The sequence below is a fragment of the Pleurodeles waltl genome, chromosome 4_1 (genome assembly GCF_031143425.1).
Source record: "Pleurodeles waltl isolate 20211129_DDA chromosome 4_1, aPleWal1.hap1.20221129, whole genome shotgun sequence".
In the NCBI taxonomy this organism is placed as follows: domain Eukaryota; kingdom Metazoa; phylum Chordata; class Amphibia; order Caudata; family Salamandridae; genus Pleurodeles; species Pleurodeles waltl.
Window position 1 is genome coordinate 113,198,567 of NC_090442.1, and position 144,179 is coordinate 113,342,745.

Sequence of the window (144,179 nt, forward strand, 5' to 3'; positions counted from 1 at the left end):
GCGCTGTTTGAATGTTATTCTGGCATGTGTGCGGCAGTTGGCTCCCTTTGCCCGTATTGATGAGAAAAAGGTTTTTTTGTCAGGCTTCCGTTTCTTATGTTTTTCAACGAACCGGCAGCAAATAGGCATGCACGACTACCCGTCTAACTGTACAGTGGATCTACTATTTGTCTGTTCCACGATTAGGTAGGAACACCACTTATGGACATTTAGTAACTGTTTCAACTTCACTGAAAACCCATGCACTTGAAGTATAACCACCATTAATAAGTGTTCCTTTCATTACCACCAAATTAATAAGATGTCTTTCTACAGGGGGAACTCTCTTCTGATTTGACTTGTGATACTCATAAATATCTATTGTTTTTTCGTGTTTTTTCGTTTTTTCTTTTCTCCATTGGGTGAAGGGCATGACATACCTTACAATGTTTATAACTGTTCCCTCATTTTCTATTTCTGACATGACAAAGAGTATGTTGTGCTGACCTGGCTTTTGGCCCGCGTGATCCCATGAAGCCCCTACTCAATCTGGGAGGGTAAGCATAATTTTTGTATACTTAAGCATGGCTGTGCGATCACATACACTACCACCGTGTGCCACACAGTTTGTTGTTCATTCTGCTTCATTTGCCTCGAGAAAATTTCTTGGGATATAACTTATGTTTGATATTTGATATTTTTTCAGGGTGACGATTAGGAACTATACACTTGGTCACAATAGACTTGTGTAAGTGACTGACGATTACTTTTTTTGACTATTAGCAACACTATATAACAGCTAAATTTAGCTTTAAAATTGGAGAAGTTCTTTTACACTAGGTCCTGAAGAAGCGTTACTGGATCCATCCTGGACCACCGGGACGCGAAACATGTCGACCCCATTTTGAGGTAGGGTCTCACAGTGTCCTCACCCTACCATTAGACACGTAGTTTGAAAGTGGTTGAGCATTACCTCTACCTCACTTTCTCTGTTATTTTAACCTTGGCCTTTACCCTACACAAATAGAATAAAATCAGCATTTATCAAGGGTCCTGAGCCAATTTTATTTCTATTTTTCCATCTTTTTTTGAACTCTCCCCTCCTCTTCCTCCCTACTCATTTGCGGGACAGTGAGGCATCATCGAAAAAGATCTCCGGCAAAGAGCCCCCCCTATGGGTGGTGCCCGTCAGACATTGCAGCGCCGGTCTGACGAGGAGCTTGTCCGATGATGAAGCATGACACCCATTTGGGTGTGTGAGGACTCTTGCTCCTATTAATTAGGATCCTAGAGTACTTTCCTTAGTTCACTCTGATCTCTTAGGAACAGTGTATCACTTTATAAGTCACATGTATTGGAGGGTATACACTGGACCTTTAATCCTCCTCATCCCCATTATTTTTGTTGCATACTTCTCAGACAGCCTGGACACAGGGAGGGTGGAGCTGTCACAGAGGTGCATCTACATTTTGAATGGTCTCTCTGGGCTGAGAGAAGGGGGATGCGGGGCACACGCGTCTGTAAAGGCTGTGCCCTGGCCTCACACAAAAGGGTTGTTTACCCCCAACTGATGTTTGGAGCTGTGCTCAAGGAGAGAGGGGACACCCCTAGAACCAGTTGTAGCTGGTTGAAACCCTCCTCTCCTCTTCATTGGAAATGCTTTGCAAAACTGAGTATAAGTACAGGTGATCTTTCCTCACATTTTTAGACAAGAAACCTACTTGGAACTGGACACAGGACGCTGCTGGAAGGACCCTCCCAGGCACCGCCTTGGACTGCTGCTGTTGTGCTTACCTGTGACCTGCTGGGTCACCAGGAGGACTTGCTAATGACTTCCTCTTACTTGTGCTGGCCTGTTGCTGGGCCCTGCCGCCTGTACCTCCATTTACTCCAGGGGCTGGGTGCTGTGACCCCTGTTTCTCCTTCATCCCTGTTTCCCTGCACTGGAATAGTGCAGGAGGAGGGCTTCATTTGCATTACAGCTAGCGCATGGAGAGTGCTCGACACAGTGAGCTTCCAAGTGCTATGAAAGTGCCTTACTCATTTTTATAGCCCCTGGGGATCGCTTTATCGCGTGGTTCAGAGGGACCTGAGGGAGGACTCACTGCTGCAACCCAGGAATTTGTTAAACCTGAGTGTGGTGAAATTGCACCATGTCCTGTGCCCCCAGGGCACCATCGAGTGAAGTTTGGTTTGGAACGAGCGAGCTCCTAACATGCCCCCGGGGTGAAGCACGCTCCGAGGAGCACCCCCCTGGCACCAACAAGAGCCAACCTCTGCCCGCTTCACCGCTGCAGCCCGAACACGCTTCTTACTGAGGGGGATGATGGGGGAGGGGTCCCATTTCAAAGTAGAGATCGAGTGGAGAAGGAAGCCTTATCGGAGGCACCCTGCCCTACCGGAGCCGTTATTACTCAGTGGGGATCACAGGTGGGCGGAAGCGCCTCCAGATCTCTCTTTTTCCCTCTTGGCTGTGTTTTTTTTCTGCCCCCCCTCCCCTATTTGGAGGGCCTGTAGTGGCCCAAGGGGGACCCAAGAGATCTCTGGTCCCAGGAGGGGCCCCGATATAGGAAATGTCCCCCCGTTGGAGCACAACGGAGCGCAAGGGGGCCCCCAGTTGCTCTGTGGCACTGGAGGTGCCTTTCAAATCCAAAACAGGTACTCTTGCAGAAATACCCTTTCTGGATGTTCCCTTTATGGGCTTGAGGGGACTGTTAGGCTAACCTGCTCTTGGTGTTGATGTTCCTTTTATGGGCATGACATGCTGATATGTTTTAGGTGACTTGCCATATGTTTTCTAATGTTCCTGGAATGGGAATTTCTGATAGTGCATTTCTTTAGTAATGTGATTCCAGACTACTGCTTATGTTGCAGAACAATAAGTAACCTATGTGTTTTGTATGACTACTGCTGGTTTCGGCAGAATAACTATTGTTTAATATTCTGACAACTGCTTGGGTAGTAGGGTATTAATGACATGTTATGTTTGGTCTAATAAAATTTTTTGCAATACAGTTTATTTTTACATAACTTGGTGTTGTGTTTCCTTGTGGTGGATTTATTGCATCACGTGTGTTGTGTGTGCTGTGCAAGCGCTTTACATTGCCTCTGGCATAGGCCTGACTGCTCGTGCCAAGCTACCAAGGGGGTAAGCAGGGGTTATCTTGGACGTGTAACTCCCTTTCCCAGACTAGATTGAATGGGTTCTGCCTGGCTTAGGTGCATGCCCTAGCCAACTAGAAATCCCATTTCTAACAAACAGGCATGCCAAGCCATCCATATTCGATTGCTGTTTTCCAGTAGGAACATGTTGGTAAGTAAAACATTTGGGCAACTGCTGCTGTTTTGATAAATCCCATCATGCATGCAGCACACATAGAAGGAGGAAAACACCTCCATTGATTGTTTTTGTGCAATAAGGTGTCCTTACCTGCACAAAAACAATCACCCCTACAACACAGACACCCTCGCAACATGGTGCAAGGGGGAAGCACCACTAATAACGCGGTCAATGGAATGATATGCATTGACCACGCTGCCGTTACCACGCATATGCATTTACTATGCATGTGTTTGAGCAGTCGGGTGGCAGGAAGGAGCAACGACCAGAGGAGAGAGGTAAGTGGGGCCTGGGTTGGAGAGGGAGGGTTGTGGTAGTTTTTAGGACAGGGTGGGGGTTCGGGGTAGTTTTTAGGACAGGGCAGGGTAGATTTTAGGTTTAAGGGTGGGGTGGTGGGATGTGGTAGTTTTTAGGACAGGGCAGGGTAGGTTTTAGGACCGGGTAGGTTTTAGGATTTAGGGTGAAGGCGGGGGTCAGGTATTTTTAGGACAGGGTGGGGTAGGTTTTAGGGTTTAGAACAGGGATTGGATAGTTTTTTAGGACAGAAAGGAGTAGGTTTTAGGACAGGGTGGGGTAGGTTTTAGGACAGGGTAGGTTTTAGGGTTTAGAGTGGGTGTCAGGTAGTTTTTAGGACAGAGCTGGGTAGGTTTTAGGACGGGGGAAAGGTAGTTTTTGGGGTTTAGGGCGGGCTGTAGGATGGGGTAGTTTTTAGGACAGGGTGGGGTAGGTTTTAGGACAAGGGAGGTTGTAGGGTTTAAAGAAGGGGTCGGGTAGTTTTTAGGACAGAACTGGGTATGTTTTAGGACAGGGCAGGGTACGTTTTAGGGTTTAGGGTGAAGGCGGAGTCAGGGTAGTTTTTAGGACAGGGTGGGGTAGGTTTTAGGACAGGAGTAGGGTAGGTTTTAGGGTGAAGGAGGGGGTCGAGTAGTTTTTAGGACAGGATGGGGTAGGTTTTAGGATTCAGGACGGGGTCGTTTTTAGGACAGGGAGGGGTAGGTTTTAGGACAAGGTGGGGTAGGTTTTAGGATTCAGGGTGGGGTGGGGATGGGGTACTTTTTAAGACAGGAAGGGGTAGGTTTTAGGACAGTTCAGGTTTTAGGGTTTAGAGCGGGGTCAGGTAGTTTTTAGGACAGTGCAGCTAAGTTTTAGGACAGGGCAGGGTAGGTTTTAGGGTGGGGTGGGGGTAGTTTTTAGGTCAGGACAGTATAGGTTTTAGGGTTTAGGGCTGGGGGTCGAGTAGTTTTTAGGACAGGGCGGGGTAGGTTTTAGGACCGGGTAGCTTTTAGGGTTTCGGGCAGGGGAGGTGTAGTTTTTAGGACAGGGCAGGTTATCTTTTAGGGTTTAGGGCAGGGGGTCGGTAGTTTTTAGGACAGGGCAGGGTAGGTTTTAAGACAGGGAAGATTTTAGGGTTTAGGGCAGGGGGTCGGGGTACTTTTTAGAACAGGGCAGGGTAGGTTGTAGGTTTCGGGGCGAAGGTGGGAGTCGTTTTTAGAGCAGGGAAGGGTAGTTTTTAGGCCAGGGTAGGTTTTACGGTTTAGGGTGGGGGTCAGTAGTTTTTAGGACAGGTGTGGTAGTTTTTAGGCCAGGGTAGGTTTTAGAGTTTAGGTCAGGGTGGGGGGGGGGGGTCGGGGTCGTTTTTATGAAAGGTTGGGACAAGTTTTAGGGCAGGGTAGGCTGGAGGGTTGGGGCTCTGGGCAGGGGTTGGAAGGGACAGTTTTAAGGGATTGGGCAGGTAGAGTATGATGTCAGGTTTAGTGGGAAGGGCAAGGGAGACTTTACCATGCATGTTACTTTACCAAACATGCTTTTACAACTAAATTCGTTGTAAAGGCATGCGTGGTAAAGGCATGCATGGTAAACATGCAGTCGTTGTAAAGACCGCGTTGTAAAGGCATGCGTTGTAAACGCATTCGTTGTTCCGTTATACATCCTTGTTCCTCCTGATGTCAGAGGGAGCCCAAAGTTGTTAAACAGATATCTCAGTCCCGAGGTAACAAGGAAGAAAATGATGATGTTCCATATCTATTTCATTCAAATTGCCCACAAGATATATGTATAAATACACGAAGTATTTAAAGATCGTCTTTTCGCAGCTATGTTTGTGGAATAGTTTTTTGTTCTGGTTGATGTTGTGTTCTGTTTTCCGAGGCAGATTTGCTTTAGGGCCATCTAGGAAATATTCTAGGGGATTCTCTTGAATTTGTTTGCACATGGTTCGTAAATATTTAGGTTCAAGTGCTTTCCTTAAATAGGTAGATAATTATTTAATGCAGGTATTAGGCTTATTTTGATATTTAGCATCTGCTGTTTTACAATGAAGTAAAAAGTAGTTATTTCTCTACTCTGTAATACCCATTTAACTTGTAAGAATGTAATGATTGTAGTAACTTGCTGCGATTTAAACTCGTGATCCTCTGATAATGTACACAACTAGATCCTTGTTAGTGCCTCCTGGTATGTCTTCTTAGTCCCTTGGGTGAAAGCCTAAATTGCAATTCTCTTGTGTTGCTGCTTCAAGCAATTTTTCGTTGACCCCATGCATGTCCAATACTTAGCTTTGAGGTTAAGTACTGGGGGTCATCAGTAGTCAAGACAATCCTTTATCACTCGGTTAGGCTGGTCACAGCTCTACTAAATTCCAGTAACGTTTCTGTGGCATCCTTGTGACACCAGACTGAAATGCTGAGAGTTAGGAGTGATGGATGGGAACATCTTTACAAGGGGAATAAGAGAGGTGGTAGGCCCCAAAATAGTGGTTAGTATGAACGCTAAATCTCTTTGTGACTGTATGAATGCAATGACCCCGATTCAGCAGTATGGCTATTAATGCTATGATCCATATACTATAATCCATATCCGAATATAGCTATCATGGTTTAAAAGGGCAATAGGTTGCAATCATGAATTTTGGTATTTACTGGGTTACCCACTATAGGAAAAAACATGTGCTTGGATAAAACATAAACACGTTTGAATCATTCATTTTGTAGTCAAGTATTAATTTGATGTTACAAATGCTTTTTTGCTCATCTTTGTGTTCTTATCTTGAACTGTGTGACCTCACTGGACCAGATTTCAGTTGCCTGCTGCGTCCTGAATTGGCTGGTGTTAGTGTGGTCGTGGGTCCTCTTCCATCAGTAAATCTACTCCACCTCACAGTGATATATGGCTTCCTGGAACTTATTTGATCTTATCGAGGAGTTCTATTTTTCTGACTTGTAAAGGCTCCGTGCTACACTGCAGCAGGGCAAGTGTTTTGAGTGAAATAAGGAAATTAAAACAGTGATCCGGAGGGATCTTAGTTGAAGCATATGCCAGGGGTTGGGCAAGAGGGTGACCTGTTTAAGCTGTTGGTAGTGGTGCTGAGCACAAGTAGTCAAATGCCAGGAAATTTCACATCCAATCGCACATCAAAAAGACATGATTGTCTGGGAAATCCCTTCTCTGCCTTTGTTTGGCTCTCACGTCCAATCTCACACTGCATGGCAAGGCTTCTTTTTGTACATACGCCAGTGCCTGTGTATCAGTTTTATTGTGAGACACATCAAGGAAATGTTAGTTTGGGATTAAGGGCAATCTTAATTGAAAATTATTTCTGCATGGAAAAAGGTTACAGTCTTCAGAAGAGGAAGTCAGGAGGAGAAGGGGTCATAATGCGGTCATAGCTTAAGTACTGAAGAATAGAAGGTATTTTGTATTTCAGGAAGGGCCAAACAGCAGTCGCTTAAACCTCCATTCCCAAGTCATGAGCTCTGAACATCACCTGGCTGTCATTGTTTATACAAAACTAACAATGATTTCCTTTATGTTTTGGCGAAGGAGCAGTTAATTGAGCAATTCATGAAGAAGGAAGTAGTTTCAGGTCTTAAGGGTTGTAAATATAAGAGGGCAGTGAGAGTTGCAGATCAAACAAGCTCTGCGACCAAGGACTGCTGAGCTCTTCTGAGTTCCTCAGTAAGCTCTGCACAGCCAAGTGTGTAAGGTAAGTATGTTGTGTTCTTGGGAGTGTGGCTGTGTGCCTGCATTGCAGGAGTGTGGCCGTGTGTCTGCATGTGAGTCTTTGAACAGACTCAGTGCTAACAGCCCTTTCACAAAACCCATTCGTTTTTTACTCAGAGTGCTGCAAAACAGCATGTAAGTCTTGTTGAGCCGCATATTGGGGTGAGTTTTTGTCCAGGTCTTGCTAATCTGCTCCAGTACGAAAGCTGCATCAGTGAAAACAACTTGACTCTGAAATGTTCATGTATTTACTCAAACTTTACCAAATGTTCTTTAGTGTTTCGGGAATGGCCTCCGTTTGTAACAAAAAAAGACTTTAAAGTTTTATTTCAAAAAGTTTTGTTTGGTAAAGGAACAGATGTGAACTAAAGGGAAGAAGAGTGATGGGTGAGGAGTGATGACTGAGGAATCAGTTTTGAAGGATGAGGGGTGAGGGATGAGGCACAAGACTCAGGGATGATGTTAGACCTGACATGCCTTAGGGTGGTCACCCCTAACTTTTTGCCTGCCTCCCTCCACTTTTTGGACCCTGTTTTGCTGGCTTTTAGACTGCGCACTTTACCACTGCTAACCAGTGCTAAAGTGCATATGCTCTCTTCCTTTTTAAACATGGTAACTCTGGATCGTACCTGATTGGACTATTTAATCTACTTATAAGTCCCTAGTAATGTGCACTACATGTGCCTAGGGCCTGTAGATTAAATGCTACTAGTGGACCTGCAGCACTGGTTGTGCCACCCACTTAAGTAGCCCCCTTAACCTTGTCTCAGGCTTGCCATTGCAAGGCCTGTGTGTGCAGTTTCACTGCCACCTCGACTTGGCATTTAAAAGTACTTGCCAAGCCTAGAACTCCCCTTTTTCTACATATAAGTCACCCTTAATGTGTGCCCTGGGTAACCCCTAGAGCAGGGTGCTGTGTAGGTAAAAGGCAGGACATGTACCTGTGTAGTTATATGTCCTGGTAGTGTAAAACTCCTAAATTCGTTTTTACACTACTGTGAGGCCTGCTCCCTTCATAGGCTAACATTGGGGCTGCCCTCATACACTGTTGAAGTGGCAGCTGCTGATCTGAAAGGAGCAGGAAGGTCATATTTAGTATGGCCAGAATGGTAATACAAAATCCTGCTGACTGGTGAAGTCGGATTTAATATTACTATTCTAGAAATGCCACTTTTAGAAAGTGAGCATTTCTTTGCACTTAAATCTTTCTGTGCCTTACAATCCACGTCTGGCTGGGCTTGGTTGACAGCTCCTTGTGCATTCACTCAGACACACCCCAAACACAGGGTACTCAGCCTCACTTGCATACATCTGCATTTTGAATGGGTCTTCCTGGGCTGGGAGGGTGGAGGGCCTGCTCTCACACAAAGGACTGCCACACCCCCTACTGGGACCCTGACAGACAGGATTGAACTGAAAGGGGACCTGGTGCACTTCTTAGCCACTCTTTGAAGTCTCCCCCACTTCAAAGGCACATTTGGGTATAAAACAGGGCCTCTGCCCTACCTCATCAGACACTTGCTGGAGAAGAAACCTGAACCAGAAACTACATCCTGCCAAGAAGAACTGCCTGGCTGCTCAAAGGACTCATCTGTCTGCTTTCTACAAAGGACTGCTGCCTTGCTGTTGCCCTGCTGCCTTGCTGAACTCTTGTCTGGCTGTGAAAGTGCTCTCCAAGGGCTTGGATAGAGCTTGCCTCCTGTTCCCTGAAGTCTCAGGACCAAAAAGACTTCTCTTTTTCACTTGGACGCTCCGTGCGCCGAAAATTTCGACGCACAGCTTGTTCCGCGGCGTGAAAAACGCCGCACACCGACGCTGATCGACGCGACGCTCTTGGGACGACCGAAAATCCGACGCACGGCTTCGCGAGGACAACGCCGCCCGACCTCTAGAGGAGAAATCAACGCGACGCCTGCTGTGAGATCGTAATTTCGACGCGCAGCCCCGCAGACCGACACGCAGCCGGAGAACAAGCAGGAAAATCCACGCACAGACCCGGGACATCTGGTAATCCCCGCGATCCACAGAAAGAGACTGTCCGCGCGCCGGAAAACGACGCACGACTCCCCCGCGTGGAAAATAACAACGCGAGTCCGTGTGTGCTGGGGAGAAATCGACGCACACACCCTTTTTCCACGCACCTCTTCCTTTGTGGCCCTCTGAGGAGATTCTTCCACTCTAAACCAGGTACTTGTGCTTGAAAGAGACTTTGGGGGTCATTCTGACCCTGGCGGTCGGTGACCGCCAGGGTCACCGACCACGGGAGCACCGCCAACAGGCTGGCGGTGCTCCTAAGGGCATTCTGACCGCGGCGGTTCAGCCGCGGTCAGAAAGGGTAAACCGGCGGTCTACCGCCGGTTTACCACTGCCCTGTTGAATCCTCCATGGCTGCGGAGCGCTCTCCGCCGCCGTGGGGATTCAGACACCCCCTACCGCCATCCTGTTCATGGCGGGAAACCCGCCATGAACAGGATGGCGGTAGGGGGTGCCGCGGAGCCCCTGGGGGCCCCTGCAGTGCCCATGCCAATGGCATGGGCACTGCAGGCCCACAAAGTATTTCAGTGTCTGCAAAGCAGACACTGAAATACGCGACGGGTGCAACTGCACCCGTCGCACCTTCCCACTCCGCCGGCTCAATTCTGAGCCGGCGTCCTAGTGGGAAGGTTGATTTGCCCTGGGCTGGCGGGCGGCCTTTTGGCGGTCGCCCGCCAGCCCAGGGCAAATCCCAAAATACCGTCAGCGGTCTTTCGATATTTTGGTGGGGAGGCCACCCGCCGAAGTTAGAATCAACCCCTTTGTTTATATTCTAAAGACTTAAGACACTTTATATCACATTTCAGTGATATCTCTACAATTTCCCATTGCAACTTTATTCTTTTTGACCTACAATTATCCTGATAAATATTATATATTTTTCTAAACACTGTGTGGTGTATTTTTGTGGTGTTATATGGTGGTATTGTATGATTTATTGCACAAATACTTTACACATTGCCTTCTAAGTTAAGCCTGACTGCTCGTGCCAAGCTACCAGAGGGTGGGCACAGGATAATCTTGGATTGTGTGTGACTTACCCTGACTAGAGTGAGGGCTTTTGCTTGGACAGAGGGTAACCTCACTGCCAACCAAAAACCCCATTTCTAACAGATGAGAAATGAGGGATAAGCAGTAAGGAATGAGGGGTGAAGAGTGACAACTGAGAAATGATGGAGAAGGAATGAGGGTTAAGAAAAGAGAAGTGAATGATGATGGATGAGGATGACTTAAATAAGTGCCGTACCAGGCTCTCCTGCAGCGTATTGTGCTTTAGTGTCCCCAAGCTTATCACTATTGAATCAACTCACCATTGGTTTTACACACATCATTACCATACACTTCCACCCGGAATAGCTATCATAAGGAAAAACAGCTATAATAAGGAAAAACAGTATTTATAAAAACACTTTGTTGCAAATGTGACAAAGAACCCTGCTCGTCAACCCCTAAGTCTATGCACCTCATTTAGAGATAGGCAGAACTCTTGTATTTCATCAAAGAATCCTCTTCTGGCTCTGTCGATGGGATACTTTTTCCAACAGCCCAACGTAGTAGGGGCTGATATGACTGGGGTGACATGGCATCACCAACCAGCCACTCTGGCCAGACAGCCACCAGCACTCAATGAGGCTTCAATGGGGACTGGGTGAGTATTGTGTATGCTGGATAGAGTAGTACTCCCACAATCAAATCTACAGAGGGTCAACACTTAAATGACATCATGTGATGCCTTGCAAAGGAAGGAAGGGTTAGATCCTGAAAGGTTAGATCTCATGGATAAAATTAGGGTGGTTGTTTGGATTTTCATAGCAAGGTTAATGTGGTCAGTAACGTTCAGCCTCCTACCCAGAGTGAAACCAAAGGATTTGACATTCAGAGCAACTGAAGAAGAGCAGTCAAGGATATCAGTGAACCTCTACTCACTCTTGAGTAGGCATGATATGTAAAAGAGAGATGAAACTTATAGAAAAACGTAGTGTCCAGAGTATTGTTTGTATGAGTTTTGTATGAGAGCACACAAATGTCCAAGTTAGGGGCTTGCATAGAGTTGTGGGGGCCTCCTGGGGACAGCCACAGGATTTGATTGGGCATGGTCCACCTTCACTATTGGTTATCAGTTGTCATGGTAGTATACAAACTAGTTAAGTACAGTTGTTCTGCATCCCAGGCGATCTCTCAGGATAAGGATGAGTATGTTATAGTTGATGGTATCAAAAGCCGATGAGAAATTAAGAAGAATAAAAAGGCAAGGGTTACCATAATCCATTATTTGAAGAGCATCATCACTTATTCGCAGAATGGTAAAGAATACCACCAAATCAGAAAGATTAAGGTTTTAAAGTTCAAATATACTGTTGTAAAGTGGTTAAGCGCGTTGCACACTTGTAACATATATAAAGTTGACCATTCTTTTCCAAGGTAGTAAATTGGAATTTAGAAAGATTTCCAGAAATGCTCATGGAAAGTCGCACAGCTTTATAGAAGTATTCTTGGAATCTTCTTTGAATTCTAAAAATCAAATAATTCTCAAGCACAAGTGATGACGCAGAAATGAAGGTTTTACATTTATTAGCGCATAAACGTAGTGCTACAATAATCAACTGTGACTTTAACCAAACTAATGAAGATTGTACGGGGACAAATGTGCCCTCAGAGTAGTTTGCCAACATTTATAAGCGTGCTTTATATAACGTGATGTATTAGAATTGTACTAATCTGACATAACCGTAAACGTGTGCTATGATTTGCTTGTTTGAAATGCTTTAGCTTAGCATAACTTTAGTGGAGGCTTTGGCCTAGTTGCCTTGTCTCACGGTTTAGATGCTCGTGTTTTTCCAATGTGCTAATAAAACGTGTATTCTTGCTTGAAGCTGTACTTTTCCAGTGAGATCGGTTCACATGCTTATCTTTAAGGTTTCGTGCCAGCCTGGCATCTTCTTCTTTGCTCCAAGGTCAATCTGCAGGTGCCGACAATGGAAGCTCTGAAAGTGAGTTAATTGGTAAAATATGTTGCAACTTACGTTCCCGACTCCAAGGATAATGTATGCCTAGGTAGAAGCTTGTGAACTGTTGTTTTTGATTGGACAATTTGAAGCCAACCTATGAACCCTCCAATGGAAGACCCTACTGGATTTGAACTGTTGTTTATTTAAACCCGGTGCACGAGAAGAAAGCGGACATTACCCATCGGACATTGCCATTATTGCCTATTGCAGACATTAGTCATTAGACATTGGACATTTGCCATTTGCAGGACATTGCAGCCATTATGGCCCATCTTGCAGACTTCGTCATTTTGCCATCTTCTACGATGCCAATTGATGTTTGATGAGACTTTGATGCTTTCTCTAATCGAGAGAAAGAGACTTTAAGTAATTCTCGCCCTAGAGACTTTAACTTTAATTTGCCCCTTTGCATGAATTAGTAGTTTGTCCTTTTATCTTGCCGCTGTGAGGCAATTGCCCCGTCCACCTTGCCCCTTTGCCCCGTCCATGCTGATCGGAAACCGGTACCTGTGAGACGAAGACTTCCTTGAATGCTGATTGAATTTGGTAACTATGAAAGGAAAATGTACAATTGCATTGTGTTTCTTTTAGGTAACCAACTGCTGATTTTTGATAAGAGCCCTAGTTAGGAGTTTTCCAAATTAATGTTGCTAAATTGTTTTTGCATGAAGTCCCACGTGCAGATGCTAATTTGAGGTTAGGTGAGGATTCATTTGTTGCACGATGCAATTTGAGACCTTGTTATGCTGACTAATGTATGCAATTAGCCCATTACAGATTATAGTTTTAGTGGTTTGCGTTGCTATTATCGAATGCATTGTTATTCAAATGCTGCATAGATTGCATCTTTTTCGCCGTTATGGACAGCTATTAATGTTCATTTACATATATCATTTGGTGTTGAGACACATTTATATCGTGCTAGCTTTGTTAATATAGGGAAATAAATGCATTAACTTTGAATAAACTGGTGTGGTTATTCATGGCCGAAAGGTCATGGTTCGCCGAAATGTTTTCTGGATTAATTGTGAAGTGTTATGTTGATCAGGGCATTGCTTATGTTCGTTATTGATTATTGATTAGACTAAATTGATTTCTCTCGGGTGAAGAGAGCCCCACTTGGTCAAAAGATTCATCGACCTAAGAGCGTCCAAATACAGGTAATTTATTAGGTCGGAACGCTCTATCAGTAGATGGTAGCAGAGGATGGTTTCGCCCTTTGGGACCCCGCTCGAGAGGTAACGGTTTCACCCTTTGGGACCCCGCTCGAGAGGTAACGGTTACGCCCTTTGGGACCTCCCTCGAGAGGTATATGGTGTTGAATTAACGGTTTCGCCCTTTGGGACCCCACTCGAGAGGTATATGGTGTTGAATTAACGGTTACGCTCTTTGAGACCCCACTCGAGAAGTTGAATTAGATTTTTCTTGGGTAAAACAGATTGAGAGAATGATGATGGGCTAAGTCCCCCGCGACTTTCCCGGGATCTCGGAGCTTGCGAATGGAGGGAATGGAGGTGTGGAATCAGCGTTGGCGGTACTAGTGATGGTATGAGTGAAGTTAGGATTTTGCGCTTGCACAGCTTATTGCCGCAGATTGTTTGAAAAGGTTGCGAGGATTTTAGAGAATAGCGGAGGTGCGACTCCGAGTGTGAGAGTAGGGAAGTCGTCGAACTTCATGTGTATGTGGCGCTTTGTGCAGAAAAAGGTCCACGTGGTTGTTGTTGTTGAGACGGGCCCTGCGAGGTCAAGAGACTCCGGAGTATGTTGAAAAGTGTATGAGACACTTGTTTTATGTTGTGGTCTGGGCGGTTTAATAGGTTGACCGGGCGTGGTCAACGAGTCGGTACGTGTGTTAAGGGAGTGAAAGAAAACTTCGACTTCGGGCTTTGACAAATTCTAAGTGCACTAGAATAGATCATTGACAAGTTGAGAGCAGAGTCTGCGGGTCAGATTTGCTTGCGAAAGTGGGGACCGAGAAAGATGGAATAACTGCCGAGGCTAGTGAAAAATCCCTAAGGTCCTGAAGCGATTGTGTTACCCTTCCTGTAGTAAACCGACAGATCTGTTTTATTATTATTTGGTTGCTCGCGATACATGCTAGAAGTTGTTACGAGAGGAGCTGAGTGAAGGAGGACAAGCCGCGAGGCTTTGTCAGCCGCAGTGTGTGTGAGTGTGACGTCACTAGGAGCCGCGCTGGGATAGGTTGGTTGCAGAGAAGGGTCGCGCACGGATTGGACGCAGTCCGTGGAGCTCGATTGGAAGGGGAAAGGCAAGCGAAGAGTATTCCGGGAATTAAAGTCACCTATTGATTACAAATTTTGTGAAATAAAAGACGAGAAAATGAAATTTTTTAAAGCATTAAAGAGTGCGATGAAGGGGGAGTCTTACATTAAAGCGAGCGTAGGAGAGGAGACGCCACCCGAAGGTACACCAGCTTACATTGTAATGGAGGAAAGGGGGGTAGCTCCGTGCCTTTGGCTAAAGCAATGGCACAAGCTGACAGAGAAACATGGGAGTGTAGCGTTCCCGATCCATGGGACATTCAATATAAGGATCCTAGAGAATTTGAGATTTGCGATGTACGACATGAAGGTACCTCCAAGGCCAGCACAGTTTGAGGCTCTAGCGATTTGGGAACTAATGGCTAGACAGCAACAGCAAAAGAAGTTCGAGAACAGGATAAGAAAGGTAGAAAAGACACTAGCGGACGCTAGGTGGGACAATGCACAGAAGGTGTGGAGGGCAGATATATTGCAGGGGATAAAATTGTTTCCCGCAATTGCTAAGGAAGAGGAGGCGACAGGCAAGAAAGCTACCTGTAAGACAAACAGGAGGTGTTCCAAAGATAGAGAAGACGAGTCAGATGATGAGGAGTTCATCATGCAATTGCTGAACGACCGTCCACCACCTTATGTAGAGAGTGAACAAGGTCCAAGTACCAGTTCTGCCCCTCCGGCACCGGTACAGAATAATGAAATTCCGAATTCAGAAACGCTATCGGGATCTAAGGACCCGAGTTTACTGTTCACCCCGCAGATACCGCAGGTTAGGAGGATATATCCAGATGTGCCTATATTGAAAACAGCAGAAAATTATCAGCCGCAGGTCCCAAGGTACTACAGCAGTGACAACAGTACGGGAATGATTCTAGATCCAACCGTAATGGGAGTACAGAATGGTCGCAACCCAACATTGGCACAAGCTGAGTCAACCCAGCTTTTGATGCCTCAAAAGCAGATGCAGGGGGGAACCGCACATGCTCAGATGACAGGGAGTCAGACGAGCATGCCGGCAGTGATGACCCATAGTGTGGGAATGAACATGCCTCAGAACATGGGGAATGGACAGAACCCAGATGCGATATCCCTACCCATTACTGTAGGTCCACCGGTACCTTTGTACATTCAGCCTAACTCAGGTATGAGCGGTCAAGGATCAGTAGTGCAGAATGGGACGGAAAGGAGGTGCATAGAAAACACTCCAGAGACAACTCTGATAGCGGCTCTGCCAACTGGATCTGGGTCCTTGATGGAGTTTAGTCCCATATGTGCTCAGTCAACAGTGGTGAGGTCGAGTCCCCCACTGATGATACCGCTATCATCAAACACTGAAAAGTTGCCGCAACCATCAATGGCAGTCGATGTGAATGCTACACTGATGGGGTTGAATGCGCAACAGCTGACACAGTGGTTCAACAGTCTGAATTCCACACAAAGCTCAGCCAGTGGGAAGGGAGAAGACTATCTGAATAGGGTAAGGTTGAACATGGAAGCAGAAGAATTGGTGGAAGGGACTATGGGTTTGAATAGGTTAGAGTCCTACTCGGAAGAAGAGCTGAGGTGTCTATGTCCTAGGATCACGAGAGAAGTGAACAAGGTACATAGAAGGTTGCAAGAAATAGCTGACAAACACGGGGTTGAGATAGACAAGACAAAACACTTGAGCAGGAGCTATAGATTGGATTTCGGGACCACAGACTTTGAACACATGAGGTCAGCAGGCATGAACACGCACCTTAGAGAATTGCTGCAGAGTGCACAAGTGTGGAGGTGCTTAGACAAATGGGAAAGCAGATGGGCAAAGAAAAAGGAAAAGAGGAAAGACAGCGTCCGAGAGCACAACGAGAAAAGGCCACAGAGTAGTGATGCAATAACCATGTTACCGATGAGGGAGACAGCAGGGGGAAAATTAATACATGTACCATGGCACAGAAGCGACATTCAGTCTTTTACGGATGATTTTCCCAAACTGAGAGAGAAACCGATTGAATGGTATCAACAGACTGATAGGTTTGTGAAGCTTGCAAAATGTCTTTGGGAAGACCTGAACACCCTCTTTGAGATTGTGGTTCCGGCAGATTTGTGGGAAGACTGCAAAAGGGCTGTAGGTTGGCCGACAAGTGAACCAGAGAGAGACAGGGATACGGGTGCACCATCACCTATGGTAATGAGCTTGTACTATAAGGTGATTGAGCATTTGAAGACGAAGGTTGCCGCGAAAAATGTGGATTGGCAGAAGATTGATCGAACTGCCCAAGAGGCTAAAGAGTCGATTCATAGTTACTATGAGAGGTTGTTGAAGGCGTTCAAGAACTACAGTGGCACGGAAACAATAGAGGCGAAGGACATGCTTCATTTTGTGTTTAGGTTTGTGGAAGGGCTGAGACCAGAGATAAGTCAGATGATAAAGACGCATTTGATTTGTTGGCAGTCGAAACCGATTGATGAGGTGTTGAATTATGCAAAATACTGTAGCGACGAAATTGAAGTGAAACAGAAAAGGTTGAAAGAGAAAGTGATGATGATGCAACTTAAAGCAGCTCAGACAGGTTTGCAAGGGTTGCAAGGGTTCCAACAGCAGGTACCGCAGCCGCAGGGAAATATGGTGTTTCAGCCACAGGCGAGAGGCAGAGGAGGCTTTGGAAGTAATGGTCCGGATTTGAACACTGTTGCGATTCCGAATGGTGTGCAGGCAATGAAAAGGGTGATGCCGTGTCACGTGTGCGGAATCGTCGGACATTGGAAACGCGAGTGCCCGATGGTGGTGCAGGAAGGTGCAGGTGTTGGTCAGCAAAACAATGATGTCAATGCATTCCAGACAATGAGGGGACCGAAAATGAGAGGTCCAAACCCAAATTTTCAGACCATAAATCAGCTGCAGGGATTACAGCCTATGCAGCCGCAGCAGATGCCGATGCCCCGTATGCAGATGACGCAAATGCAGCCAATGCAACAGCAGTTTCCCATGGTACCTAATCAGCAAATGCAAATACCTTTGGCACCAATGAGTCAGCAGCAAGTGTTGGTTCCTCCACAGGTCTCGAGTCAGGTGATGAATACAAACGGCACAGTACAACAGTTCCCATTACACAGTGAGAATGGAATAAACAATGTATGGGAGAGTGAAAGTTCAGATAAGGAGGGAAATTGTGTGCTTGCAGCATCCTTGGAAGTTGACCAAAAGGGTCCATATGTGAAGGGAAGAGTTATGGATCATCCTGTTTCATTCTTGGTTGACACAGGAGCCACACGTTCAACTGTTAGGAGCATTGAAGTACCAAATTTGCCACTCTCAGGGAGAACAGTTCAAGTAGTGGGAGTAGCAAACAGGCACCTGACGAACCCAATCACAGATCCAGTACCAGTCAGAATTGGTAACTATCAAGGGTTACATATATTTGTGGTATGTGACTCAAGCCCGATAGCACTGTTAGGGAGAGACCTATTGTGCAAATTGGGATGTTCGATTATGTGTTCGGACGATGGAATTAGAATTCAGACGAGCAGTGATGGGGAGAAGAGGAAAGTGTAGAAGGGGATGAGATGGAAACTGTCGATGAAGAATATCCTCTGATTAACCTTTTTCCGATGATAACTGAAGAAGATATTCCAGCTGAATTACGGGAAACAGTCGGAAAGGAAGTGTGGGATATGACAGGAAAAGAGGTGGGATTGGTGAAAGGAGTGGAACCAGTGAAAGTGACCGTAAAACCCAATGTAATATTTCCCCAGACCCCACAATACCACATGGCACAAGACACCCTCATGAAAGTCACCCAACTCATTGACGAGTTTGTAAAACAGGGAGTACTGAAAGAAGTGTTAAGCAGTCCATGTAATTCACCAATCATGGGACTAATAAAACCGAGTGGAAAGGTCCGAATAGTGCAGGACTTGAGGAAAATAAATGACATCATAGTTAAATGTTGCCCTGTAGTACCGAATCCAGCTGTGATAATGTTTCAAATCCCTTGCGATGCCGAGTGGTTCTCAGTCATCGACTTGTCACAGGCATTCTTTTCGGTGCCTCTTCATGAGGACAGCCAATTTCTCTTTTGTTTCAAATTCTTAGACAGAGTTTACAGTTGGTGTCGAATTCCTCAAGGGTTTTCTGAGTCACCGTCAATTTTCAATCAGATTCTAAAGAAAGACTTGGAAGCGTTAGAATTGCCATTCGAGTCAACCCTAGTACAGTACATTGATGACTTACTGGTTGCATCTAAGACAGAAAGTGGCTGCACAGCCGACACCATTGCTTTACTGAACCACTTGGGAAGGAATGGACACAAGGTGTCTCCTTCAAAGTTGCAGTTCTGTCAGAAGAAAGTGAAATACTTGGGTCATCAAATAGAGAAAGGGTCACGGAGAATAATGAAGGAAAGAATAACAAGTGTACTTCAAATGAGTCCACCAAAGACAAGGAGGGAGGTGAAGAAGTTTTTGGGAATGGTGAGCTACTGTCGCCAATGGATTCCCAACTTCTCAACTCCAGCAAAGCCTTTACTGAAACTGACCCAGAAGGATGCCTTGGATGAAATTGAGCTGAAAGGAGATGAGATGGATGCTTTTATTGAATTGAAAGAATGCATGTGCAGGGCTCCAGCTTTAGGTATGCCTGATTACACAAAGCCTTTCACATTGTTTTGTCATGAACGTGATGCATGTTCTTTGTCTGTCTTGACCCAAGCCCATGGTGGCATAAACAGACCAGTAGCGTATTTTTCAGCTACTTTGGATCCGGTCGCAGCAGCACTGCCAGGGTGCTTGCGCGCCGTAGCAGCAGTTGGTATCAGCCTCACTCAGAGTGAAGGAATAGTGATGGGACATCCATTAACAGTCATGGTCCCTCACTCGGTTGAGATACTTTTGACCCGCTCCCGAACGCAACACATGACTGGAGCAAGACTCACAAGGTATGAGACAATAATTCTGGGCTCACCGAATGTGCAGCTGAAAAGGTGCACTACGTTGAATCCAGCAACCTTGCTTCCCGGTGAAAATGCTGAAATTGAGAACGCTGAAGACGTCGAGCATGACTGCCTTCAGGTGACTGAATTTTGCACAAAACCCCAACCTGACATTAAGGATACTAAGCTCGATGAAAATGACCAAATTGTTTTTGTTGATGGGTCATGTTTAAGAGATGCATTGGGAATATTGAAAGCAGGATATGCTGTATGTACTGTAACAGGTGTCTTGGAAGCGTCCTGGCTTCAAGGAGTCTATTCCGCACAAGTAGCAGAGCTTGTAGCCCTTACAAGAGCATGCCAACTGTCTACATTGATGAAGGTTACCATTTACACTGATAGTCAGTACGGGTTTGGAATTGTGCACGACTTTGGGCAACTATGGTCACAGAGAGGTTTCCTGACTTCTTCAGGGTCCCCAGTGAAAAACGGGGAGAGAATAACGGAATTGTTACACGCCATTCAAATGCCAGCCGAAATTGCAGTGGTAAAGTGTAGTGCTCATACAAAAGGACAGGACTATGGCCCTCATTCTGACCTTGGCGGGCGGCGGAGGCCGCCCGCCAAAGTCCCGCCGTCAGGTTACCGTTCCGCGGTCGAAAGACCGCGGCGGTAATTCTGACTTTCCCGCTGGGCTGGCGGGCGGTCGCCTTCAGACCGCCAGCCAGCCCAGCGGGAAAGAGGCTTCCACGATGAAGCCGGCTCGGAATCGAGCCGGCGGAGTGGAAGCTGTGCGACGGGTGCAGTTGCACCCGTCGCGTATTTCACTGTCTGCGCAGCAGACAGTGAAATACATGTAGGGGCCCTCTTACGGGGGCACTTGCAATGCCCATGCCAGTGGCATGGGCACTGCAGGGGCCCCCAGGGGCCCCACGACCCCCCCTACCGCCATCCGGATCTCGGCGGTCCGACCGCCGGGATCTGGATGGCGGTAGGGGGGGTCGGAATCCCCGCGGCGGTGCAGCAAGCTGCGCCGCCGCGGAGGATTCAATGGGGCCGCGGTACACTGGCGGGACCCCGCCAGTGGTGCCGGTCCGACCGCGGCTTTACCGCCGCGGTCGGAATCCCCATTGGAGCACCGCCGGCCTGTCGGCGGTGCTCCCGCGGTCCTCCGCCCTGGCGGTCAAAGACCGCCAGGGTCAGAATGACCACCTATGTTTCCCTGGGAAATGCATATGCGGATCAGGTCGCAAGATTTTGTGCCTTGAACTGTATATTGCTCAGGGATGAATGGAATTTGATAAGTTAGCCAGAGCTCGAACCAGCTGAAGCATTTGCCTTGAAGGTCGTGGATACAATGGATGAACTAAAAGCATTACAGAATAGCGTCAGGGAGGATGAAAGAGCTTCCTGGATTAAGTCACAATGTACAAAGAGAGAAGATGAGTTATGGGTTTCAAATGAGGGAAAATTTGTTTTACCAAATTGTCTCTTATCGCAGCTTGCGCGGTTCTATCATGGGCAGGCTCACCTAGGGAGAGATGCCATGATAAGATTGTTCAAAACTGATTGGTTTAACCCCAGATTCCGTCAAGTTGCAGAAGCAGTTTGCCATCGATGTGTCATTTGTCAGCAGATGAACCCAGGAAAGGGAACGGTTCTGAACGTGAGCCACATTGGTAGGGCGGGTGGCCCGTTCAGCAGAATGCAGATGGACTTTATTGAGATGCCTGTGCATGGAGGTCTGAAGTATGTGTTGGTGATTGTGTGCATTTTTAGTCACTGGATTGAAGCATACCCCACACGTAGAAATGACAGCCTTACAGTTGCAAAACTATTGTTGAGGGAGTTGATACCACGTTTCGGATTCCCGATCTCTTTAGAATCAGATAGAGGAAGTCACTTCAATAACGAGGTGATAAAGTTACTTTGCGCAGCGCTGAACATTGAGCAAAAACTGCATTGTAGCTATCACCCTGAAGCCTCAGGACTGGTGGAGCAAATGAATGGTACACTGAAATCAAGAATGGCGAAAATATGTGCATCGACAAATTTGAAATGGCCTGACGCATTGCCTTTGGTGTTAATGTCAATGAGAAACACCCCTGACAGAAAGACTGGATTGTCCCCGCACGAAATTCTCATGGGCAGGGCCATGAGACTTCCTGCAGTTCCCGCAAACGCGCTTTTGAATATTACAGATGATATGGTGTTAGACTACTGCAAAGGTCTGGCTGACGTGGTTCGCTCTTTCTCTCACCAGGTGGAAGCAACCACCTTGCCACCGATCCAAGGTCCAGGACACACACTGAAAGCAGGTGACTGGGTCGTGATAAAGAAGCACGTGAGGAAGTCGTGTCTGGAACCCCGTTGGAAAGGCCCTTTCCAAGTGATCCTGACGACCACTACCGCTGTGAAGTGTGCGGGAGTTCCCAACTGGATTCACGCCAGTCATACAAAGAAAGTGTTGTGTCCCACAGATGAGGAAGTTGAAGCGCTGAAACTGCCAGTTCCTGATAACAAAGTGCCGAGCGCTGAGACAGAGCAAAACAGAACTAGAAGCGAACAGGCAGAAATAGAGGAGAGAGAAATATTCTCTGAGGACGAAACAACCGATTCACTTGGGGAAGACCAAGGAGAAACCTCAGACAGCGACGAAGCAGCTGAAGGCAACAAAGAGCCTGAAGCAGCTGAAGGTAACAAACAGCCTGAAGCAGCTGAAGGTAACAAAGAGCCTGAAGCAGCTGAAGGTAACAAAGAGCCTGAAGCAGCTGAAGGTGACAAAGAGCCTGAAGCAGCTGAAAGTGACAAAGAGCCTGACGAAAGTAACGGTGACAAAGGGCTCGAAAGAGGTGAAGAAGCAGGAGAGTCTGATCAGAGGAGGGCTTTCCCAGAAGCAGACGGTACAGAAAGAGAAAAGGAAAACAAGGCAGAACAGAACGAAACTGTTCAAACTTCTTCAGAAGAGATCGCAGGTCCATCAAGTGGACACAGTGCAAAGAGAAGGCCAAGTATATCACCAGTAAAACTAAGAACTAGAGAAAAGTTGAACGACAGTGAAGGGCCAAGAGTGAAAGAGAAAAGAAAGGTAGTGTCTGTCGTGGTACCAACATCAAGTGAAGGAAAAGACTTGGCCAAAGAGGAAAGTACCAGTGAGGCAGAATCAAAGAGAGATGCAAAATTGAAAAGGAAAAGAATACCAAACAGGAGATATTCCGGTCCAGAATGGGCATATGTAGTCAATGACGATTGGACTGACGAATTTGTATCTCTTAGTCTCGAGAACGAAGAAGAAGAGATACGAATAGAAAAGAAAGGTTTTATGGACACTATTGACTGAAAAAAAAAAAAAAAAAAAAATTGATAAATGACATTGCTTGCTATAATCTAACGTGATACAACCAGCTGAGATATTGCTAAACCGGATGAGACATTTGCTAACTTGATAAGACTTTGATAACCTGATTGACTCTTAAACCCGATTTGAGACAACGTTGAACTGATAAAAGACTAAGTTATTGATTGAATTGAAAAAAAAAAAAAAAAAAAAGACTGAGTTATTGCCGAATTGAGACAAGTGCTGCTAACCGATAAGTGACTGAGCTCCTGAAGAAGAACTGTGTGAACATTGCGCTCGTACAGCTTTGTAACTAATTGCTAAATCGTTTCTTTATAAGTGCTTCTAGCTCTCTGATTCTATACAGATCATGACACAAAACAGTAGAGTGAAATATTGTAAATATGCGTGTATAGGCTTGATAATTGCATGTGTACTAATAATCATGGCAATAGTGCTTGCAACTCGTGGTAAGGGTGAGAATGAGAAAATTGATGCTTCTACTTCTGCTCCTGTTACTGTCACTGAACTAACCGCATTGAAAAGACTAGAATTAGATGAGAGACACTTGCATGATAAGAAGGAGCTTTCGTATAATGTTTTCTATCGCCTACTAACAGAATATGTTGAGACTATGGATGCGAAAGATTGTTATGTGTGTACACAGATACCGACATCGGTAACGGAAGGGGTGACTTATCACCACATGCCTCTTACATATGGGATTACATGTAGTATAGTAATTTCTAGATTTTATGGTCAAACTAACATACAGTATTTTTATTCAAATTATGATGTTACCTTTGCATATGTTCCTATAATAACGCAACTAAGCCAGATTGCTAAAGATTGGGATGCTAAAATAATGAGGGAATTTTTCGAGCCAATGCAACCTTTTGAAACAGCTCACGCTCATAGGGAAAATCTTACCTGCTCGCTCACTGCAGTAGAAATAAGCTTTTTAGATTGTACAGATGATAGAAGGGCACAAATGAATGCGAAATTAGAAAAAGAGCTAAGTAAGAGGACTTCAGTAGATAATTATGCTTTTGCCGCAATAAAAACACAAGGAAGAATAGCTTTAGACGCTTGGCATGTAGGGAAATTTTGCATATATCGTGGTGAATCTTATTATGATAACATTTTCGTGGGAGCGAGTGAATGTAAACATACGTTTATCTTTAAGGCCAAATGGACATTCATGCTGAACGGACTTGACCCTGTCATACCGGGTGTATATTACATTTGTGGGCATAATGCCTATTATCGTCTTCCAAAAGGATGGTGGGGGAGATGTTATTTGGGTATAGTGTTCCCAAAGGTTTATCAACTGGATGACCTATCAGTGATTCCAAAGACGCCTGGATCTCATCGTATCCAGAAAAGAGAGACCACAGCTGCTGTGGTAGGAGATATATTTGCAGCCATGATTCCTTCATTGGGAGTTGTGTTGAATTCCATCAAAATAAGAAAGTTGTCTACTATAGTGGATAACATGTTGACAAAGTTTTCAGGTGCTATAATCCTGATGGATGCTGAACTTGCAGCAGAAAGAGCTATGACTCTTCAAAACAGGCTTGCCCTAGACATTCTTTTAGCAAAGGATGGCGGCGTTTGCAAAATGCTTGGTGCGCGTCACTGTTGCACGTATATACCAGACAACAGTGTGAAGATTAAAACAATGCTTGCAAATCTAACAAAAGAGAGTGCAGACTTGAAGGAATTGAAAGAACCAGGAGTTTGGGAGAAGGTTGGAAAGGGAATTGCTTCAGTGGGAAATTGGCTTGGTAGCATTTGGAATGAAATATTACTAAAAATAATACAGGGAATACTAATAGTACTAATTTGCATCTTTGGGATTTGGGGAATAAAAAGGGGAATACTAATGATCATGGCAAGAATTAAAAGAAGGAAGGAAGAGAAAATAATTAAAAGAATGGCAGAAGAATACAAGGCAAGAACAAGGGGAACTAAAAGGCAAAGAGAACTGACAGAATTTTAATGGAATAAAATTTGTGGGAATGGTTTTGTGTGATGACAAGTAGTCATCAGAGGAGGGATTGATGACGCAGAAATGAAGGTTTTACATTTATTAGCGCATAAACGTAGTGCTGCAATAATCAAGTGTGACTTTAACCAAACTAATGAAGATTGTACGGGGACAAATGTGCCCTCAGAGTAGTTTGCCAACATTTATAAGCGTGCTTTATATAACGTGATGTATTAGAATTGTACTAATCTGACATAACCGTAAACGTGTGCTATGATTTGCTTGTTTGAAATGCTTTAGCTTAGCATAACTTTAGTGGAGGCTTTGGCCTAGTTGCCTTGTCTCACGGTTTAGATGCTCGTGTTTTTCCAATGTGCTAATAAAACGTGTATTCTTGCTTGAAGCTGTACTTTTCCAGTGAGATCGGTTCACATGCTTATCTTTAAGGTTTCGTGCCAGCCTGGCATCTTCTTCTTTGCTCCAAGGTCAATCTGCAGGTGCGGACAATGGAAGCTCTGAAAGTGAGTTAATTGGTAAAATATGTTGCAACTTACGTTCCCGACTCCAAGGATAATGTATGCCTAGGTAGAAGCTTGTGAACTGTTGTTTTTGATTGGACAATTTGAAGCCAACCTATGAACCCTCCAATGGAAGACCCTACTGGATTTGAACTGTTGTTTATTTAAACCCGGTGCACGAGAAGAAAGCGGACATTACCCATCGGACATTGCCATTATTGCCCATTGCAAACATTAGTCATTAGACATTGGACATTTGCCATTTGCAGGACATTGCAGCCATTATGGCCCATCTTGCAGACTTCGTCATTTTGCCATCTTCTACGATGCCAATTGATGTTTGATGAGACTTTGATGCTTTCTCTAATCGAGAGAAAGAGACTTTAAGTAATTCTCGCCCTAGAGACTTTAACTTTAATTTGCCCCTTTGCATGAATTAGTAGTTTGTCCTTTTATCTTGCCGCTGTGAGGCAATTGCCCCGTCCACCTTGCCCCTTTGCCCCGTCCATGCTGATCGGAAACCGGTACCTGTGAGACGAAGACTTCCTTGAATGCTGATTGAATTTGTTAAATATGAAAGGAAAATGTACAATTGCATTGTGTTTCTTTTAGGTAACCAACTGCTGATTTTTGATAAGAGCCCTAGTTAGGAGTTTTCCAAATTAATGTTGCTAAATTGTTTTTGCATGAAGTCCCACGTGCAGATGCTAATTTGAGGTTAGATGAGGATTCATTTGTTGCACGATGCAATTTGAGACCTTGTTATGCTGACTAATGTATGCAATTAGCCCATTACAGATTATAGTTTTAGTGGTTTGCGTTGCTATTATCGAATGCATTGTTATTCAAATGCTGCATAGATTGCATCTTTTTCGCCGTTATGGACAGCTATTAATGTTCATTTACATATATCATTTGGTGTTGAGACACATTTATATCGTGCTAGCTTTGTTAATATAGGGAAATAAATGCATTAACTTTGAATAAACTGGTGTGGTTATTCATGGCCGAAAGGTCATGGTTCGCCAAAATGTTTTCTGGATTAATTGTGAAGTGTTATGTTGATCAGGGCATTGCTTATGTTCGTTATTGATTATTGATTAGACTAAATTGATTTCTCTCGGGTGAAGAGAGCCCCACTTGGTCAAAAGATTCATCGACCTAAGAGCGTCCAAATACAGGTAATTTATTAGGTCGGAACGCTCTATCACAAGTTTTAGATTAAAGAAGTACATTTCCGTTTTTTGTAAAAGAATCAAGCAGAGTCATGATTTCTAAACTGAAGTCCTGTTTCCTAGATGTGAGCACTACTTTCACTCAGAGCATCAAATATGTGTTGCGTCAAAAGCATATTTCTGAGTATGGTCTCTGCCTTCCGGGACCAGTTTTTTTATTCCTAACATTAACATTCCCCCCTCTACCAAGCATTCTATATAGGCCCAGTCAGCTAAACCCTAACCGACACATAGGCCCTCATTCCGACCCTGGCGGTCCAAGACCGCCAGGGCCGCGGGGAACGGAAGCACCGCCAACAGGCTGGCGGTACTTCATTGCCCATTCTGACCGCGGCGGTAAAGCCGCGGTCAGAAAAGGGGATCCAGCGGTTTCCCGCCGGATTTCCCCTGGCTGTGCTGAACCTCCATGGCGGCGCTGCAAGCAGCGCCACCATGGGGATTCCGACCCCCTTCCTGCCAGCCTGTTTCTGGCGTTTTTTACCGCCAGGAACAGGATGGCGGGAACGGGTGTCGTGGGGCCCCCTAACAGGGCCCCTGCACTGCTCATGCCACTGGCATGGGCAGTGCAGGGGCCCCCTAACAGGGCCCCAGCATGATTTTCACTGTCTGCATAGCAGACAGTGAAAATCGCGACGGGTGCAACTGCACCCGTCGCACACCTGCAACACCGCCGGCTCCATTCGGAGCCGGCTTCAGTGTTGCAGGCCCTTTCCCGCTGGGCCAGCGGGCGCTCCCTTCGCGGGCGCCCGCCGGCCCAGCAGGAAAGTCTGAATGGCCCCCGCAGTCTTTTGACCGCGGAGCGGCCAATTGGCGGCGTAAGTTTGGCGGGCGGCGACCGCCGCCCGCCAAACTTGGAATGACCCCCATAGTATTATAATTTAGTGTAGGACAGTACCAAAGTTGGGGCCAGATCTATCGAAGTGTTGCATTGCCCTTGCGTCACGCAATTTAACACAAGAGTTAGTCAATACTAATTCAGATTTACCTGGCCATGCAAGGCCACCTTGCGTTTCCCTGTTGTGCTTGCTAAATTTGGGCTAACAAGTTGGTGCCTTGCATTCCTCTGCCCCAGGGTGGCGTCCCATGGGTGGAGGGTGGGTTTTCCAATGCATCTACCCATGGATTTTGGCACATTCATAGATTTACCATGGGTGGTAGGATGACTTAAAATAAGTGCTGCACCAGACTCTACTACAGCGTATTGTGCATCACTATCCCCAAGCGTATTACTATTGAACAAACTCAGCATTGGTTTTACATGCATCATTACCTACACTTCCAACCAGAACAGCCGGGAATGTGTCAAAATGCTACCCCTTCCCATGGAGAGGAGTAACAAGGGAAAATACCTTTATTTCTCGTTGTTTTTATCTCTTTCTATATGTGCTGCAATTTCAGTATTTATAGAAAGAGGAAGAAGCCTCTCAGGATTATTCTTCTGCACCATGGTGCCCCTTCCTGAGCAAAAACATTGCCACCACCCTAGCACCCTGACGAAAGAGTGCCTGCATTAGCACTAGGCATCCAAAGTGTGGGGAAGCGCAGGAAAAGGGCAGCAATGTGCCCTATAATGTTAAACATGGCACATTCCTGCCCTCTCACGCCGTGCAGCACATCTAGGTGTCTTGCTGCGTTGCACTATGCAAAATATTGATACATCTTGGTGTGCTGCATGATGCAAGTGGCTGGAAGCAATGGTGAGTCATATTTATTTAAAAATGGCCGGCTGCTGTGATAACTTGCGGTGGTGCACTGTAAAGGTTGCCTTGTGCCACACACACTCTTTGCATCACAGGACAGATAAGAGTGAGTGCTGTATAGCACAGGACATGTATTTGAAGTTTATCCTTCCAGTACAAAATCCTATGCATAGATAATTCTGAAGCATTCTATCTCATGCAATGTTTCACAAAATATTAGCATTTCTTCTTGTCAGCTTCTGCTTCAAGGAGGTATTATTTTGCTACGCAAACACCTGGTACAGTGTTGTACTGGAAAGTAAATTACTTTGCAAGACTGTGTGTCCAGTGCTTAGCATGTAAATGAATGAATGGTGCAGTTAGATGTCAGCGCGTTGAAAACCAAATCTGCATAGTAAGTGCCGGTCACCAAAAGTAGGTGCCTGTGGCTCCCACGGGCAACCACCTGCTAAAATTAAGCTCTGTTTGTGTCACTTTGCAAGACTTTGCACCAGTGCAAATCTGTATAAATCTCGTATCCATAGTTCTAGGATTTAAAATTTCCCTCTGAAGCATTCCCCTTGCTGCCCAGATCCAGAATTAGCGATCTTCATCCCTCATGCACATCACTTGGGAAAACGGTAAAGTTCAACAGAAGGCAAAATGCTAAATCTGGCACCCGAGCTTCCAGAGCCTGTGTGATGCATTCAGCCAGTGCAAGTGCCTTTTGATAACGTCTGAAACCAGCCTCCACCTGCAGACAATGCAGAGCTTCACTCAGTCGTATACATGTGTCTTTGTAAGAGGATATGCATAGCTGTAAAGCAAAGAAGAGCTGCACAGGGAAGGGACAGGGTACACTGGAGAGTAGACTGAGCAGGAGAGTGTAGTGAGGAAGACTGTGCAGAAAAGGGCAGAGAAAGGAAAGCGGAATGGGGAGGAAGGGCACTGGATGACGTAACAAAGCATACGGGTACAAATTAAAGCAGCGGACAAAATGACTGCAACTCTAGTGCATGGTTTCCCTGTGTAGAGTCTGGGTCAGACTAAAATATTAGTTAAACTCTTATTATGGGCACATTAAAGAGACAAGGGCTGCCTATTTGATATTCAGTCTGAATCCAAGCAATTAAAAACTCTTCTGCCTCCTATCGTAGGGCACAATAACTGCGTGAATGCCTTGGATGCCTGGAAAGCAGTGAACATGCAGCATCATACAATTTCAAATAGAAAACCTGTTTCTAATGAAAAAGTGGAATTTATTTCACCTGTTATAGTCACTATCATTAAACTGTAAAACTATACAATGATATCAAAATATACTAAAGCAGCGTACTATAGAAACTATTTACTAGGAATTGACATAGGGCAGCGCCACAAGCCTTACTGCTGCGCTGCCCCACGCCAATTCGTAAGGGCAGAAATGCACCATATTTACAAGGCGCAGTGCATTTATGTCCCTTCGAGCTGCGCTGGCACACAAACTGCTGCCAAGTGCCAATGCAGGCACCCTTGGAACATGGTGCAAGGCTGTCGGCGCTGCATGCAGGATTGTATTTGTGCAGAAAGGGACATCTTCCTGCCCAAAACCAATCCAGGGAAGCATTTACCTCTTTTCATCGGCCACCTGTCCGGAAGTTTTCAGCAGTTGCAAACGGCGAATTGGGTTTGTTTAGGACTGCTAAGTAGCCTTTTGACATGAACTAACCCTATTTTTGGCAATTCAGTAACAAATTACTGAATCGCAAAATAGGGTTTGCAAGTCGGTATTAGGGACAGGCATATTGAGGGCATCCCTTCCTAATAACGAGTTACAGGGGCATGCATAAAGATTTTGGGACCAGAATGCGGGCGCAAACATTAATCTTTTACCGACTCTGTGAAGGAGGTGGTAACCCATTCACAAACGAGAAGGGGTTCATAGGGGACCTCTTCCCCTTTTTTAAAATGGGTAGCAATATTTTTTAAGAGCAGGCAGTGGTCCCATGCACTCTTTTAATTTTTATTTTTGAAATACATACTGTTTTCCTTTAAGGAAAACAGGCTGAATTAAAAATTAATTAAAAAAAAAATTGTTTTATTTAAAAAGCTATCCCAGACATGGTGGTCTGCTGACCCCAGCAGGCCATCATCCCTGTGAGTGCATGCCATTTACAATATGTTGCAAATTGCGACCTGCCTCATGAATATTGATGAGGCAGGTCCCTTGCACCCAGTTGAGAATCGCAACAGTGTCTGAGACACTGTTGTGCATGGAGCCCACATAGAAAGCGGAAAAAATTCGGAGAAATTAAGATATTTCTTCTCATTGCGTCTGCTGTAGGGAGGCATGCAGTTTTGAAGCATTCCTAGATTTATGGATTCTTGTAAATCTAAGAATGTGTCAAAACTCTTGACGCTACTTGGGAACACCCACCACAACGCCCATGGTACGCCTCACTGATGCGGTGTAAGGCAACGCAGTGATGTGCACTGCACTGCCTTACACAATATTTATGAGTCTATGAAAAGCCACACAAAGCGGCATTACATGGCCTTTTAGATATGGGTCTGCACTACGCGCCGCTGGGGCATCACAAAAAGTAAATCTCCGGCAGTTCAAGGGGTTTGTAAATAAGCCCCACCATTACGTCCAGTTCACAATTCTTTGCATAGCACTCTGAGCGATAATTGACTTGCCTTTCAGTCTTACAAACCTTCTCATCTCCTGCAGACTGTTGCATTCTGAATCTTTTTCTTTTGCTGTAAACACTCTGGATGAAAGTCAATCCATTCCAAGTGTTTGGAACCTTCTCCTAACAAACCCAGGATCGGAAAACATGAAGCACATTTCTTTACTTCAACCGCTCCAGGGTGGTCCAACAAGTAGGACTAGCCCTTGGTGCTTGCTCACTAGACAGACACATCTGCACACAGGAGCTTGATTTATCAATGTTTCTTGCAATGCATCAGAGTAAGACACCTTGTTGCGCTGCGATGGATGAAAGGGAAAGCTCAAGAATGTGCCATGTCTATCATTATATGGCACATTACTGTCCTCTCCTGGTGCTGGCACACAGTGTGCTGCCTTGCACCAATGCAGGCACTCTTGCGCCGTGGTGCAAGGGTAACTGTGATGTAAGCATGGCAAAAACAGTAATCAGAGGCATTTTTCTCTTTCTAATTGTTCTTCAAAATGCAGTACACTTATTAAGAGGAAACAACAAGGAAAAATTAATATATTTCTACTTGTGCCTCTGGTGAGACGGTGAACAAGTCGGAAGAATTAGCCCTATGTCCCCTTGTCCTCATCCCCTTCATCACTAGTGAGAATACCAAAGCAAACTCTCTGGCCTTCATATGAAACCAAAGAAGAAGCAGAAAAACATAAAAAAGCAGATTCCTTTCGAACATGCAGTACCATAAGTGATTTATACAAAAGAGAAATTAAGAGAACTCAACAACGGAATGCAACATCCCCAACCCAAAGTTGGTTTCATCACATAACACATTCTGTAACCTGTAATGTTTCACAAAAGTATTAGGAGACGCCCAGGTAGCAGCCCCATAGATCTCAGAAATGGACACCACCTTCAACTCCCGCGAGGAATCAGCAACCCCCCTGGAAGACCGGCCCTGAACTCCAGCCGGAGAGGTGCTCCCGACAGAGTAAGCCAGAAAACTCATCTGCTTGGTCCAGTGACTGATAAAGTGGTAAAGTCCTATTACTTGCCGGCAGTCTTTATTACTCCTGGTCCTGATGTCCTTTTCCCATTCCTTACGCCCGTCCCTCCCCTCCTGGGCTGCCAGCCTTCATATGTATCGGAGCTTGGTAGTTCAGGGGGAATGCTGAGTAATTGCTGCTTATGAAGCCTCCAGCAGGAGGGGGACGGGCACAAGCATTCCTCTGTTCTTTTTTGTTCTGTGCATGAGATAGAATATCTCACCAGTGATAAATGTGACAAGGTCATCAGGACCGGGAGTAATGAAGATTCCAGTAAGTGACATTGCCAGGTCTACCAGTGCTGATAAATCTGAAAATGCATCTGAAGACGAGTTGATTCCAGCCACACTCCAGCCATGCAAGGCCACCATCATAGAGTGTAGCCCAAGGCAGCAACTGGCACTGCCTTTCGTTACACCAGATTTACCAAGCCACGCACGGCCATGCAAGGTGGCCTTGACTGGTTTGGTAAATCTGAATATTGGCATTGTGTGACCATGTGTTACCTTGTATTATGCAAGGGTGACGTAAAACATTGATACATTTGGTGCTAGGTGTCTTAATATTTCCGAATAGCCAACTTAAACCCTAATACACAAGCAATAATTTTGGATGTCTGGGCAGTGAAACCTCCAAGATGCCACAATGAATACCTGGCTATGGTTGTATCATGGCTGCCTGCTAGTCATCAACCTAAACCCTTCTGAACTACACAGAATGCTTTCATGCGTGAAAGATGCGTGAAGCAAAAAAAAGACTAGGCACATTAAGATAGTAGTAGGGGATATGTGTGCGGTACTGCAGTCCAGCAACATGTCCAATCCCCAACCTATGTTTATGAAAAATGGCATTTCAGTCAGATATGAATGATGCAATTAGATCTCTATATTTTTAAGCATTAGTGCCTTTAGTCAAAGTATTATGAACAAGGTCCTTTTAAGAATGATTTTGGTGGATGATATAAAGGATCCAAAAAGTTACAACAGATTTTGTTTCCTCAGTTTTACTGACTGCTTTTGTATTGTTTTATCTGCAGCGAAAACAAAACAAAAAATTCCCTTCACTCTGGACTGGAGCCAAACTCAACAGCTTACCACCCAAATTAAGTAGTGGAAACATAACTTCCTGAAAGCTGCCCTTTCTTCTGAAGCTCAAAGTGTGTTGAAATATTGTACTGCTCTGATGGTGTGAATGGGAAATCTTGCATGTTTATTCTGGTGACTCAAGCAAGGCATGCATGTGCCTTAAAAAGTTTGGTAGCTGAAAGTATACTTTTAAAATAGGATCATAAAGTGCATATTATGAGAAATACTAGCCGCCCAAGAGGTGGTGGAGACTGAGAGAGCCTCATAGCTGGAGTGGAGTCCATGTGGAGGGGTCGCAGGGATTCTCCTGGGGAGACCTATTGGGTGTGCTGTCATGGTTGGTGGATTTGCAGCCTTTTGAAGGGCTGTCTAGGTTGCACATGTGCACAAAATATGAATGCTTCTTGAACTCTTTTTAGAGAATGAAGCCTTGTTTCATTTATGGGTCTTACATTTGACCAGATGATTCATCTGCTCAATTATCGTTGACTTTTAGCTTCCAGCTGTCACGGCACACATTGAGCATGAGAGAGATGCTTAGCATGCTCCCTGAACGGTGGCATTTTCCTGTGTACATTACTCACTCACCTGAAAAGAAGTGTATTACAGTGGCATGGCTACTGGGACCAGGGCCGGCTTTAGCCCTGGTGGCACCCAGGGTAAGAATATTTGTTGGCGCCCCCCACCATGGATTCCTTCACTACCACCCTTTAACAGTGCCCCTCAAGTCTCCCTAATCTCTCTCTCAGATGCATTTAATTCATTTTATAGCACCTGTCATAACAGTGCAGGATGTCAGAGCACTTTACATTCCATATACATTACACAGAGACGATCCATTGTGTTTGCCAGTCAGTGTATAGGAAATGTTACAAGGGAAAGAGGACTACAAGTTGTAGGGGGCACTTGTCATCAACACTGGTAGGCAGTATGGTTTAAAAGTGCTTGGTCTGGAAAGGTACAAACTCAGATTTTAAAGGTAACACCAGGGTTGGGGGTTCTCCTTAATAATAATAATTGATTTCTACCCAAATTATACCTTTTTGCAACATTAGAAGAATGAAAGAGTGGGGGAAATGATAATGCTCTAATCTATACAGTTTGCATGCAGCTCTTGATGATAATTAATAGCTCACTGTTCAATATTAGTATTTTAACATATTAACTGCAAGTACAAAAGAATATCGCTGGCAAAAGCAGTAACCAGTAAAAATAATAAGTAAAAACGTTCTACATGAAATGTGCTATTGTGATCTGTGTGGTACACGCTGTTTGCAACAGGCATATTAACCCTCTCCCCTACTTTATGATGAGTAAAAAGTTCCACTAGACAAAACTCCGATCTGTCTCCAGGAAGAACATTAATCAACAGCGTTATCTTGACTTTTTTAATGTTGCCTGAAAACTGCTGTAGGAAAGTGATGTGGCAGCAGGTACTTTTAAAACCATAATATACTTGCAAACAAGAGCCCCCACCCAAAGTCAGTCGGGTGCGATGGCACAGCCACACTGCACTAGAGCCGGCCCTGACTGGAACAATATCTTATTTATATATTTTTTCTATGGCCATTCCAGTGGCTAATTTGATGCAGCTTCAAGCTGTTCACCTCTGTCTGTTCCTCTGACTTCGTTGTTCATTAGGAATGCAAATGCACCAGAGCTGGTTAGTGCTGTTCTGCGTAGCGAGCTCTTACCTCCAGGAAAACAGACCGGACTAATTACACACTTTTGTAGGATTGGGGCGATTGGGTGATTGAGTGATTCGCTACAAACCACAGGATGTTGTTCTGCGGCCAGGTGTCAAGCCTGGGTCTCCAGGTCCAAAGTCAGCTGCTCTAGATGGCACACCCTATCTCCACCCGAGAGTCTCTATAATCTTACCCTGTTGTGTTAACGGTGTCCGTCCATGTACAAGATGCCAAAGATGTTTATCATTATTTCAGTCTGGTACATGTTCAATATAGATTAGTGATTAACTTGCTTTTTTCTTATCTTGAAGACTCAGACACTTATTCACAGACAGCCTGAGTCTGAAGGTCTGGGTCTGGGTCTTCATGATAAGAAGACAGCGTCCTAATTATTGCTAATCTGTGTTGAGCACGTACCATGTTCGTAAAGTATCACTACAAAATGCCACTGTCACAACCTGCCATATAATGTCTTTGTAATTGGTTAGCCTTCTTCAATCCATTGTCTCCCCTCACTGTGAATGATGACAGTTTGCTAATGCACTTCAATCAGTCAATCAAATCTTATAAAGTGCACCTACTCACTCGTAAAGATCTCAAGGCGCTATGGGAGGGGTTGGATCCTCTGTGATTCAGGCAAAGAGCCAGGTCTTAAGGTCCTTCCTGAAATGAGGTAACAATGGTGACTGCCTCAGATGAAGAGACAAGGTGATCCAGCTCTTCGCCCTCAAGGTAGGCAAAGTATTCTCCTCCAGCTGAGGTCTTCTGTATGCGGGGTACAGTGGCCAGTGCCTATTGAGCAGAGCGGTGGAGTTCCATCCTGTCTGCCAGGGTCCCAGTAGGGGTTGTGGCAGATCATTGTGTGAGGGCAGGCTACTGTCCTTTGACATGTAAGGGTCAGGCCCTCCACCCTCCCAGCCCAGGAAGACCCATTCAATATGCAGGTGTATGCGAGTGTGACTGAGCATCCTGTGTTTGGGGTTTGTCTGAGTGAATGCACAAGGGAGCTGTCACTAAACCTAGCCAGACGTGGATTGTAAGGCACAGAAGGATTTAAGTGTAGAGAAATGCTCGCTTTCTAAAAGTGGCATTTCTAAAATAGTAATATTAGGTCCTACCTCACCAGTCAGCAGGACTTTCTATTACCATTCTGGCCATACTAAATATGACCTGGCTACTCCTTTCAGATCAGGATCTACCACTCAAAGAGTATATGAAGGTAGCCTTAATGCTATGTTAACAAAGGAGCAGGCCTCACAGCAGTGTAAAACAAATTTAGGAGTTTTACACTACCAGGACATGTAGAACACACATGTTCATGTCTTGCCTTTTACCTATATAGCACCCTGCCCTATGGGCTTCCTAGGGCTTACCTTCAGGGTGACTTATATGCAGAAATAGGGGACATTAAGGCTAGGCAATTACTTTTAAATGCCAAGTCAAAGTGTCAGTGAATCTGCAACAGGCCCTGCAATGGCAGGCCTGAGGCATGTGTAGGGGGCTACATATGTGGGTGGTACAACCAGTGCTGCAGCCCACTAGTAGCATTTAATTTACAGGCCCTGGGCACATGTAGTGCACTTGACTAGGGACTTACAAGTAAATTAAATAAACCAATTGGGTATGAGCCAATGTCACCATGTTTTACGGAGAGAGCATATGCACTTTAGCACTGATTAGCAATGGTAAAGTGTGCAGAGTCCTAAAGCCAGCAAAAATGAGGTCAGAAAAAGAGGAGGAGGAAGGCATAATGTTTGGGGGTGACCGTACAGAAAGGCCATTTCCAACAGTAAGCCTAATGTTATCTATTGGGAAAGAGACAGGCCTTGCAGTAGTGAAAAACAAATGTAAGAGTTTTGTCACTACCAGGACATTTAAAACTTAAAAGTACATGTTATACTTCTTAATTTCATATGACCTGCCCTCTGTGCTGTCCAGGGCCTACTTTAAGGGTGGCTTATATGCATTAGAAAGGAAGGTTTGGGCCTGGCAAAAGGTTTTTTTGCCAAGTTGAAATGGCCATTTAAAACTGCACACACTGGCTGCAATAGCAGACCTAAACATGTTTAAAGTGCTTCTTAAACGGATGGTACAACCAGTGCTGCAGGCCCACTAGTAGCATTCAGTTTATAGGCACTGGGCACAGGTAGTGCCACTTAATTAGGCAATTACAAGTACATTACATATGCTAATTGGGCATACACCAATTCTACCATGTTTTTGGGAGAGAGCACAAGCACTTTAACACGGGTTACCAGTCCTAAAGCCAACAAAAATTGAAGTCAGCAAAACAGGAGGATGGAAGACAAGTTAGGGGAGAACCAGGGCAAGGATGTCAGGTCTAATATTTATGCTGTATGATGTGGTGGGTCAAACAAAATGCAAAGGACAGCTGAACATATCAGTGAAAGAAAAGGTCCAACCAAAATTTCCTCCGAGTATATTTATTTAGGTATAGTTAGGCCAGAATTTCAATTGAAAAGTTGTTTTTTTGGTTTCTTAATAACTTTGGCATTTTTAAACACATCTTCACAAAATATAACTGTAACTCATGTATGCTGTGGCAGGCAGAAGCAAAATGCATATGACAGTTGCACATACCAATGTATAAATATATGTGTACTTTTGGTTAGTCAGAGTTTCCATTTTCTAAATGGGACAGGAGATGTTTCTCCTGCCATCCATTGTGGATTCACAAATCTGCTGTGCTGTGACTGGCTGACTGCCACACGCACCTTCCTGCACAAAAACAGTAATCAGAGGCATTTTTCTCTTTCTAATTGTTCTTCAAAATGCAGTACACTTAGTAAGAGGAAACAAAAAGGAAAAATGAATATATTTCTGCTTGTGCCTCTGGTGAGACGGTGAACAATTTGGAAGAATTAGCTCTAGGTCCCCTTGTCCTCTTCCCCTTCATCACTAGTGAGAATACCAAAGCAAACTCTCTGGCCTTCATATGAAACCAAAGAAGAAGCAGAAAAACATAAAAAAGCAGATTCCTTACGAACATGCAGTACCATAAGTGATTAATCCAAAACAGAAATCAAGAGAAATCAACAACGGAATGCAACATCCCCATCCCAAAGTTGGCATCATCACATAACACATTCTGTAACCTATAATGTTTCACAAAAGTATTAGGAGAAGCCCAGGTGGCAGCCCCATAGACCTCAGAAATGGACACCACCTTCAACTCCTGCGAGGAATCTGCAACCCCCCTGGAAGACCAGCCCTGAACTCCAGCTTTGGTAAGCTAAAAAAATCAACTGCTTGGTCAAGTGACTGATAAAGTGGGAAAGTCCTATTACTTGCTGTCAGTCTTCATTACTCCTGGTCCTGATGTCCTTTTCCCATTCCTTACGCCTGTCCTTCTCCCTCCTCGGCTGCCAGCCTTCATATGTATGGGAGCTTGGTAGTTCAGGTGGAATGCTGAGTAATTGCTGCCTATGTAGCCTCCAGCAAGAGGGGAGGGCACTAGCATTCATCTGTTCATTTTTGTTCTGTGCATAAGATAGAATATCTCACCAGTGATAAATGTGACGAGGACATCAGGACCAGGAGTAATGAAGATTACCAGTAAGTGACATTGCCAGGTCTACCAGTGCTGATAAATCTGAAAATGCATATGAAGACGAGTTGATTCCAGCCACACTCCAGCCATGTAAGGCCGCCACCATAGAGTGTAGCCCAAGGCAGCAACTGGCACTGCCTTTCGTTACACCAGATTCGCCGAGCCACGCACGGCCATGCAAGGTGGCCTTGACTGGTTTGGTAGATCTGAATAATGGCATTGCGTGGCCATGTCTCACCTTGTATTGTGCAAGGGTGACGTAAAACTTTTATACATTTGGTGCTAGGTGTCTTAATATTTCCGAATAGCCAACTTAAACCCTAATACACAAGCAATCATTTTGGATGTCTGGGCAGTGAAACCTCCAAGATGCCACAATGAATCCCTGGCTATGGTTGTATCATGGATGCCGGCTAGTCATCAACCTAAACCTTTCTGAACTACACAGAATGCTTTCATGCGTGAAAGAGGCATAAAGCAAAACAAAGACTAGGCACATTAAGACAGTAGTAGAGGATATGTGTGCGTTACTGCACTCCAGCAACATGTCCAAACCCCAACCTATGTTTATGAAAACTGACATTTCAGTCAGATATGAATGATGCAAATAGATCTCTATATTTTTAAGCAATAGTGCCTTTAGTCAAAGTAGTTCGAATAAGATCTTTTTAAGAATGATTTTGGTGGATAATATAAAAGAACCAAAAAGTTACAACAGATTTTGTTTGCTCAGTTCTACTGACTGCTTTTGTATTGTTTTATCAGCAGCGAAAACAAAACAAAAAATTCCCTTCACTCTGGACTGGAGCCAAACCCAACAGCTTACCACCCAAATTAAGTAGTGGAAGCATAACTTTCGGAAAGCTGACCTTTGAAGGGCTGTCTAGGTTGCAGATGTGCACAAAATATGAATGCTTCAAGAACTCTTTTTAGAGGATGAAGCCTTGTTTCATTTTTCGGCTCTTGCATTTGACCAGACGATTAATCTGCTCAATTATCATTCACTTTTAGCAGTGGTAAAGTGTGCAGAGTCCTAAAGCCAGCAAAAATGAGGTCAGAAAAACAGGAGGAGGAAGGCAAAATGTTTGGGGGTGACGCTGCAGAAAGGCCATTTCCAACAGTAAGCCTAATGTTATCTAATGGGAGAGATAGGCCTTGCAGTAGTGAAAAACAAATTTAAGAGTTTTGTCACTACCAGGACATTTAAAACTTAAAAGTATGTGTTATACTTTTTAATTTCATATGACCTGCTCTCTGTGCTGTCCAGGGCCTACTTTAAGGCTGGCTTATTTGCGTTAAAAATTACGGTTTGGGCCTGGCAAAAGGTTATTTTGCCAAGTTGAAATTGCCATTTAAAACTGCACACACTGGCTGCAAAGGGCTTCTTCAGCGGATGGTACAACCAGTGCTTCAGGCCCACAAGTAGCATTCAGTTTATAGGCCCTGGGCACAGATGGTGACACTTCATTAGGCAGTTACAAGTAAATTAGATTAGCTAATTGGGCATACACCAATTCTACCATGTTTTTGGGAGACAGCACAAGCACTTTAGCATGGGTCAGCAGTCCTAAAGCCAAAGAAAATTGAAATCAGCAAAACAGGAGGCTTGGAGGTAAGTTAGGGGAGAGCCATGGCAAGGATGTCAGGTCTAATATCTATGCTGTATGCTGTGGTGGGTCAAAACAAAATGCAAAGGACAGCTGAACATATCAGTGAAAGAAAAGGCCCAACCAAACTTTCCTCCAAATTATATTTAGGTATAGTTGTGCCAGAATTTCAATTGAAAAGTTGTTTTTTTTGTTTCTTAATAACTTTGGCATTTTTAAACACATCTTCACAAAATATAACTGTAACTCATATTTTCTGTGGCAGGCAGAAGCAAAATGCATATGACAGTTGCACATACCAATGTATAGATCTATGTGTAGTTTTGGTTAGTCAGAGTTTCCGTTTTCTAAATGGGACTAGAGAGCTTTCTCCTGCTATCCATTGTGGATTCACAAATCTGCTGTGCTGCGACTGGCTGACCATCACACAAACATTTTTGTTTAAGTCACAATTACACGCATTTGAAGTGAGCACCCTGTTAAGAAAAAATAATATGAAACACCCAGAATTTAAATGAATATGAGAATGATTTTTAGTACACAGTTCTGAAATGCTGTGCAGGATTTATGAACTCCAATCTCTCCCTGAGTCCTGTCAATCTTATGGGGGTCCTGATTTTATTTTCTTCCTTAGTGAGAGCTAGCATCAAGCCATCTTGGTTTTCTCAGTGATGTGCTCTTTTAGGTTGAGGTCGACATCCAATGTGAATTCTAGTGACCTTGGATTGGGTGACATGCTGGATGTAGATTTTTATGTTAACAATATGAAAACAATTTCTGAAAAAATGAATCCTTCATATGAAATATACTAACCAAAACAGTGACTGTACAATCTTGTCATGTATGTGGCTCTCTAAGCACCTCCTCGAAATGTATCCTAAAATCAATTGAAAAACACCCAGGTTATGTTCTGTAGTGCACTGTATTGCACTGTAGACAAGTAAATGGGACTCTGTGGAGACTTTGCGAGGCTGTCATCAAATTACACAGAATTGCATTATATTTGTGTTATGTTATAAAACCAATTACAGCACCAAGATAGCTAGTGTTATGTTGGAGGAGGAAGATTAAAGGGGCTGCACTGTTCCTAATCCCCGAACTGACAGACACCACACAAGAACCAATAACCCAGATGCCCGTGGTCAGCCACAATCTCATCAGACACGAAATCACTTTTTCAGATACGGCTGGCCAGAGCAGCACCTAAGATACCACACCCATCTTCTCCAGCCATGGCTGCCACATGCAATAATCACTGTCTTGTAAGGTTTCTCTCCCCAAAAATCCAGCACTTCAAGCTGCAGTAACACCTCTCCTACCACTACTTCAAGCTACCCTATCTCCTCTTCTACCACCACTTAAAGCTACCACACTATCTGTTCTACCAGCACTTCAAGCTACTGCACCTCCTCTCATACCACCACTTCAAGCTGCAATACCTCCTCTCCTACCACCACTTCAATCTACCTTACCTCCTTTTCGACCACCATTTCAAGTTACCACACCTACTCTGGTACCACCGCTACAAGCTACCACACCTCCTCTCCTACCACCACTTCAGGCTACCATACCTTCTGTTCTACCAGTACTTCAAGTTACTGCACCTCCTCTCATTCCGCCACTTCAATCTACCTTACCTCCTCTTCGACCACCATTTCAAGTTACCACACCTATTCATGTACCACCACTACAAGCTACCACACCTCCTATCCTACCACCACTTGAGGGGACCTTGCCTCCTTTTCTACAACTTCTGGCAATTGATCTTTCGATCCATATCTTCAATCAGCAACTAGCGGCAGTCGCTCTCCTCACCTCTCACGTCTTGAATTTTTCTGTTTATCATTTTCCTTATAGTTTTCTTCAGACTAATTCCAGCATATAAGGGGATGTTTCTTTTATGAACCTTTTGCTGGTAGATGGTTAGAATTAGCTTTCCATACTAAAATCACAGAATTACCTGCAATCCAAAAAATGCCAAATGTCCTTTTCCTGCTTCAAGTATCCCAGGTCAGACATATAAGCCTTTTACTCCATAAAGAATGATTCTTCTGACCAGGAAACAAATGACCTCAGGCCAGTATTGAGGCAGTGCAGATATTTAAAAGGTGTTTTCTGTTTTCTAAATGTCCAGGTTTACACCAGATAAATACAGTTGTCATTTAGAGCCCAGGGCAGCTGATACTACCCCTGTCTTGTCCTTTGCTTTCCCTGAAACTGCATTAGCTATCCCTGTTCTTAAGGTCATGAAAGCAGAGGCAAAAAGAAAAAGTGAACAAGACTCTAAAATGCCTCAGTCTAGTTTCCTGCCCTTGTTCTTCCCCAAACTATGCTATCATGTAAAAGAGTTTGTGAACTAGGCTCATTTCTTCATAGCTGAGGATATATTGCCTTTTTAAGTCCTACGTTTTTGTTGTACTGCACAGCAAAACCATAAACAATTACAAATCTCTTTCCTTTATTTTCCCTTTTCAGAAACAATGATGACATTTCTCCTGCTACTTGTGTTTTTGGCTGTGGGAGGTTTGTTGCACATTTCAAAATGTTGTTTATTTTCTATCAAATGATTTGCTAAATTAAACATTGCATCGTTCAGATACAACTGTAATTATGCAGATACTATCTGTAATATGGGTGTCAGCCTGTGAACTATGGGAACATGTCCCATCTCGTCACCATTGAGTTGACTGTCTCTTCTATTACTCCATGAAGACTAACGCAGCTATTGCCCTGGAAGGACTGTCTCCACTGTGTCATTAGGGGTGGGATCCATGATGCCATTCAGAGGGACCCCATTCAGTCTTAAACCTATGTATATCTGTGAGGTATGATGTCTGGTGCTACACATCAATTCTGGACGGGGCCCAATCATTTTGCGTTATACAACTAATCAGTGGGACCTGAGTGTAAAACGGTGACACGTAAGCACATTTCGGGCATGTGTAGACCAAAGCTTGTATTATCCCTAACAGCCGTATACTGTGCTTGGAGCTGAAGCATTCAATGGTACAGAATTACAATTCTGTAATCTCTCTTTTTACAGGTCCCTGAATTTAACTGCCCATAACCCTGCTTATTTCTGTCCATGGCACTTACCTAAAAAGTGCCTGAGGCATTATGGGTAATTTACCCCAACCCTCTACAACCCTCTTACAAGAAGCTTGCACCACCATTGCACTATTATTTTTTATGCTCTGGCAGGGAATTCCGTACTCCATATTTACAAGGCAACGCATTTGGCCATTACTTTTTGTAGGTCTGTGTCAGAAAATACCTGCGCTTGAACCGGCTTTGCAACGCAGTTTTTAATTGATGCAGGGTAGACATTCCTTTGTAAAATCTTACTTACAACTGACACAGTGATGGCAATGTGTGAAGCATCTTTTAGATGCATCAGGGTAAGTCTGTAATGCATCAAATGCCTGGGCCTCTGCAACCCAGGCATAGAAAGTGACACAGTGGCTGTGGAATAGGAATCTTGCCAGCTGGAGTCACTTAACACTCTGTAATACTCTGTAATAAGTAAGCAATTCCCATTCACTCAACTAGTAGTAGGTCCACACATTTAACAATCATGTAGTATGACCCCTTGACCAACCTGGGACCATGGCACCTCTGATATTATCATCCATTGCAGCAATTCAGTGTGACACTGTGTTCTCAATGTAAGGGACAGGGCAGGATTACCACATATCCATATGAGAATGGGTCCCTAAGTCCAGCCAAGAGTAGGTACATACAAAGGGTAGGTAACATATTAATTGCCACTTTACATTACATCATTTACTTGTATCTACTCACAAGGTGAGTTTTCCACAATTTCACACTCTATTACATCAGTCCCCAAACATTAGGCCAGCTGCGTCATTCAGAACCAACACCTTACCTCTGTTTTTTGATGCATTGTTAAAGTTGCATTTATAGTAAGCCCAACTTCCGCAATGTGTTGCGGTATCCTTCCCACAGATTTTCTGTGCACCTTGGTAGCTTGCGAGATGATGTGCCATACCATAAATATGGGTCATTCATCTCACTGGATTCTGTCGTAGTGCAGTGCAAGTTTCTTTGACGCATCCCACCCGCAAGGCAGCAATGAGTTACGTATTCAAAATATGCCCCTGAATTTTTCTGGGAACTGATGCATTCCTATAACTTCATCTCCTCCTCCCTTCTAAATTTTGATTGGTTGGGGGAGCTACTGGTGTGACCAAGTCCTGCAAGCCCTGCCTCCGAGAAGACTGTCAGTCATGCAAATGTTTGCTCAATGCAGTCATTAGCTGCAACGAGGGCCTCAATTCAGGCTCTCACCTTAGCTAATGGTAGACTTGGCATATATGCATGTCATGTTGTTGGAGGGAGGCTGAGCAATCACTGTCCTTTCACATGCATTGTGAATGTAATGAGAAAATGCAGCATTATTCATGAAAAGTGAAGAGGTTTGCTCTCACACTTGCACATTCAAGTATTCTCCACAGCAGTCCTTCAAATGCTTAATGCCTGAGACGACCCCCCCCCCGTCCCACACAGGAAACAGATGTGGCAGGCATCAAGGTCAGATAATCATAATCTGTCAATCGTGACAAATTGTGATAGTCCCTACTGCTGCCTTGTTCCTTCCCCAATGTTTAAGGTGGAAGTGAAGCCGTAAAAGAAAGTATTTTGAGATTTGAGAGCCCCTCTAAACACTAGGAACAGTTTCCTGTAGAAGCAGCGTGGGTTTGAAGCTGGTACTCACTTTTTAAAACTACAAATATGTTGTTACCCTCCAAAGCTCCAATAGTTAAAATAAAATTGCAAAACATTTGCAACTTCGCCTACCAAACTTGCTAACTTACAAGGGGCCACATGTGTCACCTGGTTTTATCTCCCTTCACACGTTCACCAGGTGTGGAGTGTGATGGGTTCATTTTAGTTAGTTGCTTGGGAACACTGATAGCTTAGCTTAGGCTTGCTGTCTGTGCCCATTTACCCAGTTATCAGGCTATGTTGTTTTTATTCATTTTGTTTTCTAATACCTTTAGTGGTATTGTTTTAATTTCATTATCAGCCACTATTCTGCAAAAGCGTCATTATCAGTGCTATGGATGACATACTTTGCATCATGTTCTTTTCTTCGGAATCAGAAGAGCGGAATGCGAGGCACACAGTATATCGCCGGCCCTAAGACTGCTTTAACAGTCCAGTGCTTAGGTGCATACCTGCGCCAGGCTTCTGTAAATGAACATAAACATGTCCCCTATAAAAATATCTTGTAGGAGAAAGGGCATTAGAGGGGGTTCCTGCTAAAATCTCCATCTTGTGCCTGGATACCCTCCAGGGTGATAGGCAGCTCTTTAAAAAGTCCATGATTGATTGATCTCTGCTGCATGTCGAGCTTTGGCAACCTCAGCCTTTGTACCAAGGTAATGGGGGTGGGGTGTGCTTCTCAGGGCATTGTATGGACAGAGTTGGCTTTCATCGCCATGCCCTCGCTTAGGGAAAAGAGATTAGGCTTTTAGGTCGGAACTGTATACTCAAGTTATTTCAATATATTTGGGTTGTTTATATTTACATCTCTAACTTTCACAGCCCTGAATTTGTTATTCCTCAGTATCCTAAGTATTGCAGTTTATGCATTTTATCATAGATTGCAATCTTTTTAATAAATGCATTGAAAACTGCCCTGCATCCCTTTACTTGCCTATATGTGTGTAAGAGACTTGTGTGTGGAAAGAAAAGGAAAAGGATTGTTTCCTGAGGGGTCCAGAGTTCCATGCAAGGCTGCCACAAATCACCTTTACCAGTTGGGTTTTGGTAAGGTGCTGCTAGTGAGCCAGGATGGTTCGGCTGACAGCTGCCAACTGGTGTGGGAGTGACTCGGTCATCTACAATGCAGAGGTGCTGCCGCCCCATATCCAGCTGTCTCACTGTTATGCAACAGGAGCTGAAATCACATGGTGGCAGGAAAGACAGATGGAAAGCACTGCTCACAGTGGCGTTCCAACTCTATTTTGGTGGCTGTAAGCATCCGGTGCCAAAAAAGGGGCGTCAAAACACCTCAGGGCGTCTGTGACAGACTCAGCGCCCCTTTTTGTTTTGGAGTGGGGAGGGGTCATGAGAGGATTTGTGGATAGTCCTCAAGTACTGTACCAGGCCAGCCAGCTATTATCCTGTCCTTAACACCGTGCTTCCCCCTTGTGATCCTGCAGAGTCACATGCCCTGTAGAAATATTTTGTCCACACTATAAATCAGCTGCTCCATGACAATCATTCTGAAAGGAATCACTAGAAAATGAAAACCCCTTGCTCAGACTTTGAATCATATGTCCAATTACTTCATGTTTGCGTAGTTTGATTCAACCTAGTGGAGTTCCTTTCACCCTTTAATCCTCTATTTAGTAAGTCATTTACCCATTCATCTCTTTACCTATCCATAGATCCTTTACACTTTCCATTCCATCAATGTATCATGTGCCTGTCTGTTAGAAAGAGGATTATTAGTTTGGTTGGATAGTGTCCACAACATGACATAATGAAACAAATCTTGCTACTAACATAACCTAACACACTGCAATACAACACACGCTTCAAAGCACAAAAAGCTCATATTCCATCTTGTTGTCTGTGCATTGTGCCAATAATAACCTCCTTTTTTAACAATATGTAGGGCTCACTTCAAAGTTTGCTATTTGAGGAGAGATAAGTAGTTTTTTAAAATAATAAAAAAAATGCTTGTTGACCAAATGGGCCATTTTTTAATGCTATGAGGAAGAGTTGGGAGATAGCAAAACGGATAACGGATTTAATTAAATGTGAATTGTTTATATTATGAAGTGTGGATGGGGGCTGAATATGTGTTTTTATGTGGATATGGTGCAACCAAATTTGGATGTAATTAAGAGACCTGGATGGGTATTTTATATTTTCCTATTATTGGTTGAATCCCTTCAATGAACAATGTTGTTCTATAAGGTAAGACCCCCCCTCTCTGCTTTGTATTATGAAATTTACTAGGTAACTGTCAGAACACGACTCAGTCAACATCAATTTCAGAAATAAATAAAAAAGAAACCTGTCTCTGTGCTCGAGGCGCGTGTGATCATGGATGGGTGCAGTATAAGAATGCTTGTTACAAGCGATTCTACAATATAGTGTCTTGGCCAGAAGCAGATGTAAGAGTGCCTTGCATGCTCTAATAAATGCAAACCTTCTTTGCCAAGGTTTTACATGGGTTCTTGCATGACACAAAACACACCATGAATGTATTAACCGTTTTAAAGGCTTGCAGATGCAGTGCTAAATTACGTTTACTAAAGGTGCACACTTTACTAAAAAAGGGCTATTATAATCTATTGAAGATGATATGCTGATCACATCTCCATGTCCTTTACATTATGCCATGTAAGTTATTACATTTCTAAGCTTATGTTTAATAATTATGGCTTCTTATCAATGTTCCATCTGTATTCCACGTATGCATATTAGTGATGCTCACCATTGCCATTATGATAAGATTTAGGTGAACAAATCATTATGTCCTGTATATAGGCGTAAGGATGTACAAAACATTCCGTTCAGCTGGTGGAAATGGTTGAATTTTGGCGACTCGTTGTTTCTTTTGTATAACAAAGTTACAGCTGAATTCCACCAATTGGTGAGTGGCAGAATTTTTCCTCATGTGCGGGTCCAGGATGGGAAGCTGGTGAGCACGAGTGAGATATTCTGTCCCCTTAGCGTGATTTCTGCTCGCTAGGAGGAAATATAACAATAATTTTTTAACTTTGAAAACTCTACTTGAGCAGCAGCAAAATGAACTCAAGTAGTTGGACTCTCTGGCTCACTTTGTGGTGACGTTCACATACAGATTCTTTAGTGCAGAACCCGCTTTCAGCACAAAATCACAGCATGAGCAGCGCAGCGCGCCAATTTCTACCTGTTGGCAGAACTGAAGAATTTCACAGAGTTGAATTCTATGAGTTACGCCCACTCCTAATTTGTATACATGTTTTCAAGCTACTCTTCATACACTTGTCACTATGGCAATAGCATCTTCAGTAAACAAGCATTGGCAATGACAAGAGCCAACATTAAGATCAAGAGCAGCCCATCATTAAGGGCTGCGGGCCACACACCCCACCTTTTTGGCAGACATGAAGAGCTTCTGTGTGGCTGAGCAAAGGTCAGTCTGACAGATACTCTTCATGTTCAGATCAGGCAGCCAGGTGTTTGACATGCCCTAAATATGCAGGCACCTGGTTTCCTGAGGTGAATTTTTCATGGTTGAAGATCTCACAACTCTGTGGGTGTGACCTTTTCAGCCTCGCAAAGTCCTGGGAGTATCTTACCTCATGACAAGGGAGAGTGTTACTGTTAGCCTTGCACCTGGGCATTTTAGTATTGAGACCTGGAGTTCCCAGAGCTGAGCATCTATCAATAACACCCTGTCACAAAGTGAGATGGGGTCTACAAGTCTCACTGATCGGGCCTGGGTGCTTTAGTTTTAAGCCCTGAAGTGCCTACGGCCGTGTATCTATCATTAACACCTTATCACAAAGTGAGGTGGGGTCAACAAGTCTCACTATCCATATCTCACTCTTTGACAAAGTAGGGACTGCTGACTCCTCTCATTGGTGACAAAAGTACAAATCCTGCACCAACATCAAGGCCAAAATCTCTGCTGCATTCGGTAAGCTATTTTTATTTTAATGTTTAATGTTTAATGTGTGCATGCATGTGTGTACGTATGGATGTATGTGCATATGTGAGTGTGTGCTGTGAATTGGTGCGTGTTTGTGTGTGTGTGAGTATGTGTGCTTGTGAATGGAGGGTGTATGTTTGCATGCCTGTGAAAGCTTGTGGGTGTGAGTCAGTGTGCATGTAGATGGTTGCATGTATGCCCCCCAGCTTGAATTAGCGGCCACCACTTTATAAGAATACATGCAACCTATCACTCATCCATGCACACATACCTTCATTCATTTTCTCACGGACTCATCCTTGAATTTGCTAATTTACTCATGTGCAATAAAACATTCATGAAACTCCCTAAAGCACATGGATGACAAATAAAAAAATTATTAACGTAGAAAAAAGAAAACGAAGAGGTTGGTGGCCATCTTTCAGTGACCAAGAACTTAGAGAAAATCATCACTAGATGCTTTGCTTGATACTTCAACAACCAACAACATCTCAGCAGCACTCAGTCTGGTTTCAGATCCACCACAATACAGACACTACCCTCATTGCCACCATGGATGACATTTACATAACTCTAGATGTAGGTGAAAGAGCGGCACTAATTCTCTCTGGACCTCGCCACAACATTTGACACAGACTTCTACTCCATCCTTACCCAGTACATGCATGGCATCTGCATCCAAGGACATGTACTCTGAAATATCTGCTTCTTTCTGACTGATAGTCAGCCTGGCACGGTAAACCTTGGATGCCTGTGACCGCATCTGCAGAGTTCAGAAAAGATTCTCAATGAGCCTCTTCAACACACACTATCCGACATCATCTTTTCTAACAACGTCAATGTCCTCTCCTATGCTAATGACACTCAGCTCATTATGTCCCTCATGGACAAAATACAGAGTACCTGGACTGAAATCGTCTACTGGATAAAGGTCAACTGGCTGTCTGAAGCTGAAAAATGACAAGTCCGAAATCATCATCTTTGGGAAGAACACTCTGCTGTCGGATTCCGCCTGCTGGTCAAACCCCCACGATTTGAGCGAAAAGCCTTAAGATTATCATTGACAGCAACCTAGATATTACCGCCTAAGTCCATTTGGTCACAACTTCATGGGTTTACGCCCTAAAGATGCTAAAGATTATTTTTAAATTGCTTCCAATCAGCACATGGAAAACATTTACACACACCCTCATCACAAGCAAGCTGGTCTGCAGGAGCACTTTCTATGTGGGGATCAACAAAAAACTCCCTTGAAGGGTGCAGACTATTCAGAACTCAGAGGCCATATTCACTCTCATCCTCCCATGCCCCAATCACATTACACCACACCTGAATCAGCCCAATAGTCATTTGAGCACAATTCAAACTCCTCACCCTCTCTTTCAAGGCACTACATACCTCAGCAATCGCTTCCGCTTTGACAAACCTTCCTGACACCTCCACTCAACCAGATTCTTACTTGCACACACTTCACACATACTGAAAACCAGATTCCAAGGTTGAGCTTTCTCCTACATTATTTTCAAAGAAAGGAACAACCTGCTGCTACACATAAGAGGCTCCTCCTCACGTCTTGAATTCTGCAAGAATCTGAAGGCTTGGGTTTTCAAGTAGCCCCACTAGGCTTTAGACTGGGCTACATTCACATCTGCTCAATGTCAGAATATCCTCCCAGGTGATAGTGTATTCCACAAATCTGTATAACATACCATTGTAAATAATACATCAGTGTTTCAAAGTTCCAACAGAGCTACCACATTTAGAAGTGTTTGCTGGTCCTCTTTAAGCATTAGAAAAATATACACTATCCAAAATACAATTCTAATCTAGTCGCTGTAAGTAATTGGGTTACTGTTTCAAGGGGGTGAAACCCTACTCATGCAGCAACAAGCCACAAGCAAACAGCAGTTTTGGTCCTCCTGGTAGATTTGCACAAAAGCAGCCAGGATTAACTTAGAGGCAATGTGTAAAGTATTTATGCAGCACTTCAAACAGTAATAAAGTGAAACACAACACAAGACATGTGCCACACCAACTTAGAAAAATGTAATAAATAATTTAAGATCAAAACAACAACAATCAAATCAGTAGAACCAGAGATATGCAATTTGAAGGATTTACGTGAACATAGCACCAAAAAGTATAAAGTGCCAACTGTGGTCATCTGGTCACACTGGACCGGAACAAAGTCACAAGTTCAGGTCGACTGTGATGAGTGTGGGCCGGATACTTGAACAAATTAGACCTGCTTACAAAGTATGTTAAATCCTGATTGTGGACCGTTGAGCAGCAGCGGTTCTGAGAAGCTGCAGGTTCAATGAAGAGTCCTGTGTCGAGGAGGCACCATGCAGCAACAGGTCTGGGAAGCTCCAGGACTCCAATTAAAAGTCCTACGTCAAGGATGCGTCATGTTGCGGTGGTTTCAAAGAACTCCAGAGGTCCTGTGTCAGGAATGTGGGTCTAGTCAATGCATCATGCTGCATCAGTTCTGCTGGGACCAGATTTGGGCTGGCCAATCTCCAAGGGTCCAGGACTGGGGTGGCACAATTTGGGCGAAAAGACTCACTGCAGGCAAACTACAGGTGCAGGTTTCAGGGTGGTTGAAGCCCTTTCTGTCCCTGGGGCTCTTCTGCAGAGGCCAGCCAACTAACCCTTGGAGTCACTCTGGTGTTCCTGGTGGTCAAGATGCTGGTCCAGACTTTTTTACTCAGACAGGAGGGCAGCTCAGCAGCAGAATAATAGAGCACCAGAATAGCAGTCCTTCTTGCAGCACAGCAGTCCTTCTGGACATACTACAGGTCCAGATGTGTACTGAAGAGTTAGGTCTGAGGGTTGAACATTTATACTTGGTGTCAAATTTGAAGTACGAGACGTTTCTAAAGATTTTCAACCCCAGAAATGTTTAAAGTTTCCTTCCTCCTTGCCCTGGCCCGGTTTGTTTGTTGACACAAAATATAAGTGCCAAACTCTTTGTAAGTGGGCTGGGCAGAGCTTTTGTGATGTGTAAGTGTGGTACGCAAATGCTCCTCTCCCACATCCTGACAGAGATGGCCCATCCTGCCAACACCTATTACTCCTTGTCTCACTCTCTGGGAGCAATACACCAGGACAAGCTGCCAGCTACACCAAGTCATGCGGCTACAGGTTGTAGACACTAAGGGCCTCATTATGACCCTAGCGGTCACCAGACCGCCAGTGTCGCGTTTGCGGTCAGACTGCCACTAAAGTGGTGGTCCGATCGCGCCATTAGGTCACCTCCAGCCGCAAGCCTGGTAGTCTCGGCAGATGTAATCCTGCAGCGCACCCATGGGGATTACAAGACCCCTTTCCGCGAGCCTTTGCATGGTGGTAGCCCTGCCATGAAAAGGCTGGTGGAAAGGGGGTGCTTTGCCTGGGCAGTGCAGGGGCCCCCATGGACAGCCCCCTTGCGCTTTCCACTGCCCAAATTATGGGCAGTGGAAAGCGCGACGGGTGCTGTTGCACCCGCTGCACCACCACATTGGTGCCTTCTCAATTACGAGCCAGCGTCAGTGTTAAGACGCTGTTCACCGCAGAGCCAACAGGAGGAAACACCCACTGTGTTTGCATGTTTCCATCCTCTGGCCCTGCAGTGAACACCTAATGGGGCCAGCCGTGTTCAGGCCGCACAGATGGCCTAATGGCGGCACAAGTTTGGCAGGCGACCTCTGCCACCTGCCAAACTACTAATGAGGGCCCAGATGTTCAGGACAAGAAAGCACCAACTTTCTATCAGTGGCATTTGCTGAATTGTGACTTAAAATACAACTTTACCTTTATAGAGCATTTTAAATTAAAAAAATGTAGTACCCATCTTGGCCCTTTATACTGATCCTAATTGAAAGTTATCACTTAATAAATGTAATACGGTAACCCAAAGTTATCCTATGGGGGAGGCAGGCCTCCCAGTAGTTAAAAACAAATAGGCCCTCATTATGACATTGGTGGTAAAACCCACTTACCGCCATGCTGACTGCGCCAACTTACCACGACGGCGGCGGATATCCGTTCACCGTATTGTGACACATACACACCAATCTGGCACTATTCAGCCACACACACAAATCCGCCACACCAAAGGTCAGTGATAAAGTGGCGGCATCAAAACCCACACCGTTACGCCAACAGAACAGCGCCCACTGCATTATGACCCACGAATCACCATGCCGGATATTCAATGGCGGCAAACCATTGTCAGTACATACCGCTGACCTCAAAATACGGTCACTCAAACAAAACAACGCCACATTGGTCTATTTAAATAACACACACCTGACACCCATACATACACCACACCCACACACCACTATAAAAAACACACCTACATTACCCATGACCCTTTACCATTTCAAACAATTGGCACGAGACAGACACCACAACTACATACAAAACCAGAGCCACACACCACCTACACCTATACACCTCCCATAACACACCCCAACACATCACCCTACACACCTTCACCTACAAAATGCACACAACACCCATGGCACCACAAAGACACCCAAGATTCTCAGAGGAGGAGCTAAGGGTCATGGTGGATGGAAATCATCTGGGTAGAGCCTTAGCTATTTGGAGCACAGATGCAGCAGATATCCATTGCTAGGAAGATGGAGCTATGGCGGAGGATCGTGGACAGCACTCAGAAAAAGGGAAGACATCAGGAAGAGGTGGAAAGACCTACGGGGGACGGTAAGTTCCATTGCAGCACAGCACCAACTCGCTCTACAGAGGACTGGCGGTACGCCCCCACCTCCTCCCCCACAGCTAATAACATGGGAGGAGAAAGTCTTGGCAATCATGCATCCTGAGGGCCTGGCCAGAGTAGCAGGAGGACTGGACTCTGGTAAGTCAACTCTATAACACTATCACCCCATACCTGCATGCCATCACATACCCCCACCCTCACTCACATCACTCCACTACCTCACACACACCCCACCATCACATCTTACTCATCCCAATGCCAAGCCCTGCAAGCCATACCAATGCATGGACACCACTCATGGACCTGCATGGACACCCGTCACTAAAGCATGCACACTAGAGAGAACTAATCATCCCACCATACACCAGTGTACACAAGTGAAAGATGCCAGGGCAAATACAAACAAATAGGGCAACCCATTGATGCACAATATGTCACACACAGAAACAATAACACTGCATTTACATCCCCACAGGTACCCCAGCCAATGTCAGCAGCGAAGACGTGCCAGCACTATCTAGTCCCCCCACAGAAAAGGCCCACAGTGATGACAGCAACTCTGGTCGCCTGGATCTGGATGACCAACCTGGCCCATCAGGGACCTCTGGAGAGCCAGTTACCCAGGCCCAGTCACACACCACCACAGAGCATCCCCCATCTGGAAACACCACCACAGTACCCAGACCTCTGACCCCAGGACACATCAATCAGCAGTGTGTCTACCACTACAGGGACCCCAGGGCACACCTCATATCCAAGACAATCAGGGACCTGGGGTCAGTGGCGGTGGGCACATGGTTCAGGGGACAGAGGCACAGGACAGCAGGGAAACTGGGAGGAGTGCTGTGAGCCGGGGAGGACAGGCCCAGGGAACCGACTTTCCAGGAGGGACTTGCAGAGATCCTCAGAGCATACCAACATTCCCAGGATACGCTGGGCCAGATCCTGGACAACATGCAGGAGAACAGGCAGCTGCAGGAGGGACAGTACCAGGAGATCTGGGAGGACTTGCAGGCCATCAACACCACCCTGGTCTCCATAGCAGGGGTGCTGGCAGACATGGCCAACATTATGAGGGGGGCAGTCTCACAACAGCAGTCCCCTGCCACTAGCCAGACATCTGAACTGCCTACCACCTCCGTGGCTGCTAGTGGACAGGAGGCCCCCCCACAGGACCAAAAGGCCACCAGCACCCCTCCCCCTGCAGAAGGTGAACCACCCAGCAAACGTTCCCTGCCATCCAGGCAGAAGCCAAAGACTATTGCCAAGACCCCATGCAGGAAATTAGACTCTCCTGATTGTCACCCTTGTGTCCCACTCTGCCACCCTGTCCACCTTGAACTGCAATTGCTCCCCTCCCTATATCCCCTTGGACAATGCACCTGTGCTACAAACAGACTGGAACAATACCCTGGACTTTCCTCCATCATCACCACATCCCATTGCACTTGCCCCTCTTCTTATTCGCATTTAAATAAATACACTTTGAAATAATACAAGTATGGAGTATGTCACATGTTTTAAGTATGTATTCATTTAACGTGGTACAAACATTGCAATTCAACTGTACGGTAAAGTTGACATAGTAAAGACCTGAATTTGGCTGCAGTGATCACACCAGGAGTGATAGTCGGGCACCAACATCTGCAAAATAAGTTGCCAAAGGGTACAGTGAGTCGGCTAAAAGTGGCAATTAACAGCATGCCAGTGCCACAGATAATTAAAAAAATGACAATGAAATGTGAAGTACCACTGTCTTACCTGTGTGTCATTGGAAATATTGTTGAATCACTGCAGTTCTATTGTCCTCATCCTCATCCTCTGCCGCCTCATCCTCGATGTCCACAGGGTCCACTGCTGCCACACGGCCATCTCCAGCCTCCTCCTTCTGCAGAAAAGGCACATGGTGTCTCAATGCAAGGTTGTGCAGCATGCAGTATGCCACGATTATCTGGCAGACCTTCTTGGGTGAGAAGCACAGGGATCCACCTGTTAGATGGAGGCACTGGAACCTGGCCTTCAGGAGGCCAAAGGTATGTTCGATAACCCTTCTTGTTTTCCCATATGTCTTATTGTAACGCTCTTTTGCCCTTGTCCTGGCATTCCTCACAGGAGTCAGGGGCCATGATAGGATGGGGTAACCTGAGTCACCTACAAATATTGAGGGACAACATTTAGACACACACTATCCAACATGGCCCACACCATACCCATATGATGGGATGGGATGCTGCTATTCCTCAGGATAAAGTTGTCATGCACAGACCCTGGATACTTACCATTGACATGGGAGATATACTGGTCTGCCAAGCACACCATCTGCACATTCATGGAGTGAAAACTCTTTCGATTTGTGTACACCTGTTCATTTTGACGGTGGGGGGGCAAATGCAAAATGTGTTCCATCAATTGCCCCAATTATGGTGAGGATATGTCCCATTGCATAGAAGTCAGCCTTCACTTTGGCCAAATCTTAAACCTGGGGGAAAACAATGTAGCTGCACATGTGTTTCATCAGGGCAGACAACACTCTTGTCAGCTCTATTGAGAACATTGGCTGTGACATTCCTGCTGCCAAGCCCACTGTCACTTGGAGAGAACCAGTTGCCAAGAAATGGAACACAGATAGGACTTGCACAAGAGGGGGGATTCCAGTGGGGTGACGGATAGCAGATATCAGGTCAGGCTCCAGTTGGGCACACAGCTTTGTGAGTGTGGCCCTGTCAAGTCTATAGGTGAGGATAATGTGCCTGTCCTCCATTGTTGCCAAGTCCACCAGGGGTCTGTACACGGGGGTATGTCTCCATCTCCTATTCATCAGCAGCGGTTGCAGTCTAAGGGACAAAAGAGTGAGGAGCCGGTCACAAACTGTACATTGAAAACACAACAGTCCATTGCATGATGTTTACAAGCAATGGGTGAGTGGGATTTGTCCTGTATGTCCTATTTTTTTACTGTGATGCAGTTATTACCAAGGCCTGCCCCCGGCCCCCTGAAATGGCATTCGTCTGACCTGTGTGGAGGGACAGGTGGAACTGAGGTGATTACGTTTACGTTCTGCACCGTTGCAGGAGGTGGTTGTGAACTGCCGTGCAACTCCTCATTGGATAACATTGGGCCTTATGGGGTACAGAAGCCAATGGTGATGTACGCTGGCGGTGAAGGGATGCACTGCCGCGGACGTCACCGCCATTTTCTAACTAATCACTCACTTGCTTCCTGACCTTCAACAGGAGAGGAGCTACACTGCATGTGCTGCTGTGACCTGTGTCTGGAACCTACCATGGCTCATGTGACTGGGGAAATGGCCCCTGCCTTCACCTCCGCAGAGTTGGAGCGACTGGTGAATGGGGTCCTACCCAGTACAGACTGCTGTATGGGCCTCCAGACCAACAGGTGAGTACACTGTGAGCACAATGCATGTAGCATGAATGCATGGAGTGGTGTGTGTGAAGGCCTCGTGTAGGGGGTAGGGGAATGTCCCCTGGGCGGCGTGCAGCTTGTGTGCTGGGCCCTGTGTGTGCAAATGGCGATATGAATGTGTATTGTGGGCATAAATATAACAGGCAGGACAGTCTGACTAATACCATTTTCTGTGTGCATTTCTCTGCAGATCAGCACCCATCAAAAGAATGGTATATGGTGTGCCACTGCCAAGGAGGTGTGGACCCTAGGGGTCCACGGCAGGTGGAGCACCCACTGTGGAAAACAGTGGGAGGATCTGAAATGCTGGGCACGGAAGATGGCGGAGGCCCAGCTTTGGATGGCCTCCCAACGAGGAAGGGGTGCCCGTCAAACCCTGGCCACCCTGATGGCAGCATACTGGCGGTGGCACATCCGGAGCTGGATGGGTGCTTGAGGGCATCACAGCAGCCAGAAGGGGGTGAGTACAGTGCTCATCATCACTACTTATGCATCGTAGGGGGGTACCCGGGTGGGGGATGTGTGTCAGTGGGTGCCCCTAGGCCAGGCCTGACATTGCAGAGTAGGTTCCATGGTGTGCAGGGTTCTGAAGTGACAATCCTGCTACCCAGCTTGTAGGCATCCACAACTGGTCATGGCTGTGTGGGTCCAAGGTGTGCTGATTTTGGCGGTATGTGCACCTCCCCATACCTTGGTGGCTAGCATTTTCACAGGTAGTGCATTGCATAGTGCGTAGGGCTGCTCCCTGTGCGTGAGGGTGGTGTGTACGCCAACGGTGGTGTTGGTGCAGCCATTGACCAAGTGTATCCTTTGTCTCTTCCTCCCCCCTTTTTGTTTTGTCATCCTGTCCTTATGAGCATTAGCATCATCTGGCAGAGGAGCAGAGGCACCAGCGACGGAGGGAGCTGCATCCCACAGGACCCAGGAGGCAGAGTCCTCCGACGCTGAGGGCACCAGTGGGACGGAGGGCGAGGGGAGCACCACGGCGGAGACTGGAAGGGACACTTCGGACACAGATACCTCCTCCGATGGAAGCTCCCTGGTGGTGGCGGACATTTCTGTGACCACCCCAGCCACAGGTACAGCTGCCACCCAATACCAGCACCACCCTCCCAGCAAACCCCTCATCGAGTTTCCCGTGCCCGCTCACCCAGGAGGGAGGGCATCTCTGATTTAAGAAAGAAAATGCCTACTTTCTAAAAGTATCATTTTCAAACTAACAATCTAAAAAGTGGCTTCACTAAAAGATGTATTTTTAGATTATGAGTTCAGAGACCCCAAACTCCATATGTCTATCTGCTCTCAAAGGGAATCTACACTTTATTAATATTTAGAGGCAGACCCCATGTTAACCTCTGAAAGAGATAAGCCTTGCACCATGAAAACCAAATTTGGCAGTATTTTACTGTTAGGACATGTACAACACATCACTACGTGTCCCACCTTTAACATACACTGCACCCTGCCCATGGGGCTACCCAGGGCCTTAGTGGTGCCTTACATGTATGACAAAAGGGAAGGTTTTTTGCCAAGTCAAAGTGGCAGTTTAAAACTGTCCCCAAAGACACTGCAGTGGCAGGTCTGAGCCATGTTTACAGGGCTGCTCGTGTGGGTGGCACAACAAGTGCTGCAGTCCCTCTGGTAGCATTTGATTTACAGGCCTTGGGCACCTCTAGTGCACTTTACTAGGAACTTATTATAAATCAACTATGCCAGTCATGGAAAAGCCAATACATACAATTTCACATAGTGAGCACTTGCACTTTAGCGGTGGTAAAGTGCCCAAACTTACAAAAACAGCAAAAACAGAGTTCAGCACACCGAAAACAACCTGGTAAGTAGAGGCAAAAAGTGAGGGGAGACCACACCAAGGATGACAGGTCTAACATCCCTGTTAATATGTTAGTTGATCGACAAGGAGAAATTTACTCAGTACATATCAAAGAGGTCTTAGTGACAACATGGACTAATTCATCCACTCCAGACACCTGTGTTTGACACCATTGTTATAGGTTCAGATCTTGTAGGGTCAACCTAACCTTTTTGCTAGTACACCTGAGCTGGGTAACAATAAGTATCTCATTTTCAGCACCAAGATACCTGTCTGGGTGAATGTTCATAGTATAAAAACATATGGGATATTCTGCTATGAATCCATGTAGGACATACGCATTTCTGGGTGGTGACCCCCAAATATTTTACCTTTTGCTGGACCCTATATTTTTGCTTGCCTTAGAACTCAGTGCTCTTCATCCCTTCTAAGCTCTAGCAAAGTGCCTATTCTCCTCATTTAAACAAGTCTATCTGGTAAACTTGACTATAAGTCCATAACATATAGTATGAATTGTACCCATGGTCTGGAAGTTAAACACACATATTGTGTCGTCCTCTGCAGTGGCATTGCAAACATGGCTTCAGGGCTACCACTATAACCAGCTGTCAAACTGACAGGTAAAAAAACTAAAACAACCCTGTTTTATATAACAATAGATCACCCCAATGTAGGCTGTCATGGCCACAAGGTAGGTTTCAAGGTATTTGAAAGTGGACCTGTACAAATTTAAGGTTAACATATTCTTGCAGTGACTAACACCCAAAATCTATTTTTCACTTTTTTCGCAATGGCACTAATAGCTGTCCTATGTAGAAAACCTAAGTTCAGAAAAAATCTTAATACTGTTTTGCAAGGATGGGACCAGCCACAAAAATAATTATACAACTATAGTGATAGTTATTAAAACCCCAATTCAATAGTGAAGTCAAATTTCTAATAAATGCAAGGAAAAACAATTTTTTGAAAATTACCTTTGCCTTGCACATTTGTGACCAGTAAGCCCACTAAATAAGTTACCATATCAGAAAAACATGGCGAATACTAGTAACATCACTGCCTGACCCTGTTCTTCTTGAATGGTGGTTCCCAGTTAGTGAACAAATAAAACTTGAGTCTCTACAAAACGAAAGGGTCTTCTTCCACAAAAGCAAATTATCGTTTTGCAACACACATTTCTATGTAACAGAACCCAAAAAAATAAAGCTGTAAAAGAAACATTTACAGCCCCCTCCATGGACAAAATAAAGTATTGAGCTTTGAACTTCATCCACACAGACTATGCAGCACTTTCGTGTTGTGGCAGCCCAGTAGATACCAATCATAGTCCCAATATCTTCAAATGAGCCTCTCACTCCCAGACTATACTACCTAGGGCAGATTTGCACTTTGGGTTGACTGCTACCAGCTACCTTCAGGGACCCATCCAGCTCCCATCTTTATATGAAAATATCTACAATTTACAAAGTCCACAACAGATTCATAATTGATTTCCAACGATATGAGGAGGGATCCTTTTCCATGGCAATGAAAAGCGTGCCTGTGTACTCTGTCATGTCACATCCTAATGCCAGCTCTCCAGGGAGTACTTGTACCTCAATAGCCTCACTGAACAGGCCTGTCATCTGACCATCTGGCACTGTTACTGAAGGCATGTGGAAGTACAAGGCTTGTCCAGTCACCTATCTCATGACACTCATATCACATTGATTGTGCTGGGTGGGGATGTCACTGTACACCTTAGAGCACTCGCTGTTCACAAAGGTACTCCTGCCCAACCTATAATTACTCATAGAATGTTGCTACATAAGTACAATACATATGGGTATTCATAGTATTTATCTTGCAGGGGTATTATAAGCTGTAAGCACCCACACATACTGCATATAGTGGCTACCAATGCTCCTGGTACTCTGACCAGTTTGTTCAGGTATAATTCCACGTCCTAGTGCGCAGTTACCTCATCTGCTTGGATTTTCCTTCATGCATGCAAGAGTCACACACCCAGGCAATTCCAGGGGTTTCCTGCCACAAACACTCACATTCCTCATGACTATGAGTGCCCTGCAATGGGAATCTTTTTTCATAGTTTAGCAACTACAGACAAACCTCGGTGTGCACAAGAGTTCAACAATCAATGGGCCCAGCACTTATCTGGGCCTGCCTAAAATATCTATGAATACCCAGTATACCACTGAAGGGTCATGTTTCCCATTACTCATCTGTCTATTACAGCAATTGAGGACTGTTTTATGAATTAAAACATGCATTTCTCAAAAAGAAATCTAAATCCTGGTTAACATCTGATTTCAATGTTCCATAAGGAGGGCTAAAACTAGGATTCAGCCCTAACCCCCTCCTATACCTCTTTAAGGGGGGAAGTAGAGAAGTCTAATTTACTACAGTACAGCAAACTACTACACTTTGGACCTGCATCATTGCTATACAAAACTGTTGAAACAAACTTAATATTGACATATTCTTAACCTCATAGGGTGATGGGAGCTTGGGACATATCTCACTTTTGGAGATTCTATCATAAAAATGTCTTCATAGAAAATCATTTTTTGCAACAACCTACAGAAAAAGGTTTGTGAAGTTTGCAAAACTTTGCAACCTTCCCAAACAGCAAAGTTTTTAAAGATTGTGGTCACAATTTAAATGTGTTCCATTTTTGACCCACATTTGTTTAATTGCACAGGTGAATGCTCTTATTCAAGACAAAAGGATGCACTACAGTAGCATACCAACATCATGTTTAGTCAGTATTTTGTGCTATTTATTTTACATTTTGCTGAACTTTTATTAACTTATTGTTTTTTGTGTAGAAGTGTGATATTGTGATATATCCACACATTGTTTTTATTTTGTTTTCTACTTGTGATGAATGAACAACCAATTGCCTATGGCTTTGTTTTACATTTTCAGTTGAGTTAGTTATTTTCTGGAGAGCAGGTTTGGTTTTCATAGAAGGGAGGAGAGAGTATCTTTCCACAATCTAGGAAATCTAACAGATGTCCACTACTGCCTCTCATAAAGGTAATGAGCAAAAGTTAGAGTCTTATAGCCAGATCATGTGGCTTATTTGCCCAAGCAATGCAATATCAGAATATCAGGCTGGTGAGTCAAGGTTGGTGACCCACATTTAGATCCCTAAAGCTCATTCTATTGGTGGATGTGACCCAAGACCAATCTTAAAATGGCTGTTATGCTAAATGATTTTCCCCAGTGTCAGTGTTAGTAACCCAAGATTAGTGACTCTCCACTGGTGGCTTAAGGACAAATAAGGACAATTACTTGAGATTGGAGACTGATTACCACTGCCCAAGTTCAGTCCTCACAAGGGACTCATGGCCACGGGCATCCAACAAAGACAACTAGTCTTAAGCTCATTGTCCAGGGATGTCAGCAAGTATGAAAATCCATTTTTCAATGCCAATGATCCAACAGACAGTCATCAGTATACCAGGATGGAAAAAACAGGTGAGTTCAATTTTATTATTTTTCCTTTCACAAAACTCTTAAAACAAAAATGCAATGTCAACTTAAAATATGTAGAGCTAAAAATTACAGTATACACAGGTTCTCTGATAGCGTTAATATTTGTAAAAAAAAATCTGTTTCTGTGCTTTAAGACTATCTGTAATGTAGTGTCAAAAGAACAATATATCAAAGGCAAACCCCCTGAGCAATTACCCAGCTATGGTACTCATGGGGGAAAGACCATCCCTCCAAAAACAATTCAGCCAATACAGCAACCATTTCAAAAGTCCATGATACTGAGGCCTGGCCATCAATCCTAGGTCATTCAATAAAGAAACTCCAATCTCATCAGTTTAAAAATATGTAGTTCAGTCTTCATTCTTCATTTCTTCTCCTTTAAAAACAAACAATAACAGCACCGGCAACTCATTTCATCCCAGTAAGGGACTTCATCAGTGCTGTAAAATAATTTTACAATCAACAACTGGTTTCCATTTTTACCCACAGCCACTCAGCAACATCAAAAGAGTAATTTCATTATATCAGTCCATATCACATCTATTACTTGCTATAAAAATATCAATCTTCCATATACATCCGTAGAGGAACCCTTTCAACACAATTATTCTTAGCATGAATTCATTACATAATCTTCAATACTTCATGAAAGTCAATGTGCATTATTATAAAAGATAAATAATATAATATCCTTATATCCCATAAAAATGATGTCATCCTATTAAGAAAAACAATGATTCATATTACCATACAGAATCGATTGCTCAATATTATAATCAACTTCATCATAATCCATAATCTCCATCGATACATCAATAACTTTTCAGAGGTTGGAAAATCTCATCACCTTTTTAATGAATCTCTGTGTATATTAATCACTTCACCACCTTACTCTACACTCAACGTACTATACGATAGGGACGGTACTCACATAATTCCAAAAGTGTTCCCTTGTGTATAGCACCCTGGACCAATTTTCTGCCACTTTTAGAGTTCATTAAACAGGATTTCCTGAAACATGTGTGATAAATATCAAGTACAAACTTTAGTAACCCCAGATTAATACGGACAATCTTCAAATCCTATACAAATATAATGTGATCTATATCCCCCAAACATTGTCCCATTCCTTCCATTGCATGTTCATAGGTGAGGCACTATTACTTTAAATTGCATCATACCAAATTAATCATTACGGAGGATAGAGCAGCCAATACACAATCACCTATCAAACCCAAGACACTATAATAACTGTAATCACAAAGGGAAACTGAGCGGCCAGTATAAAACGCCTATCGGTTACCAACCACCATAATAGTCATTGGTAACACATACCCAGCTTTGCCCTATTGATGAATATACAGAAAATAAATATGCTCTTCAAGCATCTAGTCCTAAGGGTGGCAACTGAATTTATCAGCTATATTCACTTCAATTATTTGCCTGGGAAAAGTGTGTGTTGTCTTTCATCCTGTCATACTCTCCGATAGTCTCAGTGTCCATTTTGCATTCCACACGTTTATATAGCCACATAGCCCCCTAACTATGACATAAACACTTGAATGGTACTTTAAATCCTATGTCCACATTTCCCACCATCTTGGAATTTTAAAAAATAACCTTGCATGTATTATAAACTCATATATCCTGGATGTTACAATACTGTTCAATTAGAGAAATATATATCAGCCGCAATTTGATTATTACATTCGACTCTCAATAATTTAAGGGAAGTATTAGTTACATTATGATTCATAGACTTTGGTAATATGGGAGACCATTTTGTCCTCCATGGACTTGTTCTACCCATTAGTAATGAGACACCTAACCCATATTCTGTGTGTCAGGACATTACCATTTTGTAAGTATACAAGTAGCATTGAAAATATAATCACATTTAACTCAATATTTCAAACCCAAAAATCAAATGAAAGGATCACATCTGTCCTCTTAACTTTTGTTACTAATTTATACCGCAGAAATATCCCTTAATTATTATAAAACACTACAAGGCAAACTTATGATTAATAATAGCATTCTGACTGACATCATCTGTGACTATTACAAACCATCTCTATTTCAGATGTATGCTTACTTCTGACAGCGAAGTTATCAATCCTTTGCATCCATTCATATTCACCAATAGCATATTCCACAGTACTTTAACCCATAACAGATTTTCACCTCCTTTTCCCATTTCATAAGCTCCAGGGCATATTTAACTTACAATGGATACCTCCATATATATTGGAACAATGACTTCATAGTGAAATATCCTGCTTCTCAACTTACACTGGGCTATGTGTTATGTCTCTACACCTCATAGGCAATGTAATTCACTTTCAGTATTAAAACCATGATCCAAGGCTCATAGCCTGCTAATCCTTCTAGCCTCCGTTTGACATAGGTAGTCCCCTTGGTTCCCCACCCACTGGTCCCATTATTAATCTTTGCAGTCCATGAAATAGAATCTCTCTATTTTCCAGATGCCACCCCAATAATAGGTTGCACTATTGGATATCATATATCACTATTCCTTATTGTCCTGTTGTGTTCCTGTATACTGGTCTTAAGAGTCCTTACAATACCCCCAGCATAGATTTATTGACAGTTACATATAACAAAATAAACAACAAATGTACTGTTACAGTTGCGGAATGCATCAATATAGTACTGTTTAACAGAATTGTAACTAAACTGTTTCAAACAATGTTTCCCACATTTACATGTTACAATTCCAGCATACATAAAGGCCCTCGTTACAACCCTGGCAGTAAATCCTGCTTACCGCCGGGCAGACGGCCACCAAGATACCGTGCCCACAGCGGTAATACGCTACGGATATTATGACCCACACAGAGAATACCACCACAATACAGACACCCACACAAGTCCACCACACCAAAGGCCAGTGATAAGTTGGCGATAGCAAAACCCACACCGTTACACCAACATGAATACGCCCACAGTATCATGACCCACGAATCAAAGCAGCGGTCTTTCAACTGTGGTAAACCATTGGCAGTACACACTACTGCGCTCAAAATACACACACATTTACAAAACCACACCACATTGGACAATTCAAAATACACACACCTGACACACATACACACACCACACCCACACACTCACAACACTATAAAACACCCACCCACATTACCCACAACCCTTTCAACGAAGAAAAAGAGATCAAGCACAGAGAGCAAACAGCACACACCCAACAGAGGCACAGAACACCATCACTCATACACCATCCACGCACATTACAGTATACATTCCAACACATCACCACACACATCACCTCACACATATCACTCACAGCACATCCATGGCACGTCAAAGACACCCCAGGTTTTCTGAGGAGGAGCTAAGGGTAATGGTGGAAGAAATCATCCGGGTAGAGCCACAATTATTTGGATCACAGGTGCAGCAGACGTCCATTGCAAGGAAGATGGAGCTATGGCGGAGAAACGTGGACAGGGTTAACGCCGTGGGACAGCATCCAAGAATCAGGGATGACATCAGGAAGAGGTGGAACGACCTACGGGGGAAGGTGCGTTCCATGGTTTCAAGACACCAGATTGCTGTACAGAGGACTGGCAGTGGACCCCACCTCCTCCCCCACAACTAACAACATGGGACGAACAAGTCTTGGTGATCATGCATCCTGAGGGCCTCTCAGGAGTAGCAGGAGGACTGGACTCTGGTAAGGTAAATCTTTACTACTTTCACCCACCCCACCTGCATGCCATCACATATCCCCACCCATACCCACACTCCAATCAACCCATAACCGCACATCTACCCCACCATCACAACCCACACATCCCAATACCAAGCCCTGCATGCAACACCAATGCATGGACACCCATCACCACAGCATGCCCAGTAGAGAGACTCACCCAGCCCACACAATCAGCAATCACACAAGGCCAGTGCGACAGGGAACCCACTATTATATAAGGGAAACACACCCATTGCACAAGATGGCACACACAGATACAATAACAATTCATTTGCATCCCAACAGGACCCCTACCCAACGTCACCAGAGAGGAGGTGCCAGCTACATCCAGTCCCCCCCACAGAAGAGGCCCATAGTGATGACAGCAGCTCTGCACACCTGGATCACGATGATCAACCTGGCCCATCAGGGACCTCTGGACAGTCGGTTACCCTGCCACAGTCCCAACCCAGCACAGAGGCTCCCCCTTCAGGAAAAACCACCACAGCACCCACCCACCGGGCCCATGCCACTGTCCCCAGGACACGTCAATCAGCAGTGTGTCCACCACTACAGGGACCCCAGGCAACCCCACAAACCCAGGACAATCAGGGACCTGGGGTCAGTGGCAGTGGGCACACGGTTCAGGGGACAGAGGCACAGGACAGCAGGGAAGCCAATGGAACCGACCCTCCACGAGGTACTCTCAAACATCATATGGGAGCATACCACCATTCCCAGGAGACCATGGGCACGGTACTGGCCAAGTTGCAGGAGACCTAGCGGCTGCAGGAGAGACAGTACCTGGGGATCAGGGAGGACCTCACAAAAATCTACACCATCCTGATCACCATAGCTGGGGTGCTGGCTGATATGGGCAAGACCCTGAGGTAGGCAGTGGCACAACAAGGGCCCCTGATACTAGCCAAACAGATGAACAGCCTTCAGCCGGCGCTAGTGGACAGGAGGCCCCGCCACAGGACCAACAGGCCACCAGCACCCCACCCCCTGCAGAAGGAGAACCACCCCGCAAACGGTCCCTGCGATCCAGGCAGAAGACAGAGAACATTGCCAAGACCCCCACCAGGAAGTAGGACTCTCCTGATTGTCACCCTTCTGTCCACTCTGTCACCTCGTCCACCTTGAACTGCCATTACTCCCCTTCCTATGCCCCATTGGCCAATGCACCTGTTATACCAAGAGACTGGACTTTACCATGGACCTTACTCCACCATCACCACAGCCCCTTGCACGTACTCCCATACTATTTAGCACAAAAAATAGACACCATTGAAGTATAAACCATACTGGAGTCAGTGTAATGATTCGAAAGATGTATTCTTACAATATTCTCAAAGCATTGCAACGTCTATGTTCATTGAGTTATACTAATGTATGACAGTTGGTGGACAGCAGTACAGTGTACAGCCAGAATGGGGTACACAGATCTGAAAAAAGGAAACCCAAAGGGAACAGTTAGTGATCATACACAGAGGGTAAAAGGCTGCCATGTACAATGTCCTAAAGTATAATGAAATGTGAAGAGGAGTTACAGTCTCTTACCTGTGTGTCACTGGAAGTACTGCTGGAAAATGCTTTTTCTGTTGTCCACATTTTTTTCATCTGCCTCCTCTTCCTCACTGTCCACAAGCTCCACCAAAAGACCAGCTCATCCTCCAGCAGGAAAGGCACCTGGCGTCTCAATGCCAGCTTGTGCAAAATACAGCATGCAATGATGATCTGGCACGCCTTCTTGGGTGAGTAGTACAGGGATCCACCTGTCAGATGGAGGCACCGGAACCTGGCCTTCAGGAGGCCGAAGGTCCTTTCAATAATCCTCCTTGTTCGCCCATGTGCCTCATTGTAATGTTCCTCTGCCCTTGTTCTGGGATTCATCACTGGGGTCAGTAGCCATGACAGGTTGGGATAACCAGAGTCACCTGTAAATATTGAGGGACAAGACACCTACATATACTGTGTGAGGACCTTGGGCTCACCTAGTAGGCACACCCAGTACGTCTGGAGTTGGCCCGTCACATAAGGGATGCTGATATTTCTAAAGATATAGGTGTCATGCACACAGCCAGGATATTTGGCATTCACATGGGAGATATACTGGTCCGCCAAACACACCATTTTCACATTCGTTGAATGATAGCTTTTTCTATTCTTGTAGCCCTGTTCGTTTCTGCGGGGGGACAAATGCCACATGTGTACCATCAATGGCACCAATGATGTTGGGGATATGTCCCAGGGCATAGAAATCAGCTTTCACTGTGGCCAAATCCTCCACCTGGTGGAACACGAAGTAGCTGCGCATGTGTTTCAGCAGGGCAGACAACACTCTGGTCAACACGTTGGAGAACATTTGCTGAGACATCCCTGATGCCATGGCCACTGTAGTTTGAAAGGAGCCACTTGCCAGGAAATGGAGCACTGACAGGACCTGCACTAGAGGGGGGATTCCTGTGGGCTGGCGGATAGCTGACATCAGGTCTGCCTCCAATTGGGCACACAGTTCTTGGATTGTGACACTATCAAGTCTGTATGTGATTATGATGTGTCTGCGCTCCATTGTCGACAGGTCCACCAGGGGTCTGTACAACGAGTCAGGATGCCGCCATCTCATATGCTGCCTCAGTGGTTGTAGCCTATGGAGGAGAACGGTGAGCAGAAGGTCATTTACCACAAAGATAGCACAACTGTGTTTGCATTAATGTCACAGAAGCAGTGTGTGTAATCTAGAGTCAGTATATGTGCCAATATGTACTGTGATGCAGTTAGGTGCCATTCCATGTGCCCCCCTGAAATGGCGTCTGCCTGACCTGTGAGGAGGGACAAGGGGAAATGAGGTAACTGCGCTGGCGTTGTGCAGCGTCGCGGTAGGCAGTCAAAGACCGCTGCGCAAGTCCGCATTGGTTATTATTGGGCCCTATGGGTTCCAGGAGCCAATGGCGATGTACGCCAGCTATGACGGTACGCACCGCCGCGGACATTACCACCATTTTCTACCTATTCACTCACTTGCTACCTGAACATCAACAGGAGAGGACCTGCACTGCAAGTGCTGCTGTGACCTGAGTCTGGAAGCGACAATGGCTAGAGTATCTAGAAAAAAGGCCCCTGCCTTCACTGCGAAGGAGTTGGAGAAACTGGTGGGTGGGGTCCTCCCCAGTACACGTTACTCTACGGTCCTCCAGACAAACAGGTGAGTACACTGTGAGCATGATGCGTGGGCAATGCCTGTTTGGAGTGGTGTGAATGTAAGCCACATGTTGGGGGGTTCTAATGCGTCCTGGCCTGAATGCTGCATGAGAGGTGGTCAGTATATGTGCATCAGGGCATGGGAGGGAACTGATGGGCAATGAGCATGACGGTCCGGACAGGTGAGTAATTACATTTTCCGCTGCCTTATCCCTCTAGGTCAGTGCCCACCATAAGAAGGGTATTTGGCGTGCCATCGCCAAGGAGGTGCGGACCCTGGGGGAGATGGGAGGACCTGAGCCGTTGGACCAAGAACATGGCGGAGGCCCAGCTGGGGCTGGCCTCCCAACGTGGAAGGGGTGCCAGTAGCACCATGACCCCCCTGATGTTCCGCAACCTGGCGGTGGCCTATCCAGAGTTGGATGGATGCTTGAGGGCATCACAGCAGCCACAAGGGGGTGAGTACAGATTCTGAATCCTGACTTTGTGCGCTTTAGGAGGTAGCTGGGTGGGGGATGTGGGCTGTGGGTGGCCCTAGGCTAGGGCGATCATGCCAGGGTATGTCCCTTGTTTGTAGGCTCTGAAGCACCCCTAGCCCAATGGTACAAGTGTCCAACTACTACTGGGCAGTGTCCTGTGGGTGTCAGGTGTGCAGGTGCTGGTTTTAGGCATTGTACCCCATGGGCTGGTGACTGTCTTTGTAAATGGTTGGGCATGGCCTAGTGCATAAGGCAGCTCAGTGTGTGTTGTGTACGTCAACGGTAGTGGTGTTGCTGGCATTGACCACGTGTATCCTCTGTCTATCCCCCCCTTCTTGTTTTGTCACCCTGTCCTTGTGTGCATTAGCATCATCTGGCGGAGGAGTAGAGGCACCGGCGATGGAGGGAGCTGCATCCCACATGGCCCATGAGAGTGAATCCACTGAGGGTGAATGCACCAGTGGGACGGAGGGCGAGGGGAGCTCCACGACGGGGACAGGAGGGGATACCAGTGACAGCGACTCCTCCTCTGATGGAAGCTCCCTGGCGGTGGCAGACACCTCTGTGCCCACCCCAACAACAGGTACAGCTGCCACCCCCCCTACCAGCACCACCCTCCCAGCAGCCCCTCAGTGTGTTTCCCGTGCCCGCTCATCCAGGAGGGTGGGCATCTCCTTCACCCCAGCCACCTCAGGCCCTGCCTCAGTCAGCCCTGCTGCCCTCAGTGAGGGGGCTATTGACCTCCTGAGATCCCTCACTGTTGGGCTGTAAACCCTTCTGAATGCCATCCAGGGTGTAGAGAGGCATTTGCAACAAACAAATACATACCTGGAGGGCATTCATTCAGGTGTGGCGGCCCAACAGAGAGCATTTCAGGCTCTGTCCTCAGCAATGACGGCAGCCATTGTCCCTGTGTCCAGCCTCCCCCCTCCAACTTCCACTACCCAGACCCAATCCCCTCTACCTCAGCCTATCCCAAGCACACCTTCAGACCAGCATGTACACACATCAACACACAAAAGTGGCTCAGGAAAACATAAGCAACACACATCATCACACAGGCAGTCACACAAGCACCATACCCATGCACACATACCAACATCCACTTCCTCCACTGTGTCCCCCTCCTCCTCTTCGTCCACCTCCCTCCCAGTAGTGTCTCCACTCACACCTGCATGCACTACATCATCAGCCACTGCCTCCATCACCAAAACGCCCATCACAACACACCCCTCACGAGCAATCACTACCCCCACAACCATGCACACCTCCCCTGTGTCCTCTCCCAGTGTGTCTGTGAGCTCTCCTCCCAAAGTACACAAACGCAGGAACACACCCACTCAACAGCCATCCACCTCACAACAGCCTCCAGCCCATGCGCCTTCACCCAAACTGAGCAGACGTCCACCTCCTACAACAACTACCTCTTCCTCCACTCCCACCATCTTCCCGTCCCAGTGTGCCAAAAAAACTTTTCCTGGCTAACGTTGACCTCTTTCCTACACCTCCCCCCATCCTTCCCCTAGGGCCAGGATGTCTAGATCCCAGGCCAGCACCTCAGCCACAAAATCGGCGTCCGCTGTGGTCCCTGCAAGTCAGAGAGGATCAAAGGGGGCACCCGTCAGGGCTGCCAGTGTGCCACCTACCAATGCTAAGGACCACCCGATTCCGCCACCTGCCAAGGTTAAGAAGGGGCGGGCATGCAGCAGAGAAAAGGTGCACCACCCACCCAGCAAGGCCTCATCCAAAGCCAAAGAGGACAGTGCCAAGGTCCCAGCAGCGACTTCCAAGGTGGGGAAGGGACACAAAAGCAAGGGAAAGTCACCTCAGGGCACGGAGCCTCCTGGTGAGGGACTGGTGACCACCATTTCTCCTGACAGGCCAGCAACCTGTACCATGGTAGGCACTGCCGCAACGACTGCCACCTGCACCACCCCCTGCCCTGCTGCTGCCACAACGACAGTCACCACCATCCTCCCCAGTTGTCAGCCGTCCGAGGTGGCTGGAGGCAACCTAGTGTCTCCCTACTAAAGACACCTGCACCACGGGCAGCACCGGCAGCACCGGCAGCATCTCCGCCGCAGCCACCGCTGCAGCCACCACCACCTGCACCGCCATATGCACTGCCACATGCCCAGCCGGTGCCACTACATTGGACATCAGCAGCATCTCCAGGGGACAGCCGTCCGAGGCTGCAGAAGACGTCCTGGACCCTGCACACACCACATGAGGCACCACCACCAGCACTGGCACTAACAGCAGTTTGCAGCCTAAGTCGCCGCAGGATGGAGTGTGTCTCTGCCTCCATGGAGTATCATGCTACCTGTTCCCTGCACATCTTGTGCCTCAGACACCCAGGTGAGGGAATGGGAACTGCCCCACCCCAGGCACAGCATCACCGGGCACAAGGCCCCCTCTGGAACCAGTGGAGAGATGCATCCACTCACCCAATCCTTGGCAGGATGAAGCACATTGGGCACAAAGCCCCCTCCAGAACCAGTGGAGAGATGCATCCACTCACCCAATCCTTGGTAGGATGAAGCACACTGGGCACAGAGCCCCCTCCAGAACCATTGGAGAGAAGCATCCACTCACCCAATCCTTGGCAGGATGAAGCACACTGGGCACAGAGCCCCCTCCAGAACCAGTGGAGAGATGCATCCACTCGCCCAATCGTTGGCAGGATGAAGCACACTGGGCACAGAGCCCCCTCCAGAACAAGTGGAGAGATGCATTCACTCACCCAATCCTTGGCAGGATGTAGCACACTAGGCACAGAGCCCCCTTCAGAACCAGTGGAGAGATGCATCCACTCACCCAATCCTTGGCAGGATGAAGCACACTGGGCACAAAGCCCCCTTCAGAACCAGTGGAGAAGCTATCCACTTGAGAGACTGTAGCCTTACACTCCCCACGACCAAGCAGTGGGCAAACCACCCACTTGAGATACTGTGGCTTTGCACACCCCAGGACCAAGCAGTGGGCAAACCACCCACTTGTGAGACTGTGGCTTTGCACTCCCCAGGACCAAGCAGTGGGCAACCCACCCACTTGAGAGACTTGAGAGACTGTGGCTTTGCAATCCCCAGGACCAAGCAGCGGGCAACCCACCCACTTGAGAGACTTGAGAGACTGTGGCTTTGCACTCCCAGGACATCGCTGTGGGCATGTTGCCCCCTTGTGGAACAGTGGCGTAGTACCATCTTCTGGCTGAGGTGCCAACCCTCCCCTTCCCCCTGAGGTGCCTGTGTTTTTTCTACCTGATGCCCCTGCAGTGTTCTCTCCGTTTTGAGGCAGGTGTCAAGTGTGGGCTTCGCCCATGATGTTTTGACCCACTGGTCCATGGACATTTACAAGGGACAGCGTACGGCCTTCTGTATATAATGTAAATATTTGTATATACTGATTTTTTAAATTAATTTGCTATATCTGCATGTTCCAAAATATCACTGATTGAACTCAATTCCTTTTGTCTTTGCGTTCTTCCAGGGGGGTAACAGGGTGTATCTGTAATGTTGTTGGATGTGTTAGTGTGTATGGTGTTGTGGGTGAGGGTGGGGGTGTTGCGTGTCGCGTGTGTGTGTCACTCTGTTTTACCTCCCCCCTCCCCTATGTGCAAGGTGCAGTACTCACCGTCGTCGCTGCCTCCTTCTTTCTATTTCCTGGTGTATTAGTAGATACACCAAAATGTATCTACAACATGTATCTGCAGTTCGGGCTCCATGGCGTCCTGCTTCTTCGTTGAGTGTAGAAAGGTGAGTGGTTCCCCCTCAGTGTACTGTTACGGACGTGCTTTTGATTTTGTTGGTACTGCCCCGGAAAAGGTGGCGGATTGGCCTCTCATAATACAGTGGGCAGTACATTGTATTCTGCCTGTCTGTTAGCGGTGACCGCCGCGGTGTTTGTTGCTACTGCCCTGGCGGTCGGAGTGTTAAAGTGGCTGTCAATGTTGGCAGTTTCCGCTGTGGTCGTGATCCAATTTGTTTACCGCTGGCTTGTTGGCGGTGTAACCACCGATTTAACACCGAATGCCAGGGTTGTAATGAGGGCCAAAATATTTTAGTACAATGCTGTAGTCAGATTCAATATTATTAGGTAACACATAGATCTTCGTAATCCTGTCTGTAATCATCCTATATTTTCTGCAGGTAATCATGGTTTCTTGTCAACAATGCCATCAAGACCTGGTACCCCCAACAAGAGTGACCAATGTCTAAAGATTATTCTGTGCATTTCATTGTGTTCAATATTGAATGTTGTAGTGAAAGTAGTGCTATCCTCCCTTGTTCAAAACATTTCCATTTTGGTTTGAGTGTTGTTCCTCTATCCACCCTATGAAGTCTATTTTCTGCTTGATCTAATAGGATTGCATTGTAACCTCTAGCATTTAATCACTCTCTTAAATCCCAAATACCACTGTTAAAACCTTCATCAATAATGCAGTTGCAGCAAATTCTAACCATTTTGCCGTAGGAAAGCTCTTGATCACAGAGCAGGGATGCAAACTATCCACCCTCAAGATATTATTGGTGGCCATTGGTTTTCTGTACAATTTACTATGAACATTTTCACCCACAATATAAAGTTTCACATCCAAAAATATATTTTCTTTTTCATGAAGGCACATTGTAGATTGTACATTACAATTGTTGTGATTAAGGTACTAACAATATCCCTTCAATTGGGCTTCTGTTACTGTCCACATAATGAGGACATCTTCAATAAAGCTGCCCTAAAAGTACATATTGGGACCACTCTCCAGCCGCTGGTGTCCAGACAGGCAACCTCTAAAACCACCCCCTGAAGAAGATTGCATACGAGGGGGCAAACCTGGAGCTTATTGCTGTTCCCTGGATTTTTTGTACCAATCCCCTTCGAACATATCGTAGTTATTAGTAAGAATTATTTCAGTCATTTCAATTAACAATTATGAGTGGTCATATAAACTTGCAATCCTTGATGTCAAAAAGTGTTCCTATTTCCGTAATCCAAATTCCTTTTGTATGCATAAACCTACATTAAGAGATACAAAGTACACAGAGTAATTCCACAGCACATCTTCTAGTTTGTTTAGAGCATCTGTAGCATCCCTCATTTATGAAGGTAAATTCATCACAAAAGATTTTAGAAATTAGCCTGTGTATTCCAATAGGTGTTTAGTAATACTTCTTACCCTCAAAATGATAGGCTATTCTGGAGGAAATGTCCCTGGTTTGTTTATCTTACATAGTATATAAATAAAAGGTAATCAGGGATTTTCAATTCTCAAACCCTTACAACCTGGATCGCTAATAAGCCCTGTTTCATTCCACATATTTAATTTCTCAAATGTGGATTTCACATTCCCATAGGATTGGCTGTCATTTTTTTAGAACATTGTTTACCTTCTGTTTCCTAATTTCTTGCTCGTAATCAGATCTTTGCATTATTACCAGATTTCCCACTTAATCTGCCTCACATATGACGATAGAGAATTCTGACATAGACCATTCAGGATCTTCTAGTTTGTTTAGAGCATCTGTAGCATCCCTCATTTATGAAGGTAAATTCATCACAAAAGATTTTAGAAATTAGCCTGTGTATTCCAATAGGTGTTTAGTAATACTTCTTACCCTCAAAATGATAGGCTATTCTGGAGGAAATGTCCCTGGTTTGTTTATCTTACATAGTATATATATAAAAGGTAATCAGGGATTTTCAATTCTCAAACCCTTACAACCTGGATCACTAATAAGCCCTGTTTCATTCCACATATTTAATTTCTCAAATGTGGATTTCACATTCCCATAGGATTGGCTGTCATTTTTTTAGTACATTGTTTACCTTCTGTTTCCTAATTTCTTGCTCGTAATCAGATCTTTGCATTATTACCAGATTTCCCACTTAATCTGCCTCACATATGACGATAGAGAATTCTGACATAGACCATTCAGGGCCTTATATTCACCAGGGGTCATGTTCCTTTTCCTATTGACCCAATCTGTATTCTTGTATTTTAAACTTTGCTCTTCCTTCTTACATATGTCCTCCATAATTGTTTGAATAAAAACATAAATTCCCAAGAATTGTGTACGCAGGGTGCAAATTTAGAAGGAGGAGTGGAATTGGCCATTACAATTATAATACATCCCCAATATTTCATGCAGATCTTTTACACTGATATCATCAATGTATTTTATTGAGAGAATATTCTGTACATCTTGTACATCAGCTATGGTAATTTCCAATCTTTGAGCTACACTATCGATTTCAACTATTTTATCAAGTGTTGCAAAAAAAAGTTATTTTCAATTTTCTGGCAATTTCAATTTCTTTCAACACCCTTTGAGATATACTGATTATTTGAAGTGACTTTAAATTCATATCTTGTACTTTCATATGAATTTCTCTACAATTTATCAATTCTGATTCTGAAGTTGCTGAGATGCTGGGGAAATGTAGTCAACAATGTAAGCTAGGAGTTGATTGTGAAATTTGTTTTATATGTCCTTTTACAGCCCTGATGAAGTCTGCTATAGGGACAAAAAGCACGGTCTGTTATTGTCTGTTTTTAAAGAAAAAGAAATACTGAATTGTATAGTTTTAAACTCATGCGATTGAGGTTTCTGTATTGGATGACCTAGATCAATGAACAGGTGTCAGCATCGTGGACTTTCTAAATGTTTGCTGTGCTGCTGATGAACCAATATTGAATGAAGTGGACTTATTGAGTGCTTCCCTTTTGATGAATTATTCATAAGTGTATTTGGATGCTGTAAGCCAGTTCAAACCTGGGGTTCAAGCACCAAGCTGATAGTATTTTGAGACGGTACATCTGTGCTGTATTAGCATAAACATTTCTGACAAATTGGGATTTGAGCCATCAGGAATTAAGACCATTCCATCTAAGTTAATCTCTTAACACAGGCCAAAGCAGGGTCAGTGTAATAGGCTAGGAAGAATAGCAAAAGTCAATGAGACAGACTTGTGTGACTCCTCATATTACACAATGGGCAGACTGTGACATAGGCTCTGGGGATCTAAGACAAGACATTCGGCAGTCAGGGAAATGGATGATGCCGGCACCTGGGACACACATTAAGGTTAAACTGTAACATTCAGTAGAGAGAAATCAGGCACTTTTAGAACTATACGAAAGCCTGACATAACAGGCTTTTTAGCTTTTTGGTGCTGGGATCGTGGACCATGGGGCCTTTATATAAAGTGCAAGGAGATCAGGATGATGGTATACTACTGGAATACCACCAACAATATATCACTCTACAAAAACATGGTGCACAAAATATCATCAATAAAAATATTGTGAAGAGAAGCATGTTTAGGTAAGCATATATTTACTATACACATTCCCATATATATGTAGCTTAACAACCCATATTTCCTGGAGGTAGGTGAATGTGGAGTTCCGAATAGTAAATCATGTGGACTTCAGAATAGTAAATCTTTACGTACCTTTACATCATTTTACTTCTTGACATTTAGACTACAGTTTTCTGGTATATAACCCTGTGTGAACAGCACAGCACAGTTGTTCTATAAATAGTTATGCAGTTCTAACATGACTTCAAGATTTGTGATGCTCCAATCCACCAGGAATATGTGCATATCTTTATGGTCCTTCACAGTACTAGGAGGAGCCCCACCTCTGGTGATGGTAAAGCAGGGGCTGCACGTATGTGTAAGAGGCTGGCCTGGTTTGTAGTGGGTACCTAAGGTACTTACACTTTATACGAGGTCCAGTTATCCCTTATTAGGGAAATGTAGGCAGTGTTTTGGCAGCTGATGCTGTCTAGGGGTAGCTGTAGCAGAGCAGCCAAGGCTGAACTAGGAGACATGTAAAGGTCCTGCAATACACCTGTAGTCACACAGTGCTAATACACATTTAAAGACAATACTCAGTGTTACCAATAATAAAGGTACTATATTTTAGTGAAACAAGGCCACAAATACCTTAGAGGCAATACTCCTTCTGGAGGTAAGTCTTATTCAAAATATATACACTAGTAACCCAAATCAGGTGAGTTAACAGTCATAGAATAGTGCAAAGAGTAGAAAATACAATAGATTGCAATGGGCCTATGGGCAACACAAACCATATACCAAAATAGTGGAATGCAAATGTCGAATTCCCCCCTAGGCAATTCTAGTGTCTATAGGGGCACTTGGAGTGCAAGTAAACACCAAAGGTAAGTAAAGTACCCCACAACAGAGCCCAGGAAAGCAGGAGTAAAGTACAGCAAGTTTCCTCAGGACACACTACAAATCATGATGAAGTATTATGCAAGAACCAAGCAAGACTGCAAGCAACAAACAATGGATTCCTGGACGTGAAGACCTGTGGAGAGAGGAGACCAAGTCCAGACGTGGAAGGAGAGTCCAGGAAGAACAGGAGCTCCTGCCAACCTGGAAGAAGGTGCAAAAGTGGATTCGCTGGTTAGAAGAAAAGTACAGAAATGCACCAAAGAAGATAGCTGTGGGTTCCTGCTTGATGCAAGAGATCTCCCATGTCGAGTTGTTGGATGCGGGCTGTTTGTGTTGCTGGATTCCGCCAACAAGCCTTGGTTCAAGCAAGTACTTGGTTTGAGTCAAAGAGGAGCTGCCTGGACCCAGGAGGGACCTGGGGGTCTCAACTCAGACTGAGGAGATCGAGAGGGCTCTCAGCATTTCAGAAAGCCTTCAGAAGACCAGACAACACCCACGGGAGTCCCAGAACATTGGGACAAAGGAGATGCAAAGTGCAGTCATTGCAGCATTACCCTGGAGGATTCCAGGCCACTGGAGAACAACTCAGAGAGCTGTGCGTCGCAGGATGGAGTGATGGGGACCTGGGCTATGCTGTGCACAAAGAACTTTTTGAAGAGGTGCACAGATGCCGGAGGAGCTGCAGAAGACACAGTGCACAGGGGTTGTGTTGCAGCATGGGGAGGCAATCTTTGGTCCACCACCTGTGTTCCAGGCATCACGCTCGTCGACAGGAGAGGAGTCCCATAGTACTGGTTGTTGTTGCAGAGGTGCCTGCTGAAGGTTCTTCTGGTGCAGGGTGAAGACAGGCAGTCCTCAGAGCGTGCACACCTTGGAAACTGTTGCAAATGCTGGCTGGAGCTAAAGTTGCAGGTCACAGGATTCATCCTGGATACTTTGTTTCAGTTACAGAAGTTCCTGGAGAAGTCTGCGGTTGATCCGACGTTCAGAAGCTGAAGCAGAGGATGTAGCCGAGTCCTGGAGGAATCTTGCAAACCGAATCTGAGGAAAAACCCAGAGGAAAGACCCTAAATAGCCCTGAGAGGGGGACTGGCTACCTACACAGGTAAGCACCTATCAGGAGGGGTCTCTGACGTCACCTGCTTTCACTGGCCACTCAGAGGCCTCCAGAGGGTCCCGACACCTTGAAATCCTAGACGGCTAATGCAAGGGACACTCTGGAGGAGCTCAGGGCACCACCCCTAGGGTGGTGATGGACCTGGGAGTGGTCACTCCCCTTTCCTTTGTCCAGTTTCACACCAGAGCAGGGACTGGGGGTCCCTGAACTGGTCTAGACTGGATTATGCAAGGAGGGCACCGTTTGTGCCCTTCAAAGTATTATCAGAGGCTCTGGGAGGATACCCTCCCATGTCTGTAACACCTTTTTCCAATGGGAGAGGGTGTAACACCCCTCTCCTAAAGGAAATGCATTGTTCTGCCTTCCTGGGATTGAGCTGATCAATCCCCAGGAGGGCAGAAAACTGTGTGAGTTGGCAGCAGTTGGGGCTGCAGTGGAAACCTCAGAGAGCTGGTTTGGCGGTACTGGGAGTCCCTGGTGGAGCCCCCAGGGTGCATGGCATTGGACTCCCAATACCAGATTTGGATTGGGGAGACAATTCCATGATCTGAGACACCTCACATGGCCACATTCGGAGTTACCATTGTGAAGCTACTTATCTGTATTGACATATATGTAGTGCACGATTATAATGGTATCCCCACACTCATGAAGTCTGGGGAATTGGCCCTGGACAACATGGGGGCACCTTTGCAAGTGCAAGGGTGCCCTCACACACAGTAACTTGGCACCTAGTCAGTAAATGAAGGTTAGACATATAGGTGACTTATACGTTACTTACTGCAGTGAAAAATGGCTGTGAAATAGTGTGTGCACTATTTCACTCAGGCTGCAGTGGCAGTCCTGAAGAAAGGTGTGTATGAGCCCCTTTATGGGTGGCAAAATAAATGTTGCAGCCCATAAGAATCTCCTGGAACCCCAATGCCCTGGGTACCAAGGTACCATATACTAGGGACTTATAAGGAGGGCCCAGTGTGCCAATTAGAATTTGAATATGGAGTCACTAAAGTGTAGTGACAAACTTGGTAAGTTGAGAGAGCATAAGTACTGGGGCTCTGGTTAGAATAACTTCAGTGACACAGTTAAGCATACTGACAAAACACATAGGCCACAAACTATGAGCACTGGCGTCCTTGCTAGCCGGATCCCAGTCAGACAGTAAAAACACACTGACAAACACTCACAAACAGGCCAAAAATGGGGGCAACCATGCTAGAAAGAGGCTACTTTCTCACAATATGCATCAAAACATCAGAGGATTTGTGGCAGTTTCTGGGCACGTTTCCAACAGGATATTGAATTCTCAAAACACATAGGCCACAAACTATGAGCACTGGCGTCCTTGCTAGCAGGATCCCAGTGAGGCAGGCAAAACACACTGACAAATAGGTTTTAAACTATGAGCACTGGGGTTCTGGCTAGCAGGATCCCAGTCAGACAGTAAAAACACACTGACAAACACTCACAAACAGGCCAAAAATGGGGGCAACCATGCTAGAAAGAGGCTACTTTCTCACAATATGCATCAAAACATCAGAGGATTTGTGGCAGTTTCTGGGCACGTTTCCAACAGGATATTGAATTCTCAAAACACACAGCGGCACGTGAATGCAGGTGATTGCACATTAATGCAGGCCAGGACCTAATGACAATGACATGCATCTGCTGGTACAATCCATTCCCAAACCTCTTTTTAGGTGTCAGTAGCAATAGGTGGCCTCCTGCTGCTCAACTGCACTCACTTGTGATGAAGAGCTTCCGAAGTGCTGTCCATCTTGGTCAAGATGTGCACTTTGTGCTACAGCTGAATGGATTTCTTGTTGGGGCACCATTTATTGAGGCATAATACCTACCAAGACACACTGGGCCTCATTCCGATATTGGCGGGCGGCGGTCGCTGCCCGCCAATATCTGGCCGCCGAATGACCGCCCCGCGGTCAAAAGACCGCGGCGGCCATTCCAACTTTCCCGCTGGGCCGACGGGCGCCCTAAAAAAGAGTGCCCGCCGGCCCAGCAGGAAAGCCCCTGCAACAATGAAGCCGGCTCCGAATGGAGCCGGCGGAGTTGCAGGGGTGCGACGGGTGCAGTGGCACCCGTCGCGATTTTCACTGTCTGCTTAGCCCGTCTGACACCCGTTCCCGCCAGCCTGGTTCTGGCGGTAAAAACCGCCAGAAACAGGCTGGCGGGAAGGGGGTCGGAATCCCCATGGCGGCGCTGAAAGCAGAGCCGCCATGGAGGATTCCCTGGGCCAGGGGTAAACCGGCGGGAAACCGCTGGTTCCCCTTTTCTGACCGCGGCTTTACCGCCGCGGTCAGAATGGCCCAGGAAGCACCGCCAGCCTGTTGGCGGTGCTTCCTCTGCCCTCCGCCCTGGCGGTTTCAAACCGCCAGGGTCAGAATGAGGGCCACTGTCTCACCTCTTCGTGACTCAGAGCAATTAGACTAAGACGGCCCAACAGCCCAAATATGCATTGCCAAGGTCAACACCAGGGGTGGCAGTGATGGACTCCTCAGAGACCAATGGCAAAGTAAGAGAGTTATGATTCTGACTAAAAGCAATAAAAATGTAGATGTGCCCCTGTTGGGTAGACACATACAGCCATAGCTGAGCCCTGATACGAATGCACGTGCTGCTCTATTGATAACTCTACCCATTGCAGAGATTATGGGAGCGGGTGTCCAAAGCGCAATTCCAAAAGGGAACATTTGCAGAGAAATGAGGATTTAGAGCTCATCTACCGGTCGATCTATCGGTTTCAGTTTCTCTTTACATGTAGTGGTTCCCTCTTTATTCATTCCAACATCAACTACAGTGTGGTCAAGGAATTAATTATCTGTGCATCCCAGCATCATGCCACTCATCATCCTGGTAGCGAGCATTATGTAAACAAAAAGCCCTGTCACTTTCCCTGTGCCCTTCCGCGTGATCTACATTTCATGGTAACATGACTCAAGCTCAAATCAGTATCTTGAATTTTGTAATTTCTAAGGCTACCACTCACCCTAAAACTCATGAGAACCTCATGTGATTATTGGGAGACCAGCGGCTCCACTAAATCCATTGATGGGAGGCTTACCAATTAAATCATGTAGCTATTATTATTGCTACACAATGGTAGTGTACGTTTTACTGTGCGCACTGCACTGTGTGTTATTCTTACAGATACTGAAAACCACAGTAGCCATATAAAATAAGTGCTAAGTATCGCAAGTATTCTACTTGACTGTCAACTAATTCACGGCATCCCCCTGTGTTTAAGAAGGACCTCCAGACCTCTTGTAGTATTATGTTATGTTTATATGTGATTATCCAGTTTCTTATCCTTTATTGTATTGAAACGTATTCTTGCATAGGTTTCTAAAACATGACACTTTATACCAGTGCAAAGTAAACACAAGTGAATCAAACAGGGGCAAAGTGCTGATTTTGTTTTTACTTTCAGTTCAAAACTTATTTTCTGGTGGAAAGTTGCTTAAAAGTGACATGAAGCATCACTTTGCACTACTTTGTGTACTTTGCGTCAAGGAGACGTCCTGTGGCTGCCACATGACCATTCCTACACAACTACTCATGGCGTTTGATACAAAGCAGTAGAAACATTTTTCCCCTACATGTTTCATGCATTCTGCATGTGCTGTACTGTAAATGACACATACAATGTATGTCTAATCATTGTATTTTGTACTGGAAGGGTACCCTTCCGGTACAAAATCTATGCTAGACATCTCTCACACAGCTTTGCACTATGATGCAAAGGTGTCTATGTGGTGCTATACTGTCTAAAAGTTCATCAGAGGTTTGGAAGAGAGTACCATATCTTCATCGATATGGCGCTGCCTCTTTTTTCGCTCTCCCTCTCAAAGCAGCACAACTGCTTTCTGGCTAAATACTGAAGTCCTCGGACAAAAATATATATTGTATTATGACATAGGACCACTACATCAAATCAGGTGCCATCCCCAGTGTCTGATCTGATGTACACTTCTTTTCTCTCTTCAAGGCAACCTGTCTCTCCTACAATTCTCACTTGGCCTCCATTCACAGTGAAGAAGAAAATGATTTTGTGTTTGTTCTGATGGGGAAACCAGTAAATCCTTATAACAAAGGTGCCTACTGGATAGGGGCGCATGACACCTTCAAGGTGAGTTTAATGTTAACTTGAAATGAATATTTGTATGGTGTGTGCCCATCCTTCTGCCCATTTCACTGGTATTGCAAATTTAGTTTTGTATTTCATCCCTATTGCTAATTTAGTCTCTTGGGGCCTGATTCAGATTTCGCCGGACTGGTTACTTTCATCACAATGGTGACGGACATCTCGTCCACTGGAATAAAAATCCCATAGGAAATAATGGGATTTATATTTCGGCGGACGGGATATCCATCACAGTTGTGACAGAGTAACCTGACCGCAAAAACATAAATCAGGGCCATGGTCTACAAGCTCACTCTCACTTTAGACTGCCTTTCTTGTATCCATCTATTAGAAAGCAAATATAACAGCAATGATCAATGGCCTCTTTGATCAGGTTCTTTCATAGGAAGGCATGACTAGCCTTGCAGTGGCAGTCATGGAACAAAAGGCTAGGGTTCCTCGCCTATTATGTGGTCTCAAACACTTAAATGACACTTGACTGTTTACAGCCATAAAAAGGGTAGTTCTCATATACTTTACCCATTTGAATACCGGGTTTTAACTCCTATAATGAGCTGTGACTAGATACAAATTCTGCCTTTGAAAGGAGCACGTTGTGCATGTCCCTTACACATTGAGAATCTGTACCATATGTAGCAATGGCTTGCAACTGCAATTCTGTTCATAAACCATAGATAAACCATATTAAAGCATCCTTGTTTCCTTTAAGGAAATTGGCCTGCTTGGTGGTCTGCTGACCCTTACAGGCCAATAATCGCTGTGATCTGAAATTTGCAACCTACCTCATAAATATTAATGAGATAGGCCGAACTGCAATGTTCCCCAATTCCTTATTTTGTGAACCTACTTATTAGTACATAGGTCAGTTTGCAAAATACGTTTTTTTGTCACAAAAATGTTTGGAAATTGTGCTTTTTTGTGACCCAGATGTAGTACATCTAACCCAAATTTTTATTTTTCTTAAGGCAGACGTTTTCCTAAAAGCACCATGAGCCAACCACCTCACCTTTATTGTATGACATCACTATAGATTTAAAGCATGAGGTGACTGTTTTGAAGGGAGATTATTTAACGCTCTGAAAGAATGGAAAGGATGCACATATATAGTATTGTAAACAAGGGTCCACCAAAAATGAACTGTTTCCAACACTCAAATGCTACCAGTTACTGCGACTCTCTCTCTTGCTTGGACGTCCAGGCCTCATTTTCCACATCTCCTTCTTATTATTTTACACATATTCTCTTTCTCTCTCACAAACATGTAAACAAGTTCTATCTCTTTCTCTCTCTCCCTCCCACATACACACACACGTGTGCACACACACACAGCAACTCAAACTTACCACATGCTTTGTTACTTCATTGTCTTCAATATTTAGAAAACAAGCTCTGCAAGCCTACACCCCAAATACATACCAGGCACTAACAATGATAATGGCTCTGGTTTTAATGCGCTAACACAGTCATGCATATTTGCATAACTACAATTTCGACCGTGTTTTTGTCACTTGTCTCTTCTTATGCCATCTCCATCTGCTTTTTGCTGCAATCCTCAATGGACCAAAGTCAGCATGTATGAAAGATGCATGCAACTGTCCTTCTGATGTTATCTTCTGTATCACTGAAATTTCGAGGGATGCAGAGAATCAGGTGTCCAAATGATTCATAAGTAGTTCTCTCTTCGTCGTGGAATCAAGTGCTTCTGAAATCGGTGACATCGAGGGCCTTATTTATACTTTTTGGTGCAAAACTGCACTAAGGCAGTTTTGCCCCAAAACGTTTTGCACCGGCTTGCACCATTTTTTAGCACCAGCTGGGCACCATATTTATGGAATGGTGCAAGCCGGTGCAAAGGGTAGGCTAGCTTTTTAAAAAATGACGTTAGGCAGTTTTGAGTCAAAATAAATGATTCTGACCGGATTAGCATAATTTTTTGATGCTAAGGGGCATATTTATACTCTGTTTGCACTGAATTAGCGTCGTTTTTTTTACTCTAATTCAGTGCAAAACGAACTCCATATTTATACTTTGGTGCTAGACCCGTCTAGCGCCAAATTTATGGAGTTAAAGTCATTTTTTGGAAGTGGAAACCTACCTTGCCTTAATGAGATGCAAGGTAGGCGTTCCCGTGCAAAAAAATGACTCTATGGCCTTAACACCATATTTATACTCCCATGTAAAAATAGTGCAAGGGAGGGAGGAGGGGTCAAAAAATGGGGCAAAGCTTGCTTTGCCCCATTTTTTAAGACCTGGGTCAGGGCAGGCATTAGGGGACCTGTGACCCTATTTCCATGGTGGAACACCATGGAATAAGCCCAGAGGTGCCCTCCCTAGGCCCTAGGGGCACCCCCACCTACACTAGAGGGACTGCGGGGATGGGGGACCCCATCCCAGGTAAGTACAGGTAAGTACATTTTATTTTTGAAAGTGCCATAGGGGGCCCTGAAATGGGCCCTCATACATGGCACAGGGTGCAATGGCCATGCCCAGGGGACCCCTGTCCTCTGTGCTGGCCACTGGGGTGGTGGGCATGACTCCTGCCTTTTCTAAGGCAGGAGTCATGTGGCATGGTAGGTTTAGCACCATAAAATGACGCTAATCTGGTTAGAGTCATTTTTTTTTACTCTAACCTGCCTAAAGCCATTTTTTGATGCTAAACCCTCTTCTTCTATACTGCCAGCCCCACCCGACTAAAGTCATTTTTTTAAACTCTAGCCTACCCTTTGCACCTGCTTGCACCATTCCATAAATATGGTGCCCGGCTGGTGCACAGAAATGGTGCAAGCCGGTGCTAAACTTTTTGGTGCAAAACTGAGTTAGTGCAGTTTCGCAGCAAAAAGTATAAATAAGGGCCAATATTTTGTAAGTTTGCGCCACTTTTGCGTCACAAAATGACCTTAATGCGGTGCAAAAAAAGTTTAAATCAGGGCCTTGGTGCTAGATGGGTCTAGCACCAAAGTATAAATATGGAGTTAGTTTTGCACCGAATTAGAGTAAAATAAAATGACACTAATTCGGTGCAAACAGAGTATAAATATGCCGCAGAGTATAAATATGCCCCTAAATATGGCGTTAAGGCCATAGAGTCATTTTTTGCACTGGAACGCCTACCTTGCATCTCATTAAGGCAAAGTAGGTCTCCACTTTCAAAAATGACTTTAACTCCATAAATTTGGTGCTAGAGGGGTCTAGCACCAAAGTATAAATATGGAGTTAGTTTTGCACCGAATTAGAGTAAAAAAAAATGACACTAATTCGGTGCAAACAGAGTATAAATATGCCCCCAAATGACTAATGCTCTGGCTATTCAAGCAGCGGCCTACAAATAGCCCTGAGAAGCCCATAAATTAAGACAGTCGCATATCCTTATAGTTCCCAATATGAGTGCCTTCTTAATACCGATTTGTCAGGTAACATGAGTTTCTGCCCACATCGCTATAGTGAGATACTCAGCTATACATCATGCTGAATTACTATGGGCAATGCTGCGTACAAATTCACTAGGTCAACCAAGGTGCAATTAGACCCTCAAAAAGTCCTTGATTTCAGAAATATCATGAGGAAATATTTGTGATAATACCAATACAAGCATGTTATTTTCCACAATGGACATATACACAAAATAGTGCCCCAAACTCCGTGGTCTTCATGAGCACTTTTTCTCGTGTTTTCTCAGTTTGAAAACCTTTAACTAGACTATTCAGTTTTGAAACAAACACAATTTGTAGAAACGCTCGTCCTCCAAATAAAACTTTATAATTCACACATGCACTCCTGTTCCTTAATATTAAACCAGGCATATTTTACATAGTTGTATTTGTAACTCCTAATGTAGAGCCTGGAACTGCATAGGTAAAATAGTTATATGTGAGCAAGAAACTTTTCACTATCCCGGCCTTAATTTTTGGGTGCAACACTCATCTTCCTTGGAACAGGTTGAGGAATCATGAACTTCCTCAAAATTGAGGATTAGTTTTCAGAAACCTGACTGAAGAGCTAAGGCCCAAATTTAAGAGGGGCTAGACTGCTATGCATAACATTAGCACGCAAATGTGGCTCAACGAGGCCAAATTTGCTGCATCGTATTCACAAAGTGGCGCCACTTTGTAACCCCTTGTGCCACATTATGCCTGCGCCAAGCATAATGTATGCAAGGGGGGCGTTCAACTGTTAGGGGGACTGCACAAATGGAGCAGCGGATCTTTCAGATTCCACTGCGCCATTTTTTGAGGCATTTTTTAATGCCTGCACAAAGGCGGCGTAAAAATGAGGCACACCATTATTTATAATAGGCCTCCATGTACTGTACAGGATTAGCGCCAACATTTTTGGCGCTAATCCAGCAAACTACAACAATACCGTCAAAAAAGTTGATGCTATTGTCTCTAACCTGCACCATGGTGCACTGTATGTTTAATACGGTGCACACATGGTGGCGTGAGGGGGACACTAAGGGTTGCAAGAAAAGTGGCACTGCATATAATGCAGCCCCACTTTCTTAAATTTGGTCCTAAGTTTGCATTTCAGTGTATCGAGGACAAGAATAATGACATGCCAGAGTATTGACTAACAGGGTGTCCTGAAGGAAAAGTAAGGATGTATATATAAGTGTACATTTACTGTTGTTACCATGGCATCTACCTATCTTCAAGATGGATATAACGGCAAGGTGCATCCATGTGAAGTTAAGTATAGCTATCCTGTCCTGATCTTTACAATATTCCAGTAGTGGACATTTTGACATGTAAATATTTAGGTTTCAATGTTCTGGTAGTTCACCATCATAGCCGGTTCTGCAGGACTCCTTTTCATATCAAGTACAATCTTGCTGGCACTTTGTACTTGGTCTTCCTCTCTCCTTGGGCTGTTAAGACATAGAGTGGATTACTAGGCTATTTATCGTGTAACTTATTCTGTAACAAGCAAGCAATCAATGCTAAAATCCAGGTCATTGCCCAGACAATATGTTAATATGGTTAATGAACTTAAGAATTAAGCTTAACATAAAACTCATTGCAACTAAACATATTAAACGTATATGAGTCATAAACAGACTTGTATGCTTCAAACTTCTCTGTCTGATTTGATTAGCTCATCTTGTTGAGTTTACTGGACTATATAACAAAGCAAGCCTGTGCTAAGGGGCAGGTCACTATTATACTTCGTTAGCTACAATATTTTGGATTCATCACTGTGAGTTTTTTTGTTACATGAAGGAGGGAGTGTATATGAATTCCGATGGATCTAGAATGACAATGCTGCCGTTTGGAAAAGGTCAACCTGATAATCTTAACAATGATGCCTACATCGGTTCCTGGTATGTAGAGAATGGTAAGCAGGTTCCTATATACCATTTCAAATTCACAGATAGAAAAGGACTAGATTTAACACGTGAAATCTGTAAAAGACTAACTAACCAGTTATATAGTGTTATAAATTTAAATAAAATCTGGCTGAGATTTGGGGAAATGAGATTGATTGTTCTGAATGAATTTATAGCTGTGGATTGTGCTCACGTGTTGCCTAAGGCTTTCTAAAAAATCAAGTTTTGTGATTCCATTTTTTTTTTAAAGTGGAATGTTACTAGAGTTAACAAATTATTCATGAGAAAATGCTGCTCTGATTTAATTTGCAATATTGCTTGCATGACATCAAATTACTTAAGAAGTACAGTGTTGAACTTCAAAAGCAGGAAGTGTAAACCGACAAATAATTGCATCATTTTATTTATTAAACTATTTTGGACCTGGCCGTCTGTGCAGGGTCACTCTAAACCTTTTGCCTTCACGCCCTTCCTTAGTGGAAGCCACTTTTGGTGGCGTTTAGCAATCTGTGCATTTTAACACTAATAAGTTCTATAGTGCTTGTGGTCTCTACTTAAAACTCGTTACAATTGGCAGATACCTAGTTAGTACATTTAATTTACTTGTAAGTCCCTAGTATATGGTTCTATACGCACCCATGGCCTGTAAAGTAAATACTACTAGTGAGTCTGCAGTACTCATTGTGCCACCCATCAAAGTAGCATTTTAAAACTAGTCTCAGGCCTCCCACTGCAGTCTATATTGAAGTTTTGAAACCACCATTTTGACCAAGCAAAATAAACCTTTTGCCCGGCCTAAACCTTCTCTTATTAATAACTAGAATTCACTGCTAAGATATGCCCTGTACACTCATCGGGCAGGGGCCATTGTATTTATAAAGTAGGACATGTCTAATTAAGTTTTTTTTACATTTCTTTGTAGTGAAAAACTCCCAAAGTTATTTTTCACTGCGGTAAGGCTTATTTCTCCCATTGACTACCACTGGGTTACCTTGTTACATTTAATAAGTGCTAACTTTACACTGGGAACACATAGAGATATGCTGTTAACACTCAAATGAATTTCAATTTACAACTTTTTGTAATGGTGAAGTCGGATTTTAACTTACACATTTGAAAATGCCACTTCTAGAAAGTTGATATTTCTTGGAAACCTGTCACTTTCCTGGGTCACATGACCGTGAATAGTCCTGCTGTTGGGCTTTGTGTATTCCTTCCATAAAAAAGGGCTTATTGTACCTCCAGAGCTCCTCTTCAAAACAGTCCATGGACATGTGGAAGTTACAGAATAAGGCCTATCTCTGTTGCCAGAAGGCACCCTGCTTACCCAGTGGGCTTGCATAGACCAGCAACTAGACATGCCTGAGCCCTGCTGATAGGCTCTGCTGGAGTGAGTTCTTGATCACCAACAGGTGCCCCTCAGGTCCCCCCAGCTGGCATGAGGGAGAATGCCTCCTTGCCTAGCTGAAGTTTCTATCAAGGTTGGTGCAAAGTGACAAAAGCACCACAAAGCCTCACCACACAGCTGAAATCTTCACAGAAACTGACCATGATTATGCCAAAGACTTGCCACACCACGCCATTACCGCTATGAGCTTTATGGGAAGCAAAGCAGAGGGACGCAGAGGCCCACAGAGCCTTGTCACCCAGGTGAGATTTTCATCGGAACTGATGCAGAGCGACGCAATGCCCCTCAAAGCTTAACTACACAGCTAAGAGCTTTATTAGAACTAGACAAGAGCAACACAAAGACACACAGAGTCTTGTCATACAGTTGAGAGCTTCATCTGAACTGCCAAAGTGATGCGAAGCTTTGCAAAGCCTCATTGCAGAGCTGAGAGCTCCTTCTGAACCAACACAGAAAAACGTGAAGACTCGCAAAGCCCCACTGAGTAGACCTCACACCATGACATAATATACAACTCCCAGTGTGTCAAACCTGGTTCTTTGCCCAGCCTGTGCTCAATCACTGTCAGCCTGCCTGAACCTGTGACTTTGTCCAGCTCATCTGCTGATGTAAATGTGGTGCTCCTGGACGTCCCCAGTAAGGCTAGGGCTGGCGAATAGAGAGTCAGAGAATGCATGTGGTTAATGCTCGTGTGGTAGCATCAATGAGCCTTACTTGGAAGAAGGGGCCTGGTGCTCTAACTCGCGTGTTTGGGTGGAATGAGATGGATACGCTGGCTAAAGTCCATGGTGGCATCGCTGTAGCTATATCCGATAAGTGTTGGCCAGAGAGCCAACCAGACACCCACTGTAATTGGGAGGTCAGGTAATAGTGTTCTAGGTTAGGCACCGCCAAGCCGCCTCTGTTGGCGTATATAGGCAGCAAAGTCAACTCAAGCCTTCCTGCCCCATAGTTTACAGATGAAAAGAAAAACTGCAAGCGACTGGAGTGCACTTGTCATAAGCATTATTCAGAAGAAGAAAATGTGATGCTGGAGTAGGCTACTAGAATCTATTATAGAATTTGTAGGCCAGCACATGCTGCTTCTTAGTAAAACATTCTACAGCCAGCAATATCCCCAAAGACATTTTTCAGATTGAAACATCTTTATTAAATCCTGCAAATGTATTGCACCATCCCTCTCTCAAATTAATTATAACACATTGTTGGAATATTTCAGTAATAAGATAGCTACCATCTATTCAACCTCTGACAATTGTGACTTACCAGATAATACAATTACCACAACTATTGTCCATAAAGAGAGGTATGGCATTCTTTCAGCCTTTGAAGACGGCCAACTTTATGGCTTTATTAAATGCTATTTAGTTAGGCTCTCCCTCAGATCTTCTGCCACCAGATAAGCTAGGTATAATAAATGCTATACCCCCATCCCAATTGACCTTTTTAACACCTCCTTATCATGTGGCATGGCCCAAAGGGAGTGAAAACATGCTTTGGTACTACCACTACTTACTTAATAAACCTAACATGGAGGTATTGAACTGGGTCAGTTATCCCCCTATTTCACTGTTGTCTTTTTGTTCTAAAATTCCTGAGAAGCACATCAATGTCCAGCTGTCTGCATTCTTGGAATCCTACAATGATCTAGGTTTTTGATTGAATGATACACTGATTATTGATCAACAAATCATTAAGGTAGCTGCTAGTGTTTGGTCCTGCTCAGATAGTTAAGAAAGATATTATGGCTTCTAACTTCTGAGACCCAAACAACTATTGTGAAGGCTTTAATAATATACAGATATGAATATGGCAATGTGCTATATCTGGGTGAAACTAATTCCAAGATAAACAGCTGCAAATTGTAAAGAATGCTGCAGCCAATCTATTATGCCATATTCCTCGTAGTGTTTCAGTTTCCCCATCTTCACATACTGCATTATATCCCAGTAGCAAAATTCAGAAAGTATAAGTCATGCATCAGGCTGAGCCTCTATATATTTGATCCCTGATCCATCCATACATCCCCAAATGAGAGCTTTGGTCGGGTTACTGCAGTCATGCTACTGTCCCAAAACTAAGACTGCCAAGACAGAGAAGTCTTTGACACTTACTCTCCGCCTATGTAACTGTTATGCAATTTTCAGGAAGATGCTTAAGACCTGACTCGTCTAATTTCTAGATTCTGCTCTGTTAGTTTTCAATTAGCACTGGGAAACCTTATTGGGGTAGCCATACACTTTACAAATATGAACTGAATTCAATTAAATTGAAGTTTTGAGTCAGGCATACACAGATTTGACAATGCCTCCATAGACCTTTGGTGTTGGCCCAGCTAGACGTGAGCACCATCATCTTCCTTGAGCCAGACATTTTGCTGTCTTGGAGCTGGCACAACTTTCTGAGATGCAGTTTGGCCATATTTAAGGACATTGTGGTAGCTGCAACAGGCTCCTTCTATGTCTGAACCTCAAAAATACTTCTTGTTTACTGTTCTAATGCACCACATTTCCACATTTATTTAAAGTGGTAAATCCAACATAAATGCTTTTACTTCTATCTCAAGACTATCAAGCCTGAAAAACATAACTACGAGAAACGGTGTACCTCACTATTGAAAGTACTTTACATGTTGTCAGAAGCAATTCACACAACCCCCAATAGGTATGGATACATTCTTTAAAGTGTCTAAGAGACCACTGTCACTTCCTTAAAGGATGGAAACAGCCACACTCTTTAGAAAAGCAATTATCTGTATTCTGGGAGAAATATAGCTTCTTCATCATTAGCAAGACAGTCATCCACATATTTCTAGACTATTTAGCACACAAATCACTCTGTGGGGTTGGAAAAGAGGTGTAAGGTCATTACTCGCCACACCGTTAAAAAATATTATTGAAAGTTTTAAAGTTCTAAAATTATTTTTATTTTATTATCACTTTCGATGTGCTTATTGTGTAACATATCAATGTCTGGCACCTCATTTTGTAAGAGTTCAATTGTATTGTGGTCTATGCCTTGTACTTCTCACTGGCCAAGTACATTTTACATACAAAATTGCCTTCAGCATTTAGCCACATAGATTCATACTAACATTGCATAAGCCACTGCTATTGGATGAGGTTTAAGGCAGGTAAACAGAGGTAGTATTCGGTAGGGACTTGCTCAGTCCTTGCTCAGTCCTTGCGTGATGCAAGTTGACGCAAGGCTGGGATTTACCAAGCCATGGAAGGGGTGATTTGTGCCGCCTTGAGTGGCTTTGTAAAGAAAAAGTAAAGCAGTCCATAGCGCTGACTAGCGTTACCTTACTCATGAAAGACAATCCATGGGTGCAGCATGGGCGTTCCCATGCACCCACCCATGGATTTTGATGCAATCTCATATTTACTAAGTAGTAAACCTTGGATTGCGCCATAATGGTGTACCTCCCCAACCTATGTGTAACATGGTGAAATGTGTTTATTAATTCTCAATTACACATGAAAAGAGGATAATGCCTCTAAGGATGGTTTTTGTGCAGGAAGCAATATGGGCTGGATTGTATTTATACAGGAAGGAATAACAGATACACCTATGTTGCAAGGCAGCAAGCATTGTGCCAGCACTAGGAGGCAGCAGAAAGTGTTACATCTTTGTAAATATGGCATTCTGCAGCACACATAGAAAGAGGAAAAGCCTCCCAGGACCTACAGCCATTAAGCCCGGTCTCTGAGGAAAAAGGCATATCAATTATGACATGGAATTTAGCTGGCCTTGGGAGGAAATTAGATGATACTGATTGGTGCTCGTACATTAACACCCAAGACATATGTCTTTTTCAAGAAACATGGGCTGAAGAGCTGATTATCCTAGATGGGTTTCTTTCCTTTAATGTGGCCGCTCAACCCTCTATAAAACTGACGGGTCGAGCTAAAGGAGGACTTTTGATGTTAATAAAAAAAACTGTGCAGTGTACATATAAGACCTTAAAGTTCGATAGCCCAGACTTGATGGGGCTACAAATTACGTTCCAACAGAATTTTACCATAATTTTTGTCAATGTTTATGCTCGTTCAGTATCGCGAGGGGTTGAGTCCCAAGTTTTAAAACAGCTTCTTGATTTTTTAGACACCTTACAAACAACCTCCTACCTAATAATAGCTGGGGATGTAAATTGCACCTTTGAACCCTCTGTGATACTAACTGGTCTCACAGAGGATGAAGACCAAACATGGGGGATTGCACAGCTGACTAGTGATAATAATTGTGTTAACTCTCGTGTAGCTATCCAATTGGCATCTCTTTGTTTGAAACATGGTCTCAGGGCATGTAATGGTCGCAAGCCCTCTGACCTGGATACTGCACCCACCTTCAAACATGGTTCAAGTACAAGCGTAATTGATTATTTTCTAGTAGATGTGAGATTGTGGCCTTTTCTGAATGATATGAAGGTGGATGCTAGAACTGAAAGCGATCATTATCCCCTGTTACTTTCTATGTCAGGTGATGTTTTTGGTAGGACCTTGAATAAACAAACTACCTCGGTCCCAATTCCTATCACGAACATCCCATCTACGAAAGTCAGGTGGCCAAAGGTCCAGTCAAACCCTTATTTGCTACGCGAGATTTATCAGGCTTTCATAGATATCCTTGCTCCATGCAGTGACCATGATTTCAATGACATTCCCTTCTTATACATACATGAAAATATAATCATAAGATTACAACGTATATTTTATAGGAAGGTCGGGGCAAGACATCAAGGAGCTACCCCTAGCCCATGGTTTGGCGAGTCCTGCCACATGGCCAAGAAAGGATTAAAAAATGCCCTCACGGAAGGAACCCAAGGGTAAATACTATTAGCCAGACGTACTTACAAAGAATCCATCACCCGAGCAAAAAAAATCTGGGAAGACACAACCTGGCAGGAATTGTTGGATGCTACCCAATCCAACAACAACAAATTGTTTTGGGAATTGTTGGGCAAGCGAGAGAAAGAGGGCAGGATTGGTGTGAGAAGCCATATACAGCCAGAAAAATGGGTTGAGCATTTTTCGGGCTTATATAGAAAAATTGAGACCCCCACAATTTTAGTTACAGGGGAAGCAGGCCAAGACTTTCTCTCTATTATTGATGAGCATCATGGATCAGCTCCCCTTGCAGGGGGCTCACAGGATTTTAAGAGCCACATCTGTTTTACTACCAAAGAAACAGCCAATGCTATTAGTTCCTTAAAACTTGGGAAAGCTCCAGGTCCAGACAAAATCCCAGGGGATCTTTACTTGTCAGAACCAATAGTCTGGATGTGGTACATTAATACTCTCTCCAACAAAATTGCCAAAGGGGGGCAGATTCCTACGACATGGAAGGGTGCAGAAATTATCCCCATTCATAAAAAGGGTAATGTAAACCTCCCGACAAACTATAGACCAATCAGTTTGATTGATAATATCCAAAAAATATTTGCCAAGCAACTCCTAGGTAGATTAACCCAGGGGGCCAAAGAACAAAACATTCTTTCCCCCCTTCAAGCAGGATTTCGACCAAGGACCAGCACAGTAGACCAAGTCTTTAGACTGGCCATTCTGTACTGGAAATATACAGCCCTGGCTAAACAACCATTATACATCGCTTTTGTTGATTTGAGATCAGCTTTTGATCTAGTCCCGAGAGAAAAATTGTGGGAGGTGCTACAAAAAATAGGGACTCCAGCCAATTTAATCCAACTTTTGAAGCGGTTGCATGAGGATACATATGCGCAGGTGAGATGGGGGAACCTAGGCGAACTAACGGACAAAATCCCCATAAATAGGGGTGTTCGCCAGGGTTGTGTGTTGGCACCATTTATTCTCTATTTTTATTAATGAGGTTGTACAGGTTTTAATGACGTGCCAGAATGATGCCCCCACCCTATGCGCCCAAAAAATTCCAATCCTTCTTTTTGCTGACGACTCTCTTCTTATCTCTAAATCCCCCATGGGCCTCCAAATTCTTATTAATAGATTTAACTCCTTTTGTCGAGATCACGGCCTAGAGCTGAACCATAAAAAAACCAAGTTAATATCGTTCCGCTCAGGAGTGCGGAAGAAATGTACTATCCATTTAGAAGGGAACCTCCTGGATAAGGTTCCTTCCATTGATTATTTGGGTGTAAGGCTTTCTGATAATCTGAACTGGGCAGAACAGATCAATAAAAGTGAGGGTCTCCTGCAGCATGGTGCGGCATCAATCCTGCGTTTTTATAGAGGTACGACAGCAAAAACTGTCTCTCCGGCAATCAAGATCTATATTGCCAGAGCACAGGGAGCCGCCGCATACGGAGCAGAGGTCTGGGGTTTTTCTGACTGTAACAGGCTCACAATCAGTGAGAACGGTTTTGCGAGGTTCCTGTGTGCCTGCCCTCCTAGTACTCCATTGATACCACTGTATTTAGATCTGGGCCTGAGACGCATAGCCGATCTAATTATATTAAGACCATTATTATATTGGATACGACTATGGACTAACCCCGAATTAGACGTTTATAAGACCTCACTCCATGACCTGCTAAAGTGCCCCAACTCAACCTCTATTCCGTGGGTTAAACATGTATCCAGTTGGTTCAACAAACTTGGCCTTAGCCACTTTTGGGAGGATCCCCTTAAACTAGAAAAGGCTCACTCCATTGTGCTGAAATGTACATATTGGTCTTATGTACACACCGATTATATTACCTATAGAACTTATGGCACCTTAACAAATCGCTTCATAGACTTTAAGTGGTACTCTCAATTCGAACCATACTTAGATAATATTCCTGACATCCTCGGTAAAAGCTTATATGCCAGATTCCGTTTTGGGTCATTGCCGTTGAAGTCATCGACGTGCAGATGGGGAACAAAAACAGAGACAAGTACATGCCCAGTTTGCGATGCAAAATCGGAAACGATTGAACACTTTATGTTTTTTTGCCCTGCCTACTCCCTTCCCAGGTCTAAATGGATTCGCCACATTTGCCGGGAAATGGGGATAAGAGACTGTGCCTCTGCTCTGAGGATTTTAAAAAGCCACCATTCTATGGTTTTAATAACTGCTGTTAGCAAATATTTATTAGCAGCATGGCGAATACGCAATTCCATTGTAAGGACTGTGTTTTAAATTAGAGATTCGATTTTACTCCCTTTTCTCTTACAGAACCGCAGGAGGGGGGTCGCAATCGTGTGTGTATTATGTGTATTGAGGAATTCAATTGGACTATGCTCTTAGGAATCAATGTTTTTAATTTTTTTTATCTATGTGTTATTATATTATTAGTATTATTGGTTTTATCTCTATTGTTACTACGATTGTATATTCGCTTTGATGATCGATTGATCGAATAAAGCATGTGTAAACCCAAGCCTCCCAGGATTATTGTTGTGCAGGAGGTGCCCCTTCCTACACAAAAACAATCCTGCATGCAACGCAAGCACCTTTGCACCACGGTGCAAGGATGCCTGCATTGGCCCTAGGCTGCCAAAAGGGGACAAGTACAGGGGAAAAGGACATGAATGTGCCGCATTGGATAGATGCTGTGCATTTGTGCCCCTTCCCTTTGACACAGGGCAGTGCAGCAAGGTGACTTGCTGTGCTGCCCTGCGTTAAAAGCTCCTAATAGTCACAAGGGGTGGCTTGGACGTTATGTATCTCAAGTGAGTTGCAAGGAAACTTAATGACATTCGAGGCATGAAGAACAAGCACTTAAATAGAATAACTATCATACATTCTTAAGGTTTAGAGACAACCCTGGGTCATATTTACAAATAAGTGGTGAAGTGAAGCACAGCGAGCCACTTTGCTGCGCTGTGCTGCGCTGCACTGCACTGCGTCACTTGAGAAGGGTAGGAATGCCCCATGTTTATGGAACATGGTGCATTCCTTTCCTCCTGCGCTGACATACAATGGGCTGCCTAGCGCCAACTCAGGCACCCTTGCACCATGGTGCAAGGGTGTCTGCATTGCATGCATGATTGGTTTTGTGCTGGAAGGGACACCTGCAAGGCTTTTTCCTTTTTTTATGTGTGCTAGAGAATGCAGCTGTTTTTCAGAGAAAAAAAGCGAGGTGAAATAATGATATTTCTCCTTATTTCCCTTCATCTGGGGAGGTGTGAGGTATTGGCACATCCTCACGTTTACTGGGGTTGGTAAGTCTGGGAATGCATCAAAATCGAACTGCAGTGCCCATGGAATGCCTCCCTTGCACAGGGTAAAGCAATGCACAGATTTCAGCTGCCTTGCCTTATTCCAGACCTATGAGCCCATTCAAAACCACGCACGGTGGCCTTATAGATATGGTTGCAAATACGCCGCTTCTGCTACACAGTGACGCACCGGCTGCACAAGGGGGGTCATAAATATGCCCCTCTGAAGGAAAACCCACTTCTTCATTGTTACTTCTTTTGATCACATTTGACCAATTCACACCAAACTTTGGAAAAACCACAGTACAGAATGTAGCCATTCATCACTACACCTGACAGTTTATTGCAGTAAAGGGTGGTGGCTGGGGGGAACAATGTTATCCGGTCCTATGACAAGTTAATTTCTTATTCAACACAGATATTTACATAGACAATCAATAAAACAGATCACTGAAAGTGCAATTTATTTTCAGTCAGCCATGTTGGAAATGAGCTTCAGTACAGCATACATGTGTTGACATTTCAAAATTGACCGCCTTTTTAACAGGGCAGCTACAAGCTCCTCTGGTGTGTGCACTCTGTTCCGGCATTGCCAAAGTGCTTGGAGGGTGGTTTGTACCCTCACCTGTCTCCTGCCTGGCCCAAGGACGAAGAGGATAATTTTCACTCAATTTTATTTTTTTCACATTTAATAGTTTGTGTTATCTGCAAACATCCTATGCCTAACTTTGCTTATGCGCCCACAGGATGCTTTGCGCAACTATTCTTACTTCATTGCACAGATTAGGGGAAATTGGCAATTTTTTCCAACAGGCACTTTCGCCAACAAATCAGCAAGGTCAGGCATGCACTTCATGGGGCTATTAATGTACATAAATTTCTGGCTACATTGACAATTCCTACTGCTTAGGCAGGGACGTAGCTTTGGGCCACATGTACAAACATTTGGAATTGCGATTTCCTAATTGCGGTTTAATGCGAATCGCAATTAGGAATTCACAATTACAAATGTAAGAAACTCCATTGAGTTTCTTTTGGGATTCCCCATTGGTCGCAAATAGACATGCCTCATTAATATTCATGAGGTAGGTTGCAACTTGTGACCCACTGAGAATCACAAAAATCACAGGGATGGTGGCCTGCTGACGTCAGCAGACCACCATGTCTGTGGTTGCTTTTAAATAAAGCAATCTTTTTTTTTTTTAATCCAGCCCATTTTCATTAAAGGAAAACAGGCTGCGTTTAAAAAGAAAAGAAATGAAAAGTTTCAGTTTCATTTTTTAAGAGTAGGTCATGGTCCGTGGGACCACTGCCTGATCTTTAACCCCTTCGCTGCCAGGCCTTTTCCCCCTCCTGTGCCGGGCCTTTTTTTGCCTATTTGGGGCAGTTCGCGCTTAGGCCCTCAAAACTTTTTGTCCACATAAGCTAACCAAGCCAAATTTCTGTCCTTTTTTTCCAACATCCTAGGGATTCTAGAGGTACCCAGACTTTGTGGGTTCCCTTGAAGGAGGCCAAGAAATTGGCCAAAATACAGTGAAAATTTCGTTTTTTCAAAAAAATTGGAAAAAGTGGCTGCAGAAAAAGGCTTGTGGTTTTTCCCCTGAAAATGGCATCAACAAAGGGTTTGCGGTGCTAAACTCAGCAGCTTCCCAGCTTTCAGGAACAGGCAGACTTGAATCAGAAAACCCAATTTTTCAACACAATTTTGGCATTTTACTGGGGCATACCCCATTTTTGCAGTTTTTTGTGCTTTCAGCCTCCTTCCAGTCAGTGACAGAAATGGGCATGAAACCAATGCTGGATCCCAGAAACCTAAACATTTCTGAAAAGTAGACAAAATTCTGAATTCAGCAAGGGGTCATTTGTGTAGATCCTACAAGGGTTTCCTACAGAAAATAACAACTGAAAAAGAAAAATATTGAAATTGAGGTGAAAAAAACATAAATGTTTCTCTACGTTTTACTCTGTAACTTTTCCCTGCAATGTCAGATTATGGAAAGCAATATACCGTTACGTCTGCTGGACTCCTCTGGTTGCGGGGATATATAGGGCTTGTAGGTTCATCAAGAACCCAAGGAACCCAGAGCCAATAAATGAGCTGCACCCTGACGTGCGTTTTCAATCTATACCGGGTATAAAGCAATTCATTTGCTGAAATATAAAGAGTAAAAAATTGCTATCAAGAAAACCTTTGTATTTCCAAAAAGGGCACAAGATAAGGTGTTGAGGAGCAGTGGTTATTTGCACATATCTGAATTCCGGGGTGACCAAACTAGCATGTGAATTACAGGGCATTTCTCAAATAGATGTCTTTTTTACACACTCTCCTATATTTGGAAGGAAAAAATGTAGAGAAAGACAAGGGGCAATAACACTTGTTTTGCTAATCTATGTTCCCCCAAGTCTCCCGATAAAAAAGATACCTCACTTGTGTGGGTAGGCCTAGCGCCCGCGACAGGAAACGCCCCAAAGCGCAACGTGGACACATCCTAAATTTTGGAAAAAAACAGAGGTGTTTTTTGCGAAGTGCCTACCTGTAGATTTTGGCCTCTAGCTCAGCCGGCACCTAGGGAAACCTACCAAACCTGTGCATTTCTGAAAACTAGAGACCTAGGGGAATCTAAGGAGGGGTGACTTGCGGGGCTCGGACCAGGTTCTGTTACCCAGAATCCTTTGCAAACCTCAAAATTTGGCTAAAAAAACACATGTCCCTCACATTTCTGTGGCAGAAAGTTCTGGAATCTGAGAGGAGCTACAAATTTCCTTCCACCCAGCGTTCCCCCAAGTCTCCCGATAAAAATGATACCTCACTTGTGTGGGTAGGCCTAGCGCCCGCGACAGGAAACGCCCCAAAGCGCAACGTGGACACATCCTAAATTTTGGAAAAAAACAGAGGTGTTTTTTGCGAAGTGCCTACCTGTAGATTTTGGCCTCTAGCTCAGCCGGCACCTAGGGAAACCTACCAAACCTGTGCATTTCTGAAAACTAGAGACCTAGGGGAATCCAAGGAGGGGTGACTTGCGGGGCTCGGACCAGGTTCTGTTACCCAGAATCCTTTGCAAACCTCAAAATTTGGCTAAAAAAACACATGTCCCTCACATTTCTGTGGCAGAAAGTTCTGGAATCTGAGAGGAGCTACAAATTTCCTTCCACCCAGCGTTCCCCCAAGTCTCCCGATAAAAATGATACCTCACTTGCGTGGGTAGGCCTAGCGCCGGCGACAGGAATCACCCCAAAGCGCAACGTGGACACATCCTAAATTTTTTTTGCGAAGTGCCTACCTGTAGATTTTGGCCTCTAGCTCAGCCGGCACCTAGGGAAACCTACCAAACCTGTGCATTTCTGAAAACTAGAGACCTAGGGGAATCCAAGGAGGGGTGACTTGCGGGGCTCGGACCAGGTTCTGTTACCCAGAATCCTTTGCAAACCTCAAAATTTGGCTAAAAAAACACATGTCCCTCACATTTCTGTGGCAGAAAGTTCTGGAATCTGAGAGGAGCTACAAATTTCCTTCCACCCAGCGTTCCCCCAAGTCTCCCGATAAAAATGATACCTCACTTGCGTGGGTAGGCCTAGCGCCGGAGACAGGAAACACCCCAAAGCGCAACGTGGACACATCCTAAATTTTGGAAAAAAACAGAGGTGTTTTTTGCGAAGTGCCTACCTGTAGATTTTGGCCTCTAGCTCAGCCGGCACCTAGGGAAACCTACCAAACCTGTGCATTTCTGAAAACTAGAGACCTAGGGGAATCCAAGGAGGGGTGACTTGCGGGGCTCGGACCAGGTTCTGTTACCCAGAATCCTTTGCAAACCTCAAAATTTGGCTAAAAAAACACATGTCCCTCACATTTCTGTGGCAGAAAGTTCTGGAATCTGAGAGGAGCTATAAATTTCCTTCCACCCAGCGTTCCCCCAAGTCTCCCGATAAAAATGATACCTCACTTGCGTGGGTAGGCCTAGCGCCGGAGACAGGAAACACCCCAAAGTGCAACGTGGACACATCCTAAATTTTGGGAAAAAACAGAGGTGTTTTTTGCGAAGTGCCTACCTGTAGATTTTGGCCTCTAGCTCAGCCGGCACCTAGGGAAACCTACCATACCTGTGCATTTCTGAAAACTAGAGACCTAGGGGAATCCAAGGAGGGGTGACTTGCGGGGCTCGGACCAGGTTCTGTTACCCAGAATCCTTTGCAAACCTCAAAATTTGGCTAAAAAAACACATGTCCCTCACATTTCTGTGGCAGAAAGTTCTGGAATCTGAGAGGAGCTACAAATTTCCTTCCACCCAGCGTTCCCCCAAGTCTCCCGATAAAAATGACACCTCACTTGCGTGGGTAGGCCTAGCGCCGGCGACAGGAAACACCCCAAAGCGCAACGTGGAAACATCCTAAATTTTGGAAAAAAACAGAGGTGTTTTTTGCGAAGTGCCTACCTGTAGGTTTTGGCCTCTAGCTCAGCCGGCACCTAGGGAAACCTACCAAACCTGTGCATTTCTGAAAACTAGAGACCTAGGGGAATCCAAGGAGGGGTGACTTGCGGGGCTCGGACCAGGTTCTGTTACCCAGAATCCTTTGCAAACCTCAAAATTTGGCTAAAAAAACACATGTCCCTCACATTTCTGTGGCAGAAAGTTCTGGAATCTGAGAGGAGCTACATATTTCCTTCCACCCAGCGTTCCCCCAAGTCTCCCGATAAAAATGATACCTCACTTGCGTGGGTAGGCCTAGCGCCGGCGACAGGAAACACCCCAAAGCGCAACGTGGACACATCCTAAATTTTGGAAAAAAACAGAGGTGTTTTTTGCGAAGTGCCTACCTGTAGATTTTGGCCTCTAGCTCAGCCGGCACCTAGGGAAACCTCCCAAACCTGTGCATTTCTGAAAACTAGAGACATAGGGGAATCCAAGGAGGGGTGACTTGCGGAGCTCGGACCAGGTTCTGTTACCCAGAATCCTTTGCAAACCTCAAAATTTGGCTAAAAAAACACATGTCCCTCACATTTTTGTGGCAGAAAGTTCTGGAATCTGAGAGGAGCTACAAATTTCCTTCCGCCCAGCGTTCCCCCACATCTCCCGATAAAAATGATACCTCACTTGTGTGGGTAGGCCTAGCGCCCGCAACAGGAAACACCCCAAAGCGCAACGTGGACACATCACAGAAAACAGACCTGTTTTTAGCAAAGTGCCTACCTGTAGATTTTGGCCTGTAGCTCAGCCGCCACCTAGGGAAACCTACCAAACCTGTGCATTTCTGAAAACTAGAGACCTAGGGGAATCCAAGATGGGGTGACTTGTGTGGCTCAGACCAGGTTCTGTTACCCAGAATCCTTTGCAAACCTCAAAATTTGGCTAAAAAAACACATGTTCCTCACATTTCTGTGGCAGAAAGTTCTACAATCTGAGAGGAGCCACAAATTTCCTTCCACCCAGCGTTCCCCCACGTCTCCCGATAAAAATGATACCTCACTTGTGTGGGTAGGCCTAGCGCTCGCGACAGGAAATGGCCCAAAACACAACGTGGACACATCAAATTTTTTCATAGAAAACAGTGCCTACGTGTGGATTTTGGCCTCTAGCTCAGCCGGCACCTGGGGAAACCTAGCAAACCAGCGCATTTTTGAAAACTAGAGACCTAGGGGAATCCAAGATGGGGTGATTTGCGGGGCTCTGACCAGGTTCTGTTACCCAGAATTCTTTGCAAACATCAAAATCTGGCTAAAAAACACTTTTTCCTCTCATTTCGGTGACAGAAAGTTCTGGAATCTGAGAGGAGCCACAAATTTCCTTCCACCCAGCGTTCCCCTAAGTCTCTCCATAAAAATGGTACCTCACTTGTGTGGGTAGGCCTAGCGCCCACAAAAGGAAATGGCCCAAAACACAACATATTTTTTCACAGAAAACAGAGGTGTTTTTTGCAAAGTGCCTACCTGTGGATTTTGGCCTCTAGCTCAGCCGGCCCTGGGGGGGGGGGGGGGGGGGGGGGGGGGGGGGGGGAAATGCCCTAAAATAAATTTGACCCCCCACCCCCCCAAACCCCCCCTGCCCAGGTGCGACCCTTGCCTACGGGGACGCTACCCCTGCGTGACATTGGCGCCAAAAAACAAATTCCCGGTGCCTAGTGGTTTCTGCCCCCTTGGGGGCAGATTGACCTAAAATCGACCAATCTGCCCCCAAGGGGGGCAGAAATGGTCTAAACACAGTTTGCCCCCCAGGGGAGCGACCCTTGCCTGATGGGTCGCTCCCCATCTCTAAAAAAACAAACATACAAAAAAAAAAAACACACAAAAAAAATTTGCCCTGGCGCCTAGAGGTTTCTGCCCCCCCCTGGTGGCAGATCGGCCTAATAATAGGCCGATCTGCCCCCAGGGGGGGCAGAAATGGCCTAAAATAAATTTGCCCCCCGAACATCCACCCCCCGCCCCCGGAGCGACCCTTGCCTATGGGGTCGCTCCTCCTGCGTGACATTGGCGCCAAAAAACAAATCCCCGGTGCCTAGTGGTTTCTGCCCCCTTGGGGCAGATTGACCTAAAATCTACCAATCTGCCCCCAAGGGGCGCAGAAATGGTCTAAACACAATTTGCCCCCCAGGGGAGCGACCCTTGCCTGATGGGTCGCTCCCCATCTCTAAAAAAAAAAAAAACAAACAAAAAAAAAACACAGAAAAAAAATTTGCCCTGGCAAAAAGAGGTTTCTGCCTCCCCTGGGGGCAGATCGGCCTAATAATAGGCCGATCTGCCCCCAGGGGGGGCAGGAATGGCCTAAAATAAATTTGCCCCCTGAACCCCCCCCCCCCCCCCCCCCCCCCCCGGAGCGACCATTGCCTACGGGGTCGCTCCCCCTGCGTGACATTGGCGCCAAAAAACAAATCCCCGGTGCCTAGTGGTTTCTGCCCCCTTGGGGCAGATTGACCTAAAATCGACCAATCTGCCCCCAAGGGGGGCAGAAATGGGCTAAACACAATTTGCCCCACAGGGGAGCGACCCTTGCCTGATGGGTCGCTCCCCTTCTCTAAAAAAAACACCAAACCAATAAAAAAAACACAAAAAAAAAATTTGCCCTGGCGCCTAGAGGTTTCTGCCCCCCCTGGGGGTAGACCGGCCTAATACCAATAGGCCGATCTGCCCCCAGGGGGGGCAGAGATGGCCTAAAATAATTTTGCCCCCCCCACCCCTACCCCCCCCCGGGGAGCGACCCTTGACTACAAAGTCGCTCCCCTTGTGTGACGGCGCAAAAAAAAGATCCCTGGTGCCTAGTGGTTTCTGCCCCCCTTGGGGGCAGATTGACCTAAAATCGGCCGATCTGCCCCCAAAGCGGGCAGAAATGGCCTAAATACATTTTGCCCCTCCACGGGAGCGACCCTTGTCCAAGGGGGTCGCTCCCCATCTGTAAAACAGAAAAACAAAAAAATCCCTGGTGCCTAGTGGTTTCTGCCCCCCTTGGGGGCAGATCAGCCGAATCAAAATAGGCTGATCTACCCCCCCCAGGGGGGCAGAAATGGCCTAAAATAATCCCCCCCCACCCCCCCCAGGGAGCGACCCTTGCCTAAGGGGTCGCTCCCCTTGCGTGAAATTCACGCAAAAAAAAAAAACTCCCTGGTGTCTAATGGTTTCTGCCCCCCTTGGGGGCAGATTGGCCTCATCAAAATAGGCCAATCTGCCCCCAAGGGGGGCAGAAATGGCCTAAATATAATTTGCCCCCTAGGGGAGCGACCCTTGCCTAAGGGGTCGCTCCCCACCTAAAAAAAAAAGAAAACATAACAAAAAAAAAAAAAAAAAAAAAAAAGATCCCTGGTGCCGAGAGGTTTCTGCCCCCCCTGGGGGCAGATCGGCCTAATAATAGGCCGATCTGTCCCCAGGGGGGGCAGAAAAGGCCTTCCCAAAAAATTGCCCCCCCTGGGAGCGACCCTTGCCAAAGGGGTCGCTTTGTTGCGTGACATACGCGCGCAAAAACAAACTCCCTGGTGTCTAATGGTTTCTGCCCCCCTTGGGGGCAGATTGGCCTTATCAAAATAGGCCAATCTGCCCCCAAGGGGGGCAGAAATGGCCTAAATATATATTGCCCCGTAGGGGAGCGACCCTTGCCTAAGGGATCGCTCCCCACCTAAAAAAAAAGAAATCATCACAAAAAAAAAAGAAAAAAAAAAAGGTCCCTGGTGCCTAGAGGTTTCTGCCCCCCCTGGGGGCAGATCGGCCTAATAATAGGCCAATCTGCCCCCAGGGGGGGCAGAAAAGGCCTTCCTAAAAAAATGCCCCCTGGGAGCGACCCTTGCCCAAGGGGTCGCTCCCTTTTGCCAATTTCAAGGAAAAAAAAAAAAATCCCTGGTGTCTAGTGGGGTTTCAAAAGCCGGATTGCAAGCAATCCGGCTTTTGAAACCTGTGAGAGACTTCAAAGGGAAGGAAATACATTTCCTTCCCTTTGAAGCCTCTCGGGGCCTCCCCCATGGGATTGAAAAAGAAATGCAAAAGCATTTCTTTTTCAATCGCGCTGGAAGCTCTGCTTCCAGCGCGATGGGGGAGACCCTGTGACTAATCAGCGCGCGCTCGCGCGCTGACGTCACAGGGGGGGTTGGGGGGGGTCGGGGGTGGGAGGGGAAGGGCTTCCCCTTCCATCCCTGACTTGGGGGGTGGGGGGGAACCCCACAGAGGGAGCGAGAGCGCTCCCTCTGGGCTCTGTGCACAGGACGTAATGGTTACGTCCTGGGCACAGCAGCACTGTGCCTCAGGACGTAACCATTACGTCCTGGGCACAGAAGGGGTTAAAACTTTTTCGCATACATACACAAAGGGAAGGGTTAACACTGATTTGAAATTGGTGCAAACTGGTGCAAACTGTGATTGTTTTGCGACCGCATTCACGGTCACAAAACAATCATACATACCATTTAGGTTCGATATTAGGAAGGGATGCCCTGGACACGCCCCTTTCTAAAACTGAATCGCAAAACCCAAATTGCGATTCGGTAAAAAGTTACTGAATCGCAGTTTGGGTTTTGTACATCCCAAAAAGCATTTTTCTAGGTGAGAACGAGCCGATTTGCAGAATTAGCCCGTTTGCAACTACAAAAATTCTTTGTACACGTGGCCCTTAATCATTTTGATTCAGGGGTTGCGAAACATAGATTTCCTAAAAATGACTGCCATTGCAATGGCAGTGAAAAAGAGTTGCGGGCCAGATATACGTAGCTTTTTTCTTGTTGCAAACTGCAACAAGAAAAAAGCATTTTCTTATGTACAAACCATATTTTGCGATTCAGTAATCTATTTACTGAATATCAAAATAAATTTGCTAGTTGCTATTTGGAAGGGGCGTGCCCAGGGCATCTCTTCCAAATAGCAAATCTCAGGTGGATGTATGATTGTTTTGTGACCGCAATTGCGGTTGCAGAACAATCACAGTTACTATCAATTTCAAACTGGAAGTAACCCATTCGTAAACGGGAAGAGGTCACCAAGGGGCTCCTTCCCCTTTGTGAATGGATGCAAAAATATTTTTTCAGAGCAGGCAGTCCCACGGACCACTGCCTACTCTGAAAAAATGAAACTGAAATGTTTCATTTTTTTTTTTTTTAAATGCATCCCATTTTCCTTTAGGACCACTGCCTGCTCTGAAAAAACATTTTCGCTACCATTCACAAAGGGGAAGAGGTCCCCTGGAGGCCCATTCCCAAATGCAAAAGGGTTAGCATCAATTTGACATTGGTGTTATCTGCGATTGGTTTGGGAATGGACTTATGGTCTCAAAATGATCTTACATGGGCCTGTGGTTACAATTAGGAAGGGATGCCCTTGGAATCTCTGTTCTTAATTGCGAGTCGCAATCCCTATTTTGAGAGTGGGTAACAGGATACTGATGCAAAAATAGGGATGGTACATTGTACAAGTCCATTTTGCGGTCGCAATTGGTGAAATCCGCCTTTTGAAACTGCAGAATTGTTTGTACATCGGGCCCTTGGTGATAGAAAACAAACAAATTAATTTAGAAATGACACAGGCAAAGGTGAAAATATTTAAAATGAATATGTTTGTAGAAACAAACATGTAGCTTGAGCATAAACTTTTTATAAATGAATGTAAATATCAATAAATAACTTTTCATGCTTTTGGTTGCCAAATCAATATCATATTTTTCCCTTCTAATAGGACATGTGACCTGGAATGATTACCCTCTGACTCGTTATGCATACCCTTTTCCCTGCAAATATTATCTGGGCAGTCGGTAAGGCGTCCCTATTTTCTAAAACTTTCTCACATAAAATGCAAAATCTTATAATGCATAGAATTTCATTACACTGAAACATTCTTCATTGCGATAGTGGTCCCTTTATTTATCATGTTTTTACAGTGCAATTCAAACTACGCACAAATCATGTATTGTGATGACTGTTTCCTTTAGGGTTTATTTTTTAATCTCATGTGAGGGTTAATGGGGTTATTGTATACACCAGAAAGGTTTGTATTCTGTAATCATTAGGAGCACCACTGATAAGCTTGTTACGTCAGTTTGTGTGCGGCTCTATCAATTGTTGGTGGAGAAGGAAGCATATTCTAAAACACCCTCAGTTTGTGTGAGCCCGCCACAGTTATTCATATACTTCTTCTTCAAATCCTAGTGCCTGGTTTAGAGTTGCATGGATTGGATACTCCATCACAAACTAAATGGATATCCTATCTGCTGCATTAAAGTGCCTTTGGATATAATGGACTTGTAACAACGAGGACAGGATATGTTATATTTGTGACAGAGTATTCCATCCACCAAAATCTAAATCTGGTCTTCATTTCTTGGCTTAGTCAAAGGCCTCAGAGGTTATCCTTTGTTTTGTCCTATTTTGTTTTTTTTAATTGGATATTAAAAGCCAAGATCATAATGCAAAAATTCACGGTGCAAAGCAACCAAGACATAGAGTGATGCAATAAGGATTGTTGCTTAGAAAGAACTTAAATGGAAACAACTGTTGGCTATGGCAGTATGTCTTACTTTTTTTAAACAAGCACTGACAAGGTCAGTAGGTTTAGCTTGCAAGTGAAAATAATAGCTAGAACTGTTGGCTTTGGCATTGCTTTTTCATGTTTCACACTACCCCACTAAGTACTGTTTTCATACTCTGCATCTATAAAAGACTTGAGATTTGAATTAACAGGAAGGGCAAGGAAGTCCTCCTCCATACGTGGCATTCACATGTCCTTGAAAAGCTGCAGTTAGAATTTTCATAATGCAGGCTGCAGTACCTTAGGCTAGAGAAGAGGTCCTTAGAATCAGATATAAGTCCCTAAGTTAGTAAACTGCAGAACCCTAGGCCACTACTAGAGGTCCAACAAAGCAGACACAAGTCCCTTCTGCAGAAGGTTGCCCTACCTAAGGTAGTTTCTAGAGGTCCCACAGCAGCACACCACATGTTAGCATTTTGCCTAGCACCTCTACGCCACTGACTGGTTTCATGGAATGAGGGTCAGGAAACTGGTCAAGACGGACCGTCCTAATTTATGTGACTGCGCAAAACCTTGGACTGGGAGCAGCCACAACCATAGCAATGTTCACATTTTAAAATGTCTTAGGAAGTTAGAGCCCTTGAGAGCCTGAACAGCAAAGGTGGTTGAACAGATTCATAGATGAATTCCACAAGACAAAAGGGCATCTAATATTTACAAAGCATTTTAAATTTATTGTTCACGCTCAGCTTCCAGGAAGACAATGAGCCTTTTCAATGATAAGTAAATCAACGCAATGTGTTGTGTCGCTTTGCGCTATAGATGCATTGGTGTAAAACATTACTAAATAACCCCCAGCAGTGTTCCATCCTTCTGAGGTGGATGAATTGAGTACCATAATTTACAGAATTTAGAAATGTCAGACATACAGTGTTAAGACTTACATGCCTTGTTATTATAAAATGAATTTTATAATTTAAAAGTGAACAATATATTCACCCTGGGTATATTTAGCCTTATGCTTTTAAAAAACAATGACATGGGCAAGCCTTTGCAGCTCTATAGGGCATGAAAACCGTGAAGGAACATCATGCTCTGGTATTGACCTCCAGATTTTTTTAGCTTGTTAGATGGATAGACAGAGTCCTGATGTAGACAGCCTTTTAAGTGCTGTAGCTGGTCTTAATGATGGTTCAGTCTTCAAGAGGGAGCCATTGTAGATTATTTTATGCAGGGGTGATGTGGCTGGGTTTTGTTAGCCGCTCAATGAGCAAGCAGTGTGAAGGATGCCTTTCAGGTGAGCGCAGGTAGTTTCTGGCAAAGTGTTCAATCAGTCAATCAATCAATCAGGGAATTTGTAAAGCGCACTACTCATCTGTGAGGGTCTCAAGGCGCTGAGGAGGGGGGCTGCTAGTGCTCGAACAGCCAAGTCTTGAGATGTCTCCTGAAGGAGCTCTCAAATCCAAAAGCCAACTCCAACGACATCCCGCCCTCCCAGAAACTCTGCGACGACCTCTCCACCTTCTTCCACCAGAAAATCGCTACCATCCACGACAGCTTCAACACCGGTCCACCGCCAGACCCCACCCCCGACGTCTCCACCCACGCCTGTCGCCTCACCGCCTGGACCCACGTGGACGATGCAGAAACCATAACAACCATGAACACCATCCACTCAGGCTCCCCTACGGACCCATGCCCTCATCATGTATTCAACTCAGCCAACGCCACCATCACCCCCAAACTCCGCAAGATCATCAACCTCTCCTTCACTTCCGCCACCTTCCCGGACAGCTGGAAACACGCAGAAATCCAACCCCTCCTCAAGAAACCCAAGGCCGACCCCAACGATCTCAAAAACGTCCGACCGATCTCTCTCCTCCCTTTTCCAGCTAAAGTCATCGAGAAGATCGTCAACACACAGCTCACCCACTTCCTCGAAGACAACTCCATCCTGGACCCCTCACAATCCGGATTCAGACGAAACCACAGCACCGAGACTGCTCTCCTCGCCGCCACAGATGACATCAGACATCAAATGGACAACAGCGAAACCTCAGCCCTCATCCTCCTCGACCTATCAGCCGCTTTTGACACAGTCTGCCACCGCACCCTACTGACCCGCCTCCAGGAAGCCGGCATCCAAGATAAAGCCCTCCACTGGATCTCATCCTTCCTCTCCGACAGAACCCAGAGAGTCCGACTCTACCCTTTTCGCTCCAAAGCCTCCAACCTCATCTGCGGCGTCCCCCAAGGATCCTCCCTCAGCCCTACGTTGTTCAACGTCTACATGGCCCCCCTCGCTAAACTGGCCCGCCAACATCACCTCAGCATCATCTCCTACGCCGACGACACCCAGCTCGTCCTCTCCCTGACCAAAGACCCACTCACCGCCAAAACAAACCTCCACGAGGGACTAAAATCCATCGCCGAATGGATGAACAACAGTCGCCTGAAACTCAACTCCGACAAGACGGAAGTCCTCATCCTCGGACGCACTCCCTCGGCCTGGAACGACTCATGGTGGCCCTCCGACCTCGGACCCCCACCCACCCCTGCCAGCCACGCAAGAAACCTCGGTTTCATCCTGGACCCCGCCCTCACCATGTCCAAACAGGTCAGCGCCGTCTCCTCCTCTTGTTTCAACACCCTTCGAATGCTCAGCAGAATCTTCAAGTGGATTCCAACAGAAACCAGAAAGACGGTGACCCAGGCCCTCGTCAGCAGCAGACTTGACTACGGCAACGCACTCTACACAGGCATCCCAACCAAAGACATCAAACGTCTCCAGCGCATCCAAAATGCTTCCGCCCGACTGATCCTCGACATACCCCGCCGATGTCACATCTCCCCTCACCTGAAGGAACTCCACTGGCTCCCGGTGGACAAGAGGATCACCTTTAAACTCCTCACCCACGCTCACAAGGCGCTTCACAACACCGGACCTTCCTACCTCAACTCCAGACTAAACTTCTACGCTCCCACACGTCAACTCCGATCCGCCAACCTCGCCCTCGCCGTCGTCCCCCGAATCCAGCGCAAGACCTCCGGCGGCAGATCCTTCTCCTTCCTCGCCGCCAAGACCTGGAACTCCCTCCCCACATCTCTACGCCAGACCCAGGACCTCCTCGCATTCAGGAGACTCCTCAAAACCTGGCTCTTTGACCGCTAACAGCAGCGCACCCACCCCCCCAGCGCCTCGAAACCCTGACGGGTACATAGCGCGCTTTATAAATAATGTGATTGATTGATTGATTGAAGGAAAGGAGGTCTTTGGTCTGACGCAGGTGGGTGGGAACAGTGTTCCACGTCTTGGCGGCGAGGTGCGAGAATGATCTGTCACTGGTGGTTGTTCTGCGGATGCGTGGGATGGTGGTGAGGGCAAGGTCGGCGGAGAGAAGCTGTCAGGTCGGGTGTAGAAGGAGAGCCATCTGTTGAGGTATTGTGGTCCGGTGTTGTGCAGTGTCTTGTGAGCGTGGGTGAGGAGTTTGAAGGTGATTCTTTTGTTGACGGGGAGCCAATGCAGGTCTCTCAGGTGGGCTGTGATGTGGCAGTGGCGGGGATGTCCAGTATGAGGCATGCAGAGGCGGTCTGTGTTGTGTTTCCGCCATTTAGGTGAGAGAGGACAAGGGCTTCAACAGTCAATCTGAAGTATAAAGACCAGGGAAAAAGGTTTCACTTTTTGTTAAGAGAGTGAGCTGCGACCAGACTGGTTTGGAATTCTTGAAAATTTGTTATTTGAGTGAGAGTTGTGGGTCAAGGGTGACTTCAAGGGATTTGGCCTGTTCTGTCAGTTAGGGTGTGAAGATGACTTTGAACCTTTATCTTGATTAGTTGAGGAGATTTTAATATAGAGTTTGTTGCTGTCAGTATATTGGAGGAAATTTGTGTTGATGACTGGAAGGATGGCTTTCAAGGGTTCCCAATGCAGGTTGGAAATATGACAGGATAGAGCCTTGAGGGACTCTGCAGGATATGGGGAGAGTCTGATATCTGGCAGCTCCTATCTAAATAGTTAGCTGTCAGTCAATGTGATATGATATAAACATGATCCTGCTGTTACAGGTATTGAATGTTTCAGGGTGTGGATCAATGGATGATGGTGACAGTGTTAAAATATGTAGAAATCTGAGCAGGACAACGAGACAAGAGTCATTTGTTGGCAGGGGCGGCTGGTGTTCAAGGGCTAAGGGGCTGTGCCCCTAGCCTTTTCTGGCCTCTCTAGTGAAGCATATATTTAATTACATGATGAAAGTAAAACATTTTCTGCGCAACATTTTCAGAGTGAAAGTTGTGCACTTTCAAAAGCCCCACTGCGCCTGCGTGAGTATGTGGCTGAAAGCTGCACAGTAGGGCTGGCAGGGCTTGCCCACACAAAGACCTTACGTTTTCTCAGAATGCAGTGATGTCCCTGGCTTACCTCCTCCTCCACCAGAAGCCCTGATAGTAAACAGCCTGGAGCGTTTTTTGTTCAGCCCAGGTTTCTGAAAACTTCATGCCACTCCGATATTATTATCCACCCTTTCCTATTTACTCAAATGGTGGGGTGTGATCAGAAGGGTCTACGTACCGGAGGTCACATTTTATTAAAAGAATGTGGCATTGCACAAAGAAAATCCCCTTTTCTTGCATTACAAGCAGTCTGTGGCAGAGAAATGGCATAACTACAATAAATAACTCCATCCAGGGCTCTCTGGGAGACAGGAGTGTGACCTGAAGACCTCAGGTCATAAATATGCCAAAGACAACCCTGCACACAAGTAAGTTGGAGATCTATCTTTTTTACAGACAATAAGAAAAAAATCTGTTCTCTCAGCCTCCTCTCCTCTCCCTTCAATGCCTCTGTAGGTGATTTCGTCTCTCAAAGGCAGTAATGGTTCCAGTAATTTATCATGGCTAGTTATGCTTGTTTTATTTCTTCTGCAGACCAATGACGTGATATGTCATATTAAACATGTAATCTGCAGCTCAAATAAACGTGTAGCTTTTATCACTGAAACTGCTGGATACTGGATGGGTGAGGCAATGTGTGTTTGTTTGAATAAGTGTTTGCAGGGCTTGGCTGAGTGGCTGAGAAAATGTGGGTGTCTGTGTATAAGAGTTTTGTGAATGGCAGTGGATGACAATTTGGATGAGTAAATGGGTAGGTGACCAAAGGCAGTGGGCGAGTAGGTGAATGGAAATACGTGGGTAGTGAGGCTCACTCACAAGGTGCAATTCCGTCTTGTATTTGTACCCCACCACTGCTTTCAGTCACCAGCCACCACTGTTTGTTTGTCTCAGGGGAAGAGGCGTTGGTGACTACCTGGAGCATGGCTGCTGTAATGCTACAATATGGTCTGAGACCCGATTGGTAGTCTTGAAGTAGGTTATTTTTGTTGATATGCTTCTGTAGCTGGGTGGCAACTGCCTTCTCAAAGATTTTTTAACACATAGGAGGAGGGATATTTGACTTAAGCTAGCTAAGTTGGCTGGATCAAGAGTGGGCTTTTTCAGCAGGAGTAGGACCTGTCTGGTCTTGAGGCTGTCTGGGAAGGTTTGCTGAGTTATCAAGGGACTGACAATATGATATGGAGTAACATATTCTCCCTGCAGTGAATTGATGATGGAGGACAGAAGTCCATTATCTTTATAGGATGTGGCTTTGGGTGACTCAGGCAAGGGGACACCAAGATGATCACTACAGTCCAGGAGTATGGGGAACTGGCAGTGGGTGTTGGATTATACAGAGAGGATGAGGTCTAGTGTGTTGCCTTAGGAGTCAGTTGTGGTGTTTTGTCTCTAATAGGTTGAATAAACACTGAAGGGCAATTTCAATGGTTTTGGTGCTGTAGGAGCCAGGCACATTGAAATCTCCAAGGAAGGTGCAGAGCGAGTGTTGTATAGAGGCAGATGTGATGAGGTCTGATATTTCTTCTATAAAATCATTGTTGACAGTCCCACACTTATCATGAAATATTATATTAAAGACAATTGTCTAACATGGTTATATCAGCATAAGTGGATTTTTGACACTGTGTGAAGGAAATCACTTTATGTAGCTTAATGATATATTTAGTTGTAGAATCACTGAGCTGACACATTTCACACAGCGTGGCACCTGCTTGTTGTACTCACGGATTCTTTGATTCTTTTTCTGCATGCCATAACTCTTGCTGTACAATAGCCTATCAATAAAGTCCAGTGTTACAGGGCATGACAGTATACTTTTTTCAGACTGTTTTTGATATGTTTAATTTAAACTAAGACATCTTTCACAATAGCAAGCAGACTTGATGTGTGCTTACAGCACGAAAAAAGTATATTTACAGTCCTAACAAATATGATTTTACCTGCATAATTGAAGAAACAAAAATGAAAAAAGAAAATCTAAACTAAATTTGAATAACTAAAATAAACAATAAATCATCTTTTTTAATGGAATACTCACCACAAATGTTCATAGTCCTTGTATCTGCTCCCCTTGCTGCACCTGGTTGCCACTGACTGTCACTTACAGTATTCTGCTTGTGTACATTTTGGTATTTGTTAGTTATCTTTACTTTCTATTTTATTTGGATATTGGTTCCTTGCTTAGTTTCTGTTTTGTTCTTTGTTTTGCCCACACGCTTCTTGCTGTTTCTCCTTCATGCTTCCTGCCTCCTGCCAACCCCCTCACCGCCTCCCATTCACCCTTCCACCTCCCGGGACCTAGGTTATGGAGGTTGCAGTGTGACCCCATTGAGCAGGTCCTCATATCTGCCCCTCTCGTATCCCTTGTTTCCACTGATCGTAGCTGCCGGTATTCTGCTCATGTAAATTTTGGTACTTGTTAGTTATCTTTTCTGTTTATATGGATAGTTGGTCCTTTGCTTAATTTCTGTTTTTTACCCTTGTTTGCCTGCAAGCTTCCCGCTGTTTCTCCCGCCTGTCACTCATTAGCCCTGCCCACCACCTCTTAACTACCATCCCATCTCCCAGGACCTACTTAATAGAGGTCGCAGTGCAACCACACCGCTGGCATGCCGAAGGCGTGCCAGAGGCAAGCCCTTCTGTGCCCGTCCGTGCCTGGACCACACCCAGTACCAGAAACTCTGGCCCTCTTTCCAACCACCGATACGCCACCGCAGATCTCCTAGACCTGGGCCCAGATACTGCAACAGCAAATGCTTCATTGCATCTCCACGATCTATGGTAGGATCTTTCATCTGTCATTGCTGTGTCTTCTCCTACAACACCGGAGCAACCAACAATGCCAGAGACACTGCAAATACATCTGCTTCCACCTTACAGACTAAGACTGTCACAGTACAACTCCAGTCCATCCTACTCAATGCATGATCACTAAGCAAACACGCCACCAAAATCTGGGGCACCATCTCATCCCTCTTCCTGGATGATATCTTCCTCACAGAGAAATGGCTGAGCTCTGCCTCCACGCTGGACATCACCATTGCCACCCCAGGGGCTACAAGATAGCTCACTGGGACCAAACCAACAAACACAGAGGTGCAATTGCCATCATCTACAAGGACACACCCTGCTTCATGACCTCTCCAGACAAATCAACACAGATAATGGAGCATCTCAAATTCCAACTCCACACAGAGAGAAAAATCAACATAAAGGCAAACTCACCTACAGAACACCAGGACCACACCCCAGCTTCTGCAATGTCATTCCCCACCTCTTTGCCTCGATCGTATCAACTCAGAGAATTCAACTTCCTAGGAGATCTTAACTACCAACTCGATGTCCCCAGCGACACTAACACAAATGACCTACTGGAAAGCATGAGCAACATCAGCCTCAAGCAACTTGTCATCGACCCTACCCATATTGCAGGACTCACACTTGACCCCATCTTCACATTGAGGGACACAGTCCAGTAAAACCAGGTCTCTCAGCTCACATCGACTGACCATTACAGCTTCCAATTCACCATCTCAGGACCTACAAACACTGGCATCCTACTCCCCAGCTCCACACGCAGAAACTGGAAAAAGTTACCAAAAGACCAGTGGAACAAGGCTTTTAGTCCTACCTCCCAGACACATCATCCATTCTACAACAGGCTCCGAAGAGCTTCTCCCAATTGATCACTGAATGTACTAACACAATCACCCCCGCCAAGCCAGTCAAATCCAAAGAGTTTGTCAGAAGAGCCAGCTGGTTCACCTCAGAGTTGAAATCCACTAAATACAACTCCTGGCAACTAGAAAGGAAGCAAAGAGACGGCAGACCATGCTACCTTCAGGACAGCACTCAACCAGTACCACCGAAACAAAGAAGATTACCCTGGCTGACCTCATAGAAGCTAGCACAAACTGCAGCAAGGAACTCTTTGCTATAGTGAAGGAGTTCTCAAACCCCACAGCTGTCAGCAGCAGCATCAGCCCTCCCAAGAACTGGGCGACACCCTGGCAGATTTCTTTTACAACAAGATCTCTGTCATCTATGAAAATGTCAAACCTCAGTTCACAATCACCGACAGCATCAGCTTGCTCACACCCACGAACACAAATGCCTGAACGCCGGATCACCCACTGGGACCATCTCACAGCTCAAGCTACTATCTCCGTCATGAACACCATGCGCATGGCTGCACCCACGGACCCCTGCTTTCACCACGTCTTCAACTTCGGGAGCAACATGATCGGTGTAGACCTCAAGAATGTCCTGAACACCTCCATCAACTCGGCCTCCTTCCCTGAGGTTGAAAACATGCTGAAGTGAGACCTCTCCTGAAGAAACCATCCACCCACCAAGCAGAACCAAAGAACTACTGGCCTGTCTCCATGCTCTCCTTATTAACAAAGGTTCTCAAGAAGGCAATCAACCAACACCTCACCAAACACCTGGAATGCAACAAACTCCTGGACAACTCAGTCCAGATTTTGAGCAAACAACAGCACTGAGACTGCCCTGATTGCAGCCACTGATGACATCAGAGCCCTCCTGGAATGGGGAAAAATGGCACATTCATCCTCCTGTACCTGTCAGCCACATTTAGCATTTTTCCTATCACATCCTGATCAACAGACTCCACCACATCTGAATCCGGGGAAACCTCAAATGGATCGCCTCATACTTCACCAGACAAACCAAGAGAATCAGTCTCCCACTGTTCACATTGGAACATAAGAAGACCATCTGTGATATCCCTCAAGGATCATCCTTCAGCCCCACCCTCTTCAACACATACATGACCCCCCCAGCCAGCACTTTCAGATCATGCAAACTCAACATCATCTCCTATGCTCACATTCTCAGCTCAGCATCTCACTGTCAAAAGACCCCCCCACCACCAGAGCTAACATCTGCATTAGTATGATGAACATTGCTGACTGTATGAAGGGCATACATGTGTTGTGTATGAAACCCAACACAGACAAGACATAAGACCGCCATCTTTGAGAACAACACCTCTTTATGGATAAACGCATGGTGGCCTGCTGAACTTGGCCCGTCCACTGCCCCGACAGACCACAACCTCAGCAGCATCTTAGACAGCAAGTTCTTCATTAAGAAACAGTCTCATCTGCTTGCTTCCACACCCTTCACATGCTTCACAAGATATTCAGGTGGATTCAAGTTAACACCAGAACCACTGTCACACAGGCCCTCATCACCAGCAGCATAAACTATGGACACATACTTTACGTAGGAATCCCTGCATGCATCCTAAAGAGATTGCAGACAATATAAACCACAATGGCTAGACTTATCCTAGACCTTCCCAGACATACCTACATTGCACTCCACCTCAAGAAACTACACTGGCTCCCAATCCAGGAGGGATGCCAGTTCAAGATGTTGGCCCATTTATACACAGCCATGCACAATATAGGACCAACTTACATCAACAAATTCCTGACCTTCCACCAACCAGACACCTACGGTCTGCGTCCCTCTTCCTCACAGACACCCCTCGGATCTGCCGAAGCAACAGCGGAAGACGTTCCATCTCACAGCTGGCAGCCAAAGTTTGGAACAACTTCCCCTTGCACCTCAGGACCATACCAACACTCAAGTGATTCCGAAAAGGACTCAAGACCCAGATGTTCAAATGAACATTTCACCACGAAGCAAGCAGCAACGACAGTGCCATGAGGCCCTCACAGGTCATTTGCCTTGCTTTACAAATCCTTGATTGATTGATTGAGTAACTTCAATATATTTAGCAGCACCTATGGACTGAGCATTCGTTTTGTCCCTAATCAGCTGCCTACGGTGAGGATGTCAGTATCTGCAGGTAAATGGGTCGCCCTGTTCTAAGGTTGACTACAATGCATGCAAAACATATCTGTATGTTTCATATTTTCTCTCTAATTCTGTGTTTACTGGGATGAGAGCCCATTTTTGATGTTTCACATTATTATCCATATTTCTATGGTTTTTTTCTTATAGACTCTGTTGAGGTGATGAGCACTGATATGTACATGAACCACATCATAGAAAGAAGTGACAATCACTCAAGATTCTCTTCGAAATACATCTGTTTTTGAAACATACACATGCATGCAGCTTTAAATTAAATGCCTGCTATATTAAAAAATGTAATATGTTTTTATTTTGATACATCTTTAGCAGAAAGAAAAGACTTGCTATGCAAATGTTGTTTCTCAAGTCTCTAAATATTTCTTTACCTTATACTATTCAAAGGTTTATAAATTTTATGTGCTTCTTTATTGAACCTTACTTCTACTCCAGTGCCTTGAGACCCTTACAGGTGATTTGCTTTGCTTTATACATCCTGATCCATTGATTGATTGACTGATAGTAATTGTAATCAATATATACTTTCTCTTGTAATTTGAATACATTAATAAAATAACAATTTGTCATGCATGCTTCCTTATTTATCTACAATTAGTCACCAGACTTGCACTCATTCTACCACTTTCTCTATCACATTCCCTGCTTGCTCCACTTACCCCAATATTCAACTCTACTTACTCCATCACATCATACCCTCTCACTAAATTACTGACACTCACTCAAATTGTCTGGGTCATTGAATCCTCCCTGGTCTGGATAAGTCTTGTCCACCTGTGCATCGTACATCTAGGTAAAAATTAACTGAGAATTAGATTGAGCAATACTCAGCCCCACCTTCATCTTATACCAGTGTGGACCTGACTGAGATATTCACCATTCAGAGAACTTGCCTTGGGTAAGGCTAGAGTAACTATGAGCAATTTCTTACATTTGGATGCTCCTAACTAAGGTATAAAGTCTCAGTAATGCTTAGCAGTTTCTAAGATTTGCCTGGTTAGAGAGGCTAATTTCAGTATTAGACTCAAATATTTCTCAGCTGCTTCTGCTTCCTACATCCCTAGGAACCGCAAGGTTTGACCATATAAGGTTTATGGGGGAGGAATCCAGTAAAGAAATCAACAAAAGGGGAACCTCACTGGCCTTAAATTCAAGAATGATTCATTTAACAGTCATGTGTATCTTTAAATTATTTATGGAGATTCAATTATATTTACTGAGTTTTAAGCACTCAAGAGAAGGTTTTTGAAACAAAAGACAAACAATTGTGACATACTACATTTCTATACATTAATACAGAAAATGCAATCTTTACAGGTGACCAAGCACTGGAATGCACCAAACAGTGACACACAAATAATATTCTAATCACAATGCACCCAGAATGTTGACTATGAATTAGAAATCAATATACTGCTGCTGTCCTTATTTACATAGCAATCAGTGATGTCTCACAGGTGTCGTGGGACTCTTGTCGTGGAAACAAGACTGCTGGTGTCGGGCGGCAGCACCACTGCATGTAGGGGACTGAGTTATTTCTACACCGTCTGGTAGCTGTCGGTCTAACCATTTCGGCTAACTAGCAACACCTCAGACAAACCCAGGAAGTAAATGTGATTTTTGGCATCTTGATCCATGACACTCTCTGACTCCTCAGGGAAGTTGTGGTTGACAGATTCTGCCCTTTTTCTCATTAGCACAAGTCTCACACACACATAGCACATGCAGGGCAGTTTTGAATGCATTCACAGGAAAGACTGCAATCTATCATAAAATATATGAGCTGCGATTATTAGGTTAATGAGACAGAGCACAATAAAAATGGTTGCCGTAAGTGAGGGGCAGATAAACAATCCCAACATAATGGAACAAGCATATGTCTAGAAAGCCCTCTGACTTCCTACCTACACTCTTAGGGCCAGATGTATCAAAAAACCAAATTGCATTTCTTAAATAGCGAATTTTAAGAAATCGCTATTTAAGAAATGCAAAATGGTATGTATGATTTTTGCGATTCGGTAATAGCGATTTCATACATTTTGCAAATGCTATTACCCAATCGCAAATAGAGAATCCAACTCCATTTGCACCTATGGGCCTGCTGCGAATGGTTTTGCATTTCCTAAATTGCAAATTCCAGTTAGGAATTCGCAATTTAGGAAATGCAAATCCCAGGGTGCTGGGGGCCTAAGGCCCACTCTGCTGCACCCCAAAAATATTTTTACGGACATCTGAAGCACACACATGCCTTAGGGGCATGTGTGCGCTACATGTCAATTTTAAAAATGCATTTAAAATGCATTTTTTAAATGTGCACATGGTTACCACCAAACTTTTGTTGGTGGTAATTGCATTTCCTAAATGCCCAATTCGCATTTGGGAAATGCTTGATACATGTGCTTAAGAAATCGCAAATAAGGATTCCTTATTTGCGATTTCCTATTTAGAGAATCACAATTTGCGATTCTCTAAATGGGGGTCGCAATTTTAAGGAATCGCTATTTTAGTGATTCCTTATAATTGCACTGCGAATGCCTTTTATACATTCTGCACCGTTTGCGAATTGCGAATTGCAAAATCGCTTGATACATCTGGCCCTTAGTGAGATAATGATAATGAAAGCCTGTCTCTGCCTGTACTTAATCCTGGGTAGGAACACCCAACCACATACCTATAAGCAGGGGTCTACCCACCCTATAACCTTCTTTGGCCTGTATGATTTTTTTTTTTTTAAAGAAAAATGTTTTCTCTTCTGAGAAACAGGCCTTAGGCGATCATGTGCCTAAGTGTTGAGGTTGGCTATGTACTCTTGTGCTGCTTCTAGATAGATTATCATGTACGTCCTTGAGCAGCCAAGGCCAGAGGTACAAAGTGAATTGTCATGCAATGAAAGTAATAACAACATTATCACAGAATAGCAGCTGATTGGGAAAAAAAAAACATCCCCGCTAAAAGAAAGCCATGCTAAAATGAATTCAAAGAAATAAATGAAATGAAGTATGTAAATAGGTAAAAGGGCACAGGCCGCAGGACTAAGCCAAAATATGTGTATTTGCAAGGCTCTAAAATGAACCAACGACACAGGCAGGGAAGGGGGGGCTTTTTAGAAAGTCTGTTTTCACCCCAGAAATATATAAATTATTTTAATCTCAGTGCCTCCTTATAAATTTGTTTGTTAGAATAAGAGACACCCTTCTGCACTCCTCTCAGACATTATCGCCGACACGTTTCAACCTCAAATGGGCAGGATATTACTTGTATGATGTCCTCATCAGAGAGGTTTTCCATTTTAAACAACTCTAAATTGAAAATAGAGCTGAAATACTACTTTGGTTTATTTATATTTCTTGAAGAGACTTTTTGAGGTATTCGTTAGTACAGACCCACTTGAGTAATAGACGTTATTAGTATAGATAAGTCATGTTTTTCAAAGACTGTGACATTGTGAACCAAGTAACCTAGAGACAGGGTGAGAGAGAAGAGATACAGATAGGTATGTGTGGGTAAAATGTAGGCCCATATATATACTTTTTCACACAAAACTGCACTAATGCAGTTTTGAGTGAAAAAGTTTACCGCTGGCTAGCACCATTCCAAGACGCCGGCCGGGCATATTATTTATGGAATGGTGCAATCCGGCACAAAGGGTGGGCTAATGTCAAGGAAAATGACGTAAGCTGAGTGGGGTAGTGGTATGGGAGAAGGGGGTTTTGCACCAAAAAATGACGTTAGGCTGGTTAGAGTAAAAAAAAGATGACTCTAACCAGCCTAGCGCCATTTCTTGACTCTAAACCTACTATACCACATGACATGCCAATGGCAGGAGTCATGCCCACACACCATTGGCCAGCACAGGGAACAAGGGTCCCTAGGGCATGGCCATTGCGACCACTGCCATGTAGGGGTGCAGATTTCAGGGCCCCAATGGCATTTCGAAAAAAATGAAAACTAATTACCTCTACTTACCTATACTTAGCGCCATTATTTAGGCCCATGCACCATTTTTGCACGGGAGGATAAATAAGGCGCCTGGGCCTTAGAGTCATTTTCTTCCCCGGAACGTGTACCTTGCATCTCATTGACGCAAGGTAGTTTCCCGCAAGCAAAAAATGACTTTAACTCCATAACTTTGGAGCTAGATGGGTCTAGCACCAAAGTATAAATATAGAGTTAGGTTTGCGAAAACAGAAAATAAATCTGGGCCTTCATGTCTAAACCATTCGTATACGAACACGTGTAATTTAATTGAGATGGCTCACCTAAAATAGAATAGTTTATCTTTGGTCTGAAAGATGAAAAAAAAGAAATACATTGACAGTTTAATGAAGGGAACTCATATACTCACATTTTTCACCAATGCTCCCAGTGTACCGTTCTCGGGATACAACAGATATCACACGAGTCTCCTTCTTGATTGTTTACATTATACAATTTCCTCTTCTTCTGGGGTCTGACAATTTCTCTGCAGCACACTTACTGCTTGAATTTATTTTTGCAAGGGACGACATCCGGTCATCTTCCTTCTCTAGTTAGCCTCCTCCAGTAACATTATTGATGTTGGGATGCCCGCCGATCATATTTGTCTGACTTCAGAAATTGCGTGGTACTTGCTTGGGTCTGTGGGCTTCTGGGAAGTGTAGTTTCATTTTCCCTGAGAGGTGAATCACATTTTCGTTTGGCCCATTTTGGTTGTTGCTTATGCAAATATCTCAGAATAAATTCCTTTATGTAGCTTATTTGTTATTGACCTTGAAAATTACTTCCCTGTCATCCTAGGAATTATCCAGGATACAGTATTTGAGATGATATTTTGATGCGACCGAAGAAGTATAGCATGATCTTGTTGTTCTGTTTGAACAAAAAAATTGATAATATAAACACATGTTCAGTGGGAATAGTTTTTGGGTGTTAAGTTAAGGAGCAAATATTAAGTGTGCATCTCATGTCTGGCAAAGCCATGCCATCTTTTTTGTAGAGGAGACGTTTTTTTAGAAACTACCCACAATATATTACTGATTTTCCAACACTTCATTTAGTGCAGAGTTAACTATCCATAGTCTCATAATCATAGATGCTTCCTGTCTAAGAAGAGAGTGTTCGATGTCTGTTATAGTTGCCATTTTTATCAGTACTATCCATTTTAATTCATAAATCAAATTATGGCGTTGCAAAAAATAGGTGTATTGAGCGAGCTTAAATCGCACTGCACTTGATTTGTGTTAACTGCTTCAGTGTTTAACTTCCTGATTAGTTTTACCAATATACGCCTTTTGGCATGGGCATATTATACAGTTTTACTGCATTCCTTGTTTCGCAGTCGTAAATGTATTATTTTTCATTGTGATGTGATTGTACATGAATTCCGAGCCCTCATTAGTGCTCTCACATACGGCCCAGTGTCAGCAATCAATGGTGGCCAATTATTGGTGGTAATCCTAAAATAATTCTCAGGTTTTGTTTAAATTTTTGCATCTCTGTAGTCAAGTGGACCAAGGTTTGTGTTTCACCTTAGTATGAATAACGGTTCCTTCTTGAAGCCATATATTGTTGAAACGAGGTTCCAAAGTTTTACAATGATTTTTTGTATGTAACTTGTGCAGGAAGTAAATGTTGTGACACACACTGTCCTCTCCAACCCTTTTTCTTTGCTGGTTCCAAGAGATAGTCCCACGATGTATGCTAAGCCAGCTTCACGGCTCATCTTTAGAAGTTTATAATGGAGTTTGTGTTCATCGAGCTGTGACATCAATAAAGCTGCATTATAAAAATAGTACGGCTTTCAGGAATAATTTCTGAGGATTCGCAGGAAGTGACCATATGGTAAATTGTCCATAAGGTTTCTCTGGTGAGGACTTGAATAATGCAGGAAATAATTCCTTTTGGTTTCTATTGTATATAAAGTGGTACGTATTTTACCTTTTTCCTGTGTAATGGTGAGATCTAGGAACCTTATTTCATTCCTACTCCAGTGTGTTGTAAAATGTATGTCCGCCCTCCAGTTGTTTGGCCAGTCCAAGAAGTTATGCAGTTCATCTTCTCCGAATCATAATAATAGTGTTCCTGTAGCTCTTCCATGTCAGGATGTTGTAATTAAAAGGCTTGCCTCTTTTAGAGATGCTGTGAGTAGCAGGAGATGTTGGACAACAGGAGGACCAGAGCCGGTGCGGCCCATCAGCAGACTTTATTAGACCTAAGGGTTTTCTTTCAAACTAAAGCTCAGAGTCATGCAGACAAACCGCAAGGCAAAGTTATAAACATCATCAAGGGTTGACTAAGGCATCAAAGCAAGTTTAGGCAGACTAACAGAAAAAGAACTAGGCACTCTACATGGACAATACAAAATATCAATAAGATAATTTGAAGGACTGGAAACAAATGTTGCTCAGATTTAACAAGCATTAAGGCAATTTAAATCATCAAAGTTCAATTGAGACGGGCACAGGGTAACCCTACAGCTTAGCCAATCAGGGAAAACATGCGTGGGTTGAAACACAAGCTAGCAAAAGACAAAAAGAACAAAAAGGACAGAAAGAGTTTAGAAATGGTAATCTCAGGGAACAATCTACTAACTAGGGTGGGCAAAATGTAGGTTAAAAAAAAGGAAAGCATCCGCATGTCAAAAGCTAGGTCAAGAGTCTATTGTAAGGATTAGGATGGGGTTGGGTTGGTGTCACTGCCCAATGGGAGGGGGCAATTTGAACAATGTTCTGAAGCTCTCAATTGAGGAACAGTTGGGGATGATGACTCTGCTTTTCTGTAGATGGGGCCTGTGGAAAGGGCTGACATGGGTGAAGTATTGGAGACATGATTGTGGAAGACTGTGGGTGTCCAGGAGAAATGCTGGTTAGCCACAGAAAACATGGCTGATTGCAAGATGAAACTGATCACCTGGAACATCAGTGGGATCGCTCAATTTGAAAAGTACATGTGTGTTTGCTTACTTAAAATGTTGTATTCCTCCAGGACACACATATTTGGGGGGGGACTGTATTCCAAGTTTGTGCAAGTGCTCGAGGGGGCAAATGTACACCACCTCATACTCTGCGTGTATGTTGCACTTATCTGGGTGGCTCCTGGGACTCCGTTCAAGCCCAGGAATAATGTTGTGGACCCACAGGGATGGTATGTCATCTTAGAAGGGACCCTTGACAACTGTAAGATGTGTTTCATTAATATCCCCAGGGTCCTGACTGCAGCATCCATCTACGCGAGTGCCTTCATGGTGCTCACAGGGATTGTAACTGTATTCTGGATGGGATGTTAGATTGGGAGCCCATCAGCAGAGGCCTTACAGGAATTCCTAGCTGGGGTGCAGCTCCCGCACTATGATATGGATTCCCAAGAGCTATTAGACATCAATCAAAAGCCTCAACACAGTGAAGACCCCGGGTGGCGGCTGCCTGCAGAATTGTATCATAAACAGGCAGAGACTTTAGGCAACAAACTACTGGAGGCATTTCGAACAGGGTCTGAGCACTGGCTCACTGCCGCCGTTCCTAGGGGAGGCACTGGTCATGATACCAAAGCCGGGAAGAGATCCCACAACGGCCTCAGCTTACAAACCAATTTCACTCCAAAACATATACATGAAAATCCTAGTGGGGTCCTGGCAGCCCAATTGCTCCAACAGATGACTACATTAATGCATTCAGATCAATCAGGATTCGTTCAGGGATAAAACACCCTCCACAATATATGACGCCTGGCAGATATTTACCATACCCCATGACTCCAGTCAATGACTATGCCTTGGCGCTCCTTTACATTGAGTATGCATTTGATTCCTTAAATTGGGTGTATCTGTGTAAGGTGCTCCGGAAAATGGGGCTAGGCCTTTATTTGATGGGTTCTTTAGTTTAGTTTAGTTTAGTTTATAGATTTGTAGAGCGCATGGCTACCCGGGGGCATCCCAGCGCTAAAGTACACCATGAATGTCGGAAGAGCCAGGGGAAGCAGATTAACTGGGAAAGAGAATGGTTTTCAACTTCCTCCTAAAGAGAAGTTCATAGGATTCCTGACGGCATTCAAAGGGCAGGGCATTCGAGAGCCGAGCAGCCATGATGGAGAACTAATTACCTCCCCATGATCTCTTGACTGAAGGGATGTAAACCTGTCGAGAAGAACGAGATCTAAGAGGTCTAAGGGGTGAGTAAAGAAAGATACGTTTTCTAAGGGAAAGGGGACCCTTATTGTGTAAGGCTCTGTGAACAAGACACAGAGCTTTAAACTGAATGCGCTGCTTAATCGGAGCCAATGAAGAGCTGCAAGTGCTGGTTTAGCAGAAAGATGCCTTGGGGTATTCATGAGAAGTCTAGCTGCCGCGTTCTGCGTAACCTGCAGCCTCTTTATTACATAATCTGGAGAACTAAGATATAGGGAGTTCCCGTAGTCCAGGCGGGAGAGAACTAGGGCTTGTACAAGAATTCTTCTGGCAGCGAATGTCAGAAGTCCAAGAATCTTCCTGACACTTCTAATTAAGCCGAAGCAGATCGAGGAGATTCTTTTAGCTTGTGGCTCCATAGTTAAGCGTGGGTCAAGCAGAAAGCCGAGGCTTTTTACTTGTGTCATTGGAGGAGGCAGGCTGTTAAAAGCCTCAGAGTACATAGCCAGAGGGGCGGTAGGGGCGCCATTACCTATAATCATTACCTCTGATTTGCTGTCATTAAATTTCAGTTTCGACAGGGACATCCAGTCCCCAATATCTTTCATGCAGTCGGCCAGGTTGGCAGAGGGGGAGTCCCTACTACTAGAGAGGGAAACCACCAATTGCGTGTCATCAGCATAAGTGACCATAGAGAGGTTATAAGGAGCGACTACTGTGGCCAAGGATGACAGATAGATGTTAAACAAGGTGGGGCTTAAAGATGAACCCTGCGGGACTCCACAAGATAGAGACCTGACGTCAGACAAAAAAGAGTGATCCAAAACTTGAAAGGATCTTCCCGTGAGGAAGGAGGAGAGCCAGGCAAGGGCTGGACCTCCTAACCCTATCTTGGAAAGTCTATCAAGGAGAAGAGTATGATCGACAGTGTCAAATGCTGCACTAAGATCAAGGAAGATAATAGCAGCATGACCACCTTGATCTAGAAGTTGCCGAGCAGATTCAGTTACAGTAAGGAGTGCCGATTCTGTACTGTGATGGGTTCTGAAACCCATTTGAGAAGGATGTAAATGACTGTGGCTCTCAAGATGCCTGGTCAATTGCAGGTTCACGTGCTTCTCCAGAATTTTTGCCAATATAGGAAAAAGGGCAATGGGTCGATAATTATCCAAGACAGAGGGATCCATCCTAGGTTTTTTAAGAGAGGCTTTATGATTGCATGTTTGAGGGAACTGGGAAGAATACCAGCGGACAAGGAATTATTGAGTATTTCTGTCAAAGGACCAACAACAATATCTGCTGCCTTCAAAAGAATAGAAGGAGGGGCCGGATCCAAGGGAGAACCCGATTTGATATTGGCAAGAAAATTCCCAATCAGAGTACCTGTGAGGGGGGGAAAATTGGTTAACTGGGTCATACCCGTAGGAGAATTCATCTCCTGCCCCATGAGATTATTCTGAGAGGGAGATGGAGGAAAACCGGAGTATATCTTGTTAATCTTGTCTTGAAAGTGAGCCGCTAATACATTACTATGCATAATAGAAGCTTCCACCGGGGAGGGCGGCATAGGGGGTAAAGTGAGCTCCTTGAAGATCTGAAAGATTTCTTTCTGAGAAGTGGACGAGTTCTCTATTCTACTGCTGTAATATAGAGCTTGTTTTGTCTTAATATTATGATGGTAGGATCTAATAGCTGATCTATAAGCTTCTTTAGCAGAAGGATTATAATCTTTTTTCCAAATTCTCTCCAATTTTTTACAGTTCTTTCTAAGGTCCAATAGAGAAGACGAAAACCAGGGACTAGACTTATGAGCAGATTTTTTCACCCTCAGTTTGCAAGGCAAAACTGAGTTTAAAGAGGTAGAAATCCATTTGTTAAACAGGTCCACCGTATTAATGGAGGCATGGTCACTGGCTAAGGGAGAAGCACAGAGTGCCATATGCCAAGTGCTAGGTACCAACTTCGACCAAGCACGACCCATTGTGGTGCACCTGGGCTGTGTCTCTCTAGGAGCATCATAGGGAAATGTAAGTGACACTAAATAGTGATCGGTCCAGGGTAGAGGTAGAGAGGAGGAGAAGGTAAGATTAGGGATATTACTAAAAAAAAGGTCTAAAGTATGGCCTTTCGTGTGAGTTGGACCAGTAACATGCTGGTCCATATCCATAGAGGTAAAAGAGGCTAATAATGATTTAGCAGATGGACAGTTAGGATTGTCTAGGTGGATATTAAAATCGCCGAGGACGGTTAAGTTAGAGGCCTTCCCAATAGAACTGGCCACTGCCTCCGGGATAACTTCTAAAAAGACTCCACACAGGCCAGGGGGGGGCGATAGAGAAGGATTCCTGAGAAAGTATAAGTAGACGACAAGCGCAGAGAGAAGAACATACTTTCACATCCTGGAATTTCCAGTGGGAATGTTGAGCATTTAATGGAGATTTTGTGAATAATAGCTATACCGCCACCTCTCATATGAAGTCTGTCTAAATGAACTATAGAATAGTTAGGGGGTAAGGTTTACTCCTATCCTTATGCTTGGGTGCCCTCGGGAGGCGGTATTGCTCCTTTTCAGTTGAACAGAGTTACCCAGAAGGGCTGTCCTGCTTTTATTCACTCTCGCTATGGAGCCCTTAGAGGAAACCCTGAGACGAGCAATGGGCCCATGGACATAACACTAAGGGAGACCAGACATATGTCCAGCTCCAGGATGAGTCTGGCTGCGGTGTTCTGTATGGGCTAGAGTCTTCTGAGGAGTTGGGTGGACAGTCTGGTGAAGAGAGCGTTGAGGTAGACCAGGCGGCTGCAGAGGAGGGCCTGTGTGATGGTTTTTCTGGTGTTGATGGAGATCCGTCTGAAGTATGCAGAGGGAGTAGAAGCATGAGGAGAGGATTGTGTTGATTTGTTGTTTCTTTGTCAAATGGTTGTCAAGGAAGATGCTGAGGTTGTGTGCCTGGATTGTTGGTGTGGGCGGGGGTCCGAGTTCTGATAGCCACCAGCTGTGGTCCCATATGGTGTAGTTCTAATCGAAGATCAGTACCTCTGTTTTGTCGGAGTTAAGCTTGAGGCAGCTGTCTCCCATCCATTTGATTACATCTGTCATGGTGCTGTGGAAGTTGGTTTTGGCATTGGTTAGGTCCTCAGTGAAGAAGAGGATGAGTTGAGTGTAGTCAGCGTAGGAGATGTTGACGCCATGGGATCTGATGCTTTTTGCGAGAGGGGTCATGCAAATTTTGAAACAAGTGTGGCTGGTGGAGGATCCTTGTGGTATGCTGCAGGTGATATCCTTGGATGCGGAGGAGAAGGGGGATAGTCTGATGCTCTCTGTTCATCCTGAGAGAAAGGAGGTGATCCACTTGATGGTGTTTTGCTGTATGCCAATGGTGTGGTTTACTGATGAGATGGCATCAGATGCAGCAGAGAGGTCATGGAGGATCAGGGCTATGGATTCTCTGTGGTTGAGGAGAGCTCTGGTGTCGTCTGTTACAGCGATTAGCTCAGTCTCAGTGCTGTGGTTTGCACGACATCAAGATTGTGATGAGTTGAGGAGCTGGTTGAGTTCCAGGTATTTGGTGAGTTGTCTATTGATTGCTTTCCGATGTAAGAAAGTGAGGAGATCGATTGATAGTTTTTGAGGTCTCTGGGGTCTGCCATGGGCTTTTTCAGGAGCGGTCTGACCTTTGCATGTTTCCATTCATCAGAGGAAACTGCTGTGGAGATGGAGGTGTTGGGGATGTTGGTGAGTTCTGTGCTGATAGAGTTAGTGCCAAAACTGAAAAGGTGGTGTGGGAGGGGTCGGTGGGAGTTGATGTACAACATGATGGTCAGGGTAGTGGGCGCATTGAGTGGGGACCAGCTGGTGAGTGTTCAGTCGATGTTTCCTGGTTGCTAGTGGTTGTTGAGATTGGATGTGGAGGGCTAGCGGTCGAAGTTGCTATATATTGTGGTTATCTTGGTGGGGAAGTAGTCTAAGAGGGAATTACAGAGTTCCTGGAAGGGGTAGATGTAGTTCTCTGTGGCCGGAGGGTTGGCAAAATCCTTGACAATCTTGAAAAGTTCCTTCATGTGGATGGCTGCAAAGTTAAAGCAGTTGGTGATGGCTGCTCTCATGGCTTCCTTAATGTGCCAGTGGTATTCGCTGAGAGCTTCCTTGTAGGTGGCTCTGTCAGAAGGGTCATTGTAGGCTTGCCATTGCTTCTTGAGTTAGTTGTTCTGAGCTCTGGGGTGTACCAGGTGGCTTGTTTCGATGTCTTGTTGAGTTTACTTGTTTTCAGAAAGGCATAGTTGATGATCCATGTGGCAAAGTTCTGAATAGCCTGATTGAGTTCTGCTGAGATTTCGAGTTGGGAAGTACTGAGAGATTGAGTCCATTGTGTCTTGGTAATTTTTCCCCAGCTGTGGTGGGTGGTCCTGTAGGTTGAGGTGAATGCATGTTGGTCTCTGCCTGAGAAGGTAAAGTGGACGAATGCATGGTCAGTCCAGGTGAGCTACGTGGTGTTGGTAAACGTGAGTCTGTAGCTGGAGGTGAAGATGGAGGTGAGTGAGTGTCCAGCTTTGTGCAGGTTGTGGTGACTAGTTGGTGAGACCGATATTGTTAAGGTTCTCTAGGAGGGCGGCAGTGTTGGTGTTGTTGGGCTTGTCAATGTGGAAGTTGAGATCACCAAGCAGGACGTAGTGCTGGGAATTTATGGCCAAGGGGTACTGAGGTTGGAGATGGCATTGCAGAAGGCTGATCGGGGTCTCAGAGGTCTGTAGGCGAGGGTGACCCTTATTGTGCTATTGGCATCTGTATGGAGTGGGAAGTTGAGGTGCTCCATGAGGGGTGTGAGGCAATCATTGGTGATTGGTCATTGGATGGTTTCCTTGAAGATTATGCTGATGCCTCCACTGCATTTGTTTGCATAGTCTTTGTACATTATCTTCTAGCTGGTGGAAATGGCGGTGGTGATGTCGGTGTTCGTGGTGGGGCTGAGTCACATTTTGGTCAGGGTGGTGATGGTGTCCCAGATTTCTATGGAGTGCTTGCAGAAGGAACGGGTGTTGAGCAGGATGCACTTAAGAGGTGTCCGGATAAGCGTGGGCTTACTTGTGCAGGGTCTGGTGCAGGCTGAAGGTCTTGTGTGGCTGGCGAAGCGGCAATGGTTATATGTGAAGGGTCCTTTGGTTACAAGCAGGGATGCCTGAAGGAGTTGCAGTTGCGGCATTCAAAGTCTAGGACCAGGAGGTCCTTGGTGGTGTAGCTGTGAAAGGTAGGAGGACCAGGGGTCTTAGTCCTGGGCATGGTCCAGGTGCGAACGGGTGCAGACAGGCTTGCCTTTGACACGTAATCAACGTGGTTGCACAGCGGCCTCCATAAGTAGCCCTGGGGGTGGTTGGGGCTGTGTGGGAGGTGGGGACTGGTGAAAAAAGGCAGGAGAGGGAAAGAGTGAGAAACGGTGACTGAAATGACAAATAATTTACGAACTAGCTTAAAGCCTAAAAACCAGTGCTAAGAAGCCAACAGCCAAAACAACAAATGAAATAGAGCAAGTGAATATGAAATCAGGGCAAGAGAGACCTTGAGATCACTGAGGTGACTGCAAGTTAGCAGCAGGATCAAGCTAGGGGCTCAGAGACTGGGAGCTGAGTCCCAGTAGCGAGGAGCCTGGCTACTTAATAAACCCACTGCAAAGGCATTAGCCTTTGGACATTCAACAGGGGGCTTAGCAATCCACACCTCTGCCTCAATTAACAGCTCATTTGAAGTTATAGCCACAAACCACCACGGCATGCTGGTTTTAGAAATAACAAAATGAATTTCAGGGTCCAAAATCCTACTCATTTCATTAAATGTGTATTTTCATCCCAACGCAAAAATAAAAGAAGAAACAACAAAATCAATAGCAGTGACAATTTTAGCATTAATGAGAAGGAACCTGCAATCTCAAATACTTCTTGGAGGTGATTTTAATATTAATTTAATTCACACCCAAGACTTTAAAGAAGATATCAGAATACAAAATAAAGTTTAGAACATCATGGTCCAATCCTTAAACATGAAGCAGACAGACAAACAAGGTAAAGGCTTTGTGGAGGAGCTGGAGCATCAGGGTCTGTGATCACTAAATGGTAGACAACCAATAGATGCTTCAACATCAAGCACATATCACCCCTCCGTGAATCAATACCCACTTATACAATTGTGGCACAGTTCCTTCTTCCAGTGGTCACATCCTTTGGAATATGCCCACCGCTCTACAGTGACAATTTCCCACAACCAATTTCTTTGGCATTCTGCCCATCAAGGTATGGTAAAACAAATGAATGTTTAGGCACCATCCACACTGTAAGTTACAAAAGAATCAAATGGTCAAATAAATCAATCAGCACTATTGAATCACTGACAAAACAGATTATAGACTCTCTGTCACCCAGGCAGCTTGACCCCCTAAATAAATGGATAGCCTTCCCCTCAACTCCAATAAAGAAGTATGCAGGAGCCTCATGATGCAAAATTGGACAAGACCTTCCTCTCCATTGGGTGGAATTTAGACCCTATTGATGGACAGATATCAGCACAGTGATATCTTGAGTGCGGTGCTTTGGAGTGCCTGGGCCCAATGCTGTCCCGCAAGCTCTGTACAAAAACAGTCCTGAGTTCTGGGCAGGAAAAATGTGTACCTTATTTAAATACTCAATGCAAGCAGAAGTGTTCCTGGACACCTGATGTGGATCAATAATTAACCCAATATTTAGGTGCAGAGATAAGTCAGTCCTTGTGAATTAATGAGTGATGGCCTTGTTAGTTACTAAAGTTAAATACATTTCTACAATCCATCTTACCAGTTAAGCGAACAGGACAACAAACTGGTCCCTATAAACAGGACAGACTTTGTAAAAGGGACATGAACGTCAATACACATTATGTTGATCTCCATTCTAATTGACAAGATGGGGGACAAACATGAGAATCTACATCTTTGTTTTGGGGGCTATGAGTGTGCATTTCAGGCAGTTATTAAGAACATCCTTTTGGACAAACTGTACAAGTGGGGTATACCGGTGCCACTACTAAAATTGGCCAAGCTTCTCTATATAAAGACATGGATCAGAATAAAATTGGAAGATGGAGACAGAATATCAAGAAAAATTCCAACAGTGCGATGAAAACAAGACTGCACACTTTCTCCTTATTTAATGAATGTGTTCCTGGCCAGCCAGGTCCTAGTCAGCCTAAACTAAGATTGGTCTACAACAGCCGATTAACACACTATCCTACCATGCAGAAGATAATGTAACGCAAACATTCTGTCAATATTAAGGAAACAGTTGGTGCTACACAAGTGATAACTAAAGGATCAGCCACTAGGGAATGTAACCAACTACAAGTATCTTGGGGTAATGATGGACTCAAAAGTAAAATTTGCAGCAACAAAAAAACTAAAATGTAGCCAGGAAGGGTGCTGCACTAATAGCACTAATTGAAAGGCCCTAGCACGCTACCAGTTTTGAAGGTGATCTCCACCAAGTTCCCGCTAATGCTGGCACATGGGTCAGAGGCAGTCCCCAACCACGGTGTGACCAAAACAGAAGGGGCTACTTTAGGGAACAAAAAGATACGTATTCTCGGTTCCAAAATACTTATCACCCATGCAAATGAAATCAAATTAATGAAATTCTATGGTTAGCTATAAAAGAAAGCCCTTTAGGCCCAGCTGATGCATACCCAGCATTGATGGCATTTAGGGGTCTCCAGTGGTTGCAGCTGCAACCCATGGCTTGCCCCTTGTGACCCCTTGAACTGCATTTGTGACCCGTGTCCTCAGAGGTGGCAGAATCAGTGCCTGGAACAAATTGGCAGCTTGTCCTTATTGACATGGTTGAGCCTCCCTTTTCTTGTTTTCTGTCATTTGTTTCTTACACTAATAGTGAGTAATGCTACATTTTTCTATATCAGTGTAAAAAAAGAATGGAGCATAATTGGCAGAAAAATGACTATTCACAGGAGCATAGGAAATTAAAAAATGGATTTTAAAGTGTGCTGGAAGCAGTAAATAGGGTTCAGTTGCAATCCATCTGGGATCGCAGATTGCCATGAGATCACACATTTAGACAATTATCTGCAACTTTACATTATTAAAACCTCAAAACAATTTCGGAGAAACCTACTCACTTTACCTGAAGCTAAGGTTCATGAGATACAGATTTGGAATCACTCAACTGAGATCTAATCTATCCCCATGGCAGGAGGTGGGGGACTGCCTTTGTCACATCAAACATCTCACTTGGATCTGTCTAGCACTTATGATGGAAAGACTGAGGCATCCATCTAGAGAGCGCAGCCTGCGTACAAGAAGGTAAACAGTAATTGCACCAGAGGGTACTATTCAGGAGGGGCTCACGGCGCTATGAAAGCGCAGCACGTGCAGGGGTGTGGGGGCCTAACTGAGGTGTCGCGCAGGGGCATCGGAGACAATAAATTTCTGAGGGGGACAGCAACACCCTTGGGGACTTCTCACTTGACCCTATACCAATCGCCCGTTGTTTGTGAAATGCAGGCTTCGATAACTGTACACAATCATATAGGGGGTCATTACGACCGCCAGGGGTAATGTAGCGTCCGTACCGCCAAAAGGCTGGCAGTACGGAGGCCCTTATTACGACCGCGGCGGTAGCGCCGCAGTCGCACCACCGGGGCCGGAGGTTTCCCGCCGTTTTAGCCCCAGCTGTGATAATCCGCCAGGGCAGCGCTGCCCTGGGGATTATGACACCCCTACCGCCAGCCTGTTTCTGGTGGTTTGCACCGCTAGGAAGAGGCTGGTTGTAAGGGGTGTCCTGGACCCACTAACATGGCCCCGGCCAGCTTTTCACTGTCTGCATAGCAGACAGTGAAAAGCGCGACGGGTGCTACTGCACCTGTCGCACGGCCACAACACCGCCGGCTCCATTAGGAGCCGGCTCCTATGTTGCAGCCTCATCCCCGCTGGGCCGGCGGGCGCAAACTTGGTTTGCTCCCGCCGGCCCAGCGGGAATGTCGTAATGGGGGCCGCAGGAGTGCGCCCGCACGGCGGTTACCGCTTGGCTGGCGGCGGTAGCCGCCCGCCAATGTCGTAATGACCCCCATAGTTTGGACATGAAATAGGGAGAAAAAAAGGCATGTTGTCAGTTTCAAAGTATGTTTTATTGTTATTTACATTCACAAAGTATTTAGACCAAATGTGAAAAAAACATGTTGATTACAAGAAGACCATTCCTTTTGTACCCGCACCGATCATGGCTCTCACCTCATGCTAACTGCATTAGAGATATCAAAATCGATCAGGTACAATAATTGTGAATTGTGCTCTGAAACTCTAGTTCTAATAACACTTCTGCTCCTCTTTGCAATCTTGGGCAGGTCAGCTCTACATCAGTCAAAACTGGGAGCGTTTATACTGAAGAAGCTCTTGGTGTTACAGACTATTTAGTACATGGGATTCTTTGATCCCTGTATAAACAGCAGTTATTAATTTATATATGATTGGCTACTTGTGATGCATCAAGTCACCGATTATAAATAAAAGACGCCAGAACTCAACTATTATAAGGTTATTACAGTTCAGTTTTGACTTACCTTCTGCCAGAGCCAGCAGCCAACGCGAAAGGCAGGTCAGGGCATGGAACATATTTAAAGCAGCTGTTTAATGCAACAAATGGAAAATTGCTTTTCTTTCTTCTGCTCTATTTTAATAGCTTACAATTACAGAAGCTACGCACCAAGGCAGTGCTGCCCAACCTTTTGACTCCTGTTGACCTCCACTGATCACTACTGGAAGCGGGGGACCCCCAAGCAATTTGTATAATTTTAATTTCAAACATTAAAACAGTAATTCGCAAAAAATACACATACAAGTTCACACTAAACAAACACCCGAATTACTAAAGATATAATTATTTTATATTGCATTTCAGGTGACTAACTTTTCAATGTTTGGTTTTGTTTAGGAAAGCTGAATCCTCAGGTCAGATTCTACATTTCCCAAGCGATTTCTGTTTTCATTTTTTAGGTGCCTAAGATCTGAAAAGTCTTTTTCACATAAATATGTGATGGGGAAAGGAAGTAAACCATAAGGGCCTTGCATCCCTCCTTAGCCTCTCTGTCACGAATAATTCATACGTTTTAATAGCACCTCTCATAGTAGTGTAAGGTGTTGGAGCACATAAAATACTGTTTTTTGCATGATACACATTGTTTGCAGCGACATATTAACCATCTGCGCTACCTTAGGTGAGTCAAAACTGCCACTAGACAAAACCTCTACCTCTCTCCCAAAGGTACATTAATCACTAGAGTTATCTTGATGCTTTTATTTTTGCCCAAAAGCCTCTGGTGACTGCTAAGAAATGGAGATGGAGTAGCAGGGGGATGAAAAATAAAAAAGAACACTTAATCTGCGTATGGCTGCCGTCTCTCCTCCGTCCTCTTCTCTTTCTGTGTCCCAGCAGCACAGAAGCACACATGCTCCCTGACTCCCCTAAGCCAATCAAAATGCTGCTGTCACCAGCATGACAGCAGTGTCGTGATTGGTCTGAGAAGCCTGGTTCAGCACCCAAACAGGGAGTAGGAGCCTGTTCATGTTCTCCACCTGGCTGTGTAATACCCGGGTTGGGAAATACTAAGTGGGCATGTCTGTTTGGGCAGCCCAAGACGGCCGGTTAAACCGCCATGTGCACTTATGGTGCACATTCCACTCCTCCTCCATGTGACACAGCCCAGCCTACCCTACACTAACTTGGCTCTGCACTGAAAAATAAAATGATAATGACATTGTGTTATTATCATTTTATTTACTGAAAAATAAAATGATAATAACATTGTGTTATTATCATTTTATTTTGTCTTTTATGCACTGCTCAGAGCAGTAGGGGAACGCTCCTCCCCTTTAGCGGAGGAGCCGCTGCTGCTGGATGTACAAGGAACTTTGCAGTGCTTTTAAAACTGCTGCACAAAGGAAGTAATAAATATAAAAACACATGTGTTTCTAGATGCCCCAGCTGGAGAAGTGCCTTTCTGCTGGCCCAGGTCTGCGGATTCCCTGGGAATGTGTCACGGACCCTTGGGGGGCCGCAGGCCACAGGTTGGAACTGTTGCACTAAGGTTTTAAGTGGCTTGTGGGTAATTTGATGGTGTGGTATTATATGGGCTAGTGTACCCCTAGGTGTAGATAGGATACTGCCAGTCTTCTTGGAGTTCCATACTTTATAAACAAGCATTGGCAAAGATAATAGGTCTCACCTATTCAGAGCTACTGGCTTTGCTAGCATGTTTTAGCCAAGTTGTAAACTAACATGGCTGCTGTTCAGCATGTCTATTAGTTAATGGCATAACGGAGAATTACATGTCATAAAGTGTTGTTGATTGGTGTGGCATAGAGTGTTGATGAGTGAGTAGAGTGTAATAGAGTAGAGTAGTGTCAGAGTGGAGTAGAGTGGAGAGGAATAAAGAAGAGTGTAGTGGCATAGAGTGGAGTAAAGTAATGTGGAGTGCCATAGAGACAGTTGAATAGGGTGTTATTGAGCATAGTACATTGTGGTATAGTGCAGTGGCATGGATTTTCATAGAGTGGAATTGAGCAGAGTATCGTAGATTGAAGTGGAATAGAATGTCATGGAGTGGCATAGAGTGGAGTAGTATGTCATAGAATAGAGTGGAGTAAAGTGGCATGGAGTGGTGTAGAGGCAATTGAGCATAGAGTCACAGAGTGGAGTAAAGTGTTGTATAGTGGCACAGAGTGGAGTAAAGTTTAATGGAGTAGAGTGTCAGAATGGAGTGTTATGGAGCGTAATGTCGTAGAGTGAAATGTTGTAGAGCGATCTAGAGTGAAGTGGTGCAGAGTACAGTGGTGCAGAGTAGATTGGCATAGAGAGCAATGTTTTTTAGTAAAATGGTGTAGAGTGCATTGGTGTAGAGTGCACTGGTTTAGAGTAGAGTGCACTACTCTAGTGGTGAAGAGTAGAGCCACAGAGTGGGGTGGTACAGCATAGATTACAGTGGCATAGTGCAGTGGTGCAGAGTGCTGTGTCGTACGGTGATGTGGTGCATGGTAGAGTGGAGTGCTGCAAGATAGAGTGGCGTAGAGTGCAGTGATGCAGCATAGAGGGGTGTAGAGTGTAGTGGCATAGAGTGCATTGGTGAAGGGTGCAGTAGAATGGCATAGAGTTGAGAGGTGGTGTGCAGAGTGCAGTGGTGCAGAGTACAGTGCTGTAGAGTTCAGTGGCAAAGTGTGCACTGTTGCAGAGTAGAGTGTCATAAAGGGCAGTGGTGTAGAGTGGCATAGAGTGCATTGGCGTAGAGTGCAGTCATATAGAGTGGCATGGAGTACAGTGGTAGTAGTGCAGAGTAGAATAGAGTGGTGTAATGTGCAGTGTTGCAGTGCAAAGGGGGGTCATAGAGTGCAGTGGTGTAGAGTGATGTAGAGAGTAGTGGTGTTGAGTGCAGCGGTGCAGAGTGGAATAGAGTGGCATAGGTGTGAGAAAGTAGCCTCTTTCTAGCCTTGTTACCCCCACTTTGGGCCTGTTTGTGAGTGTATGTCAGGGTGTTTTCACTGTCTCACTGGGATCCTGCTAGCCAGGGCCCAGTGCTCATAGTGAAGACGTATGTTTTCAGTATGTTTGTTATGTGTCACTGGGACCCTGCTAGTCAGAACCCCAGTGCTCATAAGTTTGTGGCCTATATGTGTGTGTTCCCTGTGTAGTGCCTAACTGTCTCACTGGGGCTCTGCTAACCAGAACCTCAGTGGTTATGCTCTCTCATTTCTTTCAAATTGTCACTAACAGGCTAGTGACCAATTTTACCAATTTACATTGGCTTACTGGAACACCCTTATAATTCCCTACTATATGGTACTAAGGTACCCAGGGTATTGGGGTTCCAGGAGATCCCTATGGGCTGCAGCATTTCTTTTGCCACCCATAGGGAGCTCTGACAATTCTTACACAGGCCTGCCACTGCAGCCTGAGTGAAATAACGTCCACGTTATTTCACAGCCATTTTACACTGCACTTAAGTAACTTATAAGTCAACTTTATGTCTAACCTTTACCTGGTAAAGGTTGGGTGCTAAGTTACTTAGTGTGAGGGCACCCTGGCACTAGCCAAGGTGCCCCCACTTTGTTCAGGGCCAATTCCCTGGACTTTGTGAGTGCGGGGACACCATTACACACGTGCACTACATATAGGTCACTACCTATATGTAGCTTCACAATGGTAACTCTGAATATGGCCATGTAACATGTCTATGATCATGGAATTGCCCCCTCTATACCATCCTGGCATAGTTGGCACAATCCCATGATCCCAGTTGTCTGTAGCACAGACCCTGGTACTGCCAAACTGCCTTTTCAGGGGTTTCACTGCAGCTGCTGCTGCTGCCAACCCCTCAGACAGGCTTCTGCCCTCCTGGGGTCCAGCCAGGCCTGGCCCAGGATGGCAGAACAAAGGACTTCCTCTGAGAGAGGGTGTTACACCCTCTCCCTTTGGAAAATGGTGTGAAGGCAGGGGAGGAGTAGCATCCCCCAGCCTCTGGAAATGCTTTCATGGGCACATTTGGTGCCCATTTCTGCATAAGCCAGTCTACACCGGTTCAGGGACCCCTCAGCCCTGCTCTGGCATGAAACTGGACAAAGGAAAGGGGAGTGACCACTCCCCTGACCTGCACCTCCCCTGGGAGGTGTCCAGAGCTCCTCCAGTGTGCTCCAGACCTCTGCCATCTTGGAAACAGAGGTGCTGCTGGCACACTGGACTGCTCTGAGTGGCCAGTGCCACCAGGTGACGTCAGAGACTCCTTCTGATAGGCTCCTTCAGGTGTTGCTAGCCTATCCTCTCTCCTAGGTAGCCAAACCCTCTTTTCTGGCCATTTAGGGTCTCTGTCTCTGGGGAAACTTTAGATAACGAATGCAAGAGCTCATCCGAGTTCCTCTGCATCTCTCTCTTCACCTTCTGCCAAGGAATCGACTGCTGACCGCGCTGGAAGCCTGCAAAACTGCAACATAGTAGCAAAGACGACTACTGCAACTCTGTAATGCTGATCCTGCCGCCTTCTCAACTGTTTTCCTGGTGGTGCATGCTGTGGGGGTAGTCTGCCTCCTCTCTGCACTAGAAGCTCCAAAGAAATCTCCCGTGGGTCGATGGAATCTTCCCCCTGCAACCGCAGGCACCAAAGAACTTTATCACTGGTACCTTGGGTCTCCTCTCAGCACGACGAGCAAGATCCCTTGAATCCAGCACCTGTGTCCAATTGACTCCCACAGTCCAGTGACTCTTCAGTCCAAGTTTGGTGGAGGTAAGTCCTTGCCTCCCCACGCCAGACTGCATTGCTTGGAACCGCGACTTTTGCAGCTACTCCGGCCTCCGTGCACTTCCGGCGGAAATCCTTTGTGCACAGTCCAGCCTGGGTCCACGGCACTCTAACCTGCATTGCACGACCTCCTAAGTTGTTCTCCGGCGACGTGGGACTCCTTTGTGCGACTTCGGGTGAGCACCGTTTCACGCATCCTCGTAGTGCCTGTTTCTGGCACTTCTCCGGGTGCTACCTGCTGCAGAGAGGGCTCTTTGTCTTGATCGACGTCCCCTCTGTCTCCTGACGCAATTTCCGACATCCTGGTCCCTTCTGGGCCACAGCAGCATCCAAAAACACTTACCGCACAATTTGCAGCTAGCAAGGCTTGTTGGCAGTCTTTCGGCGGGAAAATACTTCTGCACAACTCTCCACAGCGTGACGGATCCGTCCTCCAAAGGGGAAGTCTCTAGCCCTTGTCGTTCCTGCAGAAACCTAAGCTTCTTCTGTACAGTAGAAGCTTCTTTGCACCCACAGCTGGCATTTCCTGGGCATCTGCCCATCTCCGACTTGCTTGTGACTTTTGGACTTGGTCCCCTTGTTCCACAGGTACCCTCGACTGGAAATCCATCGTTGTTGCATTGCTGGTTTGTGTCTTTCCTGCAGAATTCCCCTTTCACGACTTCTATGTCCTTTGGGGAACTTTAGTGCACTTTGCACTCACTTTTCAGGGTCTTGGGGTGGGCTATTTTTCTAACCCTCACTATTTTCTAATAGTCCCAGCAACCCTCTACAAGGTCACATAGGTTTGGGGTCCATTCGTGGTTCGCATTCCACTTTTGGAGTATATGGTTTGTGTTGCCCCTATCCCTATGTGTCCCATTGCAGCCTATTGTAACTATACATTGTTTGCACTGTTTTCTAAGACTATACTGCATATTTTTGGTATTGTGTACATATATCTTGTGTATATTTCCTATCCTCTCACTGAGGGTACACTCTAAGATACTTTGGCATATTGTCATAAAAATAAAGTACCTTTATTTTTAGTATAACTGTGTATTGTGTTTTCTTATGATATTGTGCATATGACACTAAGTGGTACTGTAGGAGCTTCACTCGTCTCCTAGTTCAGCCTAAGCTGCTCTGCTAAGCTACCATTATCTATCAGCCTATGCTGCTAGACACCCTATACACTAATAAGGGATAACTGGGCCTGGTGCAAGGTGCAAGTACCCCTTGGTACTCGCTACAAGCCAGTCCAGCCTCCTACAATAGAGTGCTGCAGTAAAGTACAGTGGTGTATAATAGAGTGGTGTAGAGTGCATTGATGTAGTCTACAGTGGTGCAGAGTAGGGTGGAGTGGCCTAGACTAGTGTGGGATAGAGTGCATTGGCATAGAGTAGAGTGGTACAGAGTAGAGTAGAGAGGTGCAGAATTGAGTGGTGCAGAGTAGATTGCAGTGGCATGGAGTGATCCAGAGTAAAGTGGAGTGACATAAAGTGGACTATGCATAATGTGGTAGAACACTGCATTACAGGAAGCACATCTTCAGCTGAAATGACTATTACATTTACAAAGACATACAGTTTTACTGATAAAAACATACAGCACAGAAATGTTAATGTGTGGAAATGTCATTACCTAGTGTATTGATTTGGTTTGATCATCTTAAAATATTTGTTTCCACTACACTTATATTCTTAAGTATCGGCAAATTTAATTCACAAACATTTGAAGTTTGTTGTGTGGTAGATAAAAATAGCATCCTAAAGCCTTCCTCCACTACACCCCCAGTAGCTAGCATGATTGTCATATAAGTTCTTTCACTATGAAGTCAGAGAAAGAAAGATAAACACCATGCTCCATGAGAAGACAGAGCCTGCATTTTGACCTTGGTCTTTGAATGCACAGCAAGTGAGAAAAGATAAGAACAATATTTAAAGGCCTGTTTACAGACATCGAACAATGGTGGAAGGATATAGTATACAAGAGATGCTCTACTGGAGGGAGAAACTCAAGCGGACAGTCTAAATCAAATACAGCTAGCAAATAAAAACCAAGCAAATGTAAGTTGCAAAGCCAAAGGTAAGCAATGGGTGGAATACATTCCCAGTGAAGCTTTCCAAATGTCCTCTAAATGACTTTGACAAACCAGACAGCTTCGATCTAATGAACTCAGCCTTCAGTCTAGTTCCTATATATTTTTTATGGAACTCCTCTGTGACTGCAAAAGTAAAACTGTATCTTGCTATTTAGGGCCTTTTACACATGCTCTTATGGGCCAGGACTGCTGTATTGTCCTGTAACATTATGAAAGGTGTGCAGATTTATGCAAATGAATTGATACATACACTGTATTTCTGATGCCTGGGATGGCTATCATCAGGACCACTGGAATTATGAGATTCTGTGCAATTGTGCGCTGCAGTGTTTTTCGCATAGTTATGGATTTGCCGATTATGCCACAAAATCTAACATCTGCTGCATAATCTGCAGATTTAAACAAACACAGTTCAAAAGTAACTAAAAGTGCAGCAACACATGTTTGTGCACAGTGGAAGGCCCCTTTGCGAAAGTTGACTGCTAACCTTTCTTTTGCTTGTTGCTATATTTAGGTGTTAAGCTGGTACTAATGAGGTACAACCTAAGCGCAGAGAGTGTTAACAAATGTAACAATGACAAAATAATGAAACACTATCACAAAATGTGTCATATTATGTTGCATAATTTTCC

The 144,179-nt window shown here is 44.9% G+C and overlaps 1 protein-coding gene across 1 annotated transcript; it reads left to right on the forward strand.

Annotated features, from left to right (window-relative positions):
• Positions 1 to 7,208: 7,208 nt before the first annotated feature.
• LOC138288467 (C-type lectin galactose-binding isoform-like) lies at positions 7,209 to 119,584 on the forward strand. Its single transcript, XM_069230022.1, has 6 exons — positions 7,209 to 7,301; positions 42,435 to 42,482; positions 82,847 to 82,987; positions 88,219 to 88,333; positions 108,007 to 108,082; positions 119,185 to 119,584. The coding sequence occupies exons 3-6, from the start codon at positions 82,922 to 82,924 to the stop codon at positions 119,192 to 119,194; spliced, it is 267 nt and encodes an 88-aa protein (XP_069086123.1). The 5' UTR covers positions 7,209 to 7,301; positions 42,435 to 42,482; positions 82,847 to 82,921; the 3' UTR covers positions 119,195 to 119,584.
• Positions 119,585 to 144,179: the final 24,595 nt, after the last annotated feature.

Coding starts and splice junctions, on each gene's coding strand:
- LOC138288467 (XM_069230022.1), top strand. CDS start 82,922: ATGGGGAAACCAGTAAATCCTTATAACAAAGGTGCCTACTGGATAGGG. Junction 82,988..88,218: donor GGGCGCATGACACCTTCAAG/GTGAGTTTAATG, acceptor TGTTACATGAAG/GAGGGAGTGTATATGAATTC. Junction 88,334..108,006: donor TTCCTGGTATGTAGAGAATG/GTAAGCAGGTTC, acceptor CCCTTCTAATAG/GACATGTGACCTGGAATGAT.